The sequence below is a fragment of the Osmerus mordax genome, chromosome 17, assembly GCF_038355195.1.
Source record: "Osmerus mordax isolate fOsmMor3 chromosome 17, fOsmMor3.pri, whole genome shotgun sequence".
Taxonomy (NCBI): domain Eukaryota; kingdom Metazoa; phylum Chordata; class Actinopteri; order Osmeriformes; family Osmeridae; genus Osmerus; species Osmerus mordax.
The window spans coordinates 7,642,884-7,746,922 of record NC_090066.1 but is presented as its reverse complement, the minus strand read 5'-3'; the positions used below and the strand labels follow the sequence as shown (position 1 = coordinate 7,746,922).

General features: G+C 47.4%; 5 protein-coding genes across 5 annotated transcripts in view; 2 read left to right on the top strand and 3 right to left on the bottom strand.

Moving 5' to 3' along the window:
* Positions 1 to 127, bottom strand: part of cpm (carboxypeptidase M) — a 14,353-nt gene extending 14,226 nt beyond the window's left edge. Inside the window, 1 exon segment of the mRNA XM_067255000.1 lies at positions 124 to 127. Coding sequence (XP_067111101.1) covers positions 124 to 127 — 4 coding nt within the window.
* A 2,448-nt stretch (positions 128 to 2,575) lies between these two features.
* cacna2d4a (calcium channel, voltage-dependent, alpha 2/delta subunit 4a) lies at positions 2,576 to 58,495 on the bottom strand. Its single transcript, XM_067254999.1, has 39 exons — positions 58,362 to 58,495; positions 57,057 to 57,138; positions 55,057 to 55,173; positions 54,048 to 54,107; positions 53,532 to 53,694; positions 53,229 to 53,360; positions 52,307 to 52,367; positions 50,506 to 50,656; positions 49,874 to 49,948; positions 48,140 to 48,229; positions 47,394 to 47,507; positions 47,226 to 47,304; positions 46,460 to 46,593; positions 46,162 to 46,179; positions 45,424 to 45,501; positions 44,983 to 45,138; positions 44,700 to 44,786; positions 44,507 to 44,578; positions 44,149 to 44,210; positions 43,917 to 43,984; positions 43,719 to 43,764; positions 43,433 to 43,530; positions 43,204 to 43,297; positions 42,969 to 43,064; positions 42,512 to 42,639; positions 40,383 to 40,451; positions 11,287 to 11,348; positions 9,720 to 9,734; positions 8,990 to 9,034; positions 8,322 to 8,384; positions 5,806 to 5,876; positions 5,068 to 5,143; positions 4,752 to 4,804; positions 4,594 to 4,649; positions 4,213 to 4,233; positions 3,750 to 3,867; positions 3,047 to 3,162; positions 2,849 to 2,931; positions 2,576 to 2,695 (listed from the first exon to the last, which is right to left on the bottom strand). The coding sequence occupies exons 1-39, from the start codon at positions 58,493 to 58,495 to the stop codon at positions 2,576 to 2,578; spliced, it is 3,363 nt and encodes a 1,120-aa protein (XP_067111100.1).
* lrtm2a (leucine-rich repeats and transmembrane domains 2a) lies at positions 25,889 to 35,121 on the top strand. The gene is made up of 6 exons (XM_067254917.1): positions 25,889 to 25,928; positions 27,741 to 27,917; positions 28,033 to 28,185; positions 28,301 to 28,492; positions 32,771 to 33,367; positions 34,646 to 35,121. Exons 1-6 carry the CDS (start codon positions 25,889 to 25,891, stop codon positions 35,119 to 35,121), a joined length of 1,635 nt encoding a protein of 544 aa, XP_067111018.1.
* Positions 58,496 to 61,131: 2,636 nt separating the features above from the next.
* Positions 61,132 to 65,920, top strand: LOC136960183 (serine protease FAM111A-like). Its single transcript, XM_067254557.1, has 3 exons — positions 61,132 to 61,199; positions 63,171 to 63,250; positions 63,339 to 65,920. The coding sequence occupies exons 2-3, from the start codon at positions 63,191 to 63,193 to the stop codon at positions 64,929 to 64,931; spliced, it is 1,653 nt and encodes a 550-aa protein (XP_067110658.1). The 5' UTR covers positions 61,132 to 61,199; positions 63,171 to 63,190; the 3' UTR covers positions 64,932 to 65,920.
* Positions 65,921 to 67,220: 1,300 nt separating this feature from the next.
* On the bottom strand, positions 67,221 to 77,558 carry dcp1b (decapping mRNA 1B). The gene is given in 11 exon segments (XM_067254998.1): positions 67,221 to 68,678; positions 68,838 to 69,026; positions 69,124 to 69,274; positions 69,443 to 69,930; positions 69,932 to 70,096; positions 70,217 to 70,345; positions 70,723 to 70,915; positions 71,417 to 71,483; positions 75,802 to 75,929; positions 76,841 to 76,881; positions 77,229 to 77,558. Coding segments are annotated over 11 exon segments (1,791 nt in total). The 5' UTR covers positions 77,388 to 77,558; the 3' UTR covers positions 67,221 to 68,597.
* Between the last annotated feature and the right edge of the window lie 26,481 nt (positions 77,559 to 104,039).

Here is a 104,039-nt window from a genome sequence, read left to right as displayed (position 1 = left end):
CTAAAGTTGACAGTTCATTCATAAACCCATTATAGCCTCACGTCGTCTGCCCTTCGCAGCCAACAATTAACAGTTATTCGACTCGTTGACTGATCTCCAACAAGCTGTAGGATGTTAGCTTACGCATAGGTCGAGGCGGAGCCACAAAGTAGGCTAACTTCAGACAGTGACAGAAGGTAAATGCGTAATGGCATGCCTCTCCAAAACAGCTACTTTCATTTGACAACCATAAAACAGATCACCCAGGTTTTCTAAATGTTCCCGACGTTAGAGAAATGGCCTACCTTCTGAATGAAATAAATGTTTCATGTTACTTTCTGACGATGGGTCGATGTAACCGCTTGTGCAGCAGGTAATTTAAGTTCATACTGCAAACAGGTGGGTTAATCAGACAGGTAAATAGGAAGCCTTTTAAAAGTGGAGGAGAAAGAATGATCTGTTCAAAAATTTCCAATTGTCTTATATCAATTTGAAGTAGCCTACTAATATATAAAATACTTTGACTCCCAAAAATCTTCACCGACTAGATTAAATCCTGTTTTCGGTGTTACACCGGTTCACGCCAGACTCATCCTTTCTGACCAGACGGACCCCACCGTGCACTCATTGTTGGGGCGATCCAGGGGGATTATATGGGGCTGTAACGCACGCACGAAAGCGGTCTGGGAGTCCAATTTGGCAAGTGACTTTCAGCCAAAACGGCCTGTACATGGCCAGAAAAACACATCTATATGTACACACACACACACAACTTTCTCTCACTTGCACACAGACACATACAATGCTGAATAAATGGCTATTTGAATATAACGCGAAGCTACCTGTTGCAGAGAGATCCGACTCTAACTCTTCAAGGATTCTAATGGTTGGGGCGCCATCTAAGTGGAAGAAGGATTACATTACACCCGGGTTTCGGCTTAGTCAATTTAATCACACACACTGAAGTCATTCATTTATTTAATTGTCGATCATTCCAGTTTATTTACAAATAACAGGATATTTGAATGTGATTACATGTTTAATATGTGAAATAGACTTGACTGTTCATTGTCATTTTCCTGTATATCAAATTAATATTACATTCTACTGGACACTATAGACTGGATAAATCTGTTTGCCGATCGTTTTCAAGTTATATTACAACAATATATAAATATATTTTCTCTCACTTACACTCCCACACACAAGAACAGACACACACTTCCAACCCCCTTACCAGACTACCAGAGAATCACACATGCATCTCCAACCCAGGCAAGAAAAGCTCAATCAAGCACAGATAATAAAACGTGAAAAGAATTGCAGATACTACATCATATGCAAGCTTAACAGCCATGTTCAGTTTCAGCTGATACAGTTAATCTACCAGTCATGTTCAGCTTCAGCTGCTGGTTAGTTGAAAAGCTCCAGGGGGCAGCATGCAGGTGGAGAAAGCTGTGGGGCCAAACTAGAATCCACCAGACTAGACTCTCATGAGGAACAACTGCCATACAGCCAGACAGATATTTGTTTAGAATGAACTGTTTTTTTTTAGTCAGGCCCATTATCTCAGTCATGAGTGGAGGACAGTCTTTCTTTCTTTCAGTCCCTCCCTCCCTCCCTCCCTCCCTCCCTCCCTCCCTCCCTCCCTCCCTCCCTCCCTCCCTCCCTCCCTCCCTCCCTCCCTCCCTCCCTCCCTCCCTCCCTCCCTCCCTCCCTCCCTCCCCTCCCTCCCTCCCTCCCTCCCTCCCTCCCTCCCTCCCCTCCTTCTATCCTCTTTTATCTCTCTCCACTCATGAGGCCTGTTTCCGGCTGCAGTGCAGCAACCACACCAGTAGAAAGTGCCGAGCTGAATCTTGAGACTTTCAAACAGTTACAAAAACAGTTACAAGATAATTCAACATAGTCATACACATGCACACAAATCCAGTGGTTATTCATCAAATGTTGGGATATAGGAAACAAGACATGTTGTCCTTAGCAGTACCGTAGTTAGGGATATACAGAAATATACAGCACAGAGTACACCCATATCTGAACTACCTCTGGATTCATTCACTTTACAGGCTACATCATTGGTCCTAAGATCTGTTGGTCTCCAGTTCTTGGGAGAGCTCTGGTAGACGTGTCCATCAAAAAGATTGCCTGATCTTTAGCACAGTAAGCATGACCTCTCGATAAGACACTGAGGGGGAGAACAGCCCTTTTAAGGTCAACGTTTTGGAGTGCGTTTGATTCAAATGGTTTTCAAAAAGGTAAAAAAAACAAACCAAACACACAACAAGGATGGCAGCCCGTCATCGTTCGTGTCCTAGAAACCCACATGCGTGGCCATGGCGATGAGAATCACCATATAATTTCACATCATATACAGCATCATATGATATACAATATGTCGCTGTATATATGTTATATATCATAGCATATGAAATATATCATGTCTTTATATCATATCAAATTGAGTACAGTCCATGTTAGAAGCAGGTAGGAGGCAGCAAAGTCCAGGTCAGCCTTTAAGGATTCCTGTGTCGCCCAGGGTAACAGGAAGGCCCCTTGCTCGAGGCCTTGTGGCCAAGGGTGGGGTTTGTAAAGCTTGTCACCGTGGCAGCCAATCAGAGGAGAGGCAGAGGGAGAGGGCTGAGGTGGAGAGACAAGCGAGGAAGAGAGAGAGCGACAGGGAGATCTCTGAAGCTCCGCCACAGTCCTTTGCATTTTCCTGTAAATGACAGCAAAAATAACAAAACATAACCATCAAACAAGAAAGGAACATAACCATCCTTTTAAACTCCCATGTTCTCTTTGTCATGAATCCATTTGCTCATTGGCTAAGAGTTGTATCAGTCAACTTATGGACCAATGGGGTACGGACCTGCGGGTGGAAGGCGTGGCAAGACTCGGGTCTCCTGCGGACCTTCTGTGACCTCATCCTGTCACACTTCACCGAGGCATTATGTGCACAGGGGTCAAGGGTCACATACACACACAATGAAAAATATATGTAGTATACTGTAGCCTTGAGTACGTTCATGAAAGTCAACGACAGGAAGCTCTGATTGGTTAAGGATATATTTGACCTCCTTGGGCTCCATAGTAATCGGTCCGTACTGGCGGGAGCAGTCACAGTCTGCTTGGACCACCAGCATCAGTAGGTTACTGTCTGGAACCTGCTGTGTCACAAACATCCTGCACACACATGCAGACAGACACGCACACACAGCCACACACACACACACAGCCACACACGCACACACACGTGTTAAAAATAAACGTAGAAAACAAACACAACAAGAAGTGATTAAACACAGATGAGAACATGAGAACAAAGATGCGATACCACAGTTAGTGGGATATGTGTTGCACTGTGTGAGGTCAATACAGACCCCTCCTTGACTCTCTTAAATACTGTTAGAACTTCTCCTTGATCTTCTACGTGCACCTTTTGTACATCACCTTAGATAAAAGTGTCTCGTAAATGACTAAATGAGTGTGATACTCCAGGTGGCCACACGGCGGTGCCAGAGCACCATGCATGGAGCAGCCAGCAGAGAAGAAGGGTAAACAGCGGGAGAGATGTGGAGGAGATGGAGTCAGGCCAGGCTAGCCTGTGGACTGGCCATAGCTTCTCCAGTCCCTGAAGTCTGTTAATAGTGTGTGTTCATGTTCAAAATGTGTGTGTATGTGAGAGTCTGTGTAAGTACCTGTGAACATGTGGGCATACATGCATGCATGTGTGCACGTGTGTGTGTGGTGTGTGTGTGTCTGTTTCGTACTTCTGGCAGCGCCCACACTTGATAAGGCTGTTGGTCTCCTTGATGGAGGGCTCGTAGACAAAGCTGGGGTACTCTGTATCACATGGCTGCAAGATGTCTCCCTTCTTCTTATGGGCCGCTGGGGACACACAAACCAATCAGAAGATGGGCAGGACACTCACCAGCCAATCAAATGACAGGCTAGGACACTCACAGCCAATTACAGAACCAGGAAGGACACTTTTCAACCAATTTGGTTCCTAGAGATGAGAGCTAAGGTATAACTAGATACTACAGTTAGTACTACTGTGTTTTACTACAATGTTTGTTTCATTTTGTTTTTGACTCATTGAAACTGGTTCCTAATAGATTTGTCTTCATGGATAAATAAAGGGTAAATTAAAAACACACACTACTATACGACTGTACGGATAGACATCTAGTGTGGCCTCCATATGGACCAGTAACTCTGGGGAGTACTTACACACTTGGAAGGACGCCTTGGCTGATGGGGGTGGAGTTAGGATGGTAGGAATGATTGACAGGTGGTGTTGTGATGAAGGTAGTTGCATGGTGGAAGGGAAGAAGAAAGATGGAAAGCGATAGAGGATGTATTGAGAGAGTTTGAGAGAATGGAGGGATAGAGAGATGGAGAAGCATTCATGGATGAATGTTAAGACATGATAGCCAGACAGACAGATGCCAGACAGACAGATGCCAGACAGACAGATGCCAGACAGACAGATGACAGACAGACAGGCTGTGATATGAGGATGGCGAGACAGTCAGACAGGTAGAGAGGCAGACCGGTCTACACACACACACTCACACACAGGTACACACATTATCACACACAGGAACATACCATCTGCAAAGTGCTCAGAGTGCCACAGTCCACAGATGTTGAACTCCAGCAGAAATCTACAAAAACATTATAAATAGAACCGTCCAATCAGATGAGACCATGGTGAGTGAGTGGCTACAGGAAGGTAACAGACCTCAAACTGAAAGTACTGTACTTACAGCAGGAAGTTAGACAGGAACCACTTCAGTGCTGCTACCAGGCCATAGAAGGGCTGCAGGGAGTAGAGAAGAAAAGACAGAGGAAGAGAGAGATGGGGGGAGAGAAATAAGGAGAGAGAGGTGGGGGGAGAGAAAGAAGGAGAGAGAGGTGGGAAAGAGAGAGGGAGAGTGAAAGTGAGAGTATATATTACACATGCTTACAAACATACCATTTACAAGAATAAACAAATCTATATACACAAGTACAATTCATATACACACACACACACACACAAGCTTGGGTGTGTGCACACAGTTGTGAAATATGCATGCTTACACTCAGAAGGGGTCGAGCACTGCTTGCAGAATGCGAACCCATCTTACACATGGCTTGGTAGTCAAACAGAGATACCCTGAGGACACACACACACGCAAACACACCCACACACACAAAAGAAAGTCAAACACATGCATACAAAACATGACATTACGTAATATCCTGCGTTAAATCAAGCATAATACTTTGCCCCCCCCCCGTTTTAAAAATAACGAATCACTCAAGAGAATTCCAACGTAAAAGATGAGGAAGAGAGATACGATGGAAATGAGACCCCCTAGAACGATAGAACGGAGAACCCCATGGAGCTAGAACCCAGAGAAAGACAACCCAGAACCCCTGTCTCAAGAGAACCACCCGGAATGAAAGACTTGTGAGCGCTGACACGTGACCCCACTACGTGAGCGCCCACAGGGCCTGACTGGAACACCATGTGAAGGGAGCAGCACTGTCTGGAAGAATCTAACACTACTGTACTCAGCTAAACATGGCTTCATTTCAATACATCCCAATTAGCAGCTAATACAGACATGTAAGATACATGCATGGACCTACATGGGAATGTTGACTCTCACGTTGACTTTTATGGATTGTGCTGACGCTGTTATACATTGCATTGCTATGATTATGTATTGAAGGCTATAGTGGTCAATAATAGATATTGAGGATGACGCAATACTGGTTACTGATGAGACGCTGGCATGTATTGGAGGTGTGTTGACTGTGGTTGGCTCGTACCTCTTGAACATGCCCATACGGATGAGCTGTGCCATCACCGAGCCGTCCACCTCCCCAAAGAACCTGCCGGTCTGGAGGGGGAGAGGAGGCACGTCAGTCAGGTTCATCCGGCCATTTACATTTGACCTTTTTTATTCTTTTCGTAGACACTTTTCACATCTAACCCTCCGTCCTTTCCCTCCATCCGTGATTGTTTTCTTACCCACGTAAACGTCTCTGTTCCTTTTCATGAGTAGAGCAGCCTCTTCTTTCTCTCCCTCTCTCCGCCCTCTCGTCCCCCCCTCTCTACACTCGACCCTTCTCTCTCTCTCTCTCTCTCTCTCTCTCTCTCTCTCTCTCTCTCTCTCTCTCTCTCTCTCTCTCTCTCTCTCTCCCACTTTCCAATCTCCTCCCTCCCTCCCCCCTTTGCTGTACAGAGTGCATTATTTATTCCTCCCAGCCGACCTGTTTAGCAGTGTTTAGTACAGCGTTAATAGTGGTTCAGGGTTCAGGCTGTGTCATGGGGTTGGTCTGGTGTGTGTGTGTCTCTGTGGGTGTGTGTGTATGTGTGTGTGTATGCATGTATGTATGTGTATGTGTGTAATGTCTGATAAAGATCTGCTCTCTTTCTCCCCCAGGCCTCCTCTCCTCTCCTCGTCCTCCCACCTTCCCCTTTCTCTTCTTCCCTTCCCTTCTCCCCTCCCTCCCTTACCTCCCTCCTATCCCTCTCTATCTCCTCTCTCTCCCTCCCTTCCTCCCTCCTCTCCCTCTCTATCTCCTCTCCCTCCCCCCTCTCTCCCTCCCTCCCTTCCTCATACATGAGTGTGTCTGTGTTTGGGGGGGGGGGGGGGCACCTTGTCCTAGTTACACTGGGAGAGGAACAGCTCAGCTACAGCAACAACACCAGGATGTGAAATATCCACTGTGCTTTGTTCTATGACACAGGTCCCCCTCTAATTACAGCTCCTCGCTCCAGAGAATCAGACGGGATTAGACACAACGGGTGACTAAACCCACGGGAGAGACATTGTTTTCATTTATAGACACACGCCTCGACACACACACACACACACACTCACTCACTCAGTGAGATCATTACTGTTTCCCTCCCAAACCACACAGAGCGGATGTTGTGACTCAGATGTAGTGCCCGCTCCGACCACAAGAGGGTATGTGGAGATGAGCGATGAACCAAGAGTTCAGATTCAGAGGGGTTGGAGAAGTGTATGCTTGTGTGTGTTTATGGGGGTATATATGTGTGTGTGTATGGGTGTGTGAGGGAGCAAGAGGATTATCCTACTCACAGCACGACAATGTTCAGAGAGAGAGAGAGAGAGAGAGAGAGACAGAGGGACAGAGGATAGGGAGAGAGAGGGTGAGAGAGAGAGAATAGGAAGAGAGAGATAGACGGAGAAAGAGAGAAGAGTGAGAGAGGATAGGGAGAGAGAGGGAGAGGGAGAGAGAGAATAGGAAGACAGAGACAGAGGGAGAACAGAAGGAACGAGAGAGAGAGACAGGGAGACGGGGGGAGAGAGGTCCTGATCCTGTCAACTTGTCGGAGCTGTGACACATGTTTGATCCACGTCATCATTCTGGAGCACGACAAGAACACTCCCTCCCTCACCCCTCTCCTCCTCACCCCCCCCCCCCCCCCTCTCCAATTGTAAACCCGGTACAGCTGTGGCCCCTATAGAGAGGGTATATACCAGAGAGAGAGAGAGAGAGAGAGAGAGAGAGGGATAAGGAAAGAGAGAGGGACAAAGAGAGGGGATGAGGGGAGAGAGAGGAGGGAATAGATGGGAGGAAAAAATAGAGATGAAGAGGGGGAGATGGAGAGATAAAAGGAGGGGGAGCGAGGCAGAAACAGAGACACAGTTCCAGATCACCAGAGGGCAGTGTTTCCCTCAGAGCACAGTGACAACCGCAGAACGGCACACTATTCACCTTGAGCGCATTCTAATGGGTCCTGGTATGTGTGTTTGTGTGCATGTAAATATTTGCTATGTCTCACAGTGTGTGTGTGTATGTGGTGTGTGTGTGTGTGTTTGTGGGGGCCTAACATGTCCCGCATCCCAGTGCTCCCCAGTGACTGAAACTGTAATGAGCTGGTGTTGTAGATGGATCTGCATCCCTCCACCCCCTGCACCCGCCCCCCACTACTTCTCGTACCTCCCCTTCCCCTTCTGGTGTGGAGATTAAACTTTCTTAATTCCTCTAAATCCCACAATACACCAGCTGTTGTCCATGGGGGCATCTTATGGCCACTGGTTGAGCGACATACACACACATATGCACACACACACAAACACACACACACACATGTTCCCACACACACACATGCACCCGAGAACATACACACATACCCTCCCTCCTTGCTCTTCTCTTTATCAACCTCTTCCTCTCCTCTTCTCTCCCTCCTGCTCCTTCCAGTCCTCACTGCTTCCATCTCCCCCTCTGCAACCCTCTCCTCCCTGTCTTCCCCTCCCTCTCTCCCCCTCTCCTTCTGTCTCCCCCTCTCCTGCGCCTCTTCCACTCACCTCCCGTTGCTCTTTAGAGATGATGATGAACCCGTTGTTATCGATGAGGTAGCAAGCTATGTCCTGAGGAGAAAGAGAGATGGAGAGAGAGGTGTGAGATGAGGACAACGTCAGATACACACACACACACACGCACGCAGACAGACACATATACATACACAGACACACACACACAGTGCAGCAGACATCTTTACCTCTGGCTCTCATAACTAAACTAATGAGCTGGTTTAATCAGACTCAAGCACTTTTATATTCAGCTATAAAGCAGCCCATAATGAGTCTGCATGTCGCCATGACGAACGCCCCGCCACTCAAAGCAATGGTTCTGTCACATAAGAGGTAAAACAAGAAATGTAATGACAATCACTAAACCGTCATTCATTCTCTCTCTCTCTCTCTCTCTCTCTCTCTCTCTCTCTCTCTCTCTCTCTCTCTCTCTCTCTCTCTCTCTCTCTCTCTCCCTCTCCTATATTTCTCTCTTCCCTTTCTCTTTTTACTCGCTCTCCTTCTCTCCCCCTCTCTCTAGGGTCTAGGCTTACTAGGTGTACAGCCGGGTGGGGTGAGCCAGCCAAGTCGTCTGTCTAGAAGAGAAGCCAGAGGAACCATACACACACACACGCACGTACACACAGGGGATGTGAAGCGACCGACATGAGAAATGCACTTACCACGCTGTTACAGCTCAGCGGACACACACCCTCAACGTTAGTACACTGGAACAGAGAGAGAGAGAGGGGGGAAGGCGTGGGAGAGACAGAGGCAGTTATTTGTGAAGGTCAAGGGTCATATCAGGGTTAAGGCTAGTTTCAGGGTTCAGGTGTGAACAGTGTTTGGTGTGACGAGGTGTGTCTGTTGTGGGTGTGTGTGCATGCTTGTGTGTGTGTGTGTGTGCGCATGTGTGTGTGCATGCACATGTGTGTGTGTTGAGGCTGTCAACAAATGGCACACTGTCTATACAGTCTGTGTGTAGGGATGTGTGTCTGTGCTTGTCTGTGTGTGTATACGTTTAATGATGTGTGTCTGTGTGTCCAGGTGCGTGCGTGTCGAGGTGTGTGTCGAGGTGTGTGTGGGTGTGTGTCGAGGTGTGTGTGCGTGTGTGGAGGTGTGTGTGTGTCGAGGTGCGTGTGTGTCGAGGTGTGTGTGCGTGTGTGTCGAGGTGTGTGGAGGTGTGTGTGTGTGTCGAGGTGTGTGCGTGTGTGTCGAGGTGTGTGTGTGTGTGTCGAGGTGTGTGTGTGGAGGTGTGTGTGTCGAGGTGTGTGTGTGGAGGTGTGTGTGTGTGGAGTTGTGTGCGCGTGTGGTTCACAGCTCATGGTAAGTGTTGGGGAGGATGTGAAATTTGGTCCTAAAAAAGGACAAGAAAAAAGGAGGGTTGAAAGAAAAGAGAAGCTGTCTACTTACATCTGTGTCATTAGGCTGAGAGGCAGGACATCCGCAGGAGCAGAGGGATGGAGGGATGGGAAACAGACGGGGGGAGAGAGAGGGAGAGAGACAGAGAGAGAGAGAGAGAGAGAGAGAGAGGGGGGGGGGGGAGAGCGCGCACAAGAGAAAGAGAAGGCAGGAGAGGGAGAGAGAGAGACAGAGAGAGAAAGCGAGCGAGAGAGAGAAGGAGAGAGAGAAGGCAGGAGAGAGAGAGGGAGGAAGAGAAAGAGATGGAGAGAGGGAGGGAGAGAGAGAGAGACAGAGAGAAAGAGAGAGAAGAGAAGGAAGAGAGTTATTTAACAGTTCAGTTGGTAGTCAGTCCAGTGGAGTTGCAATCACTCTATTGTCATCCTGTGACGTGTTTCCTCATGAGGGGCGTAACACACACACATGGGCACAGTGTGTGTACGTGTGTGGTCCAGGCTGTCTGAGCATGTGCGTATGAAGCTCAGAATGACATGTGACATCACTAAAGCCTGAATTGGATAAAGCAGCCGAGAAGCGCACACACACACACACACACACACACACACACACACCATGCAAAGTGAGCAGGAGGAGACAGCAGCATCTTATATTTCATCGTCTTTCATTCGCAGATAGTTTCTCTTTGTCCAGAAAACTCCCTCTGTCTCCAGAGTTGATGACTTTATTGATTATGAAGCCATGTGACGGATGGATCCGCCCTACTGTGTGTGATTGCGTGCTGGGCAGCACATCTGCCACCTCCTCCACCCTCTGCGCTGAGGACAGAGACAGCCTCAAGCCACAAAGCCCGTTTTACCGTGTTGCTAGGAGGAACAGGGGGAAGAGAGGAGGAGGAGGAGAGTCGGAAGGAGAGTCGGAAGGAGAGGAGATGAGAGAAGTGAGAAGAGTAAGACGTGGGAAGAGATGAGAGGAGGAGAGGAGGATAAGAGGAGGATAAGAGGCGAGGACATGGGAGAGGAGGAGGAGACAGGGAGGAAGGAAGGGAGAGGAGGAGGAGAGGAGGAAAGGAGGAGAGAGTTGTGACAGAACCAGTTACTTTAGCAGCTATGAAATAATGATGCTGGATCAGGCATGGCAGAAGGCTGAACATGTCTTATATAAGCTGTCATAGTTGGTGTGTGTGCGTGCGCATCCACGTGTGTGTTTGTCTGTGTGTGTGTGTGTGTGTTTACCTACACTGGAACAGAGGCATTAGTCAGCCAGGTCTAATGTGCCTTTGGGGCAGACCAGAAATAACCCTTTCCTTTTTCACAAACATACACACACACACACACAGGCATGCACGCACACACACACACACATACACACACACACACACACACACACACACACACACACACACACACACACACACACACACACACACACACACACACACACACACACACACACACACACACACACACACACACACACACACACACACACACACACGTGCGGACAGGACAACCCTTGAGACATCAGTTAACAAGTGTTGTAATCACTCCATACTTCCTGGATTGGTAATCTGGGATGCTGAGAGGGGAGCGCTGTGATTGGCTGGAACTGTGTGACTCACCTGGGAGGTGGTGGCCCAGAACCTGGTTTCAAACATGTCCAGAGTCATCTGTACTCCAATAGCTGTACAGAGAGAGAGAGAGAGAGGGTGAGAGAGAGAGAGAGGGGTAGACACAGGGAGAGAGAGAGGGGGGGTGGAGAGAGAAGGAACGAGATCAAAAATATGGTCAGTAGAGAACAGGAGAAGTGGAGAGAAGGAGGAAGGAGGAGGAGGAGGGGATGAGTTTGGAGAGGAGTAGAGGAGGAAGGGAAAATCAAGGATTTGCCTTTGGGATCTCAATACACATGAGTCATAAAGTTATCAGTAGGAGTTTAAACCGAAGGAATGAAGACAGACAGTCACACACAAACACACACACACATCAGTATGTATGTACGTACAGTATTATAAGTCATGAATGTTGCCCCATCCTCCTTTCCCCTCTCTTTACCCCTCACCTCTCCTCCTCACCCATCCTCTTCTCTCCGTTTCCACTTCCCTTCCTCCTCCTCCCCCCCCCCTCCCTCTCTCCCCTCTTCCTCCCCCCTCCTCCTCCTCTCCCCCTCCTCCCCTCCCCCTTAGCAGGGCTGACACGACATACCACATCAGTATCAAAGCCTCTGTGCTCCCAGCATGCATTTCAACGCCACTCAGGGAAAGCCTTTGCCACAGATTGCTCCCACGCAGTCGTGTCACTGGCTGGGAGAGTTCCACTCAGCCAGACACGACCAGCGGAGCACCGCATTACAATCGTCTGCTCACATGACTGATCAACAGACTGGCATGTCTGTGTGTGTGCGTGCATTTTTTTGGGGGGTGCATGAGTGTGTGTCTGTGTGTGTTTGTTGCATGTATGTGTGGGTGTGTGTGTGCGTGCATGCAGGTTTTTGCAAGTCTGTGTATCTGTGTGTGCAAACACATATAATGCCTAGTCCAATTCTCAGACTGATCAGACGTGGGTGTGTTTGACTGAGTCCTAGTCTAGGTTATAATAATGATATTATCAGTCAAACAGACAAGGACACAATTTGTCAATTCACTAACTAATGAAATGAAGCAGACTTCATTCATTGGGAGGGAAAGACAGAAAGCAAGAGAGAGAGAGATTTACAAAACAAAAACAAGGAAAGACGGGAAACAGATGCTGTATAATACACACACACACACACATACACACTCAGGATTTCCTACAGATCTACAATATATTTCTTCCCTGCTCCTGTGGTGGTTTGTCATGAGGTCATCCCAGAAGGCCTCCTCTTCTCTCACACACAGGCTGGTACAAACACATTGAATCTGTTGGTGCCATTCTAGAAGGTTCTGATAGAGAAAGTAAGAAGTAAATGAGGACAGCTAAATGATCTGGGTTCATTAATCCATGCTATGATGTTCTCCATCGCCTGCAGGGGTCTAATCCTGATTGGCGATTACCCTGGTCTGTCCAGACCGAAGTTTTAATTGCGTTTTTCTAATCACGCGGACATGCTTAGAGAGATCACTTACTCAAAACTGAAAGAGGAGGAATGAGTTTCCTTACCCCTCTCCCTCTCTCCCTCTCTCCCTCTCTCCATCCCTCCTTACCCCTCTCCCTCTCTCCCCATCTCTCCACCCCTCCCTACCTCTCTCTCTCTCCATCCCTCTCTTTCTCCTTCTCCATCTCTCCCTCCCTCCCTCTCTCTCACACCACTTCCAGGACAGAGGGAGTGATAAGTGAGTGTGAATGACTGCTCTCCCTGGTCCACATGCTACACCTCTCCACCTACACACAACCCCACCTCCCTCACACACACACACACACACAACCCCACCCCCCTCACACACACACACACAACCCCACCCCCTCACACACACACACACACACACACAACCCCACCCCCCTCACACACACACAACCCCACACCCCTCATACACAACCCCACCCCCCTCACACACACACACACAGAGGAGAACATGAATGAAGAGGGAGTGTGTGTCTGGCCTGTGCACCTCCAATGTCACGCTCCATCCCTGACCCCTCTGGCAGAGAGACCACACTGCAGTGTGCGTGTGCATGTGTTTTGTGCGTGTGACCTTAGTGAAGGCACAGTAGAAGGCAATAGACCACAGCAGAAGCCAGTAGACGACAGCAGACCACAGCAGAAGCCAGTAGACGAAGGCAGACCACAGCAGAAGCCAGTAGACGACAGCAGACCACAGTAGAAGCGAGGCCAGTCATGCCGAGCGTGTGTTTGTTTTGTATGAAATATTCAGCGCTGCGTCGTGTTGAGCTTTCCTGCTGACGGAGCCCGGACCACGAAAGTGCCCTTCTGAGGGTCTGCGAGTAACAACAACACTGTGTGTGTGTGTGTGGATGTAGGAGTGTGGGTGTGTTTGTACGAGAGTGCATCTTGTGTCGCTCCTTGCCATAGTAATGTACAACAGCCAGCAGCTGCTCACACATACATTACTGTGATGACGTAGGCAAATGTAGAGGTATTCATAGGAGTGGGGGAGGCAGAGGGGAGAGGGAGGTATAGGGAGGCAGAGGAGAGAGGGAGGTATAGGGAGGCAGAGGGGAGAGGGGAGAGAAAGGAATGGGTGAGGAGAGGAGGCAGAGAAGGGAAGGGAGATGGAGAGGAGGTGAGGGAGAGGAAGGAATGGGTGAGGAGAAGGAGAGGAATGGGAGGTAGGAAGACATGAGGAGGGGATTTGAGAGAGGAGGGGGGAGTGGAAAGTGTCAGGGGGTGGGAGTTGGGGGGGATGAAGCTTGATTGACAGGCTTGGCCTTTCCAAAGTAGGGTAGAATTGGTGTTAGGTTTCTAACAGCTAGCTGGAGACAGTGGAACAAGATCTACTGCTAAAAATCCAACCACATACCTGTGTGTGTTGGTGTGTATGTGTGGGTGTGTGTGTGTGCCCAGGGGTGGAGTCTAAATATACGCAGGGTAAAGTCTCGTGGCGACCAGGACGGAAGGAAGGACACTGAGAATGAGGTCACAGTGTTGTCCCCTTCCTCACTCTAAGCATGATGGGAAGGAGGAGGCGGTGAGAGAGAAGGCGGCAGGGAGGAAATGGAAGGGGAGGGGGGGGGGAGGGATGAAAGGAGGGGGGCAGGGAGGGGGGGGGGAGAGAGGGAGGAGATGGGGGGACGGCAGGGTGTGGGGGGGAAGGGGGGAGGGAGGGAGAGAGGAGAGAGAGAGAGGGTGAGTCACCCGCCTGGCAGGATGCATAATAGGAAGTGATGAGCTCATGTGCATTCGATTGGCTGGACAGTAGAATAGATTCACTGCTTAGAGATGGGCCATAGCGGAACATTGATCAAAGAACAAGGAACATTGAACATGGATACCGGATACAGTGTGAATGGCCTCAGTCTAATGGTGTGGATATTCTATGAGGCTGCCAAGGTTGAGCAGTGTGAACCAGGGGTAGATAACCACAGCTGAACCATCCAGTACATGCTTTCAAAACACATCAATACACTAGCTAGGCTGACTGGCTGGCTGGCTGACTGGCTGAATGTCTGAATGTCTGACTGGCTGTGTCTGCAGTGGCCAGGCTACCTTGAGAGCAGATTTTCAGGAACCAAAAAGCAAAACCCACACACACATACACAGTCACAGTCACACACACACACACACACATTTTCTGTAAAACCCCAGAAGTATACACCAGGGACAGGGGAGCTAGGTGGAACACTGCAACAACAGCACATTCTGGAAGGTACACTTATCAGCTGCAGGATTCAACCTTCAAACATCTACATCCCCATTTAGTCGAGGGACCTAGTCACACATCATCCAGTTCTCCTCTCCTCCACCCCCCCCTAGGCCTACTCTGTACCCCTCTCCTCCTCTCCTCCACCACCCTAAAGAGAGAGAGGAGAGGGAGAGAAAGGGAGAGAGAGAGGGAGAGAGAAAGAGGGGGCCATGTGAGTTTAAAGTTGACAGACTAGATAATACCTCTGGATAACAATCAGTGGCTCCTGGGTTTCCGTGGTAACTGATTACTGTTTTTAATCTGAAGAGAAATGTCAAGTCTGCTCTGAGGCTGGTCCGACACACACACACTTATATACATGGATGCACTCATGCACACACATGCAAACCCCCGCTGGTAATCTCTATGTACATCAAGATCTCTTGACAATTCTAATCTTAATCTGTGGATTTCTGTAGCATCCAAACACTCTGCAGGTCCTCCACACACACACACACACACCCACATACACACACACCCACATACACACACACACACGCACACACACGCACACGCACACACACACACACACACTGTGTCTAGATTACATAATGGAGGATGTCTGGTAGTGCCTGAAGTGGTTCTAATTAGTGAAATGTGTGAAAGGTGTGTGTGTGCGTGTCCAACTGTAGCCTTACCTTTCCTCATCACTGTCATGTGACTTGCTGAGCAGTTTACATAATGAAGTACGGTACATGCTACACACGCTCTCTCTCCTTCCCTGCCTCTCTCCTGCTCTCTCTCTGCTCTCTCCTCCCCTCTCTCACTCACTCCGTCCACCACTATCCTCTCATTCACTTTCTCATTCACACTCTCACCCTTTTACTCTCACTCCCCCACCCAACATCCCCCTCCCGTTCTCTCAGCCCCACTCCCTCCCCATTGATGTCACAGTAGGGAGTAGATAACACACCTTTTCATGTTTCAGAAATATGCACATGACCTCTGGGCTAATCACCAGGAAGCAGAGATGGGGGGATAAGAAGAGAGTCAGAGAGGAAAGAAAGAAAGAGAGGAAGATGGGCGAGGACCGTGCCCATGCTAAACTGAATGAGTCACGCAGCGTTTAGAGAGAAGGAAGCAGGGAGCCTCCTGGGCTCGCCTTTCTCTGTCTCTGGCGCTCTCTTTTTCTCTCTCTCTCCCTCCCCCTCCCTCTTTGCCCCCCCCCCCCCCCCCCCTCTCTCTCTCTCTCTCTCTCTCTCTTTTCAGTAAATCATTTATCCCGCTGAAGTCCTGGCTGCTGTGTTTGGGGATTAAGGTTGAATTAAGGTTTGTCTTCTGTTCTGTTACAAACGTTCCACATGTAGAGTGAAAACAGGCTTGGATAAAACCGTTACTGTACAGTTGATGACCTCGTAGATTGTAGACAGTGTTGTCCTAGTCCTGACATCCTGTTGTGAAGTGATGATGAAACACGTGCTAGAGCACAGTTTAGAACACGGTCTGGAATGTACTGGTCCCTGAGTCCTGACCTCCATAGCCGTGCGCTCTCGTGAGGTCACATCCTGGGAGGTCAGTAGACCACGAGAGAAGACAGGGGAAGGGGAGGGCATGGTAGGACAGGGGAGATCATAGGAAATCATCCTCATTCATGCACGTGTGTGTTTCTGTGTGTGTGTGTGTGTGTGTGTATTCAAAGCCAAAAGCAGGACAGTGTTGGTCTACCACCATCAGAGCCAATATGCTGCCCTCTGTCCTCACACCTTCTCTCTCTCTCTCTCTCTCTCTCTCTCTCTCTCTCTCTCTCTCTCTCTCTCTCTATCACTCTCACTCTCTCTAACACCCCCACGCTCCCTCCCTCCCTTCCTCTCTCTCTCTTCTCAATCTCTCATTGTCTCTCTCTCTCTGCCTCGCTCTCTCCTGTCTAATAACCACAGACTGAGGTAAGCACCAGAATAACAGGGAGCTGATAGACTGTTCCCATCACGCAGAGAAAGGGAGAGGGAGAGAGAGGCAAAAAGAGAGAGCGTGAACGAGTGTGAGGGAGATAGGGAGAGAGACAGAGGGAGACGGAGAGAGTGGAAGAGAGAAAGAGGGAGATGGAGAGAGATCTGTGAGTCACCCACCCAGCCAATCCCAGCCCTTCCCTCACTCAGCTTGTTGCTTAGGTAACGTGATGTCAGACGGCTCCTGGCGACACCTCTGAGGCGAGAAAGATGTGTGTGTGTGTTTCGTGGTGTGTACGTGTGTGTGTGCGCACGTGCGCGTGTCTGTGCGTATGTGAGACAGAGACAGCAATTACTGACTGCAATGAAAGAAACCTACCAACTCTGTGTGTCATCCCTTTCTCTCTCCCCCCCAACCCCTCCATCCCTCCATTCATCCCTCCCTTCTCTTTCACCCGGGCTTCCGTTTCTCTCCCTTTTTCTCCCCTCTCTTCCCCTCCTCCTCCTCCTCCATCTCTCTGTTCCTTCTCTCTAGGAAGTATCAATCCACACAAATACAGTCCCGTCCACTGGAATACCAACGCGACCCTCAACTAGGGCTTTGACAGGATAAAGAGTTCATCAGTGGCACTGTGCATGCATGTGTGTCGGTGTGTATGTGTATGTGTGTGTGTGTGTCTTTTTAATCCTTTACAGTGACCCAAGGAGAGGAGGACGGATGACATCACCTCACAGCGGCCACACAGCCCCCCACATACCTCACCTCTTCATTCAAAGGAAATGTCCATTCATAGTAAAGTGCATTGCTTTTGAACGGTGTGTGACGGTTATTTAGATGGGAAAAGTTGTTTTATAAAAAACTTCATAGAAACACGCAACCACTTGAGAACTGCAGGGATAAATCAGCTAGACACACTCCCACTCTGTTTCTTTCCCCTCTCTCTCTCTCTCTCTCTCTCTCTCTCTCTCTCTCTCTCTCTCTCTCTCTCTCTCTCTCTCTCTCTCTCCACACATACACACGAGTGATTAACGAGCAGAAAAACAGAGGAGAAAGAGACAGGATGAACTGATGAGGTGAAAACATCATGGATGCACAAGGAGAGGTGGACACACACACACACACACACAGTGGCATCCCCAGGGATTGGGGGTCTTCGCGGCACCAGGTTGGGGACGGCCACTTGAACCTGTTTCCTGCTCTCCACTTGGCTGGGACTCGTTCGCCCATCAGCGCCCCGCTCCCCAGAAGCAGAGCCGACAGGACTGGTGGGGGTGGGGAGGGGGTGGAGTGGGGGGAGATCCGGCTCAAGAAAGAGAGGGAGGGCGAGAGCTAATCGGCAGCAGGAGAACCACTCGCTACTACCACCTTGAACGTGTTCCTTTTGTGTGTATGCGTGTCAGCCAGCTGTGGCTGGCCACAACACATATGTGGTCATGTTGTGGTCATGATGCTGTTGTGTTGTGTTGTGGTCATGATGTGGTTGTGGTTGGTGACCTCAGTAGGATATATGACCTGGGTAAGCCCAGATGAAGCATCTCTCATCTAGGAACCTGTCCTTGATTTATATAGCCTCATACCTGTGTGTTAGTGTGTGTATGCGTGTGTTTGTGTTTGTGTGTGTGTGTGTGAGAGAGAGAGCCTGCGTGTGTGTGCAGGTGCTTTAGCCTCAGAGGGCAGAGTTAATACAGAAAGTAAGAGTGCTACATCTTTTCTGTCACTGGACAGAATGAGGTGGTAAATTAGACACACACACACACACACCTTCACACACACACACACACACACACACACACACACACACACACACACACACACACACACACACACACACACACACACACACACACACACACACACACACACACACACACACACACACAGTAACTTGTACTAGCAGTAGCCTCTCCAGTCTAGCTGTCATGCTGTGTGTTTCCAGTAAAGAAGCTCTCATAATGAGTATTAAAACTGTGCCCTCATGGCCCTGGAGTCAGTGAATGAGTGTGGATGTGTGTGAGTGGATCTGTGTGAGTGTGTGGATGTGTGTGTGTGGATCTGTGTGAGTGTGTGGATGCCAGGAGATGTGGCTCTCGAGGCAGTGAAGGTATTACTGCCAGGTTGTGTTGGCACGAGTGGATGTCTGTGTGTGTGTGTGAGTGTGAGAGTGTGTGTGTGTATGCCAGGAGAGGCCAGTGCCCAGTGCTGGGTCGCTCATCATTGTGTTAATGTGGGAGTAATGGATAAACAACCATACCGGGGTTGGGGTAGACTTGGGCATCACACACACACACACGCACGCACACACATGCATGTAGTACACAAACACACATACACAGGTATGCAGACACACACACACAAACAGAAAAAGGGCAGAACCTGTGATGAAACACAGTTGTTATATTTGTTAATGAGAATGATAACTTTTGTTCTGTCATCACTGATTGCTGTTATTGGTTGAGAGTTAAGGAGCGTGTGCAGATGATGTGTCAGTGCGTGCATGTGCGTGCATGTGTGTGTGTAGGAGTTGACATATGGATGTCAGTACAGTGATTCGGCACTGTGTGCAAACACACAGGGGTGTGTGTGAATCATCCTTTTCAAACACACACACACACACGCACAAACACACGCACACTACTCTGCCATCCTGCCATCCTGCCAGCCTAGATACAACACAGCAGGAAGAGGATTAGTGGATCTACACACACACACACACACACACACACACACACACACACTATAGTTTTTTTTATCTACTATTATCTTTCTCCCTTATTTCTCTCCCCTTTTTCTTCCTCGGCCTGTCTGTCCATTCTGATTGATCTCTTTCCTTCTCTCTCTGTCTGTCCCATCCTTGCATCCATCACAATGAGGTGTATCAGATCCACATCTATTCTCTGCAGACAGAAATCCCTCTCTCTCTTCCTCTTTTGGTAAAATGGCAACAGATTGGCAGAAAGAGGCAGGATATTTACAAATCAGCTATCACTAACACCCCCCCCCCCCCACACACACACACAGACCACCTTGGCAGCCCCCCTGTGTGAGTGACAGGAGAGGCTGAACAGAAAGGTGGGCTGGATGAACAGACAGATGAACGGAGGGAAGGAGAAAAGCCCATTGGTAGAGAGGGAGATTCATCTCCTGTAGTCCTGAGATCAGCTGATCTCCTCCTCCTCCTCCTCTCTCGCTCTCTGTCTCTCTCTCTCTGTCTCTCGCTCACTGTCTCTCTCTCTCTACCTCTCTGTCTGTCTCCTCCTACTCTCTCTTTCTCGCTCTCACTCTCTCCTCCTACCTTCTGTCTCTCCCTCTCCCTTTGTCGCCCCGTTTCACCATCTCTGCTCTGTTTCTCCCTCCCCTTTCTGCCTCCATCTCCCCTCTCCCCTTTTCCCTCCCTCCCTCCATCCCCTCTCCCTCTCCCCCCTTTTCTCTCTCTCGTTCTCTCAGTGTGGGAGAGTGTAAGACAGAAGCAGCCGACTTTAACGTTACTATCTGTGACAAGCCAAGCCACACACATACACACAAGCGCGCGCGAGCGAGCGACTGAGCGCTCACACACATACGGGGGGGTTAGCACACACACACAGACAGGCAACACGAGCACAAGAAAGACTACCCTGAGGACTGCACGCTCTGATACACACACGCGCGCGCACACACACACACCCACAGACTGCCTCTGGAAACGGGAGCATGCTGAAGAACCGGAGCCACAAACACAGCAACACACACACACATTCAGACAGAAGGACTGGCGTGATGAGGAGCAGAGATCGAGTCGGACTGGAGATTAAGGAGCAGCACCCGGGTGTTACAGGAAGGACTGGGAACCACCCTGTACCTGAGGAATAAGGCTCTCTTTCTCTGTGCTCTCTCCGTGCGCTCTCTATTTCCTTCTCTCTACTCCCTCCCTCCCTCCCTCCCTCCCTCCCTCCCTCCCTCCCTCCCTCCCTCCCTCCCTCCCTCCCTCCCTCCCTCCCTCCCTCCCTCCCTCCCTCCCTCCCTCCCTCCCTATCTCTCTCTCTCTCTCTCTCTCTCTCTCTCTCTCTCTCTCTCTCTCTCTCTCTCTCTCTCTCTCTCTCTCTGCTGAAGACTTGATCTCCCCAGCCTCTGCTCTAAGCTGGACCTCTCAGCTGTTTTTCTGAACCAATCCTCTTCTCCTCATCCTCCGCTGATCTCGCTCCACTCCTCGTCCCCCTCGCCTCGTCCCCCTCTCCTCTCCAGCGGCGCTAGCTGTCGTATCTGCTGGATTATTACTATAGAAACGGACAACGCTTCGGTCACTTGCTCTGCGTCTCTCCCTCTCCCTCTCTCTCTCCACGAGGCATTTTGTGGTATTTTGAGCTAAGCTGGAAGGTATTCTGGTGTTCTAGAAGGTGAGTGAGTCTCAGGGTTTTGCTCTTTCTTTCTCACACACACACACAATACGGACAAACACGAACACACACACAACACCACCTTGTTTCTTTTATTTCGATTAGACACACACAATGCAAATGCACTCACGATGAGAAACACACACATATTTAAGATATGATCTAAATTCCTCCTGTGCTTACTGGTTGGACACACACACACACACACACACACAAGGACACACACTCACAAGGACACACATATCTGGTGATAATCGCTGTCTTACTGCCACCCCATTTCTGGGAAATTCTCAACTAGCAAGTATTGGTGTGTGTATAGGTGTGAGTTTGTGTGTATTTTTTGGGGGGTGGTTGTCTCCTAAACCTGAACACTCCACAGGTCTTATTACATAGTGTGTGAGTGTGTGTGTGCATCGGGGTGTGTGTGTGTGTGCGTGCGTGCATGTTTCCAAGGATGTCTGCCAACATTGACACAAGCAGAAAATTGCATTATAAGAAGGATGGATGGGAGCTTGAACATTTATTAGCAGCTAATCTATGTTATACCAATGGCAACCAGATAAACACACACAGACACACACACACACGTGCCTGACTAAACTATGCCTTTTGCCTCATAAGTTATGGGTGGGCTGGTATTTGACAGTATGTGTGTGTGTGTGTGTGTGACGTGCGTGTGTTCTCTGTTTCCCTCCTCTCATTGTGTGGATCCTCTCAATAATTGATACTGTAGCAGGCTTTGTTAGCAGCCTGGCTTTGTTCTCTCTTCACCAACACTCACACACACACACACACACACACACAAGCTCCTCAGCTCATTACTGCTTCTGTATGCATGTGTGTGTGTTTGCGTGCATGTGTGCATGAGTGCGGATATTACCTTGCATGTGTGTGAGTGTGCGTGTCTGTGTGTGTGTGTGTGTTGGATGTGCTACTAAATGGAAAATATCTACATAGGGAGTTTGTTGACACCTGTTTCAGTGAAGGGAGAACACATACACGTGGGAGTGCACAGTATGTGCAGACAGCTACACCTGCAAGGAGTGTGTGTGTGTGTTTATACGGTGTGTGTGTGTGAGTTTAGATGGTGTGTGTGTGTGTCTGTGTGTGTGTTTATATGGGGTGTGCGTGTGTGTTTAGACGAGGTGTGTGTGTGTTTAGACGGGGGGGGGGGGGGAGGTGTAGAGAGGGAGAAGGGTATTGGGGGCATGGTGGGGGGTGTTGTCACTCGATCTTCTAGCACGCAGGCCAGTTTGACACCCGAGTATTTACACACTCATACGGGCCTACAGAGGGGGTGTATGTAAGTGTTTGTGTGTGTCTGTATATGTACGGGTGTGTGTTCGTGGACGGGTCCTACTGGGTATAAAAAGCCTTCTGAGAATAGACACATGGCTGGACACCAGAACCCGTGAAACCAGGGCTCCTGAATGTTATTACATAGTACACATGGCTAGACTGTGTATCAACACACACAAAAACACACACAAATATACCTACTTACATACTTGTACACACACAGACACGTACAGTAATGTACAGGTCAGCTCAACAGATTACTTTGTTTAGAAGGGAAAAGTAGGAGAGGAAAGAAGGAGAGAAGGGGAGAGAAGGGGAGAACGGGGGAGAGAAGAAGAGAGGAGGGAAGAGGAGAGGAGAGAGGAGAGGAGAGAGGGGGAGAGGAGAGGAGAGAGGAGAGGAGAGAGGGGGAGAGGAGTGAAGGAGAGAAGAGAAACAGATAAAGGAGTACTGTACTGACACACACCCGGGCAGTGAGGATAGAGAAGAGCACAGCAGAGCCGGGGGGAGCAGGTTAGAGTAGAGCAGAGTCGAGCAGGTTAAAGTAGAGTACAGCAGGTTAGAGGAGAGCAGAGTCGAGCAGGTTAAAGTAGAGTACAGCAGGTTAGAGTAGAGCAGAGTCGAGCAGGTTAAAGTAGAGTACAGCAGGTTAGAGTAGAGCAGAGTCGAGCAGGTTAAAGTAGAGTACAGCAGGTTAGAGGAGAGCAGAGTCGAGCAGGTTAAATTAGAGTACAGCAGGTTAGAGTAGAGCAGAGTCGAGCAGGTTAAAGTAGAGTACAGCAGGTTAGAGGAGAGCAGAGTCGAGCAGGTTAAAGTAGAGTACAGCAGGTTAGAGTAGAGCAGAGTCGAGCAGGTTAAAGTAGAGTACAGCAGGTTAGAGGAGAGCAGAGTCGAGCAGGTTAAAGTAGAGTACAGCAGGTTAGAGGAGAGCAGAGTCGAGCAGGTTAAAGTAGAGTACAGCAGGTTAGAGGAGAGCAGAGTCGAGCAGGTTAAAGTAGAGTACAGCAGGTTAGAGGAGAGCAGAGTCGAGCAGGTTAAAGTAGAGTACAGCAGGTTAGAGGAGAGCAGAGTCGAGCAGGTTAAAGTAGAGTACAGCAGGTTAGAGGAGAGCAGAGTCGAGCAGGTTAAAGTAGAGTACAGCAGGTTAGAGGAGAGCAGAGTCGAGCAGGTTAAAGTAGAGTACAGCAGGTTAGAGGAGAGCAGAGTCGAGCAGGTTAAAGTAGAGTACAGCAGGTTAGAGGAGAGCAGAGTCGAGCAGGTTAAAGTAGAGTACAGCAGGTTAGAGTAGAGCAGAGTCGAGCAGGTTAAAGTAGAGTACAGCAGGTTAGAGGAGAGCAGAGTCGAGCAGGTTAAAGTAGAGTACAGCAGGTTAGAGGAGAGCAGAGTCGAGCAGGTTAAAGTAGAGTACAGCAGGTTAGAGTAGAGCAGAGTCGAGCAGGTTAAAGTAGAGTACAGCAGGTTAGAGGAGAGCAGAGTCGAGCAGGTTAAAGTAGAGTACAGCAGGTTAGAGTAGAGCAGAGTCGAGCAGGTTAAAGTAGAGTACAGCAGGTTAGAGGAGAGCAGAGTCGAGCAGGTTAAAGTAGAGTACAGCAGGTTAGAGTAGAGCAGAGTCGAGCAGGTTAAAGTAGAGTACAGCAGGTTAGAGTAGAGCAGAGTCGAGCAGGTTAAAGTAGAGTACAGCAGGTTAGAGGAGAGCAGAGTCGAGCAGGTTAAAGTAGAGTACAGCAGGTTAGAGGAGAGCAGAGTCGAGCAGGTTAAAGTAGAGTACAGCAGGTTAGAGTAGAGCAGAGTCGAGCAGGTTAAAGTAGAGTACAGCAGGTTAGAGGAGAGCAGAGTCGAGCAGGTTAAAGTAGAGTACAGCAGGTTAGAGGAGAGCAGAGTCGAGCAGGTTAAAGTAGAGTACAGCAGGTTAGAGGAGAGCAGAGTCGAGCAGGTTAAAGTAGAGTACAGCAGGTTAGAGTAGAGCAGAGTCGAGCAGGTTAAAGTAGAGTACAGCAGGTTAGAGGAGAGCAGAGTCGAGCAGGTTAAAGTAGAGTACAGCAGGTTAGAGGAGAGCAGAGTCGAGCAGGTTAAAGTAGAGTACAGCAGGTTAGAGGAGAGCAGAGTCGAGCAGGTTAAAGTAGAGTACAGCAGGTTAGAGGAGAGCAGGTTAGAACAGGCTGGGTGGTCTAGTCTTGGTGTCTGTTACCCAGCAGGAATCAGAGAGGTACAAACATCCTTAATGATACAACACCACAGGGACCAGACCTAATGTCCCTGTCACCTCACCTCTCCTCTCCTTGTCTCTCTCTCTCTCTCTGCCACCTCTCTCTATCTATAGGCCTTTATACACAGAGACCTCACAAAATTGCCGTTTAGAAAAACCCTCTTTATGTCGCCATTGCTTGCTTACACTGAACCAAGCAAAGACAGCAGTATGCCACCCTGTCTGTGATTTTAGATATCCTTTCACAGACGTTGTAACGGCTCTGTGACTACCTTCACTGCCGGCTTGTTTCCGGCTTCACTGTACGACACTCACTCCCGATGTTGTGTCCGTACCTTTTTAACAGAACTGTGAAGTGGCATAAAAGCGCAACATTCTCACCTTGAACCGGCTGTGGGGCTTCTGTCTCACTAGCTCTCTCTCCTGCTATCTATTTGTCTGTCGGTTCATCTGTCCGACTGTCCGCAATATGTCTGTGTGTGTTTGTCTGTGTGTGTGTGTCTGTGTGTGTGTGTATGTGTTTGTATGTGGGTGAGTTTGTGTGTGCTCGCTAAAAGAAAGGGGATCAGGTGCATGTTCACTCATCTGTGTACAGAGCAAATTCAACCTAGACCTTCTGCGCACACACACACACACACACACACACACACACACACACACACACGTGTAGACACACATATAGACACACAGACATACACATGCACAACCACACTGCAAATGGGAGTCCCTTAGAGAGGGTTTGTGTTAACCGCCAAGACACACACTCATCTATAATTCATAAAATAAAACACAGAAGGGTTATTTCTGATTGTCTCACACACACACACACGCACACACCCACACACAAACACACTCAACAGATACACACACAAATGGAGAATCTATGTGTGGTACCAATCTGTTCATTTACTCAACATGAATGTATGGACAGTTGTCAATCCTTATATATAACATACAATCTTCCTCCCCATCTGTAACTGAAACTTGGTTTCTTCCTCCCCAGGTTCTTCACGTGCGTACAACCTCTCTATCACCCCTGGAGGAGAGGAGGCTAGTGTGTAGCCTAGCCAAGCCTGATGCTAAAGCTTCACTAGAGAGGGTGGACGCGGGACCCGCCGCCATGCCTCTCAACAGGCCCTCTGCTACGCCGGCCAGCCCAGGTGAGTACATACCAGAGACTCCGATTCATCAGGACAGGTGTGGCCTGCCGAGCACAGAGCGATCGCGCAATACAAGAGTTGTTGATGTTAGTGTTAAGCTAACATGCTAAGACAGCATCAGGATTTTAAGATGCATGCCTAGCATGTTATAGATGATGGAGCATCAAGCTAACATGCTAACAGTACAGAAACCAAGCCTACAATGCTAATAATAGCAGCATCAAGCTAACATGCTAGGAGCATAAAGCTTAAGAGCCCAGGAGGAGGAACTCCTTGTGTGTTTGCCCAGCTGCTACTGTTCGCGTGATGAGCATCATGCACACACAGTACACACACGATTATGACACGTGACTCGTTAACACGTGTAAAGGTTGTTCTGCTGCACTAGAGTTACTGGACCTTGTTTATCTCTGACGTAACCACACAGATTCTATCCTCAGCATCTTTCTGTCTCTCTCTCTCCCTGTCTCTCCACCTCTATCTCCCTCCATCTCTCTACCTCTCTCTCTCTCTTTCCATCTTCCTTCCTTCCTCTTTCTTTCTTTCTTTCTTTCTTTCTCTCTTTCTTTCTCTCTTTCTTTCTCTCTCTCTGTCTCTCTCTCGCTCTCTCTCTCTCTCTCTCTCTCTCTCTCTCTCTCTCTCTCTCTCTCTCTCTCTCTCTCTCTCAATCTCCATCTCCCTCCCTCTGAATTTCTTTTTCTCTTTCTGTTATGTTGATGCAGTGGCTGAAATAGGCGCACAGGCACACACACAAACCACGCGTGTTTGTGGTATTTCTGTTCTGGCTGAAGGGCATGCTGGGATATGAGGGCGGTGAAGCGTTGGATGGGGAAGGGGGCGGTGTGTGTGTATGTGAGTGTGTGTGTGTGTGGGGGGGGTGGGTCATCGTACAGGAAATGACATAAGCTAGCCTGACAGAATGATTAAAAAAAGAACTGGGTTACAGAGGGAATTTAATATTTTTAAAGATGCATTCCTTTTCTGTTAATCAAAATGCCTTCCTTCACCAGCCTCTGAAACTTGCATCTACACACACGCACGCGTGTATGGACACACACACACACACACACACACACACACACACACACACACAGTGACACACGCTGAGACACACTACACACAACCCTCAAGAGAATGGGAATCCCAGGGTGTACTCGGGTGGCATAGCAACAGCTGAGGCGGGGTATACGTGTTCAGTGTGTATGTGTGTGTGTGTGTGCGTGTGTGTGCGAGTCCTTGAGGTTTTTGTGTGTATGTGTGAGTGGGTGCTTGCTGTGTGTGTGTGAGTGCTTGTTGTGTGTGTGGTATAAGTATATATATTGAATACGAAATATACTGTGCATACAGTATGTGTTTATGTGGGAGCTGGTTCCAACTTCTCCCTCCGTGCTCCCAGAAACACTGCATAACCAGCAGTATCAACCTCTACTCAGCTCCCAGAAACACTGCATAACCAGCAGTATCAACCTCTACTCAGCTCCCAGAAACACTACATAACCAGCAGTATCAACCTCTACTCAGCTCCCAGAAACACTGCATAACCAGCAGTATCAACCTCTACTCAGCTCCCAGAAACACTACATAACCAGCAGTATCAACCTCTACTCAGCTCCCAGAAACACTGCATAACCAGCAGTATCAACCTCTACTCAGCTCCCAGAAACACTGCATAACCAGCAGTATCAACCTCTACTCAGCTCCCAGAAACACTACATAACCAGCAGTATCAACCTCTACTCAGCTCCCAGAAACACTGCATAACCAGCAGTATCAACCTCTACTCAGCTCCCAGAAACACTGCATAACCAGCAGTATCAACCTCTACTCAGCTCCCAGAAACACTACATAACCAGCAGTATCAACCTCTACTCAGCTCCCAGAAACACTACATAACCAGCAGTATCAACCTGTACTTCAGCTCCCAGAAACACTACATAACCAGCAGTATCAACCTCTACTTCAGCTCCCAGAAACACTACATAACCAGCAGTATCAACCTCTATTCAGCTCCCAGAAACACTACATAACCAGCAGTATCAACCTGTACTTCAGCTCCAAGAAACACTACATAACCAGCAGTATCAACCTCTACTTCAGCTCCCAGAAACACTACATAACCAGCAGTATCAACCTCTACTCAGCTCCCAGAAACACTACATAACCAGCAGTATCAACCTGTACTTCAGCTCCCAGAAACACTACATAACCAGCAGTATCAACCTCTACTTCAGCTCCCAGAAACACTACATAACCAGCAGTATCAACCTCTACTCAGCTCCCAGAAACACTACATAACCAGCAGTATCAACCTGTACTTCAGATCCCAGAAACACTACATAACCAGCAGTATCAACCTCTACTTCAGCTCCCAGAAACACTACATAACCAGCAGTATCAACCTCTACTCAGCTCCCAGAAACACTACATAACCAGCAGTATCAACCTGTACTTCAGCTCCCAGAAACACTACATAACCAGCAGTATCAACCTGTACTTCAGCTCCCAGAAACACTACATAACCAGCAGTATCAACCTCTACTCCAGTTCCCACTCTCAGTCTCCAAGTGGCTGTGTTCTCCCACTCTTTCTCTCACTCTCTTTCTCTGGCCTCTTTCTCTCTCTCATCCCCCTCTCTCTTGTTCTCTAAGCTCAGAGGCAGTGCTTTTCTGATCTCTGTTTCTAATCCTCGAACACACGTAAACACATGCGGGCACGCACACGCACACACACACACACAAATAAACACACACGCACGCCCACACATGCATTGTATAAAAGGATTTATGAATAATCAGTAATATCATTAGCCGAGGCAATGAAGAAAAAAAAAACATAAAACATCAAGAAGGAAGTTATGGCAAGCTCTCTGTAGAACAATACTTCATGCACTTCAAACACACTACAAAGACAGTGAGAGAGAGCTAAAGAGAGGGAGAGATGAAGCGATAGAACAGAGGAAGAAAGGAAGGCCTGTGGTGATGGAGGGAGGAGAAGAAGAGAAGGGAGGTGGAACAGTAGCTAAGCAGCCATATGGCACAAGCGTCCCTGTGTGCGCCACTCCAGACTGTCAACTGATACGTGTGTGTGTGTGTGTGTGTGTGTGTGTGTGTGGGGGGGTGTATTCATAAGTGTGTGTGGCTGCCTGAGTGTGTGAACATGGCTGTGTGTGTGTTAATAAGTGTCCATGCCTGCATGTGTGAGTGTGTGTGTGTCTGCTTGTTTGTGTGTGTGTGTGTCTGCTTGTTTGTGTGTGTGTGTGTGTGTGTATGTGTGTGTGTGTGTGTCAGCGAAGAGGACCAGTGAAATGTGAGCCATCTGTGCGAAATACACCTTGTTGGATTTGGGATTGAGCCGATGGGCTGGGCTTGGGACATTGTAACGTTATTTCTACTGGCCAATCACTGAATAGGAGTGTGTGATATATAACGCCTCCACGTCATTGTGTAGTTTGGAAAGTGAAATGGTTTAGACACCTCATATCTAACATTCTTGACCTCAAATAAAGATATACGAATTAGTCGTTTGTTACTATGACAGCCAAATATTTTTTAAACATGTCTATGAGGCCATGTCAAGCAAATATAGTGTGAGTAGCAGGTCGAGGCCATGATACTCCTGCTGTGCTGTGCATCATCTCTGCTCCACACAGCCCTCTGTGGAACCTAAAACCTCTCTCTCACACACACACACACACACACACACAAAGAAACACACACACTGACAGACACATACTCTTAACACACACAGTTACACTTAACACACACAGTCACACACAGCTCGGCTCCGTCACAGCATATCAATGACGCGTGCCACTGTCGCTGGTTCTAAGCACTACTGGAGAGGCTGTCTGAAGTCAACAGTGTGACAGCACCAATTACTGCCTGCTTTCCCTCTCACAGAGGGATGTGTGTGAGTGTGTGTGCCCGCGCGAGTGCATTAAATTATGCTATTCCAGGCTGCCTTTTGGAACACTTGGATAGCTTGTTAGTCAACATGGCGCGACAATCTCTCCCTGTCTCTCTTTTTTACTCTGTCTAATTTTTTCTCTCTCTCCCCTTTCAAACACTCTCTCTCCGTTTCCGCTTGACACCGGTCCATATAATGCATTTTAAATGCGGACTAATTAATGAGAGAGAAAGACAGAGAGGGTGAACGAAAGGGGGAGAGGGAGGGAAAAGGAGAGAGGGGGAGAGCGAGGGAGACGTTATCAGTGAGAAATAGAGCGCAAGAAAGCCTAAGAACCCTCTTCTGCTGAAACCCCTCAAATATGAATTGGACTTAGAGGAAATATGTCTCCTCTCCTTTATCCCTCCCCTTCCCCCTCACCTCTCTCCCTCCCCTCCCTTGCACTCCCCTCCCCTCAAAGGGAGGTATTAAACATCTCTGATACAAGTGGGACACAGACGTCTGATGAGTGCGGTGAGGGGAAAGGGAGACAGAAAAGGGAGATGGAAAGGGAGCGAGAGGAGAGAGGGAGAAAGAAGGAGAGGAGGGGAGGAGGGGGAAAGATGGAGGGGGAGTGAGGGAAGAGAAGTGGGAGGGAGAATTGGGGGGGAGAGGCCGACTCCTCGCATTTGTTGCGTTTCGTATCTTTAGTTGTAACAGATCGATAGCATCTGAAGCTGCTGACTTTATCTGCATGCTGGGCTTCCATTAAAACCTCCCGTAACACAGGGAGTGTGTGTGTGTGTGTCTTTATCTACATTTTGGGACACCATAAAAACAGCCCTGTACTGGTAATCTTACAAGATAGAGAAAGGGGAGAGTGAGGGAGAGAGAGGGAGTTAGTGATAAAGAGGTAGAAAAGAAGAGAACAGGAGAATAAGACGGAAGATGTGTGTGTGTGTGTGTGTACTGTATAGGTTACCCAGGCTGTCTGTCTGCCGCAGACGACAGATGGAACACCTGTATCATGTGACATTCAACTCTAGCCCTCTCTCTCTCTCTCTCTCTCTCTCTCTCAAACACCGCACAGTCTGCTAGAGCTAGAGTGTCTGGAGACACCAGAGACAGGGAGGGAGAAAGCTGCGAAGGAGGGTGAGAGGCAGGAAACAGGGTAAGGGTGAGAGGGAGTGGTAGAGTGAGAGAGGAAGGGAGGGAGGGAAAGAGGGGTAGAGGGTGATAGAAGGGTGAGAAAGGGACAGAGGACTATTGTTGTAAATGGTAAAAACAATCAAACAATATTGTTGCAGCATGGAGGAGAGGAGGAGAGGACAGCAGAGGAGAGGAGGAGAGATCTCTGTGTCGTGAAGTGTTGCTCATCAGGGACTCCCAGAACAGAACACGACACAACGTATGATTCTAGAATCTTCCAAACAATCCTGTCTTCCGTTTAAAATGTGTCCAGGCTCCAGGCCAATCTTTCCTCCTGGTTTCATCAGAAACACACACAGTAGCTGCATGTAGACATATGCAAATAACAACCAGGATGTTTAAAATTTCATATGAATGTGATGAAACAAGCTGACGATGAATGAAACCCTCTTCCAGATTAAGATTTATAACTTCGGAAACATTTGACCTTGGACACAGGCTATTACACACAAAAAGCTGTGGCTTCAGCTCATCAGGCTAACACGATCCAACTAGCTCCGGTTCTGTAGCAGACCAGCAGTGTTCACCCAACCACCTCCCATTCCTCTGTAGAATATTCTAGAATCTCTAAAACCTTCGTCTCGTGTAGGAACATTCTAGAACATTTGGTCTGTCAGAGGTCCAGAACACTGCAGTTCCTGTCAAGTGCTCCAGTCCCTTCAGAGTTCCGACGTAAACATGGTTGATTATATATAGAGGCTTCTTAGTGGACAGAGAGAGAGAAGGGGAGCGATGGAGAGAGGGAGAGAGAGCGAGAGAGAGAGAGAGAGAGAGAGAGAGAGAGAGAGAGAGAGAGAGAGAGAGAGAGAGAGAGGAAAAGGAGAGAGAGGGAGAGAGTAGACAAGCTGTTCCAAAAACCAGATAGATAGAATGAATATAGGAGAGTGCTTGTTTGAGAGGACTGACAGGAGATGGGGGAGAGGGAGAAAGATGAGGAGAGGGAGGAAGATGAGGAGAGGGAGGAAGATGAGGAGAGGGAGGAGAGAGGGGGAATAGGAGATACAAGACAGGGGGTTGATTTGTGAGTTAGTGAGAAAAGAAGTGTTACTCTGATTAAAGTAAAAACATAATGATAGAAAACCCCAGAGCCAGAGAGAGAGAGAGAGAGAGAGAGAGAGAGAGAGACAGAGAGAGATGAAGAAGATAGGAGAGAAAGAAAAGACAGAGACAAAGGGAGAGAAGGAGAGACGGGGATGGAGAAGAGAGATAGAAACAGAAAAAGATAAATAGTGAAAGGGAGGGAAAAAGACAAATCGAGAGAGAGAAAGAAAAGAAAGAATTAGTCTCCAGTGGTGATTGACTAGTGACCTTGTCACATGACAATGCCCTACACTTTGGCCCACTTTGAGCCCAGAAAATGCCAGCCACACAAAGACTGGACACACACACACACACACACACACACAGGGCTTGGCTGGCTCCGTCCTCTCCTCATTAATAACCTGTGACAGCTTCTGGCCCAGCTCACCTCTGTCTGCTTCTCACCTCCAGGGCTCTGCCAGTCACCACACACACACACAAACTCTGCAGGGATATAAGTTAACCTAGCCTGTTTTATGTGTCATTGTGCTCTATTGATGTAGATTTTTAAGGAAGGAAGATACAATGACTGTGCATAATGCTGTGTCCCCCCCCCCCCCCCCCCTCTGTCCTTCCTCCCACCTCGGTTCTACCTTTCCCGCTCCCCTTATCTCTCCCCATCTCTCTTTCCTCTCCCCCCTTACACCCCCACCCCCCCCTCACCCAAGCTGTGCTGTGTGTGCTGTGGGTTCTGTCCGGCCTGGCGCTCCAGACCAGCAGTTGCCCCCCCCCCTGCCTCTGCAGCGCCGGCCTGGTGGACTGCAGCGCCCGCGGCCTCTCCTCCATCCCCCCCCCCGCTAGCCTCCCCCCGGGCCCTCGCATCCTCCTGCTGCCCAACAACCGCCTCTCCTCCCTGACCGCCGGCGCCCTCGCCAACCTCACCTCCCTGGAGAGCGTGGACCTCTCCAACAACTACCTGGACAACCTGCCCCCCGCCCTGTTTAAGGACCTGGGCAACCTCACCCAGCTGTCCCTCCACAACAACTCGCTCACTACCCTGGAGAGGGAGCTGTTCCTGGGGCTGGGCGCGCTCCAGCGCCTGGACCTGTCCCTCAACGGGTTGTCGACCGTACCCCTGGGGCTCTTGGATGAGCTCCAGGGGCTGCGCTGGCTGTCGCTGGCCGGGAACAGGCTCCATGGCCTGGAGAGGGCTGCCTTCGAGCCCCTGGCCAACCTCCAGCACCTGGAACTGGGGGGAAACCCCTGGGAGTGTGACTGCAACCTCAGGGAGTTCAAACACTGGATGGAGTGGCTGGTGTATAGAGGTAAGGGGGGAAGGAGGGGGGAGGAGGGAGTGAGGGACGATGGGGGGGGCAAAAGGAAGGTGTGTGTGTGTGAGCGTGTGTAACTAGATGATTCAGCAGGAGAACACACAGGAGGTACAGTATGAAAGCTTTCAGACCTCATGACTTTATAATAACCCTGAATACAGCAGGGTAGCCCCACCTCTTTCAGGGAGACAGGGAAAGAGACAGAAAGATAGAGAGGGAGGGAGGGAGGGGAGAGAGAGAGAGAGAGAGAGAGAGAGAGAGAGAGAGAGAGAGAGATAGAGAAAGAGATAGAAAGAGAATGATTGAGACAGCATTGTATCTTCACTCCTCCAGTTCCAGCTCTGGACAGAGAGGGGGAGAGCCCGAGCCTCACCCCAGAGACAATCCTCTCTGTCTGGGGAACATCTCCCCGCTACCCCCCCTCTGACCACACTACTAGTACAGCTTGTGGAGCCCACTGAGCTATGACAACTAGAGCGAGAAAGGAAAGCTTGTGTGTGTGTGTGTGTGTGTGTTTGAGAGCGTGTGCACGTGTGTGAGAGTGTGTACGCGTGTGTATGCGAGTGTGTGTTGCACGAGGACACATCGTGGTGCAGTCATGTGGTTGTTTGGCGTTTGCTTCATGTCATCAGCTGGCATGAGAGACGTCACTGCTCTCCACCTGCACACCAAGCAGCCTGCGAGCTGAAGCAGCTTCTTTATCGCTGCCGTGCGTCGCATGTCTCCCGACCTTGACAAACACGTTGAGACAGCTGAGAACACTGGCCAGTATGACTCATGAGGTTTTAGTCTTGAACACACACACACACACACTGTACATACACAAACACACAAACCCGCACACACACACACACTTCTCAGACGCAAGCGTATGCATGTCACCTCATCAATTATAGAGCGCTGAGGCCATCTCAATCTCACTGCCTCGGTCAGACAGCAGAGTGTTTTGTGTGTAAGTGTGTGTCTGTGTATGTGTGTGGGTGTGTACATTATGTCTGTGTGTGTTTGTGTAAGTGTGTGTGTGTGTGGGTGTGTACAGTATGTGTGTGTTTGTTCTCTCAGGGGTATAATCATGATTCATCTTTAGATAAGCCTCTTGTTTACATGGCGCTGATGATGAGGGCCGTTAGTAGTCATGGCTCTCCTCCTCTCATGTTCCATCTCTCTTTTCCTCCCTCTCTCCCCCCTCTCATCTCTCTCTCTCACCCTCTCTCGTCCTCCCACTCTCTCTCTGTCTCTATCTCTTCCTATATCTCTCTATTTCCCTCTCAGGAGGGAAAGTGGATGCGTTGGAGTGCACCCTCCCCAAGGACCTGCGGGGGCGGGACATCCGAGGGGTTCCCGTGGAGATGTTCAACTACTGCCTCCAGTTGGAGGACGAAAACGAAGGGGGCGAGGCCAAAAGAGGAGGCGGGGCGTCGCCGCCCTGTAGCCGCGCCCTCCCCCCCGCCGGCCCCGCCTCCCCCACCGCGGAGCCCGTCGCCCCGGGCGACCCCGCGGCTTTACCGGACTGCGTGCGCCAGCGGTACAAGCCGGTGAGCGTGCGGCGGGCCATCGGCACGGTGGTCATAGCGGGCGTGGTGTGCGGCATCGTCTGCATCATGATGGTGGCGGCGGCGGCCTACGGGTGTATCTACGCCTCGCTGATGGCCAAGTACCAGCGAGAGCTGAAGAAGAGGCAGCCGCTCATGGGAGACGGGGAGGGGGACGGAGACCCGGAGGAGAAACAGATCTCCTCTGTGGCCTAGAGAGGTCAGGGGTCGTGGGGTAGAGGGGTTAGGGGTCGTGGGGTAGAGGGGTTAGGGGTCGTGGGGTAGAGGGGTCAGGGGTTTTAGGGTTGAAAGGTCTGGTGGGAGAGAGAGGCGACTTCCCTGGTCTATGAACATTCCTCCTTCCTTCTTCCTCCTCCTCCCTAGGTTCTCTCCTGTGTGGATTACTAACAAGGACTACACCTCCTCTTTCGCCTCCTCCTCCTCACCTTTCTCCTCCTGGACTAACAGACCCCAGGACAGTATGAACTTCTATGGGAGAACCTGTGGAGTATGACACTGGCCTCAAATGCCTTCCTCTGCCCACCCATGCCCAGCACCCCGAGTACCCTGAGGCCTCCAGGCCCTCTTACCCTGACCAAGCCCTCTGGCCCCTCTGCCCCCCTCCCCCAAGCCCCTACACCCATACAGACCCATAAAACCTTTCCTGGTATGGACTACAAATCAGGTCAGCATGACATTAAAAAGACTATAAACTCCAGACTCCTGCACTTTACTTCCTGTTAGCCCATCTGGCCCCTCCCACCCTCCTTGTCCATCCTGCCTATCCTCTAAGATGGTCGCCCTACCCGGAAGGGATTTTAATAAACAAAGGGATTCAAAAACGCTGCTATTCTCCTCCTCCTTTCCTCCTCCCTCTATCACTATCTGGAAGATTCCCTACTTACAGACTTGTTTCTCTCCTCTTCATCCCTCCAGCCCTCTCTGTGTAGTTGCTATGAAAAAACAGCTGGCCCTGCCCACTATTGAATCTTCTGGAAAATAACAGTATATTGTCCTCTGTATCTCTACGATAAGGATGATGATAGTCATCATTTTAATTAATATTATTAATGTCTGTACGGTGTGGTGTGAATCAACTCTCCCAGTATTCATATATGTTAATTTGTTCTCCAGAATTATATTAATATTGTTTGTTTTGTTTTTGTTTGGGTATTTATGTAACTGTACGTTTGTTTGTTTTAGTAGAAGTGGATAGATACACTCAGATCACTGGTCTGCAGTTTAGTAAATGTGGATTAAAAAGTAGCAAGATTAATCCATCTTTGTAGTTTTGTGTCACAGGAGGGAATACTCTGATAAAGTCTCTGTCAGGCTGAGAACCAAGAGAATTACGCTACCCAGAGTTCAATGCATTTAGTTATTTGTTATTTGTTAGTTATTTCAATGCATTTAGTTATTTGTCACAATGTGGAGGCTAATGATGGCAATATATTGATATTATAGAAACATTTCCTTATCTATGGGTGAGATGGAGCAGAGAATATATGTAGAACACCTGATATGACAGATCTGAATGGACACTAAGCTAGACACAGGCCTTCCAGGTGTGCAGAAATCTACTCCAATTTAGGATCAATATATTAAGGATGAGACACAACATCTGATGACAGCATATTTTGCTGGAGTAAATTGTAGTTTTGGCTAACTGAAAGCATTAAATGGACTCAAGAGTAGCTACATTTGGCATCAAAGTGGATTTATGACTCAAGTCATGACAATTTGCTCAACAAATTGTCTGATAACTTGGTTTCACGATTGTTTGGAAAATGTGTTTTAAGGAGCGACATTAGCTAGGGTTAGCTTTTAGTTTTCTTTTTGGTTTCTGTTGCTACTGTATTGGAGTTATCACCTGTCCCATGAAATTCAAACTTTCGCAACATGATGATATCAGTCTCAACCCTGACATATTCAACCTAGTGCTGAACCAAGAAGGAACATTTGACCTATGACCCCGCTCTATGTAGTTTGGGACAGCTGGCCCTGCCCACTAACCCCATTTTATTATTTTCCCTTAGATATTCTGTATTACAACAGAGAGGAGAAAGCGAAAAAGATAAATAAAAAAAAGAGGGCTACAGTTCTAGTCTTCCATGATCAACCAAAAGAAGGCAGTTGTCACGGTGACATGTTTCCCCTAATAGTGCCAGCACTGATTGATAAGGCCTAACCGCTAATCATTCATCAGTGCCATGTTGGATAACAGTTAAGTGGTGGGCTGGTTGGGCTGTGTTTGAAACTCAGGTTATATACTTCTGACCAACAGTGGGAGCAACAGTGTACGCAGACAGGCACACTCACACACGCACGCACAGGGAAGCTATACACTTAATCCTGTGAGGCCACTCCTCTGCCAACGCTAGAACTTTCTCACTCCTATCATATTCCACTCTCTCTAATTCCCTGTCTCCCTCCCTCCCCTCTCTCCCTCCTCCTCTGTCACTCATTCGCTTAGTCTACTAGCATGTTGCCTGTCCATGCTGTCAAGACCAGAAGTGTAAGACGACAGTGAACCAACACAGTCCAGCCAGTATGCAGACTGGTCTCTGCTCACACAGTAACACCGCTCCTTGCAGGCTGACAGGAAAACTGCAGCGCTGCCTCTTTGCGCCACGACAAGACAGCAGAGGCGACAAATCTAATACAATATTATATATATATATATATATAAACTGAGGCTGACAGGGATGTAACAACGATTAGAGGCTTTAAAAGCAATTTTATGTGTTATGGTATCCTAGAATGAATAACTTATGATCCAGTATTTATGCATTATACATAACGTCTTTGGTGTGCAACCCAGTTAGTTTGACCTGTGTCTTTCTATAGGACTTGTGTAAGGTACTAAGTGTCTGCTGTACGACCAAAACATATCCTGAAGTTATATAATAAAATATATTATCCAGTATTATAGATAGCTTAGACATTTTCTAAATAGTGTCTTACTTTTATAACTGTGGTATATGTCCCGATAACTAACCAGAGTATGACGAATGATAAAGATGAAGATGAGGATGATGATCATGATCATTATGATGTACTAAACTTGACTGTTTTAGTTGTGTGTTTAATGTGGTATTACAGTTATATATACTGTATATGACTTGTGACATTTTAATAAGGGACCAATATTACAGCTGATACAGAACGTTGGCTAATGAAACAATAAGATGTCACTTATTACAAGATAAACAGGAAGCTCCACAACCAACCATCAAACCACTGAATAATAGTATTAGTTCTGGAACTATGTCCCTGTATATAGTTCTGGTACTATCTGTATCTGTACTAGGTCTAGAACTATCTGTACCTGTATTTAGTTCAAGAACTATCTTTATTACGACGTCATCTACACGTTTGTTATGGTCACAACACATTTGGGGCGGCTACAAGAGGATTCTCAAAAGCATTTGAGAGTAATTTAGTTACATTTGATGTGACTCTTCAGTATAATTTACAGTACTGGTACACTGGCTTCATTGTACTGGGCTATATACTTCAAGCACACCCTAGTAAGTTAGGAGAGCATACTGCACCCAGATCAGGGCATTTATAGGGACACTAGACTGAGTCAAACACCCAAAGACAGCAGACTATGCTTACACTTTGTGCAATGGTAGGATGGAGGGAGGAGATGGAGAAAGATGAGATAGAAAGCTTGTCAACCCTTTATCTATCTTTATTTATCTAATCTACAGTATATTTCCTTTCTCAATTTTAATCTCTTTTCTTTTACCGTTCTTTTTTTCTAAGATTGTTATAATAAAAGTCTATCGGATGATACAAAAGTCTTCTTTATTTTTCGCTCCAGATAATAAGCGGTTTGAAATACTATTTGTGGGCTGTGTATAATAAAACGAAGAATTAATGTTGAAAAAAACAATAAAGAATGTATTTCCTTAAGATGCTTGAGTCGCATCTGAGTGACAGAGATAGAGGGAGAGAGACAGGAGAGAGAGAGAGACATAGAAGAGAGAGAGGAGAGAGAGAAGAGAGAGGCGAGAGATCGAGGGAGAGAGAGAAAGGAGAGATTTTTAACTAGTTAAGGAACAGACCTTCCGTCACCACCACAGGCTCCATGAATAACTATTCAGTGTAGATCGGAGGCAGAGAGGAAGTTAAGACACAGAGAGAGAGAGAGAGAGAGGGAGGGAGAGAAAGAGAGATGGAAGGAGGAATGAAAGACAGAGACATGGCCAGTACATGGCGGCACTATGAATCATTGATGAACAGCTCTCCTGTGTGGCGTTGGGTAAGAACCAGAAGGGTTCCAACCCTCGAAGACTAAGCCCTCCAGAGGTGTCTATTATAAAGCAGACACACACATACACACACAACCATACAGTCACAGTTTGTGACCAAGGATACTACAACACCGGCCAATCAACGTAAAAGGCACGCCTACTTCACCAATCAGGGCTACATAAGACCAACCAGACAATGTCATCTGTCACCTGAGAGCTACTGACCAATGAACAATCTGACATGAGAGCTACTGATCATTAAAAACATCCTTCACCAATCTAGGCTCATTCTTAATATAACTATTAACCAATCAGCAGAGGGTGTTGGAAGAGGGAGAGAAAAGCAGAACCGGACAGACAGACAGACAGACAGACGGCCAGAAAATGTGTGTGGGGGATGAATGAATGGATGGATGGATGGATAGATAGATAGAGAGGGAGAAAAAGAGCAAAGGAAAGAGAGACAGAGTGAAAGAGAAAAAGGGTGAAAGAAAAAAAACAAGAGAGGGAGAGAGAGAGATAGAGAGGGTGAGAGAAGGAGAAGAGAGGGAGAGAGAAAGAGAGGGAGAATCATCTCTCGTTACTATGACGGATGGACACCATTCAGGATGCAGACCACGAGACCCTCATCTCTTCCAGGTAATTATGACTGATGACTGTGTCACTCACCACAGGCTGGGCCAGCACACACAAGGACACCACACACACACCCCAGACACACGCACACACTCCAGACACACACTACAGCATACACCAAAGAGGTGCAGACACACACACCCCAGACACATGCACACACCGCGTTAAGAAGTGCTTAAGAAGTGCTTACATGGGCAGTTTTTCTTCTTTAAGCTGAAACAAGGTCTTAAAAGGCCAATCAGAACAAATCACCTCAAACTTTCACACTGTTAAACTCCCCACAGGGTGTCTAGCTTGACTGACACCGACACACACACCTACAAACAAGCACACACACCACCCACAGCCTACAGTCTTGGTGGCAAAGACAAGGTCGCTTCCTCAGCATCAAACAGACAGGAAGTGAGGACAGCTGTAGACAGGAAGGGAGATCAGCAGACTCCATGTGTTGACATCAGCATCTGAACACTCCACAGCTGGGAGACTTGACATGGGGAAGGAAAGGAGGAGGGATGGGAGACGGAGGGGGAAGAGGAGGAGGAGGAGGAGAGGAGGAAGAGAAGGAGGAGAGAGTCCTACCTCCAGCGATGGCAGTCTTCTTCCCCACCGTAACCGTGGCAGCCGTGATGGAGATGACCATCCTCCCATCTGACACACACAGAGACAGGAGTGAGAGAGGAACACACACGTTCTCTCACTCACTCAGTCACTCACGCATGCACGCCTACACACAAACTTCCAACCTTAAAGAGGGCGTAAAGTTCATGATACTAACGTATGCCATGGTTGGCATGACTGCCATGGTTACAGAGACTAGCCCGTAGGAGCATTCAGAGACGGGCCATTTATGACGATCATAAATGCCAGGGTGGATTTGTGACCACGGCAACGCTCGCTCATGCCACCCTGCCAGCACGGCGAGAGACGACACTGCTCTGGTCATGACTGCTGATGAGCTGAATGGCTGCCTGTGTGTGTGTGTGGCCGTGTGGCCGTGTGGTTGTACAGGTATGAATGTGTGCCAGTGTGTGTGTGCGTGTGTGTTTGTATGACTCCTGGGGGGGAATAGTAGTCATTGATGTAGTGCAGGGTAATAGAACTGAACTGGATCGTGCTTGAGGCTCAGCTCAAGATTCATCCATCTCCACTTGCCATTGACAAGCCCTATTATGTACATTTCAGTGTGTGTGTGAAATGTGTGTGTCCCTAATGTGCTTTAGGGTGTCTGTGTGTCTCTCTGGGTGTGTGCGTGCGTGTCTGTGCTGCCAGGTATGATGATGACAGAGAGAGACAAGAGAATCAATAGCTGCAATAACTGCTTTGCTGGGAACAGACAGACAGAGTAGGACACACCCGCACACACACAAAACATTGTCTGTCAGGTGTGTCTGTCTATTAACACAAGGGTAAGATTAAGGCCCTCTCTATTAGAACAGGACAGGAGGCATGTCACCTTGATGTAACATGCATGAAGCATGTGCCATGTATGTAGCATGTATGTAGCGTGTGTGTAGCATTGGCTGTAACATGACAGAGCTGCTGTCGTCCCGGAGACAGGCCAGCAACAGCTGAACTCTGGGACCAGAGTCAGACCATGCAGGCATGCTAACAACCAGACTGACCATGCAAAGAGACAGAGAATAAAGGACAAGAGAGAGAGAGAAAGAGAGAAAATATAGAGATAGAGAAAAAGAGAGATAGAGAAAGAGGGGGGGAGGAGAGACAGACAGGGAGAGAGACAGAGAGAGAAAGAGAGAGAGAGACAGCAGTATAACTGGGTGCATCATGCCAGACCGAGGTGTATCTAGGTACCCTCCAGGTTGTCCTGCTCCTGGTCCTCCAGCCAGGTGGGGGTGCTAGAGTCCCCCTCATAGTCCTTAAACACATCTGAACAGGGAGGCAGCTTTCACACGCTGACACTGCACCTTTGCAGGGCTACACACCACACACACACACATACACACTCACTCCCCAACCTGCCTTACAAGTCTAGACCTCCCGCAAGCCCCAAACACACACAACACACATTTTCCCACCCTGTATCCAGGGTTCGTAAACATCTTATAGCCATATAGTGTTGATAGTGTGTGTACAGTTTACTACATGTATATAGTGTTGATAGTGTGTGTACAGTTTACTACATGTATATAGTGTTGATAGTGTGTGTACAGTTTACTACATGTATATAGTATTGATAGTGTGTATACAGTATAATACACGTATATAGCATTGTTAGTGTGAATATGTATATATTACTGTTATATACTGTTGATAGTGTACAGATGTAAAGTGACCACACAGGTGTACAGTGTTGATAGTATGTATATGCAGGTGTTAAGGGTTGAAAGCATTTGTTGAAACCATATATTTTCAGTCTTAGTCTAGGCTGGGTCTGAGGCAGTTGCTATGGTTACTGTGTGTGCCAGCCAGAGAGTTTGTTTGTGTGTGTGTGTTTGGGCATGCATACCAGTTTGCTCTGCATGTGTTTGGTTGTGTGCCATCTAGTGCCTCTGTGAAGGCCTGCATCTGTTTGTCTTTGATCCCTACGGTTTGAGAAAGTGTGTGTGTGTGTGTGCGCCAGTGTTTGTGAGCGTGTGTGTATTTTGCCAGTGAGTACACTTGTGTACAGTATGTGTGCATGTGTGTGGGTGCATGCGTGCTTGTGAAAGTGTGTGTGTTTGAGCCAGTCCATGCATGTGTGTGTGTACCTCTGGTGTCCCCCATGGGGATGTAGTACAGGAACTTGCCAGCAGGGTACTCAGCTGCCCTGCGGTACCACACCGGGAAATGGTCCAGAGTGAAGATGTTCTCCTTATCCGACTTAGTGAGGAACTTCCTGTTAGTGTGTGTGTGTGTGTGGAGGCCAGGAGGAAGATAAGAAGGATGATGTGAAGAGGCAAGGTGAGATGGTGAGACAGTCACACTTGTCGTTTCTCTCATCACCACTAGAGGGTGCTTACTGCCACTATAAGATTTGCATACGTATTTATATGTCGATGTGTGTGTCTGTGTGTGTGTGTGTTGTGTGGAGAAGGGTGTGTGTGTGTCTGTCTATGAATGTGAATGGAAGAGCGTGTGTGTGTGCGAGAGAGAGGAAGTGGTGTATGTTTGAGTGTATTTGAGTATGAGAGTGTGTGTGTGTGTATGTGTGTGTGTGTGACTCACTTGGCAACACGCTTCTCAATGCCAGCGTATCTGCTGAGCCTCATGAGGCCAGAGCGAGTTCCCAGGAACGCCGTCTCTACACCGTCATCCATGCTGCTCACACACACACACACACACACGAGACACACACACACAGATACAGAAGTTAGGGGAGAATAAAACAAGGCTTAGTATAGGTGTGTGCGTTTACGTGTGCCTGCATGTGTGTGTGTTTACGTGCATGTGTGTGTGTTACCTAGCAACGTTGAGACTGATGGCAGTCCAGTAGGCCTCCATAGGAGCCGTCACCACCGCGTCAAACAGCGTCTGCCTCATGAGATCCTCATCACCTAGATACACACACACAGCAATGTCAAACTTCCATAACTCTATTCTTAACTCTGACCTCTGATCCCTCCATCATCCATCCATCCATCTCGCCCTTCTTCCCACCCTCTCTCCCTCCTCGTTGCTAGGTTCCTCACATTCCAGTTCCGGCTCTTTCCCCGTCAGGTAGCGAATCACAGCCTGCAGCTGGGACAGCTTACGATGATGGGGGTCAATGTCTGTCTCGCAGTATGTCCTACACACACACACACACACACACAATATGAAAGAATATATATTGTAAAATACTTGGTGACAGTCATTTAAAAGTTTTATTAAAGTAGAAGAATGTTTTTTCATTTGATACAAAATGTCAGCCTTTTTTGTCTCTTTCCCTCTCTCTTTCTCCGTCTCACTCTCAATCCCTCTCACCCACACACTCACCACTCATCTGCGATGGTCAGGTCTGGAGCCATCAAATCATGGAGACCTGGAGAGAGAAACACAAGGAGTGAGGAGAGAGAGCGAGAGAGAGAGAGAGAGCGCGAGAGAGAGAGAGAGAGAGAGAGAGAGAGAGAGAGAGAGAGAGAGAGAGAGAGAGAGAGAGAGGGAGGGAGAGAGAGAGAGGGAGGGAGGACATACCTTCTTCTACTGATACGTTTCCTTTGAAGATGTACTCTCCATGACCCCTGGTCAAGACCATGCCGAGACTGCAGACACAACAACACAACAAGGTCCTATCACACTGTCATGGCAACGTCCCAACGTATCATCGGTCACAACAACCTTCAAATCACCATGAATGACAAATAAAATAACCTTGTCTTTATGATACAGCAATGTTGCAAACAACAACAACAACTTTTTTTCCCACCTGAAAGGGGTCTCATCTATGATGGTGTAGAAGTAATCATTCTTCAGAAACATGACTCTCCTCTGGAGGACAACACAAACCCACACAGAGAACATGAGAACCCAGGGAGCAGAGTGGGTGTCTGAGAGTGTGACAGAGTGTATGTATTTGTGTGTGCATACGAGCGTGTGTGTGTCTGCGTGTGTGTCGGTGCGTGTAAGTGTGTGCGTGTGGGTGTCTGTGAGTGTGTGTCTGTGCGTGTCTGTGTGTGTGTGTCTGTGCGTGTCAGTGAGTGTGTGTGGGTGTCTGTGAGTGTGTGTCTGTGCGTGTCTGTGTGTGTGTGTCTGTGCGTGTCAGTGAGTGTGTGTGTGTGTCTCACCCCTTTCTCCACACCAGCTCTCACATCCAGAGACATCGTCCCTGTCTCCCCCTTCACCATGGCTGTTCTCAGCTGCAGAAACAAACACCTCCACATCATACACCTGTGTGTGTGTGTGTATTATGGCTGTGTGGGTGTTTAGGTGTGTGCATGTGTGTACTAAGGTGTGTGTGTGTGTGTGTGTGTTACTCACTATCTCCTCTGTGTCCTCCCACTCCACCTCTGCCAGATCCACACTGTTGTAGTTCGGCTTAGGTTTCAGCTTCTTACCCTCCTTATACTGCAGAATACACACACACATACACACATGCACACACACACATACACACACAGGCACACACACTTTAGGTTTCAGTATCGTTCGAAACATAAGACATTGGACATACAACATCTTTGGACCCGTCAGACCATTGGACCATCACTGGACTGTAGGTGCACGCTGATGGGACAAATCAGAGCTCAGAGAGGTGACCTACCAGGGGTCGGAGGTCAGGGTGAGACAGGATATAGCCGTTGTTGGTGTTGAGGAAGGCGTAACCATGGACACCAAGTTTGTAGCGTGGCGCCAGCCTCATGAGCTCCCTGAGAGGCACGTCTGTCCCCACCACACCTAGCAGGATCCCATGGGACAGCTGCACACACACACACACACGCATACACACCCACACACATCCAAAAATGCAGGCACACACACATGTCCAGTAAGGTTTAAACAGGGTATTAATGGACATTTGTAGATGGGGCTAAACCCTCCTTCTTATTGAACACAGACACACGCACACACACATACAGTACATAAACACACATTATTCCAGTAAGGTTAAAGGAGGGTTTTACCCCACAGAAGTGGAGTGGGACCCATTGCCTCCTCCTTACTAACACATGGTCACCAACACACACACACACGCAGGACGCACCGTTTCCTTCTTCTTACTGAACACAGGCATGGCCACCGACGTCATGAGGAGCAGACTCTGGGCCTGGGTGTTAAACAGCTGCAGAGAGAGAGGGGGAGGGAGGGAGGGACAGAGGGAGGGAGGGAGTGAGGGAGGGAGGGAGATAGGGACGGCGAAGGAGAGGGGAGGAGATTGGGAGAGGAATAGAAAAGTTAATTTTTGGACTTTTGCTTGGGTGACCTTGTTTTAGTAGACTACAGTGGTGCAGGATTAGGAAGGCCTTGCTTTCCATGTGGTACCTGAGTACCCATCATACATATATTAAAGCTTATCTTTAACTAGAGAGGGTACAATTTCTGGGGAAATTGTAGGGTGTGCTTGCTTGCGTCGGTTGCACAAGGGTCCGTTTTTGGATGACATTCTTACAACTGATATTTCTGTATATTTTATATAAAAATGCATACTTATTATTTATAAAGATTACATAGATAGGCAAAGCACACCCAATAATATATATGTGAGAGAACAAAGGTGGTGCCCTTGCCGAAGGCAAAGCACACCCAATGAGACTGTACGCCAAGGAAGTCCTAGCAGCTAAGGTAAGGAACTCTTCAAAGCTATGCTAAGGAAGTCTTAGTCGCTAAGCTTAGGCAGTCAAGACGGTAAGCTAAGGAAGTACTGGTGGCTAAGCTAATAAGATAGTCTACAGTGAATGAAGGAAAGCTAACACGTTCACACACACACATACATACTCATTACCTCGGCTGTGGTGGGCAACTGGTGGTGTGTGTTTGAGGATATGACATAAAAGATTATAAGACAGGATATGACATGGGTGAGCATGAGACAGGTGATATGACATAGGAAAGCCTGAGATGATGAGATAACAGCATGATGGAGAGAATATAGATTTCTGTGAAGATGATGCAATTGAGAAAGGTGAGAAAAAAAGAGAAGAAGATGGACAGAAAGGGATAGGAAGAGAGGGATGGAGAAAGGAATGGGAAAGAGGGAGAAAGAGAGGGAGAGAGAGAGGGAGAAAATGAGAGAGACTTACGACACTGTCCATATAAGCTTCAGTCCAGATGATGTCATGATCATGGTTGATGACCATTGGTCGACTCAGAACGTGTAGGTATTCCATAACATTCTCCTGCACATCGGCCAGTGTGGAGACATGTGTGTAATATCCTGCAACACACAAACGCACACACACACACACACCAGATGTGCTTACAGTATAGTTAACATGTAAACCTATAATCGGGTATTTAACAGGGGTTTGCTCATGCCTCAGTGACCTAATAAGATGATGATTCAATATTTTGGGTTTGAGGTCCTGCACTACCCTGCTCATCCTGCAGAGGGCCCTACTTGCTATGGTCACAGATTATTCAACAACAAAAAACACCAATCAAAATGTAACTATTCACACTTTCACAAAATCCAGATTATTCCACAAATCCCATCCAGTAAAAATGTACAAAAAACTTTTTGATTTGAAAAAGCTTTCACACAGGAGAGAATATCTATTTGACTGAATAATGATCTGTCCCATTGTGATAATGTAACACAAAAAGTGCTTCAAGGTACAAAATGCTGGACAAATGAGGTGAAATTGCAAATAGCACAAAGGAGCACACCCTTGTATGCATGGTGTTTTTTGGAAAATTGCATCTTTTTGGTGGCATAGCTGGCTAAAGTGGTTATGAAAGGTGGTTGTTATGTGCGTGAGTCAGAGATCCCTGAATCGAACCCCGGAGAGGGAAAGTGAGAGAGGAAGTGAGACTGCTGAGCGATGACTCACAATGGTGCCATCTCACCTTTGTTGTTGCAAGCGATCCACTTGGTGTTGGAGGCGAAGGTCATCTCTCGACCAATCAGATAAGTGAATACTCTGACCTGAAATCGTGAAAAGAAGGGTCAGTTGGTAGTGCTTGAGCTCAGAGATGAAATGATGTCATGTGTGTGTGCATGTGTGTCTGTGTTACTCTGCGGTCAGGCCAGTTGAACTCTTTAAACACGTCTTGAAAATCCTCCATGGCACCGTCAGTGATCAGCATGATAGCCTGGTTACACAGACTACCCTGTCCACGAGCTGCAGCCTACACACACACACATTACACTTAGTCATTTAGCAGACACTCTTATCCAGAGAGACTTACAGTAAGTACAGGGCCATTCCCCCCGAGGCAAGTAGGATGAAGTGCCTTGCCCAAGGACACAACGTCATTTCGCACGGCCCGGAATCGAACCGGCAACCTTCTGATTAATAGCCTAACCGCTACTAATTAATTACCTAACCGCTCAGCCATCTGACTCCCATACACACACACGCACACACATACACAGAGTGAGATAGAGATAGACAGGCTGAGAAAGGGTGAGCTGGGGCGAGACAGGTTGAGCTGGGGTGAGATAGAGAGAGACAGGGTGATACAGGGCGAGACAGGGTGAGATAGAGAGAGACAGGGTGATACAGGGTGAAACAGGGTGAGATAGAGAGAGACAGGTTGATACAGGGTGATACAGGGGGAGATAGAGAGAGACAGGGTGATACAGGGTGATACAGGGGGAGATAGAGAGAGACAGGGTGATACAGGGTGATACAGGGGTAGATAGAGAGAGACAGGGTGATACAGGGTGAGACAGGATGAGATAGAGAGAGACAGGGTGATACAGGGTGAGATAGAGAGAGACAGGGTGATACAGGGTGAGACAGGATGAGGCCACACACCGCGTTGAGGATTTTGAAGGACTCCTTCATGGCCTTCTTAACTTTCCCTTCTCCTTTCACATGCAGCTCCTCCACCAGGAGCTTGAAGTGCTGCAATGAGAGAGAGAGAAAAGAGAGGGAAAGAGCAGGAGAGAGCGTGCTGTAAACACCAAACAGTCCAAGGTCAAAGGGATCAGAAATGATCCCTTTGACTTTATGTCATACTGGTTCTAGATCTATCAGAGGGGTTCAGAATTGACATGATGGTTCTAGAACTGTCAGAGGGGTTCTGAATTGTCATATTGATTTAGAACTGTCACAACTGTTCTAGAACGGTCACAATAGTAGTAATAGACCGAACAGAGTTCAAAAAGCTCCTGTAAGAGTCAGTGGTAATGCCAGGAAAGAGCTTAATCCCACAACAACAAGACCAGGGCAAGGTCTGGGTGTGGGCAGCAGGATTGACTACATCATGCAGTAGAACAGACCGTTCTCTCTGTCTCTCTCTGCAGGAGTCCTTGGTGTACTGACCCTCACCTATACAAGCACACATACAGGAAACTGATCACTGTAATACCTGGAAACGGTAGCATTAAGGGCTAATCTGAGATCATTGCCTGAGACAGAAGTCTCTCTATGTCTCTCTCTCTCTTACACACACACACACACACACCTCAGATAAGAAATTAATGAGTGACCCCTATAATCAGAAACAGCAGTGATGGGGGATGGTTTAAACAGAATCTGTATCTTTTGATTACAGTCACACAATCTGATTGGTTGTAGAGGATGATGTAACTAAAAACATTCTCTCAACCAGCTAGTAACACATGAGAGATGTTCAAAACAATCAGTCCAAGTTCTTATGTCTGTATAATGTACTAGAAAATGTGTGTGGTTGTGTGGTTGTGTGTGTGTGTGTTTCGTTCTAACATCTGCAGGCCCTGTCTGCCACCGGCTGCCTCTCTACCAGTGCAGCCAATTGTGGGCCTCCCTGGGAGGTCATGTGACAGCAAAGCTGTCAGATGCAGATGACCCCACCTGATCCGTGAGGCATAGAGGAGGGAAAGTAGGCCACCAGCATGTACATACATACACACACACACACACACACACACACACACACACACACACACACACACACACACACACACACACACACACACACTGTCTCTCTCACGCATAGCAGACTTAAACTCCACAGCAGGTGTTGCTTACACACAATGAAGACGGGTGTGTGTTTGTGTGTATAAGTGTAGTTGTGTGCGCGGTTGGGGGTTTAAGGGGAGGGTGATGGTGTTAGGGATTAAAATAAAAAGAGAGAAAGAAGAAGAGTTGGCCGAGGAGATAATGATTAAAAAAATAAAGAGGAATTATGAAAGAGAAAGAGAGGAAGAGGATGAGAAAGGAAGGGATAAGGGAAACAAAAGGACAGATAGAGTGTTCGTGTCTCGAAAGCCAGGTAACTCTAACCTCTAGCCTAAGCAGTCAGAGTTAGCTAGCTTTATGGCTAAATACTAATAGGTTAAATACCTAGTGTTTAAAGAGATCAATTAGAGTAACTGGCGCTAGCATTAGCATGGTGAGCAATAGCATGGTTAGCATAGCTCTAGCACAAATGGTTAGTGCTTGAGTAGTCAACATGCTTATCATGCTTAGCATAGCGTAGAGTTGTTATCACTAGTACTGTTTGTGCTAGCATAGTCAGCTTTAATATGGTTAGCATTAGCTTAGTTAGCGCTAGCGTAAGCTTACCTCTCGATTGTCCAGGTCAGCCTGTACCAGGATTCCCTTGAAGCAGGGTTCCACGTATTGGACATAGTCACTGTACTGTTGGAGAAAGTGACAGGTCAGAAACTGTCTATATGCAGTAATTTGTTTTGATGAAAGCATAATGGATAAAATGTAAATCAAAACATTTGAAAACAGAAAAACAACAATTAATTTAGTCTAGGAGTTAGACATAGTTTTGGGATTATGGTTAGGAGCAAGGGTTAGGTTATGATTTAGGGTCCAGGCTAGGATTTTGGGGTTAAGGTATGGGTTAAGGTTAAGGAAAACATGATTTTGAATGGGTTAGGTTTAGTTAGGGTTATTGTGAGACCCACAAGAATAGCCAGACAAACGTGTGTGAGAGATAGCGAGAACGTCTGTGTGTGTGTTTTTGTGTGGTAGTGTGTGTGTGATTTGTACACACAGGCATTATTACCCACTACATAATCCACACTATGTACATTTACAAAAATAATCCGTCCAGTGCCTGTGTACAGTATGTGTGTTCCTGCCTCTCCGCTGGCCACTCCGTGTGTGTGTGTGCGTGTGCGTGAGTGTGTGCGACGTCTGTGTGTTTGTGTACATGTGTGTCATTGTGCTAATCCCCTACTCACAGCAATGACATTGACAAAGTCGTTCTCCCCCAGTGTATCCAGAATGGTGTTAATGGTGTGCTTGGCGATGGTCAGTCTGAGGCCTTTCATGCTGCCACTTACGTCCACCACAATCACAATGTCCTTTGGAGAGGTGGCGGCCTGGATGTACCTACGCACACACACACACACACACATATTAGTACACACAAACAGACGCATATGCAAGCACATACATGCAAACACACACAGGTGCATGTGCCCGTGCACACACACACAAACATTTTAAACATATACATTTTGAATGCTTTAGGTGATGAATATTATATTCCTAAGGCCCAGTATTCTGAGTATTAAGGTAACCCATTAATAGTGTTCTGAAGTTTACATTCAAACCTTGAATCAGCATCATTGCTGTCAAATCTCTAAGACAACAGACAAGGTAGACAGCGACAGAGAATGAGAGGGAGACAGAGAGAAAGAGAAAGAGATAGATAGTGATGAACTGACAGAGATAGATAAAGAGAGAAAGAAAGAGAGAGAGGTTAGAACAGACAGAACAATGGACCATGAGTGAGCCTGTGCCATAACAGCTTTCAAGTCTGTCCAGGAGAATCTCTTTAGGACACTAATGAGCTTTAGGACTTCCTGGAGATGCGGATAACTGGATGAGAGTAGGGATGAGGCTGGACCTCTATGTACAGGGTGAGGCCTGGCCTGTGAGACCACGCACACCGGTCAAGCTTTGAGGTCACGCACATTGGTTACACAAACACACCGGTCATGCACACAGGTCAAGCACTATGACTAAGATCAGCAATATATGGGTTAAAAGGTTACAAATGATTTCCCTCAGTGAACAACATCCGTTTGGTGTACATGGTTTAAAACATATCAGTCTTCAGCTGTGTAGAATTGCATTTGGTCTTAAAATATGACGAACTCCAACTCCGATAGGTAAAAATGAAAGAGCTGTGCATGCAGCAGTGAAGTCTATCGTTTTTTGCAACATTTTATTTTTATTTTCAATGTATTTTATTGAACCTGTCCGGGGGATATTCCAGAAAGCAGGTTATGCAACATACTTGGGTAAGTTAAGTTTGAATTTACAAGGAAAGAGTCCAACAAAATGGACAATCATCTCTTTCTCTCTTGCACCACCTTCCTCACCCAATAGCCCTAAGCATCGTCTATGCACATGTGTGTGTGAATATGTTTCTGTGTGTGTTACACCTTATTTCACCTGGGGTGGTATTAGTAGGTCAAGGAGGTGAGGGTGACAGCAGTAAGTCCCTGACTAGCGACACGCTAACCCCTCCTTCCCCCTCATCCTTTGCTCACGGAAAGAACAGATGAGATTAGTCAGCTTGCCTCAGTGCCGGTCCAGGCCTCTTACTTGTGGTCTGAACAAAGGCCCTTATCCAATGCTCCCTGGCAGACGCCAGAGCAGAAACGCATCACTTCCTCGTCTGGAAGCTGCAACTGTGACACGCCTCCTAACCAGGAACTCTTAACCTGCCCCGCTGCCATGGAAACCTGTCCCGCTGCTATGGCAATCAGCCCTAGAGTCCAGGAGCACCTTGAATCCACTGATGTCCAAGACTGCACTGACACAGACACACATCACACATAGGTACACATGGAAAACACACTTGCACACACACACGGCATGCACACAAGCATACATACAGACGCCACCTACTCCAGTCCTTCCTAGGTTTGGCTGGCTGTATCGCAACCGAGGATTATCTAGTTACGTCCTCGACTAGGTGTCCTTAACAGGAAATAGGGGACAGGAAGTCATGGGAAAGAGGGCTCTCACCAGTTCCTGTTCCTGCAGTCAAAGGTCACCACTCCGTTCTCGTCTGGGGTCCACTGGATTCCTGAAGAAAATCAGATTAGAATGTGATTGAATCAAATGAGATCACATGACTTCCGCTTGTCTGTGCGTCATTCCGATTAGCATTCAGAAAATGTGATAATGGAAGATAAAGAAAGTGTGACAGATGAATGGGAGCCAGAGACAGCCCAGGATCTGATTTGGAGTCTGATGAGGTGGACAATCTACAGGGGATGGATGGGAGGAGGAAGGGGGGAAAAGAGATAGAAGTATAGGAAGTATGGATGGAGGAATGGATGAACGTGGGGGTGTTGGGGCGGAAGACAAAAACAAATGAAAGGAAGGAAGGAGTGATGGATGGAATAATGGAGGGATGGAAAGATAGATTGAAGTACGGATTGATGAATGGAGGAAGAGAGAGATGGAAGGATGGACTGAGAGAGATGGAAGGATGGAAGGACTGCTGGATGAATAAAATGAATACAATGTAGAAGGGGAGGGATGATGGATGGAGGGATGGAAGGATAGATGGATGGATAGAGGAAGAGAGGGATAGAAGGACAGAAGACAGGATGAATGGACGGACGGAGGAGAGAGATAGGGACGTAAGGACAGATGGAAAGGACGATGGGTGGAGGGATGGATGGAGAGAGGGATGAGACTTTGGCTGTGGTGCTGCTGAGTCACCCAGGTTGCTAATGAGCCTATTGACCCACAATGACAGTCAGCAACCGGTTTATCCACAGACACCCTGTCAAACCAGATACAGACTCAGCATAGGGGACTGTCTACTCCCTGTATAATCAGCTGCATCTTCAGCAAGACTGATCCCAATGTGAGGGTTGTCAGTCAGCCCAAATGTTGATGACTGGATGTGTGTATGTGTTTGTGTTTGTGTGTGTACCAGGGTAGATCCTGAAGAAACCAGTGGCGCTGCCAAAGTATTGCCAGGTCAGCGTGGGGTCCTTTTGGAAGTTGTCTATGAAGATGTCGTTCAGGGCCTCTGACATGTACACTCCATTCAGAATGCCTGGATCTGCAGCCAGAGACCAGGGGGGGGGGGGGGGGGTGTAAGACAAAGAGAGGGGGGGAGGGAGTGAGAGACAGAGGAGGAACAAGATTTTTGTACTTTTTCTTTTGTGTTTGTGTGTGTAATCAACGTAACTATATGTGTGTGTGTGTGTGTGTGTGTGTGCCTGTGTCCCACCTTTGTTGTACACATTGGTGGGCACCTGGATGTCACTCTGCAGAGTGTTGACAGGAAGCATGTTGAAGTGTTCATTCTCTTCCAGAGGAAACTCTGAGCCCATATCCAACGCATTGCCGCCCTCATCTACATTGTTTATCATCATGGAGTTGTAGTAGTCAAACTGCGAACAGGAAGTACACCAGCTCAGAAGAGGAAGTACACCAGCTCAGAACAGGAAGTACACCAGCTCAGAGCAGGAAGTACACCAGCTCAGAACAGGAAATACACCAGCTCAGAACAGGAAGTACACCAGCTCAGAACAGGAAGTACACCATCTCAGATCAGGAAATATACCAGCTCATAACAGGAAGTACACCAGCTCAGAACAGAATTAGTTTTCTGGTGTGTTTGAAGTTGTCAAAGGGTTCTGTCTGGAACGTTATGGACGTGTAAAGGGTTCTAACTATAGAAAGGGTAGTCCATAAAGAGTTTCATATATTCTGTTAAGGAAAGAAACAGCTCAGATTCACTGACCTCAAGAGTGGCGTTGTAATCATGGTACAGATCTGCATCCTCTGCTGATTCAGCCAACCTCTGAGGAGCAACACACACACACACACACACACACACACACACACACACACACACACACACAGTCAATGGAGCTAGCTTCCACAGATACAATAAACCATCAACAGATATCCATAATTCACCTACACACAGTTACTTTTACAACTATGGACTTGTCATTCTTGATTGTCTGCAATTGTCTGCAATACTACTATAAAAACAAAAATGTGTACGTCAATTTGGATGAAAGCATCACCTAAATGATTTAATTGTCAAATGTATATCTCAATTGATTCTTACGGAATCCTCCTGAGTCCCAGCAGTTCATGTATGTCACTGTAGTGGACACTGCTTTTGGGCTATTAACTGCAATCATTCTGCCCTTTGTATTTATTGGTTTAGTAGAGATGACATCTTGGGCTTTCTAGATCTCACCAGCTACAGACATCATCTCACCAGCTACAGACATCAGCTGACAATAGTATCAGCAGAAATAAATTGTCAGATGTAAAAGACATGGTCACCAGACAGAGGTGAACCACGCAGAACTAGGAACTGCTGAAGCAGAGGTGCAAATGCAAAGCTAGGGTCAGCGGAAACTGCTACCATCATCATGTTCTGTAACCAAGACAACAGGCAGTAGAAATCCCATTAAGACAGGCGGGCAGTGACCCGCCCTAGAGCCAGATGCTCTCTGTGTACAGAAGCCCCATCATGCATATCCCTTCCTCCTAGGGTTACTAGACAACAAACTGTTGACCAAGCTGGGTTCAGCTCACTTAATCAAACACACACTCTAATCTTTGAAAGGGGCTTTCTAAATAGAGTGTGTCAACATGAACTGTGAATTACTTGTGTGTGTGTGCGCGTGTCATTGCTTGTGTACTCGCTTGTATGTGTGTGTGCCTAAATGTATGTGTGTGTGCTTAAATGTATGTGTGAGTGTGTGTGTGTGTTTGTGCGTCTTCCTCACCTTCACACTCTTCATTTTCCTCCCCAACATGTTCTCCATCTCATCTGCTATGCTTTTCACCAGCTCTTCTCCATCCACCTCCTCCATCCTCACCACTCCCTGGATGTCCTTGTATTTCTGCAAGATACAGGACACACACCATGAATGACACAGGACACACACCATGAAGGACACAGGACACACACCATGAAGGACACAGGACACACACACATAGGATACAGGACACACACTCATAGAATCCCGGACACACACCATGACGGACAAAGGACACACACTCATAGGATCCAGGACACACACCATGAAGGACACAGGACACACACTCATAGGACAAAGGACACACACTCATAGGACACAGGACACACACCATGAAGGACACAGGACACACACTCATAGGACACAGGACACACACTCATAGGATCCAGGACACACACCATGAAGGACACAGGACACACACTCATAGGACACAGGACACACACCATGAAGGACACAGGACACACACTCATAGGACACAGGACACACACTCATAGGATCCAGGACACACACTCATAGGACACAGGACACACACTCATAGGATCCAGGACACATACCATCAAAGACACAGGACACACACTCATAGGACACAGGACACACACCATGAAGGATACAGGACACACACTCATAGGATACAGGACACACAGTCTGGACACACACAACCCCAACCCCAAACCATGACCTCCCACCATCACTGTACCTTACATTCTATACACCGTAAACCCTTCGTTAAAACTGGAATGAAATGTTCTGCTTAAAATGTTTTCAAATGTTTTTTAAAACCTGGGTTTATATACGTAATCCAAAGAACAGAGAGTCCGAAAGAGAGAGGGATAACAAATGGGATGCGGCGAAAAAGTGAGAGACAGTGAGAGCTGGTGAATGTGTTCCTACCGAACAAAGCCCCCAGGCATAATCTTTCCTATACACCATTCTTTATTCTGATTTCTGTGTGGGTGTAGGTGTGTGTGGGAGGGTGTGTGTCTGTTTGGTGTGTGTGCAAAGGGGTCTGTGTGTGATCATGTGTGTGTGGGTGAGGGTGTGTGTGTCAGAGTGTGTGTGCGCTCATGTGTGTGTACATGTGTGTGTACATATGTGTGTGAGAGAACGAGACCAGATGGTGTGAGTCTGCAGGTGTGTCCAGAGGGTTGCTAAGGAACAGATAGTTTGTGTTAATTAGTAGCCCAGGCCAAGAATTACCTATGGAGGTCAAGACACACAAGCACGCATACACCCACCCATGCACAAGCACAGTGTGCATAGTAGAGAGTGTAGTAATAATAATAGTAGATTGCTTGTTGGATAATGTTGATACTGCAGGATGGGTCTACAGTGTTAGAAACTACAGTTTGTGTATTGTGTATAAGTACACTATGTAATGTCTGTAGTGTATAGTACACAGTGTAAACATTACAGTCTACGCTGTTAGTAGCTCCAGTCTTCCAGCCTTGTGTAGTACAGCTGGGGAAACCGTATGCCAGCACGCTTGGCTCCTATTGGCTGAGAGATCAGAGAGGGTCATGCCCTGGCCCCTCCCCTTTGGCCCCACTGATGATGCCACATGTTCTAGTTAAACTGTGTAAGTGAATCATCTCTCTCTTCTCTCTTTCACTGCTTTCCCTCTATATCTCTCTCACTTTCACAAGCCTTCCTCTTGAGCTTGTACAGTAACACCTAGGGCAAAATGTCCTACTAACCAACATTGCTCAATTAAAGACACACACACACACACTGTAGGGACACATAATCCAAACAAGTTCTGAGCCCCTCACTTACATATCCGTACTTTTAATGATCATACAGGACCCACACACACACAAACCCACATACAATTTTAGTCAGCTTTAACAGAGATCTGTGTGTGTGTGTATTCATGTATGTGCATATGTGTGAGTATATGCTTATGTGTCTGTCTGAGTGTGTTTATTTGTATGCATGTCTGTGTGTTTGTGTGCATATGTGTGTCCTACCTTCTGCAGAAGCTGTGCTCCAGAGTACTTGGTCGACAGGGCCAGTATCTGTTTACCAAACGACTCAGCCCACTGCTGGACACTGAGGACAGGGGAGAGAGGAGGGAACTCAGATGTGGAAGAAATAAACACCAACAAGTAGAACTGACAGAAAACAACAATACATATATTAAAAACAAGGAACATTCCCAAGCAAACTCTAGATAAACTAACAGAGACAAATACATACATTTGTCATGTATTACAAGGTGTGGTGTCGATGCATGCTACCAAGACAGAGCAGAGGTAATCAGGTTGAAGAACCACGCCAGGCCAAGCCAGGCCAGGCCAAGCCAGGCCAGGTCAGTCCATTGGTTTAAGACCGTGGTTAAGGCAGACCTTTCCAGATCTGTCCCCAGGAAGAGAGCCGCTGTTCCGGGGTGGCCCGGTAAACTTGCATGGATCTGAGCTCTAATCTGCTTCTCACACAAGCGGACATGGGCCTAAAATACAACCTGGCTGGACACTGAGTGTGTCTAATTGTATGTCATTTTGTGGGTGCTTTTTAAAATCTGTTTGTGTGCAATGCACTTGATTATATCAGTCTCCGTGTGTATGTCCAGGCTTCTCGGGACACACTGGAGTCTATTTAGTATGGTGCTAAAACAAGTACTTTTCGTTTCTTGGCATGTATCACAATCTATTTATACTATTTATACTTTCTAAAGTATTTGTTTCTCTCTTCCTAAATCTCCTTCCCTGTTCTTTCTCTTTACTTATGTTTCTCTTTTTCACCTACTCCCTCCATCTCTCCTGCTTTCTCTCTCTCTCCCTTTATACGTGTTTCCCTTGTTCTCCTTTCCCCTCTCTTTCTTTTTCTCACTCACTCCTCTCTCTTTCTCCTGCATGTCGCCCAGATGGGTGGGGGTCACAGCCCTCCAACACCATGCAGAGATATAATAATCTGCAGCGATACCCCATCACTGCCAGTGGAGACTAACACGACTCAAGGAGTAAAGGATTCGGGAGACACCAGTGTTATCATAGCAAGAATCTTCCGGAAGCTAGATGACTTTGGGATTTAGTTCTGTTTAGTCAGTGTGCTACAAAACGAGGGTCATGCTCTACATGATGTGCTGGCATCGTTCCTGGCACAACATGGGCATGACATCAGTTACACACCTTATATAAAACCTAGCCATAGGAGGTAGAGAGAGGGGGGAGAGGGGGAGGAACGAGGGTGGATGGTGTGAGGGGTAAGGGAGGGGAGAAAAGGGCTGAGGGGTTAGCAAAGCAGGGTTAGGGAGTGGTGTCCCTTTTACTCACGTTTCTGGGGGGATCTTCATCTGAGCGTGTGCAGACCAGAAGAACCAACCAGAACAGACGATCCACACCAATGTTGCCAACCGCATCCCAGCATGCCCGGCGGTCCTGCCTCCACTCCGACACCGGCACACCATCCCTCCGTCCAGTCCTGTCCTATCTGCTCAGACGGGTTTGGTCTGGTTTGGTCTGGTCCAGTCTGTTCTGGTCTGGTCTGTGGAGATCTACACAGAGATAAAGTCCGATGAGGTGTAGATCTTTAGGGTGTCTAAGGCCGACAGAAGCAGAGGTCCTTGGTACACAGTCCAGTAACGAGGGCTCCGGTTCCTGTTCTGTAGAGACAGAACGTGAGTGGGTCCCAGTAGTATTCACAACAACAACAGAGTTCTAGGTGCAGTGTTCTCATGTTCGCTCACGCCAACCTCCAGTACGTTCTCCCGTTGCGCAAGGTTCCAGAGACTTCCGAGAAGTTTTGGGAGCGGGCAAGCCGAGCACGCGTTCTGTCACTCTCAACAGACTCCATGACTACCTCTCTCTCCGCTCGTTCACTCATCCCTTCATCCGCATCCCTCCACCACGCTCCCTCGCTTTTCTTCACATCCGATGGGGGAAAAAACTAAGATAAGAGAGGAAGTCCAGATGTTCCCTTCCTGTCCTCAGTTAAAGGTACAATCCAACACTTTTAACCGATGGCACGGGACACACACACTCTCCTGAGCAGAGCCTGCGCTCAAGAGCAGAGTGGACACACACAGCAGCCTAGGTCTTGACTCTGCAGATCCAGGAGGTACTAGGGCCCGTTCTGTGGTCCAGACCCGGGGCAGGGTGTGAGCGGGCTGGGGTGAATGGCGTGGGTAAAGGGTGTCGGGACGAGGGTGTGCTGGACAGATCCTGAAACACACTAACCATCCGGCTCCTGCATGGACTCTCTGGGACCAGCGTAATCCACCAGGATTAAATCCCTCCTCCCTCCATCCCTCCCTCCCTTTCTCTCTTCCTCCTTCCTTCCCTCTCTCTGTTTCTCTTTCTTTCACCCTGTTTCTCTCACTCTTCCTCTTGTCAACCCCCCCTCACTCTCTCTCTCTCCCTCCTGTAACCTCCCCAAGTCTCTCCCTCTTGGGTTAACAGAGGTGCCAGGAGTGTAGGGAGAGAAGGAATGAGGTAGGAAGGAAGGAAGGCAGGGGGATTGATGGAGGGAGTTGAGAGATGGCTGGTGAATAGGGTGTGTGTGGGTGGAAGTGTGAGTGTGGGGGGGGGGGGGGGGGGTGGGGGGGGGGTTGCATCCAAGAGGATTATAGTGATTTCTGGAGGCAGCCTTGTTTCTGTCCAATCAATGGAAGCAGAATATAAATGCTTGAAATGCTTAGTTAGCAAACACACTGAGACACCTAGTGGACACACACATTTAAACACACCACTTATACAGACACAGATACACTTATACACAGACACACATGTATTCACACAAAACACACCTATACACACACACTTATAAAAACACACACCGGGAAAGTTTAGTTAGCGAACACATATCACACATACACTCTTCTATATACACACATGCACCCACACACAGTTTTACCGCATGAGGCATGTTTGCTGTAGATCAACCTAAAAGAAATGAAACCTTACAATCCTAGCAACTATTTAGCCAATTAACCCACGCAAACATGGACATGTCTGATTTGTGTCTGTTTAAGCGTGTGTGTGAATACATGTGGGTGTTTATGTATAAGTGAGTTTGTGTGTGTGTATGGCGCCAACCTCACTGAGTCCCCTGGGAGTCATCAGGACCACGGACAGCCCCAAACTGTCTGTGGGCAGCCCCCCTCAGAGCTCCCCATGTCCGGCTCATTAAGTAGTGGCGCGGAGGCACCTCGTTGCCTCAGCAGCCTCGCTGGCTTCCACAGGCAGAGTCGGGGCAGCATACTACAGGCTGCCTAAAACCAACCTGTCCTACAACTGTGTGATCTGAACCGAAATAATATGCCTAACCCTGAGAAGCACGGCTTCCAGAGGAGAGGTACGTGGAAGAGGAGAAGAAGGGGACCCTGAGTCTCACATACAAACACTAACCCAGATCCCAGATCGGTCAGGTATCAGTATGTCTACACCTTGTCTCATTGTTATTGCAATATACAGCTGCAAACTTCATTATCTTGAGTTGGACAAGCCTGCACACAACTAGTCTGCTCAAAAACACACACACACACACACACACACACACACACACACACACACACACACACACACACACACACACACACACACACAGAGATACTTAGCAGGGGGATTCCTCCTCCCCCACTGACCCAGTTCACTGTTCCTGTGGGTGAGGACAGAGGGCCAGCTTACTGCCTATATCCACACACGCACATCTACATCCTTACATTTTATGATAATATGATATGGGTTTAATTTGGAATTAGCAACTACACTAAAAAACTTAAACTGTTCTACCAATACGACAAACACATCCACTGATTTCCAAATATGCTGTAAGTGCAAATATGAAATAGCCTGTCGGAAAACTTTTGTTTGCCAAGCGCGCCACCCAATGGGCCCCAAAGTGTGTTGCTAGTAAACTACTGCTTCACGGAAGTTCACTCAAGTTTACTCGAGACAACTGTATTGTAACATCGTGGAGTGGAGGCAGGTAGCATTGGCAGGCGGTGACAGTTTGCACTCTCCGCTTTTGCAAAACTACAGCTAATGTGGTGACGTTAAGTGTTGCCGATTGAGCAATTTTGGCAATATCCTTATACCCAATATCCTGTGTTCTCTGTTTCTTATAGGAAAAAAAGCAGCTTATTTTGTGGATCAGGAAGCCTCACGTACACGGTAAGCACGTTATCTTGTAGGCTATTGAACGTTATTTTCAATAGCGCACCGCTAATGAAAATAATAGCCTAATCAAACAAACATCGTTTTACATCAGTTTGTTTATGTTTTGGTGGATTGTGTTTTCCGCATCAGTATAGCGGCATTTCAGTCAAGACACTCACGTATTAGATTTGAGCATTTATTGATAACCATGACATGGAAATAGGTTTGATTTTGGCGGAGTGGATGATCTAAGGGAAGCGCTCCCTGCCTCCTAGATGCGACACATACGACATATGAGGCAGTGAGCAATAGAGATATAATCCCCATGAAAGATAGAACATAAAGACAGCAAGGCGGAAAAGGGGATGGTGGGAGCGCATACAGCAAGTGTTCGTGTATCCGAGCGCCCTTTTAATGCTTTATCGGACGTGGACCACAGGTATTGAGCTGATGACGCGTACTGCCCGATTGCCATGCCTGAACTAGATTTGCTAATTTCTCATCACAACAACGCCTTGATATTAACGGTTACAATGGAGACAAATAGTTCTGGGTCGGGTTGCCACCCGTCCCTTAAAATACGGAATAGTCCCGTATTTGAGAATAAAATAGCGCATCCCGTTTGAATCAATACGGGAAGGTGCTTGTCCCGAATTTTCCGAGTTGTTTTCAATGCATCATCCAATGTAAATCATACCACCCGCATTCTGTGAAGACTCGTCCTATTCTGCCCCTGATTGGGTATCGTTGGTTTGTTTCAGGTTCACGGCCAATCAGAGTAGGGAGAGGGCGGGTCTCTTGGCAGCTCCAGATACCCCCCCCCCCCCCCCCCCCCTGCGTCCAGCTCTGAAAGTTTCAGAGATGAAACGAAAGTGAATGCATAAGTACCGACGAGAGTGGGAGGAGTCAAATACTTTGCTGGAAAGTGTCAGCGGAAATGACTATCAAGCCAATTTGTTCCCCAGGGTGGCCATTTAGTCATTTAGCAGACGCTCTTATCCAGAGCGACTAACTGGAACTGACATGCTCCAATACGGCACACTACTACTTCTGGTCCACTGATGTTATCATGTTCATGATGTTCATGGAAGATCCTTTGCAAGTCTCCTGCACTAAATATATATATTTTCCAATAGACTTTTTTGAGTATCAAAGCATTTGTTTAATTTTAAGTCAATAAGTTATAGATATGTTAATTAAATAAGTTAATAAAATAATGTTCACATCTTACAAGTTCTTCCAAAAGCCAATTTTTTGTGGTCTCACTGTCAAACTTTTTTGTCCTGTATTTATTATAAGTGGATATAACCACTTGAGTTGTGATAGAGAGAGACTGAGTGCATCTGTTCACAGTGATTTTAATACCAGATATATTTTTATAATATCCATGTATCAATCTTAATATTTTTATGAAAACATGGTTTAAGTTGTGGCCTCGAGGGGTGTGGCCCCCGCTGGGCAGACGTCCCTTATTTTTCTGTATTGAAGGTGGCAACCCACAGTGGGGGACCCAATTACTTTACCAAGGGTTTTGGCTACACTTGAAACACAATTTGAGGAATTCGCTCTTAAGTGCAATGGGAAGATTGATTTAGGCTACCCTTAAGGCTTACGCTATATTCACTGAAATAGTTTAGTCAGGGTCGTAGGTTTGTTTTCAAGGCCAAGATTTCCTCTCATTTGGACAACATTTATTAATTTAAAGGTCAGAATGGTTGCAAATTCACCAGGTCAAAACCAATTTCCACTACAGTGACGTAAATGAACGGCTAGATCCCAGGAGGATTATGATCACATAAAGATGTGACTAGTATTCAAACCATGCCTTAACTGGCCACTGGAATACTGTTAGAACTATTCACTTCTGATCCTTGATATTCTGCTGTATTTTCTATATGCACTATTTGTATGTTGCTTTGAAGGAAAAAGAAAATCTGCTAAAGTAATATAAATAGCCTATCAAATTAGATTTCTGTTTCCCCATAGACCACATCTCTCAAGATAAGATGGCACAGAAGAAAAATCAGGAACATCTTAAGGACAAGTTCAAGGCATTGGACCTTCAGGTAAAGATTACAGGACTGCTAGGCTAAAATATCTGAGATTAAATTGTCTAAATTGTTTAAATAATTGATCTTGTTTATCGTCTTCCAGGGGAAAGAGTCCAACTGCTTTAAATACCAATATGGCAAAGAAAAATCAACACATGAAATCTACTGTCCGACTCCTTGCACCGTGTTAGAGGGACTCAGTGAAACAATGACATCTCACACCCCAAAAAATGAAGAACTTGTTATTAAGAGACAGGGTTTAAAGAATGCAATGATAGCAACACATTTCCCAAGCCATCTGATTGACAAGGGGGAGACGCTCAAGATAGAGACAGTTTCCAAGACCGAGGAGACTGCTGCTGAAACCCGTCCGCAGATTCATCCAAAGGAAAAGTACGTCACATTCCTCATCGATACAGAAGGTGGCAAAAACGCATTAAGCAAACAGCTGCTGAAGAATCCAAAGCTTAAAAAACACGGCCCCTTCTGCGTTTACGGACTGAGGGGGGAGAAACTGAGGGAGGCGTTGACTAGAGATGGCCGCTTTATGGCCATTGTGATGACGGAAAAGTGCAAACTTATGGACAAAGATAATGTTTCCATCTTGACAAGGCAACTGGTGGACCGTCTGGATGGCCGACACTTCCAGATCACCCTGGACAGGAAGAAGAATGAAGGAAACAACGGGGATGGTTCTTCTGAAAACCCCAGAATGATGTCAGTACAAGAGACCTCTCAATGCAATGGACCAGATGAGGAGAACACAGATGATGATTTACTCAAACTTCAGATGTGTCTGAAAAATGAGGATTTTGGCAAGGTCAGTCAGTCATTTTCAGAAGTTTTCAGGCTGCAAAACTTGATCAACTTTGGCAAATCAGTATGCAAAATTGATGTTGGTGGGGCAGCGTGTGGTACTGGTTTTGTGCTGTTTCACAACTACGTCTTGACCAATGCACATTTGTTTGAAAACCCATGTGCACGGTCTAAAATGCAATTGTCTGTTGAAGTGAAATGTATCTTCAACTATGTACGTCCAACTGGAGAAGATGTGTTTGAGATTCATGCTAAAAAAGAGCTCATAGACCACCAGCACAATCCAGATCCGTGTAAACGTGCTCTGGACTACGCCATACTGGAGCTCGACCTGGAGACCCTGAAGCCCAATGATAGGAAGCTTCCACCAGGTCTTCTCTGTAAATACGGCCCAGTTCCAGAGAGAGGTGAGGCCTGTCTCGTCGGACACCCCTATGGAGGGGTGCAACGACTGGATCCCACATGCATCATTCCTCGGGAGAACAGAGAAAAGTCTATAGAGTCTGTATTGATGATCAAAGTGAATAAGGATGAACAGGAGGATGGAGTTGTGACTTACAACACCTACTTCTTTCATGGTTCATCTGGCTCCCCGGTATTTGATGCTTTAGGTAGGGTGTTCGGCTTGCACACAGCCGGCATGACATACAACACTCAGCAAACCAGCTGCAATGTCATGGAGTATGCCCACTCCTTGGAAGACGTCCTGGAGAGCTTTGTGGGGCGTTTGAGGGAAGACGGTAGCAAGGCAAAGCTTTTGGGTCAAGTAGAGAACGTGGCGCTAAAAAACTTGTTTCTCTATGAGCGCTTTTTCAGGCCTCAATCCTCGGATGATGAAACTTTACCAATGGAATCTGAGCAGTCTGAATTCATGGACTGAACTGAAAATTAAACACAACATTCCACAATTCTACAAAAGATTTGATTTTATAGTTAATGTAAAATACCAGTAAAACCTTTAGGCCCCAAACAGGCCCCTCAAACAGCATTTATAAGTGGCTTAATCTAATTATCTCTCTCTCTCTCTCTGACTCTCTCTCTCTCTCTCTGACTCTCGTGTGTGTGTGTGTATACACACATTCAGGACTACTCAGTTTTTTATGTGAAGGACATAGATTCTTTGATCCATCTCAGGCACATCCGAATATTGACTAGAATTGGTCCCTAAGGAAAAATAGGGTTGTCAGACTTTAAACCAATGTTGAGTTCATTCCAAGTGTCTTCATGAGGCATAACTATTTATGCCAACGCCTTTATCTGACATGCTATAGATTTGTCTATGTACTTTATAGAGTAATAGTACTGGGGACAGTAATAGTACACAGGGACAAAGTTGAGTGTCTTAAAGAATGTGTCTCATATAAACATGTGGCTGTCTACAAAGAAATGTCAGTATAGGGAACACCGCATATACATTTTCTATTTTAGTTTACAGTTCACTAAACTTTTGGCCTAGCAAGACCCATAGGCAACTAGTATTTTGTTTCAATAACATAAGTCAGTTTTAAATATAAACCGAGCTGTTTATCTTTTCAATAATACAGTACAGTTTTTGCAGTAGTATCAATGGTGTACATGGATATTGTTGGGTTCCAAACTGACATTAGACGTTATTGTTGATTACAAGTTGAATAATAAGATGTGAAACCATGTAAGAGCCATGCCTTACAATGACATCAGAAATTCCATGGTTTATTATGCAATTCCATTGGAACATCTGTTGAAGTTGAACACTGTACCACTTTTACTGTCGTTTTTAATAGTCTGTTAGAACTATGTTCTTGATGATGATCCTTGATCTTCCACTGGAAGTTCGATATGCACTGTTTCTACAGTACGTTGATTTGGATAAAAGATGCTAAATGAATAATAAATATGACTACTTATATGTTGAGTTTGCATGCATTCATTTCAGTTTCTAGAGATCCAAGAATGCATGGGTGACGTGTAGTGATCATAGTAGAGATAGGCGTCTCGACACAGTTATGTACTCACCTTGAAAGACAATGTACACACACTCACCCACGCATACACACATCATGCAAACACACATCTGGGCGAAGGAGTAAGAGCCACTCACCTGCCACTCTGGTCAAAATTGCTCTGAGTCCTTAATGTCCTTACAGTCTTAACAGAACATCCCTGGTCACAGAATCTAAACAACACCCAACATGTAAGCAATTCAACATAGACAAAAAACTATAAGGAAGGTGTTCTTTGATAGCTGGTACTCTGTGTCCATGTCTGTTCAATATGGATACAGAAAGTTAGACGTGCTAAAACAAAAGAGCCCACGCATACACACACACACACCTCCAGCAGGTCATCGATTGGTCTTCAGTGTGACGAGGAGTCAGCTATACAGCAGGGGTGAAACCTTCCAGGGTCTTTCCATGGAGGAGAGGATTTCAGAGGGAAAGGTGTGGAGAGCACTAGAGAGGAGAAAAGTAGAGGAAGTTGTGTCATCCAAATAGGTGGGCCTGGCACTTTTTTCTCAATTTTCTCATCCTGTTGTCCTTCCTCCAAGGGCAGCCAGGAGCAGTGATCAGACATGTCAAGGCCACCAGGGGGGAAAGTCCAAGAGCTGACCTCCTGCCTGAAGACGGACAGGGGCAGGAGAGCGATGACCTCATTTAGGGCTTTCCCTCCTTCATACCCACACACATACTTACCTCCCTCTCTCCTTCATACCCACACACACACTTACCTCCCTCTCTCCTTCATACCCACACGCACACTTACCTCCCTCTCCTTCATACCCACACACACTTACCTCCCTCTCTCCTTCCCTCTCTGCGTTTTCCCCCTTTCCTCTCTCTGTCTATCCCATCTCCCTCTCAGTACACACTATGGGGGATGAGGGGACAAAGCAGAAATCATTTCCAATAATTGGTTTGTAACTCCCTCGCTTGGGTGGATATGACAAACATGAATGGATTAGTCTACTGGAGAAGCAATCGCAATATTGACAGGAGGCTCTAATTGGGGCTGAGCCATCAGAACTGCTGGAGCTTGCTGTAAGACACAGCTTCACTATACTAATGATGACGAAGCATATTTAATGCATATTAATTTCATATAACCCAATTTTTCACAAAACTGTAGTTTCATAAGTGTATATTTATAGAGTTCAAAATGATGGTCAGAACCAGGAGACCCAGAACCAGGACGGTTTGAAAAATCATCTTTATTTCCAATCAAGGTTTGTGTTCCAGAGTTGTATAAACGCATAGTCTTGTAAAAGTGTAATCCCGTGTCCCTTAGCAACAGTTTAAAAATAAACAAAATGAAACCAAATCTCTGAACTCCAGATAACACAGACATGTTTTTGTGTGTGTTACAAACAACTTTGTACAACTAATATTTTCTTTTATGAATATAATTTCTGGGGCAAGTATTGCTGTTTGCAGTAAGTGTTACCATATCTGGGTTTTGACAAGAGAACATGGTTTTGTATCATAGTAGAAAAATAGAAACAAAAATATTCTCTTCTCTCTCTGAAAAACTGGAAATAATTGTATAACTTGAGTTGTTTTACAAGCATCTTCTCTAAAAAAAATTACAAATACCCAGTGATATAAAAGGAATCCCAGACTGCTACAGTCTTAGTGAAGCACCACTTTACAGTCACTAAAGTACTGCTATACTTTACAATACTCAATACTTTACAATCCGACAGCATCTACAGACACTTCAACCAGCAACTGTTGTTGGGATGCTACATGGACATGTGATGGGACAGTTGGTCCCGAGTGCTCTAGCAGGGTTTGGTGACGTGGTGGAAAGATGGTCTGCAGTTACCAGAGATTCTGTACAGATGTGGGGACCGATAAACACCTGTTGTTTTTTCTTTACACATTAGCTTATGATCTTACGCACCATTACATATCAGCTTCCTTGTGTGTTTTAGAGTGTTTTGGAGTTAATTACAACATCCTGTCTGAGCACATGAAGGGGACAAGCGTTTAGGATCCATGCAGTGGAATCCACACTACACAGTCCACACTACACAGTCCACACTACACAGTCCACACTACACAGTCCACACTACAGCTACAGCGAGACCTCAACCCCACCCACGACAGGCGGCTGCAAAATCATACAAATAAAACCTAACTACTTGGTATTGGCTGTTGTATTTGAAGCAGGCTTGTGGGCGTCATTATAAAAAGCAGCCTCTTAAAAGGAAACACTTTGTTCTGACAAACATTCACTCAATCCTCATTCCCTTCACTGTAAAAACTAGGAAGAAATCTAAAACCATTGGAAGAGGTATTTGTTTGGACACCTCAGCATTCCCCCCCAGCGGTCCTCTCGACAGGCAGGCCAGTTGGACAGCTCAGGAGGCTAGGGCGGGGGGTAGGAGGTGGCTAGGAGCTTAGTTGGGGTGGAGGGGCAAGGAGAAGGGCTAAGGGTAGAAGGGCTAGGGTGTGGGGTAAGGGAATAGGGGGTGGGAGGTAGGGTAAGGGTAAGGAGGCAGGAGGTGGGGTCAGGGCAGAGGGGGTAGAAGGTGGGGTCAGGGGTCATCGTTGAGGCTTCCTGACCGTCAGTACTTGTTTGGAGCCATGCTGTTGCCTAGGCGACAAATGTACGCTTCATAGATGGTGTCCAGAAATGAGGGGTCCGTCTATGAGAGGGAAAGAGAAAGTGGTAAATAGAAAGACAACGTGAGAGACAGAGAGAATGCGTGTGCATGAGTGTGCTCGTGGGCGGCCTGGTGGGCGGCCTGGTGGGCGGCCTGGTGGGCGGCCTGGTGGGCGGCCTGGTGGGCGGCTTGCTGTCTGACCTGTATGAGGTGCAGCAGGCTGGCCTGCAGCTGGCTCTTCGACAGCAACCTGGGCTGGTCCTGGGGCTGGGGGGGCCGCAGCACCGAGGGAGGGGGGCAGCAGTCTGGCCTGGCCTGGGAGAACACACTTGGGGACAGGAGCAGGGTGGTGGGGGCCACCGTGGCAGGGATACGCTGGGGGGAGATCACCTGGAGGGAGAGGGGGGGTCAGTAACACACACTTTAGTACACCACACACACTATTACCACTCGTATCAAACATGACGTTTTCATAATCCTACAGTACCTGGAGGGGCAGGCTGGTCTTCTGAGCAGGGGAGGGAGCGTGGGGCTGGGTGGGGACGGGGCCCGGGGCTGGCTCGTGGAAGCGGGGGGCCAGGGCGTGTCTGGGGGGGTCATGGGGGGGCAGACTCTGCTCCTGCTGCACCAGCTGAAGCCTCTGGAGCAGCTCATAGGGGGACACCACCTGGGAGTGAAGCTGGGGGTGGGGGTGAGGCTGGGAGTGAGGCTGGGGGTGAGGCTGGGAGTGGGGGTGAGGCTGGGAGTGAGGCTGGGGGTGGGGGTGAGGCTGGGAGTGAGGCTGGGGGTGAGGCTGGGAGTGAGGCTGGGAGTGAGGCTGGGGGTGGGAGTGAGGCTGGGGGTGGGAGTGAGGCTGGGGGTGAGGCTGGGAGTGAGGCTGTGGACGAGGCTGGGGGTGATGCTGGGGGTGAAGCTGAGGATGGTTGAAAAAGAGGGGCGCCGGATGGTATTGGGGGTGGTGGGGTAGAGGGTGGGGGAAGCCCTGTGCGGGCTGAAGGGAGGAGGAGAGGGGGGGCTGCTGGAGAGGAGGGGGCTGAGACCAGCAGGGAGGTGCAGAGGAAGAGGAGGAGGAGTTGCCCTGGAGCAGTCTCTGGATTGGGTCTGGTCTGGTCTGGTGCTGAGGCTGGGGCTGCTGGTGGGGGACCAGGTTCTCACTCAGCCTGTTCTCGGGGGACTCAGACAGGGGCTGCAGCAGCTCCACCCCTCCTCGCTGGCTGGACATCAGCTTCTGAAGGGCAGGACAGTGCTGGGGGGGGGGGGGCTGCCTCCCCCTGCCCCCCCGCCAGGGCCCGGGGCGTGGCCGGGTCGTCGTAGGACAGGGAGCGGACCACCGCAGGTCTGGGGCCCCCAGGGTTGATGGGGCCTGGGCCAGGTCCTGGTCCTGGGGAGACAGCCTGGGCTTTGGGATGGGATCCAAACAGAAGAGACAGAGAGAGACGCCTGGGCTCCCCTTCACTGTCCTGGAGACAGGGGGCGGAAGAGAGAGAGGGAGAGAGAAACAGACACAGAGTTACACGGAGAGTGAGAGAGAAAGTTAAAGAGACAGACAGACTGAGAGGCAGAGGGAGAGAGGCTAGTACCTGTGTATGCCTCTCGTGCAGGCCTGTCTGGAGGTCATTAGGTTTCACTGGGATGGGTTTTATCAGGTTGGGGTTGTCATGGAGACTGATGCCCCCTATCTCCTTAGGCTCTGGGCTCAGCTTCCCTCCCTGAGAGGAGGGGGAGGAGGAGAGAGGAGGAAGGGAGGGAGGGCAGAGGGAAAAGGACAGGATTAAAAGTAGTGAACAGCCCAGTAACTCTGCTGCAATCTGTGGGACTCAGCCCCCCCTATTGGTCACAGTCAGGACATGCAACAAGTCCACAGCCTGCTGGCCCACAGCATATCACACATGCATCAGCCAATCAAATAGAGCTGGTTGTGAGGGGTGAGGGTTAGTGGTGGTGAGGGAGGTAGGAGGCCTGGGGGGGGGGGGTGAGGGTTAGGGGGAGGTTGAGGAGTGAGGATGAGGGTAGAATGTGAGGGATGAGGAAGGGAGTGAGGGGCTAGGGTTGAGGATGAAGAGCGAGGGCGGGTGAGGTGAGCTACCTTGTCGTACTCGTTGCGGGCCTTGTTGAGCATCTGTAGGATATCCACAGCCTTGCTGTCCCCCCCGGCCTCCACCCCCCTGGGAGACACCCAGCCCCCCTGGGTCGGGACCGGGCCCTGGGTCTGGCTCAGGATCTGATTCTGGATCTGGTTCTGGTTCTGGTGGGCCAGGGTCTGCTCCTGTTGGGTGAGACTGGACCCACATAAAAACACAGGGTGTCATGGTGTGTGTGCATGCATGTCTGTGTGTGTGTCTTCTACTGCACTTCAACAGCCATCAGCACTAAAACACACTAACGAACAACATGTAAGCAATTCCGAAAACAGTAAATCATTCAAATGACTTGTGCGCACGCGCGCACACACACGCACCACTGTAACAGATGGTCATTACCGAGAGAACACACAACAATTGTTACATAAATCAACTGGGAAAACAAATCAATCATAGCTGTGTGTGTGAATCCCCTGGAGGGCTGTGCTATGTGAATAGGCTATGAGCTGCTCTTCAGAAGGGCCTCCAGTGCTAAGTGCCCTGGCCTTCAGAGAACAGAACTCTTAATAATACATTAACGCTTAAATTATTTAGTCATTATGAGGCTGTGAGTTTTTTACTTACTGCAGTCCTTTGTGTGTGTGTGTGTGTGTGGGGGGGGGGGTGGGGGTCTGTGTGTGTGTGTCTGTGTCTACGCACTTCCTCATGAGTGTGGCGATGCGCTGGCAGTCCTCCTTATCATAGAACCAGATACCATGGATGGCCACTGAGGAGAGAGAGACACAGGGAGAGAGAGGGACAGGGGGAGAGAGAGAGGGACAGGTGGAGAGGGACAGGGGGAGAGGGACAGGGGGACAGGGGGAGAGGGACAGGGGAGAGAGAGAGAGAGAGCCAAGAGAGAAAATAGAGGTGAATAATAATGTAATGATAGAGGAATGTATGAAGGGACAGTAGTGTAATGATGTATGCATTTGGAAGACGCTTTCATCAAGGGGGGGGGGGGAGAGTCACAAAGGAAGAAGCAAAAAAAGAGTGAGCGTTAGAAAGAAAGACAGAAAGAGAGAGAATAGAGAAGGAGAGAGGGACACAGAGAGAATGCAGATGGACAGAAAGAGGACAGCAGACTCTTACTGATACACGGCTGACTCAGCAGAATCTGACATCATCATTCCTCCTCAAACTGTTGAACCATTTGAAAAATCCCCAAACTGTTCACGTCGCCAAGTCTGACCCCAGACTCTCCTGTGTGTGTGTGTGTTACTATGAAACATTCCAATGTTACAACATGGTCCTCTTGGGATGTAAACAGAAGACAGAAAAGGGGGAAAGTAGGGATCATCAGGGATAGGGGATTAGTGAAAACATAAACTACATGGTGGTGGACCAAGCAAACAGACAGGCAGTCTAGAGGTACAGAGCTAGAGGCTGGAGTCTAGAGGCTGGAGTCTACAGGCTGGGGTCGAGGCTGGAACGAGGCCATTATTTTACTTGAGGATGAGAGCAGCGCTGACAGCAAAATTAGGCACATCTACCAAACACTTACCCCTCACCCTCACCCCAGCCCCTGCCCCAGAAGGGTGGAGATATGAAGAGACCAAAAAAAGACAGGGAAAGGGGAGATAAGGTACATTACATCAGAGAAGAGGTGTGTTGAGGAAAAAGACAGACAGAAGCCAGAAGCATTCTGGTACCAGATATAGTTCCAGAGGAGAGAGAGAGAGACAGAGAGAGAGAAAGAGAAAATGTGTGCGCATCAGGACCCGGAGCCAGACTAGAACCACGGCCTTCTGCCTACTGCTGGTCTGACTGGCAGGCTGACAGACACTCCAGGGATAGGCTAGGGTCACTGCCTGGGAACCAGACCAGAGTGCACACACACACACACGCAAGCCTGGGAAAGTGAGGAACACCGTGCAGAGGGACACACACACACATCCGACACACCCCTGGGAGAGAGGGGAGATTATGAGCAACTACCAGGGACCAGGCACTAGAGCCACTCAGAGTAAGAGAGAGTCCCAGACAGTCAGCCTCGACCCTGGGAACACCAACCAGCTACCCAGCCTCAACCCTGGGAACAGCAAACCAGCAACCCAGCCTCAACCCTGGGAACAGCAACCAGCTACCCAGCCTCAACCCTGGGAACAGCAACCAGCTACCCAGCCTCAACCCTGGGAACAGCAACCAGCTACCCAGCCTCAACCCTGGGAACAGCAACCAGCTACCCAGCCTCAACCCTGGGAACAGCAACCAGCTACCCAGCCTCAACCCTGGGAACAGCAACCAGCTACCCAGCCTCAAAATCTAGGAACACTAACCAGCTACCCAGCCTCAACCCTGGGAACAGCAACCAGCTACCCAGCCTCAACCCTGGGAACAGCAACCAGCTACCCAGCCTCAAAATCTAGGAACACTAACCAGCTACCCAGCCTCAACCCTGGGAACAGCAGTCAGCTAGAAGGCCTGGACTCTGGAGACGAGTCTTCCTGAGAAGGCCTCAGAGAAAGGAGGTTGAGACTGGGAGACTGAAGAGGAGGGAGAGGGGAAGAAAGGGGGGGGGGGACAGGAAGGAGAGCAGGCACGGGTCACTTATCATAGGCCACTGTGGCCCCTACAGGAGACAACGGAGGCCACCTTAAGGAGACATCTGAGGAGGACACGTCTAAGATCCTTTTAAGACAAATCAAAGGGAGCACTTAAAGCCAATCACGGACATCTAAAGCCACGTCTAAGGAGACTTTGAGGAGACTTTAAAGGACACATTTGAGGAGACGATCTAAGGACACATCGCGCCATGTTCCGACGGCTTCTCCAGAGGAGACCCAAGCATGAGCGTCTGGAGGAGGACCTGGAGGTGTGCTTCAAGGGTCACATGGTGTCCGAGAAGGACCTTGGCTACACACACGTACAACCAGGAGGTAGGGACTAGCTACAGCTAGCTCACACACATTGGTACACACACACGTGTACGTATGCATAGGTGTGTACAATAACACATGAGAGAGAGAGAGAGAGAGAGAGAGAGAGAGAGAGAGAGAGAGAGAGAGAGAGAGAGAGAGAGAGAGAGAGAGAGAGAGAGAGAGAGAGAGGTGTGGGGTTGAAGGGTTAGGAAGAGGCAGAGGGGTGTAACAACTGGAGAGAAAAAAACAACTGGAGAGGTGTTGGCTGTTCACATAGCCAGTGTGTGTTTGTAACCCAAGTATGTAGCTAGTTGCTAGTCCTTACATCCTGTTCATATGTGTGTGTGTTTGTGTATATATGCCAAGTATGTGGCAGGAGCTACATGTTTCTGACAGGTTCTAACTCCAGGGTGACACAGACTATTCCGGGCACCTCCGCCAGCGAGACATATTTGTTCTATCTGATAAAATTCCATGAGCTCTGGCAGGGGAGGTGAAAGTGCTGATGAACATGTGTCACAGTTAATTTACTGGATAAATACAAGGGGCCACACTATTAAATACCGGAGGAACACTTGGGTCACGTTATTCCCGGCGGTTTGGTTGTGAAAATGTCAGTCAAGCAGTAGATGAGTGATGTATCCTAAACCGTAATAAGGACCTGTTTATCACTTGGGTGGCATTGCTGATTGTGTGTGCGCATGTAAATCTGTGCACGTGCATGGTATCTTGCGCAAGTTTTATATCTGTGTCATGGTGTGCGTGTATTCAGCAGGATGTCTGTGTGTGTGTGTGTGTGAGTGTGTGTGTGAGTGTGTGTGTGTGTGTGTAGTGTTTTATCTAATCTGGCTCCCTGGCATGGCTCCCTGGTGTTGGCAGGACACTTGTTCCAGAGACACACTCAGAGCTGCAGACACCACAACCCTGTGGACCTTATATGGTCCTGTCAGGACCTGGAGCACTCTGCAGGGCCCGGGACTACAACTCCTCACAAGCAGAGACACATACACACATTCTCTCTCTCACACACACACACACACACTCACATGCGCGTACAAACTCACTCGCACATACATTCTCTCTCTCATTCTTCTTCTCACACACACACTCTCAATCCCCCCCCTCTTACACACACACACACACACACACAAACAGTTCTGTTCTAACTATGTTCTTGTGGGTCGCCAGGAATTCTGACCCCTGGCCCTCACGTCTGGCTCCTCCAGTCCCCTCCAGGCAGGCCTGTGTTTAACCCAACACTGTCCTCACAACTCACTCTGTTACATGCCATTATCTGATACACGGAGACTCACAATCACATATTTGTCAAGTGCAAGGCGATCGGGGGATTTCAAATAAAGAGTTGATTTAAGATTAGGGTCACACTCCAGTTCTCCATGTGGAGAGGGGGAGCTTCTACTGGACAAAATGTCTACAGAGAAAATGGATTGACTTTCACTAATGTGATGTTATGAGTGAGCTTGTTACATAGGAACTCTTAGAACGTCACAGGGCTGTGTCAGGCTGAATCCTCACGATCCAGAACGATCTTACTGGCTGAGAATTTCAAGGTTGGGATTAATGGACCAGCGCTGATGGTCACCCATGGCAACAGACCTCAGTTTAATTCTACATATTGATCACTAACAACAGACATTAATCCTCTTTCAAGCTAGCATTATTTTCTTACTATTCTAACCCACAATCCACAGTCACATCAACTGTACTAGATACTACAAAGTAAAAACATGGTTTCACTCCAACATTATGCGAGCCTCTGGTTAGCTCCACATATTAGTATTTATTTTTTAAACAACACAATTAAGTTGGAAGCACTTGCTTGGCTTAGCTATCTATCTAATCCAATTAGACAGAGCTTACGGTATCTTCCGCTAATTACTTCCGCTAATTAACTTCATGTTCTAGTTAAGATATTAAAACACAATATTGAATTGTTGCGTTACGAACTGTGACGGATGTATGAGCATGAGGGTTAAAGTTCAAGGTGCAATGTTGCGACAAAGCAGTATGTCCCAATTGTATGCATACTGTTTGCAACAGTTTGTACATTAAAAGGGAAGCTGCAATGTACTGAAAGTAAAAAAGAATAAAGATATGCGATTTACGCAGGTCAAGAAGTGAACCGGGAAGTGAACTAGAAAGTGAACCAGGAAGTGAACTCACGCCGTGCATTCCTGTAGAGCAGGAAGGGGTCCTGCAGCTGGAAGTCCAGGTCTTTGGTGATGGGTTCTGTCAGGTTCTCCATGCTCAGCCTGTTCATGATGGTGAAGCCATGTCGAGGAGAGGCCAGCCTTAAACAACACAGAAGACACTTGCAAATTTACAAATGTTAAAAACCTAAGTGACATAATAAGCTGGTCAGCTAGTCAAGAACAAAAGCACATTCATGCCCATGGGCCTTAACCTGATCACATATCAAAGGTCAGCACATTTTCATCGGGGACCTATAAAATATACATATCCTTTTATCTTTCCATCCATCTATCCATCCATCCATCCATCCATCCAACACAACTACATTACTCTCAGGTCAGGGGCTTTGATTGGAAGGTGAATACTTAAGACTTCCCAGAGAAGCCCTCTGGAAAATAACATAACTATAACACAATACAATGACAGAAGCCCAATAATCTATCCATACAGTAGTAGGAATTATACTGTATATGGAGATCATGCCTGTTTCTAAGGAAGATAAGTTACACTGTGGCATTTTGAACTCTCTAGACCAACTGATTATGACCATTGCTTCTGGTTTATTTTTAAGCTATCCTGGTAAACACATTTTTTACATATTTTTTTTACATATCAGTGCAAGCGAAACTATCAGTATCCTATAGAAAACAGGTGTGCAGGCTGTATGGCTGTCATTCTGTTTTCACTCTAACCTCGTGTTGTAACAACCATTACTCAGCAAGCAATCACCTAATCAGAATCAGGTGTGCTAGATACGGTTTGGAAAGTAAACCTACAAGATGGTAACACCCACGAACAGGATTGGAAAGCCCTTCACTACCGCCACAGGGTAGCATTGTTCAGGGCCACGTCTTCCCGAGGTAAACAACACAATTAAGTTGGAAGCACTTGCTTGGCTTAGCTATCTATCTAATCCAATTAGACAGAGCTAACAGTATCTTTCGCTAACTTCATGTTCTAGTTAAGAATATATGAGTAGACTTTAGCACAGTAAAGACACCATTCTTACCTTGTGTACACGAACAAGGTGCCCTCCACGTCCGTTTTCTCCTGAATACAAAATAAGTCACTTGGGTATACTGAATCAGGTTAGTTAGTAAATCGATCAGAGCTAGCATGGTTTGTTTAACCCGCTAAACTAACGTTATCCTAAATTGCAAAGTATGCACGTAGGTTTAAGTTTAAGGACGAGGTGACAGGCTACAGTAGTTAACCACAATCGCGTCAACAATGCCCTTTAGTGTATTTTGGATTGGAAGTAAACTGGCTAGCTAGCCTAGCTTAGCTATCAACTTCATTGATGCGCCGAAAAAGTGCGCGCGACTGCAACTAGTAGCTACTAGCTAGCCGCTTAGCTCTAGTCTTAGTACTTGCGAAATGTTTATGCTCAAACTTACCCACTCATTTACTCTATTGTTGAACGTATAGAGGGCAACTTGACTTGCAACATCTACAATATTTTTTATGTAAGGGTCTTGTCTTTGTAAAGCGGCGAGGCTGATGTCCAAGCCTTTAGCAGCTAGACAGGTGTTTCCTCCCGATGAAGTTGCAGTCATTGTTCAGACAGAGCTAACGCCAACCGACCCAGCTAGTAGCTAGCTAAAAATTTAGTTACAGTGGAAAGCAATTGATAGCTTGTGAGCTAAGAGAAAAAACTGCCACTATAACTCACTAACGAATGTTGGATATCAAAACTGTGGAATAACGGTTAAAGAAAGTGTAATTCTCTAACTCATAAGAAAGCTGTGATCAGAAGAGTTTATGGCAGCCATGATTGCTCTGACACATTGTAAACATCCCACAGGCCTGACTAGTTGAGTGATCAGGACCAATAATCAACCTCGAAAAATAAATGGGCACAAAATGTGTAAGTTTAAGCTGGAGGCATCTTTGACCAATTGTACTGCCTGCCAGTCCCCAATATTGTCTGAAACATGATGGCTAACAGTATTATAGTTTTCTTCCAACATATTACTAATTCAGGAATGCATTTTGAAAAGTCCGATCTAAGATCTTGACCGCCTTTACTCACCCTAGTGAGAATCATCAGTTGTGAATCATCACGATATGTCGAACAATCATAAAGGAACCGTTAGAATTTCATTTGCCACATTCCAGTGGCATGGATCTCAAGGAGGCTATTTATATTTGTGATGCAGTACATCGAGACGGCACTAGAGGACATTACCCCCCAGGTTTCTTTATTTTTACATTGCCTGTCTTGAAGTTCACCGACCTTTAGTAAGAGTGGCACGGGCCCAGAAAATGAATGATAAACTAGTGGGATCTGCAGGTTGAAATCTTTGAGAGAAAAAAAGAAAAGAAAATCGTTTTATTCTTTTTTTCTGTTGTGGAACGCCTCCGGAATGTCTTGATAAGGCGACGAAATTGTTTTTGACAATTTTCACAGATCTATTAAGCTATAGAAACGTTAAAGATTGGATAAATCTAATAACAGCATCCTCTCCTTTGAGTCCATGATTTTGACCCCCGCCTCCATCCTTGGGTGTGTGTCTGTTCGACCTGCCCTCTCGTGCCTCACCTCCATCAGTGGCCCCGTATCAGAACAGGCCGCATGCTGGCTGGCTGACAACATGTGTAGGCCAAGCAACTGCACAGCTCCGTTACATAAGACGGTGTGGGTGTTTAGTTTTGAACCTGTGCATTTACAAACCAGTTTAATGTTGTATGCAATCAACTGATGTCTTGTGGTATTATCTTGCCGTTCTGTCTGTATCTTGGTAGTTGGGGCACCTGAGGTTGTTCGGATAGGCTACAGGTGTGGTCTTCACATCCCTCAAGTCAGTCATTATTAATAATTTAAACTTGCCTATTGTTAGGATATAGCCTAGATCTCCGGATACGGAATAAATCACTCCAGATGCGATCAGAAGAGGAGCATCTTTCCGTTTCCTTCCTCCGTATCAAAGCAAAGCCCGGTCGACTTTACTCCGTTTATTTTGCCCCGTCTCCTGAGAAGACATGTCTGGAAAATCGCCGGTTTACTGTATTCTCTAACAGGGTAACATCTGGAACTGGTCAGAGCGTCTACGGTGCAGGGGAGGGGGGCTTGGTCGTCAGTCTCTCTCTCTCGCTCTCTTTTGCGCGCGTCCCCTCTCCCTCTCCTTGCCTCGGCAGACGAGTAAGCTATTAGGCTACTGCAGAGAGACGAGCGGCCGCTCTCCGCAGGGCTATCTAAAACTCCCGTTACTGTAACCGTGACTATGGATTGGAACTGACAGATATCCTTCTAAATGAGGCACGACGAGCGTTTGCGTGTTTTTTTATGGAAAGCATCGGCGGAATCGAATTTAGCGGAAGATTTAACCCTGTGAAGTCCGTTCTGGAATATATACATATACCGTTCTGGAATATATACACACTATATATATATATTTATATATATAGCCTATATATGTTTATTTTTTAACATTTTGATGCGCTGAGAACCTTGAACCTTTTTCTTTTCCATATACGGAAGTCAGCGCTCAATTTGTGTTGTCTAGTGTGCATCTTTAGTGGCAACCTCTCAAACATTTGGGGGGGAAATTGATAGGATTTTGATGACCACTAGCAGCAAGTGGTGCTGGTGTCATGTTGCTGAGGTAGGGCCCGGATGTTCCGAAGATGCACTGGTTCGTTTTCTTAGGTGGTACTAACGAATCTCTGTTTCTCTCTTTTAACTCCATCATGGGGATAAGGTAATATTTACTGAAACGCAAGAAAGGAATACAGAAAGCTGTGTTAGTAGGTTTTCTTTTTTTTCTTTGCTTTATTTTTTTCCTCTTTTGGATCCCCTCCGTTTCCTCCTCCTCCTTTCACAACCTTTTCTCCATTCACCTACGGATAAAGCTGGACCACATTTATGGTCAATGAAAGCAAAAACATGTACATCCCGGAGGAAACCCTGGAGAACCATCAAGGTAAAGATGATCCTCCTTTACATTGTACCAACTGGAGGATTGTGCGTTTCTCAAGGAGACTGAGCAAGTGTGCGTCGGTTTGTGTGTGTGTGTGTGTGTGTGTGTGTTGGGGGGTTTGGTTGCCGATGAGGTGGAGATGGAAGCTCGGGATGGGAGACGGGGTGGGGGGTGTTACCGACTAATTTCAATAGATAACTCTTGTCTCAAAGCACCAAAGCTTGCAGAGTGCCATTAAGCACCTCTCCGGTCTGTTCTAGCTATGCCTCCCAATTACTTTTAACAGAGCCTATTAGTCGGTGTTATGGCGGTAACCAAGGCGCAGATACGTCCTCAAGCAACCATAATGTGCACTTCTTAAGCAAACACTGGCAAGAAAAACATCGTCTAACAAACTTGTGCAATGTTCACTCGATCGCGTCATATCCTTCCCTCAAAGTAGTAACGTTCAATCTGAGAAAAGAGACATGCAGAGATTGGAAGGCTTCTGGTGCGAATCGATATCCAATCACGATCGATTGCAGTCCCTGGATCGATAGTTGTCACGTAATATAGGCTACGTCTGATTTAGTCTTTATGGTCGAGAAGATTGCGTTTAACAAGCGGCAGGACGGAGGAATAATCTTATGGAATCACCAAATATAGACTAGATTAGGCTACCTCATATACGCGCAGGCCTATTGTGTTCACAAGTGATTCCCGTGTTTTTTAAGGGGGGGGGGGGGGGGGATATTGTACCAAGGCTCTAATTTAGCCTAGGTGAGCACATAGGCTCAGGCAATGTGAAATCGATTTGCCGACCTGCTGGCTGATAATAGCCGTGTGTCTTGTGCATGGCGCAGCCCGTCGCTCTCCTTCTCCGCCACCCACGTCGATTAAGCAATATTAGATAGAAAACGCGACCATCAGGTGCCCGCTGAAAAGCTGTAATTTAGCCGCGGTGATTCTCCTAACTTGTGATTATACCGACCATGGCTCACGCACCGTTACCGCCTTGGTGACAGAGACGGGGATCCATAGCAACAGCGAGCTGCAGACGGTGGTCGCGCTGATGCTGGCTGGCGGAGCAGCTGTGGCGCAGCCTGCCTTTGGATTGGATTGGCCCTGAAACCATGGTGATAGAATTACCAGCTCTGTAGTTTCAACCCCCCAAACATACTATTATCGATTCCTCTCAGACTTTTACTGGGTCACCAGAAGATCATAGACTCACAGACCACGCGTAAGCCAGTAGTAGCATATGATCAATAGGCCTACGTTTGCGTAGCCTAGGCTATAGCTCCCTATTCCCTCCGATGCATTAGTGATATCAATTTAGATTCAAAGTCAAAGTTCATTGAAAATCCCCGTTCCCTCCTGGCGTCAACAGATTGTGTCAGCACCACGGACAGGTCCCCGCTGATAGGCCGGCGCGTGACCTAGGACGCTGGAACACGTAGTGAACATTAACCTTTAAATAATAGCGTGAATTGAGATACCTTTATAGTAGCCTGTTGATAAAACCAGCCAGCGAGAAGGCTATCAGTGAGTTTGTACAGGTCTCTGGCAACAGGTGGGCTTTCTGCTCTCCGACCAGTCAAGCTAGCAGTTGTCCCCTCCCCTCTATCACCATGATGTGAGGCTGTCCAACAGTGCAATCAGGAAGTGTCATCTCTGCCAGTCTCTATGCATGCTGGGTAATATACATTTAAAGGAGCTTCTGTCTTGTATTAAGGATTTTCTGATTGATCCCAAAGAAAATGGCTCTTCTCCAGCGCTTTGTTCCCCTCCCACTCTCTTTCTCTCTCTCCTCTTTCTACGAGGCTACTTCCTCTTTTAACTTTTAACTTCCATCTCTACTCCCCCCACCTATCCTCCTGTCTCTGTCAGATAATATCAGAGGAATCCACATATTTTAGGAAAGGTGGCATGTAGGAGATTACACAGTAATACCCAACATGTGTTTCTTTAAGGATGATAACATCTGGAGGGAGGGAGGGTGCTAAGAGAGTGTGACAGAAAGAGAGAAAGCGGTAGCAACAAGAGGATGAGAGAGAGAGAGAAATGTATGTAGAGCAAACTGGGAGAGAAAGGGAAAATGAGAGAGAGAGTGAGGGATAGAGAGGAGATTATCCTCTGTTGTGTCTTGGTTAAGCTTGCCATTCTGTATTGGAAATCTATCCAGAGCCAGCCTGCAATACCAAGTACTTTTAGGTCTGGATCTTAATTCCCATAGGGACTGTCACATTGGTGGGCTGAGACTGCTGCTCCCTGGCTATGGTCTGGAGGTACATCTGGGTAACGTGTCCTAGACTAAAGTTGAGGTGAGGGCAATGGTCTACAACTGCCTACAACTCCCATCATGCTTTCTTGCAATTGATCTGGTTTCCAGAGAATAAAATGAAATCCTTTTATTTTTCTCTTTTTTCCCCTTTTCTCTATCCCTGTCTTTCTCAAAAACCCTCCCTCCCTCCCTCCCTCCCTCCCTCCCTCCCTCCCTCCCTCCCTCCCTCCCTCCCTCCCTCCCTCCCTCCCTCCCTCCCTCCCTCCCTCCCTCCCTCCCTCCCTCCCTCCCTCCCTCCCTCCCTCCCTCCCTGAATGCAAGCAGCTATGCTTGCATTCAGGGAGGCATTCAGGCTCGTTCAACTTAGCCTAGCTGCTAGCATTCAGCCATAAGGACCCTATCTGAGAGCCTAGCCTAGTGGCTACTATTCATCCTAGCCCCACACCTCTGTGTTAAATAGAAGATGACTGCTCCCTTTCTCTTCATAACAAGCTGACGTCTGCGTGCAAGTCTGAATTACACGGCTGTTTGTGTTGTCGATTGATGCCCTGCATGCCGAATGACATGAAAGTTTGAGGGATGGAAAGCAAAAGGAGGAGGCGAGGAGGAAGAGAGGTACATAATTCATGCTCAACAGAGCGTCTCTTTCTGGCCCGTCGTTGTTGGAGATTCATTCAGCCGATGCCGAACGCCGCCGCTTCCGCGCTGAATGCCGCTTGCTTAATTTACACAACAATAGGAGGATACAGTGTGTGTGTGTGTGTGTGAGGTGGACCGGTGCTAGGATGAATGGACTCACCCCAGCCCTCTATGCTGCCTCATTTTAATAAACCCAGGGCAAACTGCTGTAAATACTGTTGCACGCAAAGCCTTGCACTAGTGGCTGATCATGCTATGCCTGGTTTACACTATTCTGTATTTTTTTTATTTGTGCTTAACCTTTCAATGCAAGGCCTATGTGCGTTTGACTCCTCGCATTACCATTTTCAAAATGGCCACGGTTGGGTTTTCCCGCCTAGAACTACGAGAGGGAAATACAGGCGCGAAAGTTGAGAAAAGCTAGGATGCCTATGACCAATCACAAAATATATTTCAAAAATGTTTCCCCTGGGTACAAATGGGCATTTTATTGCTACACTCAGTGTCTGTAGAAACTCGTCTGTAAAAATAGTGTGAACTTGATGTTAAACATTGCTGAGGTGGTCTTGGGCAGGGAGGGGCATGGTGGGGTGGTGGGTAGGGCTTGGTGGGAGCTAGAGTCGGTCAAAGAGCTACAGGAAAAATCTGTACTTTGAAAGAATTGAAAGAGTTGAAAATCAGATCCAGAAAATACACTCACGCATGCACCTTTAACTTATTTGTTTCGGAGCGTTGGGTAGACTTTTTACACACGCATGCACACACACACCCACACACACCCACACACACCACACACACACACACACACACACACACACACACAAACACGCTGTTAATCAAGTTTCCATCTGGTGTGATGAAAAGGCAAACTGCATGATCACAACAGCTGAAAAACACTAATGATCTACTTAGATAGAAAGCAATACTTGAGTTATTTTGAGGTTTTGTGCAAACACAAAAAGCTGGTGAGTTTATTTCACTGCCACAAAGATGATGTAGAAAGGGTGGGGGTGTGAATCACAGGACCCCCAGTGATTGGCTCGAATCCAGAATTTGGATGGTTGAGTTTTTCACAGCCAGCAATGTAGTCAATATCTACAGGATTTTAAAGGGGAACCATTAAACCTATGGAATATATTGTAATGGGACAGTAAATTCCCACTGGCACCCCTGCATTGTCCTTTTAAACTGGAGTATGATCAGTGACCAGGAATGTGTACAAGTGTGTCACATTTTCAACATACATTTATATTAGTTTGAGGGGGATGGATGCTTGAATATTAGCCGGCCTCAAGTGCTGTGTCAGGGTTGTGCAGTGTGTCAGTGTTATAAGGGTTGTGATGGTGTGTCAGGGTGTCTGGACTGTGATGGTGTGATGTGTCAGGGTTGTGATGGTGTGTCAGGGTTGTGCAGTGTGTCAGTGTTATAAGGGTTGTGATGGTGTGTCAGGGTGTCTGGACTGTGATGGTGTGATGTGTCAGGGTTGTGATGGTGTGTCAGGGTTATAAGGGTTGTGATGGTGTGTCAGGGTGTCTGGACTGTGATGGTGTGATGTGTCAGGGTTGTGATGGTGTGTCAGGGTTGTGATGGTGTGTCAGGGTGTCTGGACTGTGATGGTGTGATGTGTCAGGGTTGTGATGGTGTGTCAGGGTTGTGATGGTGTGTCAGGGTTGTGATGGTGTGTCAGGGTTGTGATGGTGTGTCAGGGTGTCTGGACTGTGATGGTGTGAATGCTTCAGACTGAGTGAGCTGTGCTGCCTGAAGCTGCTGTTTCATGCCTGGATGAACCTTCTGCACTGAGAGGATAGTCTTCTGGTTCAGGGGCCTGCCACACACACACACACACACACACACACAGATAAGCATGCACACTTACAGACACACATGTGCACATACACATGCATGCACACTTATAAACACACATACATTTGGACTTACATACACAGACACACAATCTCCACAGGGTGTGTCTCACTGGGTGTCAGACCCAGAGCAGGATGGTGGGATGAATAAATGACTAGATGAGCTAATGAGCGGAGGAGAGGCAGCTGTATGTGGCTGGTTGGCAGCACAATGTCGCCTACAGCAAAGGATCATGGGAAAGAGTTGTGTGCTAATATGTAAGTTAGAGACGATGAGCTTGTTTTTACGTCCCTCCTCTCTTTTTGCTTCTTCTCATCTCTTTTCCTCACTTCTCATCTCTCCTCCTCGCTCTCCTCACTTCTCATCTCTCCTCCTCGCTCTCCTCACTTCTCCTCTCTCTCCTCACTTCTCATCTCTCCTCCTCGCTCTCCTCACTTCTCATCTCTTCTCCTCACTTCTCATCTCTCCTCCTCACTCTCCTCACTTCTCATCTCTCCTCCTCACTTCTCCTCTCTCTCCTCACTTCTCATCTCTCCTCCTCGCTCTCCTCACTTCTCATCTCTTCTCCTCACTTCTCATCTCTCCTCCTCACACTCCTCACTTTTCATCTCTCCTCCTCACTTCTCCTCTCTCTCCTCACTTCTCATCTCTCCTCCTCGCTCTCCTCACTTCTCATCTCTTCTCCTCACTTCTCATCTCTCCTCCTCACTCTCCTCACTTCTCATCTCTTCTCCTCACTTCTCATCTCTTCTCCTCACTCCTCCTCACTTCTCATCTCTTCTCCTCTCTGCCCTACGTCCCCATAACTCCATATCTGCATCTCATATCTCTCCATCCCCCCCCCAACCCCAATTTATTCACCCCCCCCTAAGTTCAGTCTTTAAAACTTGTCAAACCTCAGTCTGCCTTATGCCATTATTACTCAATTGCCCCCCTATAAATCTCTGGCCTCTGTGGAGATGCTAGATCTGCTGTGTCGTCCAAGAGTAACAGGATTGCGTAACAAACAGAGTGTTTCTGAATGACTCATACCTGAGTACTAGAGATGTGAGCTGTTGTCAATGACAAGGATGGGATATTGACTGCAGTCTGAGAATCCTGTGTCCTTGAAGCTATCTTGACCTCGTTCTCCAAGTCGTTCAAGGCTGGTGTGTAACGGTGGAGACATTCAATGGCTGACGTTGAAACGACATGGCTGGAAACTGGAAAGTGTGTATATGTGTGTGTGGAAGTATGTGCGTACAGCCATGTGTGTGTGTGTGTGTGTCCCTAGCCATCTTGCCTATGTAGGCCATGCCTGATGCGTTTGCTCTGAGCTGAGAGCAGAGCACCTCCCAATAGACCAGACTCATTTTCCCACTCCAAAGCCTGGGCTAAAACTGGTAGTTCAGGGAGCTATGGCAACTAAAAGCAACTGATAGGTAGGCCTAACAACTGACAGGTATTTCGCCCTAATGGCTAAGACGGCTAGCTAATCCTATCAACTAACCCCCCCCCCTCCTTCAGCATAATCTGAATATAGGATGTCACATGATCATGTTCTGAAGGAAGGATCTGAGACAGAAAGTTGACTCTGTGTGTGTGTGCTCGTGTGCATTACCATTGACTGCCCTTTCTTTGCACCGAGGTATGAAGTATTGATGCTCAGATCCTGTCTGAACCCAGACTCAGCAGTTTCCCTTAGAAAGAGATGGCGAGGGAGAGAGACCGTGTCCATGTTCATGAATGTAGTCTCAGGGATGTAGACTGTCTTATGCAACAGGCACTGAGAAGCACTTGGGGATGACTAGAGGAATGGATGGAGGGATGGAAGGATGGATGGAGGAACAAATCGTGGAACAGATGGACAAATGTACAGATGCCCTGAGAAGCACGTAGGGATGGATGGATGATTGGATGGATGAACAGATAGTTGGGTGGCTGTACAGAACAGACACACAGTTGCACTGACAAGCATGTGCTAGAACATTGCGGAATGCTGGAACGTTCCAGACCAACCTTCCACGCTCATGGCATGCCTCTTGCGTGAGTTGCACCTTGGTCCCCACTGTGAACCCAGAGTGATAATGTCTCTTATAAGTTGGCAGCCCTCTGCCTCCCCTTCCATGTCCTTTTTCCCTTCCATGCTCAACCACCTTCCCCTCTCTCTCTCCCTCCCTCCCACACACACACACACACACACACACACACACACACACACACACACACACACACACACACACACACACACACACACACACACACACACACACACACACACACACACACACGTTACCCTGTCTAAGAGGAGTTATTGATTTAGCGAGCAGACATCCTCTCTCAAGGTCACCTCCTATGATCATCTATGCTGCTGTGCATGCTGGTCAACACACATCCACACACACACTCACACCTAACAAACGCCCTCACACACAAACACACACACACACCTGAGGAGCCCCACTCTCACGGCAGGTCTGTTTGCTTATAATATTAGCTTAACAAAAAGGATTGCTAGCTGTGTGTGGATGTATTTGATTGTGTGTGTGTGTAACAGGCTTACACCCTCCCTGTCCACCATCTTCTAAGATAGAGATCAATTCAGTGAGCCACTAAGCCCCACCCCTCCTTCAATGGAGACGTTGATTTGTCTCTATTCTCCCGGCGTGCAAATGAGGCCGACTCTGAGATCCACCCAGGATCTGCCTCTGATGTCACACACATAGACGGTGACATTGGTCTGTCTGTTGTCATGTCAACCGTGGCGATCCATCATTCACGGTCTGGCTTGGAGACTAGACTAGACGGGGGGGGGGGGGGGGGGTGACGGGTGTGAGGAAAGAGGCAGAGAGAGGCCGAGACATCTGGGAGATTCGAGTGTCGTGTGCTTTTCATCGGTATCGTGTCTTCTTGACCAATCGGCAAGGCTGTAGCTGCTGCTCCACCTGTTGCTCCCAAGTCTTCATCCTAGAACAGCAGATGCCATTTTGGTGCCTGGCACAACTCTCTCTTCGTCTTTCTCTCTCCGCCCTTCTCTCTCTCTAACAACCAATCTCCCTGTCTGATGACATGAACCAAAGGTCTGCCACATGGGACATGAGTCATAATGCTTCACTCAACATACAGAGAGAGAAGGGGGGGGGTAGAGGGAGGGTAGAGATGAGGGTAAGGTAGCGAGAGAGACAGAGAGACATAGAGGGGAAGATAAAGGGAGAGAGGGTCTACGGCGGGGGACAGAAAGAGAGAAAGAAGAGAGAGCAAGAGAGAGGGATGAGATGGTGAGTGAGAGAGAAAGAGCCGCAGGAAAGAGAGACAGAGAGACGGAGAGAGAGATACGGGTGAAAAGAGAAAGAGAGATATTGAGGGTGAGATGTTCTTGATGATTCAGCTGACTGACTGGCTGGTCCTTTGTTTCAACCTGCTGTGGCACGACCTCAAGTGTGTGTGTGTGTCTGTCTTCTGAGTGAGTGGAAGCAAAATATGCCTGGTAACCATTTCCGTCCTCTTGCGCAAAGATCACCGTCTCTTGAACCTTGAACCAAGGAATAGAGAGATTTTCTCTTTTGTTCACCCTTTTAATACACATTTACTGTTCTCTGTCATCTTGTTCCCTCATTCCCATTCCCTTGTGTGGCTAATAATACTGGTAAAGGCTGCAGGCAATTTTCCTCAATCAATATTAGATGGCAATTACCAGGCTGCTATTATTGATAGTGACAATGAGAAACTTCGTCTTACCTCCACACACACATGCACACACATTAGTCTTGTCTGGAGAATGTTCTCATAGTAAGTGTTCATGTGAGCCTGCCTGTGTGTGTGTGTTATCTGTACTCTTGAGTGATTGCAGCTTTGACGTCGGTTCCAGATCTTATTTTGGTGCTACAGGAAAACTTCCTGTTTCTAAATTACCACCAGCTTTCTAAGCCAGCTCACTGTTCCCTATCTGACCAATGAACCCTGGCCCCAGCCTTTACACGAGGTCTGGCCCCAGCCTCTAGCTCGAGCCTCCAGCCCCAACCTTTATCCCTAGCCTCTAGCTTCAGCCTACAGCCCCAGCTTTTAACCTAGCCTCCAACCTGTAGATTCAGCCTCTAGCCCCAACTTATGGCCCACGACGGTAGCTGTAGCCCCAACCTTTAGCTCCAGCCTCTAGACGCAGCCTTTACCCAGCCTCTACCTCTACTCCTGGCCAACAGATTGACCTGAATGATATTTGCGTTCCATTGTTGCCCTGAAGTACTTGCTTTATGTGCAGTCTGCACGCACATCTGCTGTTCACTGGCAGGAGTGTGTGTGTGTGTGTGAGGAGCTGTGAGGGTTCAGAGAAGAGGTGAAGCTGTAGGTAGTAGAAGCTGATTTTGGCCATAGATCCTATCCAATACCATAGCTCAGCTGAGAGGTCTGTACTACACACACGCACAAGGACACACAAACTAACATTCTTTTTGTTGTTGAGAGCCTTGTTTTCTGTATCCTAGGCTGCTTTCAGGGCCCTTTACTATGTGTGTGTTTGTGTGTGTGTGGACTGTACCTCAGACAGGCATCTGGTCGTCATCAGTGTTAATCACCCAGGGTTCCACAAACTCCCTGTGACGGAACATGGTGGCACTCAAACACACCCGCCCTTGTGTGTGTGTTTGTGTGTGCACTATCCAGACTCAAATATGCTCCCCAACATTCAACCTTGAGAGAGAACAAACCACTAGAAGGAAAGAAAAAAGTAGTCAAAGGAACCGTGGTAAATCAAGTGTGCATGTGTATATCCGTGAATGTGTGTGTGTGTGCGTGTGTGTTAGCGTGAATGTGTGTGTGTGTGCGCGTCCCTGTGTTGTCTGTAAGCATGGAGTCTCTGCAGGTTCAGGAGCACTTCAGGCTGGAGTGGCAGAATCTGCTGATGATATATCCCTGGGAGGAGAGCAAACTGCTGAGAGAGAAGGAGGGAGGGATGGAGAGATGGAGGGAGGAGAAATGAGGGAGAGACAGAGAATGAAAGGGGGAGAGGGGGAGATGGACAAGAAAAAGGGGAAAGAGTGAGAGAGGATAAAAGAGAGAGGGTTAGAGAGACAGGGTAGGGAGATAAGGGAAGGAGAGAGAGGGTTGTGGTGGGCGGGAGGTGCTTTCATATCCTGTACATGTTGCTCATATATAGCGTGCTTCCATCCAAGATTGTGTGTATGTGTGTGTGTGTTTGCATCTGTTGAAAGATGCTGACTGGATTAGAAAACTGGACGAGGCTGGGCAAGGCTGAGCTGTTGGTTGGAACAGGATCAGTACTGAATAAAGAAGAGCTCAAAAGACTGGAGCAGGAGAGAGTGAAGAACAATACAGTAGAGCTGAGAAGAAATTAAGAGTAGAGTGAAGTAAGAGTAGGGTAAAATACAGCTGAACAGAACCAGGTTGGTTTACTTTGCAGTGTCCCGGGCCCAGATGTGTCCTGTCTAAACAGTTTATACAAGCAGACTGCCTCTGATAGCACTCAGAACACCTGGGTCTACACACACATATACACATGTACTGTATACACACGCGCGCGCACACACACACACACACGCATATATCCACGCTGCTACACACCACTATGGGCCTCTTAAAGGTGCTGTTACAGGATGTAGTAGCAACACTAATGTTGTCGCTTGGGTTGTACCACGGAACACAGCCAAGAAACGGCACAGTGATCACTTCACACTCCTGTCCTTACTCATCATCACCTTCAGCATCTACTTTAGCATGATGACGGAGGAGAAGAGGGGATTTTCATGTGTCTGGTTTACAACATTAGAACTAGCATAGGAATAGGACCAAGCACAGGAAGGAACAGGAACAGAAATGACCAAGAAACCAAAAGAACAAGAATATGAACAGGAAGTAACAGGACTTGGAAGGGACATCATTATAAACATGTAGAAGAAGAAACAGGTCCATAAACAGGACGTAATAGATCATTAAATGAACATTAACAGATTGTAGGAAATACCAGGAACAGGAAGCACCAGGAACAGGAAGTAACTGTAACAGGAAATTAACAGGAACAGGAAAGCTCCCCGAGGTGTCCCCCTCCTTGCCCCTTGCCTTCACCTACTTACCTCCCTCACCTAGCTACCTACCCACTCCCTCACCCACTCCCTCACCCTCTCCCTCACTCTACTACCCCAGATGAGTCGTCCTCCTCTGGGCTGTGTGATGTGGGGCGCTGTGGGGCTACCCAGCAAAAGGCTCTAATGAGACGTGGACAGGCTCCAGTTTAATTACGGCGTGATGAATCGATTAATTATTAGAAAACTTTGTTCCTTCTTCGCATAGGCTGAATGCATTATCCGCAAGTGTGTCGGGGTGGGGGTGTGTGTGGGGGGGGGGGGGGTAGTGTAATTTGTGGCGGAGTATTAGGGACGTAGATGGGCATGGGGAGGAAAGAGACAGTGGTGGAGGGGGGAGGGGATATGAAACAGGCTTGTTTCATCCAAGGTGCCTTTCTTCCATCTTAACCCGGGTATCGTCCGACCAGGGAAGACAGAGGATAGGTCCAGGGAGACCCCGACTGGATGATGCATCATATTTGTGTCTAGGTTGAACCAACGTTGTTATATAGTTGATTAAACTTTGCGGCAACGGTGTTGCCTAACGTTTTAGCCGCCTGGATGTCCTCTAGGTGTGTTGTGGTTGTCCTCATTCCGGTGACGGATTCATACTCATTTACAATGCATGGAGCAGGAGAAAGAAAGAAAAGGGGTGTTGGGGGGCGGGGAACTAACAAGCCATTTTGGTAATGAATTCATATTTTTTCATGGGTCTGTGTTTTGCTTGTTTCGTTATCTCTGTTTGTCTCGGTCCCTCTCTTTCTTTCTCCTTTTCTTTCTCACTCTTTCCGTCTCTCTCTCTCGACCCCTCTCCTTCTCTCCCTATTTCCCTCAATCTCTCTCCCTTTCAGCCTCTCTCTAGTGACAGAGTATTTTTGGTTTCCCTGTTTAATTTGGTCGTGAGGCGCTGAGGCAGAGAATTGGAGCACATCTAAGTGGATGGGAAAGACGACCAGATGAATGCAGTGCTGCTGAATAGCAACAACCTGCTTGCCTGTCCATACCTGTCTGTCTACCTGTCTGTGTACCTGTCCATCTGTCTTTCAGAGTTGTGCTGTCCAGAAAACTGAAGCTAACGTAGTCTTCCGTGTTAGAAGCGGGACTGATGAACATTTAATCTAGGATTGTTTTCACCCAGATATAGATAGAGCTATTTTTAGCTAGCCACCACTACAGTCTGCTAGCTTATTAACATAGCTCACATCAGCAAACCACCACTGCAAGCTGCTAGTTTATTAGCTAGCTGACATTAGCTAGCCACCACGGCATGCAGCCTCTTCTCAGCAAAGCTGTTACAAACTACTCACCAGCACAGGCTGTTAGTTTGTATCGAGGCTGGAAGAGTGTTTCATAGCCTGTGTCTCTAGCTGATAGGACAGATCAATATAAGCTTTTAATAATAAAGATAGCCTTTAATTGATAATAGATTAAACTGGAGACTGGGATCAAGCATTAATTACATGAAGGAGTTTAGGTGTATCAGAGACTCAGTTTAAAGGCCCCCAAGCACTGATGAGGGAGCAAGAGGCTATGTTTCTTTTAATGTCCTGTCATAAAAGTTGCTGTTTTAATTAGTGAAGGAGAAATGACCCACTTGCTATTTTAAGGGACAGTTCATGTGAGCAGCCGTGTCTTTAATGTGTGTGTGTGTGAGTGGGTGTGTATGTGTGTGGGAGTGTGTGTTTGTGTGCGAGTGTGTTGATGCCTTTGTCTTCTTACAGAGCGTGAAGAATATGTTTGCTGGCTAACAATCGCAAAACTTAAATTACACTCCTTTTTTTTATTATTGTAGAATGATGATGGTCAGTTTCAGATGGTCTCTGCCACTACAATGCAGAGATCTAGAATCTGGAGAAGCCATCACCTACATGATCTAAAGAATTAATTGCAGAATGTTAATTATTAATCAAATATCAAGCAAGAGGTGAATGTGTACCTTACTTATTGTTCCAGGAGTTAATCATCTATAGATAGTTGATAGGCTGTTGGTAAAGATTGTTAGATGAGTTCAACACCTATAAAAGATTGGTGGTTTGAGGTTGTGAGTGAATCATCCGGCTTCTGCGCTGGGATTCCTAACATCTACAGCTAGACCATAGAGGAATTCATGTAATCATGTATTCATTTAGCAGACGTGTAATCATGTAGCCTTATCATGTATTCCCAACAGACGCTTTTCTCTAAAGTGACTTAAAGGGAGATTTGAACCTCTTGATCTGCAGTCAAATGCTCTGCCACTAAGCTATTCCAAGCTTATACCCCTTGCGAACTAGTACACAGGCGTTGAAACAAAACAACCACATTTTATTCAATTAACAGACACTTTTATCCGAACATGCATATATAGTACGCATGTGTATATAGAATGTACAGCAGAAAGTACACAAATCAGAAGTGCATTGTTAACAGTATATATATTAGTGTTCTGGTCCAGGAACATGGATTTGGCACAAGTAACCACATCTCACTGCTACCAGACATTCCACTGTCTGTAAGTGGCAACCTGTTACTCTGCTCTCTCTGCGTTCTCCAAAGCTTTGTGCTACAAACTGATGGGTTACTGTGCAGGATTTTGAAATATTGTGTTCTGATTGGTCACATGCATCTGTACAGACCCAAAAAAGGAGCTCTTCTCCACTTTTACGTCTGTATTTTGATATAGTAAACCTCCCCTTCCCCCACGGCCATTTTGAAAATGCACTCATGCATAGGGATTGCATTGAAAAGTTACTTACAGTTCATAAAATTCCGCGATTGTGTGTGAACCAGGCATTATGCTGCATTCTCACTACAGAGTATTTTTACCTGTCTGCACAGTGGAGCCAAATGTTTGTGCCACATATACTGATTAGGTGTTTTGGAACATCTGTGCTCTGATTGGTCTAGTTCAAGTTGAGCTTTTTCTCAACTTTTGAGTCGGTACTATGGAGAAAAACGTGAAAATGTATAATCAAACACCCTGTTACATTGGAATTGTATTGAGAGAAGTGAGACTGTGGCGTTAGCTTGCAACATAGAGAGTTGCCTTGAGGCGCAGCAAAGAGAGGAAGAGCTGTCCTCAGTTAAAGAGGTGGAAAATTGTTATTAATTTTTCCCGAGTTGAAGAAAGCCCGTGCTCGAGGGCCGTGACTCATCGTGCGGAGACGGAGTGGAGATGCTCCTCTCTTCTCTACTCCAGTCTCATCTCTCCTCAAATCTCCTTTTCACTCTCCTCTACCTTCTCTTCTTCTCATTTTCCTCTCTTACCTCCTCTTCTCTCCACTCCTGTCCTCACCTGCTCTCATTTCCTTGTTTCCACTCCAAGCTCCTCCATCCCTCCCTCCCTGCTGGTTAATACCAGACCTGGGTACAGCTGGAGCTCAGATTATGTCCATGCTCATTGTACGTGTGCTAGAAAGGCCAGGCTTAGCCCTGGGTGGCTCTTTAAAACGCTTAACGCTGCAGGAGGACTGACTTGCGATATGCTTTTCTCTCCACGCATACTGTTGCTGAATGAACACACACACTGGATGCTCTCTTTCTCTCACTCTCTCGCTCTCCCCCCCCCCCCCCCCCCCCTGTTTTTCTGTCCTTGGGTCTTTGACCCCTGACACAAAGATGAGCTGGGTGTCATCGCATGTGATTCATTATTTAGCCTGTGAGATCTCTGTCCACCTGCATCTGTAATGACTGTCTGCTGTGCACTGAGCCTAGCGCCTAGCCAACAACAATATCATAGAGCCTAGCTGGCACAAATAGCTTAGCATCTTAGCTTAGCATCCTGATGTACCTTACATCTTGGCAAGGCGTTGTACCTATAATCACAGTCTAGGCTTCGCTATCTTGTGCGGATAGCATGCCTTGCTGTGCCCTGCCCATTTTCAGCTTGGCAGAGTCTATTTAATCTTGCCACACAACGTTGTTTAGTTTCGTTTTTGCATAAACTAAATAGTCTCGCCTACCAGATGGTGGCTAGATAGCGAATAGATAGTGGCTAGCAACAGTGTTATGGACTACTGCTAGTAGCTACTACTTAATTAAGAGAGAATTAAGAAAGGGATCAGAGTGTGGCCTATGTCAATATATTGGCCTTTATCAAACACATAGAGATACAGAAACTGATATGAAATGTCAAGTTGAGAAAAGAGAGAGGAAAGAGTGAGAAAGGACCCTGGCTTTGTTAATGTGTAGCATGCTAGTGTGCCGACTGGCCTGTAGTTTTAATTTGTTCTGCTGTGCCCTTGAGCAAGGTCTTTTACCTGACGCACTAGTATAGAGAGACAAATAGCCACATCAATTTGCATTGAAGGCAGCAGGGTTAGGGGCTCAGAGAAATGAGAAGATTAATTATAGGAAGGAGTGGATGGAGGGAGGAGAGATGGAGGAAGGGTGAAAGGATGTAGAGAGCGGTCAGAGACATAAGGTCTTTGTCAGTGATGTTGCTTATTCTGAATATTCAAATTCAATTTACCCTTTGTTTCTCCATCCATCAGTGAACTAGTTATCTCTCTCTATCTCTCTTTCTCTCTCTCTCTCCTTTTAAATGTGCTGATTTGTTTGTTTAACAGCTCATACCTGATGATTCAGATCTGTCATCTGCTTCATGGCCGGACCATATCAATCGGTCATCCACTATACACATCTGTTACCTGGTCTGATGTTGTAGATCTGTCATCTGCTACCAGGCCTGACCAAATAGATCTGTCCTCTGCTACCTGGCCGGTACAGACCAATTATTCTTGCTGAAAGAGATGTGTTTGAGACAGAAAATAAAAAAGAGAGAGGATTAGGAAAGAAGAGTGCATCCTCTGCAGACCCACTCCTATGTGACCTCTCCTTGAGGTCACATCCTGCCTAGCAGGGTCACATCCGGTCCAGCGAGGTCACTTCTTGTCCAGTGAGGTCAAATCCTGGTCTTGGCGGGGTGCTGAGCAGTGAAGAGGTCGTGTCTTCTGCACACCCTGGACTCCAGGTACCCAGAATAACTCCCCTGGACTAATTAGCCTAATGAATTTCACTTATAGCAGTTAATTATTTCATGATGGGTTAGAAAAAGATGTAGAGGAACCTGGAAGCAGAGTTGTGTCCCGAGGGCACACCTAATCTTGGCTGAGGATGGGAAGATGACGAGGAAGAGGAGAAGGAGGATGCTATCCCTCTCTCCCTCTTTGTCTCGGTCTCTATCTCTCTTTCACTCTCTCTCTTTATCACTATCTTTTTCCCTCTATCTTTCACCTTTTCTATCATTCTATATCATTCTATATCATCTCTCTCTCTCTCTCTCTCTCTCTCTCTCTCTCTCTCTCTCTCTCTCTCTCTCTCTCTCTCTCTCTCCGTTCCTCCCTCCCTCTTCCTCCATTCTCTTGAGTAGCTGATATGAACCCAATTAAACTGCTGCCTAGCTTGGCTCACATTTAGCAGCCTTTCAGACGTGTCAGATAACTACACCTGTCAATCTACCTACAGTGCAGTCCTAACCATACACAGTCCTACTTATAGTACAGTCCTACTTATAGTACAGTCTACCTACAGTGCAGTCCTAACCATACACAGTCCTACTTATAGTACAGTCCTACTTATAGTACAGTCTATCTAAAGTACAGTCCTAACCGTAGCACAGTCCTTCTTATAGTAAAGTCTACCAAAAGTACAGTCCTAACTGTAGTACAGTCATACCTATAGCATCGTGCTACCTATAGCTCAGTCCTAACTATAATACTACCCAACTATAGTTCCATCCTAACTATAGCCCAGTTCTACTTATAGTATAGTCCTACTATGACCAAGTTTTAACTGTAGGACAGTGCTATAGCATATAGTCCGTCCTAACCACTGTAACCAGGTCTAAACTATGGTACAGGTCAAACTGTAGGCCAGTGCTAATTCTAGCATGGGCCTACCATGTGTAGGATTCATCATGTCTGCCAGTGAGCATCATGGCTGCCAGTGAGCATTGCATTCTGGCCTGACACTCAAAAACAAATGCTGTTGTTGCCATGGTCATTTAGAAATCTCACAGTTTGTCTAGAGACACGCGCACACACACACATGCACACGCACACACGCACACACGCACACACGCTGCTCTCCGGAGACTTCCAACTCCACACTCTTCATAACCTCCCGCACCCTCACCCCCACCTCAGCAGGCTTCTTCAGAGGGAGGGAAAAGATGGGAGGACAGCTTCCATATTTTATCTACCACTCTGTTAATTATTCAATACTGTTCATATTTAGCTGTTACACACTGGCATAAATTAAGTAAGAGGGGGATTGAAATGGAGAGGGGTTGGAGGAGGAGTGAGTGAGTCAGACCGAGCAGCAAAAAAGTGACTCGTTGGTGCAGAAGTATAAAGCTGTGTTCTGCCTAGCTGGGGGGAAAGAGATGGAGGGATGAGATGTGAGAGATGGAGTGAGAGATGGACAGATGTCGAGAGAGCAGGGATGGAGTGACGGAAGGAGGGGAGAGAGGGCGTAGCGGGGATAGTGTTAGTCAGTGAGACTGACAGTGAGAGAGGCTGGTTGATGGTGACGAAGCGAGAGAGGCTGGGTGAGGGGCTGGAATGGCAGGAAGTGAGTTGTAGAGAGACAGTGAACATGAGGTTAGAGTGGGTTTGGCGAGCATTTCTCTCTTAATAATGAGCCACTTGGCCTGGAAAGCAGTTTTTCTGCGAGTGAGTGTTTGTGTGTGAGTGTCACTCTGGGATGTTGCCCAGTCATCACAAAGAACTAATAAAAATAAGGAGGTGACAGAGATGTCATCCCAGCTGGCTCGTCTTTAATGTTCCCCTCTCTGGCTCTCCAGAGCGGCCAGTTGAGAGATGAATGTGTCCTTAAGACATCTCCCATGTTACTGTGTTTATAGCTTTCTTCAGTCCTTATGGCATCTATAAACGTTAGCTTGTTTTTATTCATTTTATTCATTTAGCAGACTTATGTAAATTGATGTACGAATGGAGGGAATAGAAAGTACTGAAGATCAAGCACCAGGAGTGCACAGTTCCGTCAACATTTCAGTGGTCAGTCGAGGAACAATCTGTATTTACTAGTCACATTACAAAGGAACATCTCAGCAATCAGGCATGATGAACCAAAACACATCTTAACCACAGTGCAACAATAACATCTCAGTTACACTGGCCACGTGTCCTCCATCTCTTTATTTAGCCTACTTTCATGTTAGCTTCCTTGAGCCATCATGGCTGACTTAAGGCCAAAATATACTTATAAACTACATGTACACATATGCATAATGGCTGCTCCCTCCTCCTGGAAACCCCTGTCTTGGAAGAACTCCAGGTGGGAATACTAGACTCCTGGCTCTGCATTCACCTCCTTAGCTTTTACCATGGACTTTCCTATGGAATATTTTCTACTGGAGGTATCAGCATGTCCTGGGAATGGTATGGGGGTAAAATGGGACGTTTTGGGAATGATCCTGTTTGAAGAAGCCTGGTGTGAAGAGATGAGTCACTGGTGAGAGAGAGAAGGAGAGAGCAAAAGACAGGGAGAGAGATAATAACTTCCATACATGCCAGTAAATTGGCTGTCCAAACCAGTTAGTCGTATTCAAAGTTTTGATTGGTTGATGTTGTGACCCCTCTGTGACCTCACTGTAATCATCCACAAAGTGACATTCCTCCTGACTGAGGGATATCACTTTACAGGCTCAAGTGGAGACCACAGCAGAGCGTTCTATCGCTCTGTATCTCTGTCCATCTCTCTCTCTCTCTCTCTCTCTCTCTCTCTCTCTCTCTCTCTCTCTCTCTCTCTCTCTCTCTCTCTCTCTCTCTCTCTCTCTCTCTCTCTCTCTCTCTCTCTCTCTCTCTCTCTCTCTCTCTCTCTCTCTCTCTCTCTCTCTCTCTCTCTCTCTCTCTCTCTCTCTCTCTCTCTCTCTCTCTCTCTCTCTCTCTCTCTCTCTCTCTCCTCTCTCTCTCTCTCTCTCTCTCTCTCTCTCTCTCTCTCTCTCTCTTCTCTCTCTCTCTCTCTCTCTCAGTATAGACCACAGCAGACTCATAAACCCACAGGACAGATGCTTTCCAGAAACTCAGTCTGACTCTCTGACCCTGTGTCCTGTGGTTCCAGGAAAATGTTGCATAAATGTGAGCAACCTCTCAATCCCATGTCCGTTCTGAATGACTACAATCCCAGTTTTTAGGACTACAACAAGTATGTCCCATGGCTTTGGCAGATAGAAAGATACACACACACACATGTACTCAGGACATTAGATTTAGCTTCTCAGTGCAGGCTGGATGGCAGGCTGGATGGCAGGCTGGATGGCAGGCTGGATGGCAGGCTGGATGGCAGGCTGGATGGCAGGCTGGATGGCAGGCTGGATGGCTGGCTGGATGGCATGGTCGTCTAAATGTTTGGGTTTGGGGACACAGTAATGGATGAGGGTATGCTGCGGTGCTGGAAGATGTAGAGAGAAGAAGAGAGATGTGAGAAGGAATAGAGTGAGAGAGATGGAGGGGGGGAGGGAGGGTCGGAGAAGATGATTGGGAGACATAGAGAGGGAGAGGAGTGATGGACTGGTGAGACAGTCCAGAGTTTGTCATTGTTAGTGAGGTTGGAGTGTATACAGGATAGATGGCAAAGGCCTGTCGGAGTGACACACATACTTAGACTTGCACATGCACACACACACGCAAACACACACATACTTAAAACTTGCACATGCTCACACTGCGAGTGGTTACTGGCCTTCTAGCTAATGGCTCTCTGACTCACAGGACACGGTAGTACGGAAGGTTTGTTTGACTTAGTCACGACTATGTTTAATATCTGGGGGGAGGTGCAGTAGATGCACAGTCACCCCCCCCCCCCCCCAAACGCACACACACACACACACACACACACACACACCACACACACACACACACACACACAGGGGTTGTGATGCTTTTAAGAGCAGATTTGTCTGTTAGCCAAGTTAATCAGCTCACCTGCAAATTCTACTCTCACTGGCCAGACACGGAGAGAGAGAGAGACGGGGGGATGAGGGAGAGAGAGAAAGAGAGACAGGGGGGAGGTCGAGGGAGAGTGAAGAGACCGAGAGAGGGGATAGATAGAGGGGCGGCCACTGACGGGTAATAAACACTTGTGAGTACTGACCCTAAGGTCCTACTGCCCCTGCTGAGACAACATGCACTCGTGCACACTCACACGTTACACATACACACACACACACTCATGCGCACTCACACATACACACACTCATGCACACTCACACGTATACACACACATGTACACTCACACTCACACATATACACACACATGTACTTGCATGCAGTTACAAAACACATTCACTCACAAGCACACAGTAATCAGCCATATTCAATTGGAGAGAAGACCAATGACCGGCAAAAATGCCCATACTACAACAGATTTCCCTGGGGAAATACCCTACAGTGTTCACCATGCAGAACATTGCCACACATGCGCATTGCACACACAAAACACAGGCTGTAAGCATATCTCGCTCTGTGTAAATGTTCTTAAACTGCAGTATTTTGTAAATCCATGATGTTTAAGGAACCAGAAAAATCGTTTTTTGTTTGATTATTTTTTTATTTGATACATTAATAGATTTACTATTCCCAATCAATAATGACAACTTTATAGGTTTTCGCATCAGTAGTGTTTGCCATCAACTGGGGTGTGTATATGCAAGCATGTCTTTATCTCTGTGTGTGTGTCTCTTTGCTTGGAGAGAGTGACCGCTGTTGGTCTTTCCTGGTCAGGGAGGATCTGAGCGTGCCCAGACGGCCCTCTGCGATTGGTTGGGAGGGCCAGGGCGAAGTGGCCAGGCAGATGGAGTAGTTCTTCACTGAGCCAGTGGGTGCCACCTTTCATGGCCCTCCGCCCACTCAACATATGCCCCCTCTCAGCCTAGTCCTGAGTGAGTGTGTTTGTGTGAGAGAGTGTGTGTCAGTGTTGTGCATACAAGTGTGTGTGTGTGTGTAAATGGGCATGTATACATGTGTGTATGTGTGTCAGGAGGAGTGTGTGTGTCGCTCTCCCCTCATGCCCTCTCTGCTCTCTTCACCTCCCTGGCCCCTGTGTTGTTGTGCATGTCAGCTCATGGTCTTGTGTGTGTTTGTATACTGCAGGAGTGTGTCCTTATAAGTGCGTTTGTGTGCTGTATCTTAAGTGTGTGTGTATGTATTTGCTCCTTTATTCAAAGCTGTACTGCCAGTTCTGTTAGATGTATTTATAAAGCCGTCAGAGTGAGTTTCACACAGACAAACATTGATCAAAAGTGCATTTGATTTCTCTCTGCCAGTTTCTCCTGATGGGCGCTTTGGAGGGGTGGGGATTGTGACGCGTTATAAGCTTGACTAGCCAGACTGTCGTCTGGAGAAGCCAGGTTGAGCTTATTATCATTTTATGGTTCTGTGGAGCAAGAACACAACTGTATCACAATTCTCGGCCGGTCTCATTCTCTCTCCTCTCTTTCTGTCTTTTGTCTCACTCTCTTGGTCTCTCTCCTCCTTTTCTCTCTGTCTCTCACCCCTCTCTCCTTCCCTCTCCTTTCTCCTCTCCTCTCTCCCTCTCTTTATATTAATAGGTGCTGATGTCAGATCACTTATTGATGAGACATAAAATGGCGTCCCGCAGTCTGCTCAGATGAAACCGGCAATAAAGTTTTATTGAAGGGAATTAAATGTGTGTTAAGGTGTTGTTTTGTTTCAGAAGCAATGCTGATGTAATTTCCTACAGAAACACACTCAAACCTCCAGACTTCTGGTGCACTTAGTCTGTGAGATGGAAAGACTGTCTAACCAGAAATGTAAACACAGAGCGTGTACGAGACAGCGTGCCCTGTGTGTGTGTGTGTGTGTGTGTGTGTGTATATATCAGACAACGATAGGGTGTGTTTCTCAGATGTACTACAGTGATCCCATGACAAGCATTTGCGTGGCTCTATGGCAAATGTGCATTCATGACTCATGTCAGATTAGTTTGCTGATGGGCTGGAGGTCAGGGGGTCAAGTTAGTTGCGCTGTGGTTGCGTTAGAGTTATGTGGTGGTTGTGTTGGGGATCTGTTGTGTCGTGGTTGTGGTTATGAGAGAAAGATAAAGAGGGAGGGAGAGGAATTTCTTCTCCAGGATATCTGGGTTAGTCCGGCCCCACATTGCTCTGCCGATTAATATTAATGAGAGGTTATTAATATCTACTTGCACTGTGCGTGTGCGTGTGCGTGTGTGTGTGTGTGTGAAAGAAGCTGGGTGTGAGGCCTGCACAGGCATACTATGTTTGAACCTCCATCTTCTCTTCATCTCTCCCTCTCTCATGACTCTTCCTTCCAGGTCTCCCTTGTCCTTCTCTCCAATATGTTGTTGACCACAGCTGTTTCCATGCAGTGCTGTGTGGAGGGGAGCAGTACAATATCATCATAAATAGATATACAGTCTATGTGTAAGATATCTCTCATTCCCTCATGTAGGAGTGTGTGTGTGTGTGGGGGGGGGGGGGTGAGGAACCTGTATTTCTAACTTGCTGATTATAGTCCTTCATATATTAGCTGCACATATGTGACTTGCAGTGAGACACACACACAGATTTCCCCCTCTTTCAATCTTTCTCTACTCTTTCTGTTTCTCCTCCCCCCCCCTTTCTCCCCCCCCCCCCCATCCACACACTGGCACGGTGTGTGTTACATAGGAAACAGGTGTGTGGGGTTGGCTCTGTCAACTGACTAATGAATAGATACGGAGAGGTGGAGTGAGGGTGTGGGATGGAGGTCAGTACACACTCACGTCCTCCTCTCACATTAGTCCCCTGTAGAGCCAGCCCTGGGCAGTTTCACACCATCAGATCCTTCTGTGACACTGGGCGGCATCTTGGCTCAGAACAAAGGAAGGTGGAGCCAAGATGGGAGAGGGCTGAGGGAAGGGGGGGGGGGTCATAAGTCAACCTCAGTAAAATACCATTGGCTGACCATGAGTGACGCTCATTATTAATTTTAGTTGGCTGGAGTGCGCTTTAACTTTTGCTGCCGAGGATACAACAGGTTTTTCTGAGCTTGGGCTGATCTGTTATCTCTAAGGTTGCATTTTATGACTTTGTATTGTCATATAAGTACAACAGGGATATTCAATATGTTCATGGAAATGTTTGTGTGAAAACATCAACTCTGTGCAAGGTATTGATTGTGTTATACCAGCATGAGTCTGAATTGACTTGCAGAAGAGGGCGAGATATTGTGCGGGGAGAGAGGGAGGTGGACAGAGCGAGAGATGGAGAGACGGGGACAGTGGCAGAGCGAGAGAAAGAGGGAGAGAGAAACAGTTCGATGAAGCGGGAAAGATAGAGAAGAGAGGTGGACGGAGGACGGAGAGCACACCAGAGAAGGCAAGATCGAGCGACGGAGAGAGAGTCAGATGAAGCGATATCAACCGCAGAAGAGAGATAGGGGTCGAGAAACGGAGGGAGACAACAGAGAGGCAGAGAAAGCGCGTGAGAGAGAGAGAGTTAGTGAAGGAGGACGGATAGAGGAAGGACATCTCAGCTGGGATTGGCCACTGTCAGCCTGAGAAGTGAGTTACTGCCCTACTATATAGGTCTGTGTGTTTGCGCGCACATGTATGTCTGCGGGTCCTCATGCCTGTGTCTCGGAGCTTGTGTGTGTGTGTGCGCGCATACTGCATATAGGTGCCCGCATGTTAGCGTATCTGTGTATTTGGGTTCATGTCCGTGTCTTAATGTGTGCGTGCGTGTGTGTGTCCAGGCGTAGGACAGTGCTCTGTCCTTGGTCCTGTAACAGTGTGAGGGGATCATCATCGCCAGTCTGGCTCTGTCCGACTCCACTTCAATCACCTGGGGAGTGGCTCCTCCACTGGTTACTACCGACTCTCACCATCGATGTGTGTGCGTGCATGTGTCTATGACTGTGTGTGTGTGAGAGAGTGTGTTTGGTTCGGGTTGATGTGTGTGTTAATGTGTGTGGCTTCGTGTGTGTGCGTGTGTGAGAGAGAAACTGTGTGCGTGGTTGGGATTGATGTGCGTGTGTGCGCATGCATGTGTGTGCCTCTGGATGTGTGTTTGTGGGAGAGAGGGAGACTGTGTGTGTGTGTGAGAGAGCATGCATGTGTGTGTCTGTCTATGCTTGAGTGTGTTTATGCAGATCGGTCCATTCTCCTTATCAGAGTGAGTGATCATGTTTATTGATCTGCTAACAGCTTTATGAGCTCATCATCCCCCCCACTGTGAACCACATTACTGAACTAACAGGAGACTATTGATTTGTGTGTGTGTGTGTTTGTGTGCGCGTGCATCTGATTGTACCTGTGTGTGTCTGTGTGCACGTGCAAACGCGTGTGTGTGTGTGTGTGTGTGTGTCAGACCATGTCAACGATCTGTTATCTGATCAATCAAATGGATTGACAGATTGATGAGTGTTTGTGTTGATGTGGTTTCTGCAGGGGGATGTTTTCAAAGCCGTCCCGCACTCACAGCCATCATCTGTATTCATCCACTTC

Excerpts from the sequence above, each read along its gene's own strand:
- lrtm2a (XM_067254917.1), top strand. The coding sequence starts at position 25,889 with ATGCCTCTCAACAGGCCCTCTGCTACGCCGGCCAGCCCAG. Across the intron at positions 28,493-32,770 it reads TTCCCACTCTCAGTCTCCAA|CTGTGCTGTGTGTGCTGTGG; the intron begins GTGGCTGTGTTC and ends CCCTCACCCAAG. Across the intron at positions 33,368-34,645 it reads GGAGTGGCTGGTGTATAGAG|GAGGGAAAGTGGATGCGTTG; the intron begins GTAAGGGGGGAA and ends TTTCCCTCTCAG.
- cacna2d4a (XM_067254999.1), bottom strand. The coding sequence starts at position 58,495 with ATGGTGTGCCGGTGTCGGAGTGGAGGCAGGACCGCCGGGCATGCTGGG. Across the intron at positions 55,174-57,056 it reads GAGCACAGCTTCTGCAGAAG|AAATACAAGGACATCCAGGG; the intron begins GTAGGACACACA and ends TGTATCTTGCAG. Across the intron at positions 53,361-53,531 it reads CACCAATGTGTACAACAAAG|ATCCAGGCATTCTGAATGGA; the intron begins GTGGGACACAGG and ends CTCTGGCTGCAG.
- LOC136960183 (XM_067254557.1), top strand. The coding sequence starts at position 63,191 with ATGGCACAGAAGAAAAATCAGGAACATCTTAAGGACAAGTTCAAGGCA. Across the intron at positions 63,251-63,338 it reads TCAAGGCATTGGACCTTCAG|GGGAAAGAGTCCAACTGCTT; the intron begins GTAAAGATTACA and ends ATCGTCTTCCAG.